Raw genomic sequence first — 144,179 nt, 5'->3', positions numbered from 1 at the left:
TTTTATCCAGTTGTACTCTCATGTACCTCTTGATCTCTTTATATGAGACATTGTTGTTAATCTGTTTGTTAAGTAAAAGCTTAAAGAATTTATAAAAAAAACATTTTATAAATAAAAGTTTAGAAAATACACTTTGTTCCATTAAAAAGAAAAAGCTTTTCAATAGAAAAATTGCAAAAATAAAATCCCCTCCACATATTTAGTATTGACATGTCCATAATGACCCACACTACACAATTATCATGTAATTTATCTCATACACCGAAAGCAGTTAAAAAATGCCAGAATTGCTGTTTTTTAACTGTTTATAAAAAAAACGAAATGAAAAGTGATCAAAAAGTGTTATGTACCCCAAAATTATACCATTGAAAAGTCATCCCACAAAAAATGAAGCCCTCACACAGCTCTGTAGAAAAAAAAAGAACATCTTATAGGTTTTGTGATACAGTGATGCGAAAACATTTTCTTTTTTTTTAAAGAGTTTTTATAAAATGGGTGATATGGTGAAAAGCTGTTCCATGTAAAATACCCTCAAAGGACAAGGAGGCACTGCTTCTGAATGGAGAAGAAAAGGTTCAGTCTCTAGAGGCATCAAGGCTTCTTTACTGTGAAAACTATAAATCTGTTGAACAGGCTACATCAAAACGTAGTCACAGCAGGAACAGAGGGCAGTTTTTAGGAAAAGGCTTTGATGAATTCTTAAAATGAAAAACCTTAATGCTTATGAAAATGTGTAGAAGTCTGTGTCTCACTCCTCTTTCCTAAAATTCACATCCCCACCCGTCATTTTATATGTACCCCAAAATGATGTAATTAAAAACCACAACTTGTTCCACGACCAACAAGACTTCATATGGCTACATTGACTGAAAAGTAAAAGTTATAGGTCTTGAAATGAGACAATTAAAAAAATTGTTGGGTCATTAAAGGGGATGTCCGGGATTGGGGACCTTGATGTAATAGTACTAGAGTGGTATACGTATTACATACATGCATGTCCTACCTTTGCCACATATTTCTGAAGCCCCATTTTGATATAGGAAATTCTCTTCTCGGCTAGAAGTGACTGTTTTTTCATACTCAGTGACGTACCGGGTCCCTTGCAGGCGAGCGCAGCCTCTTCTTCCGCTGCTCAGGGAGCCCGGTGGCATCACCTGAAGCCTAAGTAATTGTGCAGAGTGGACGGAGGGGTGGTAACTAGGCTGGCAGACATCGCACTAAGCCACACCCTTCCGGTCCGATGACGTCTCCGGGCATGGAGCTTTGTAATGAATGGAGGCAGATCACTATGCTACTTAGCATAGAAAACTCCTCCCATGTGAGATAGTTGCTAATTGTCCAGAATATGTATGAGGGGGGCAGGTGCAGGGACGAGAAGATAGACAGTAGAAACCAGGAGATGTCGCGCTGCGCTGGGACCCACAGTGCAGTGCGGCAGGAAGTAATCACACAGATAAACATCTATGTCAACAATCACTTGGGGACAGTAAGAGCCATGCAGCAGTGTAAAAACTACTAAACATCAGGGGAACCTTGACTTGGCTAGTAATAGTGAGTAAACAGTTTTAAAAAAATAATAATTTTGATCCCGACAACCCCTTTAAGGCCCAGAAAAGGCTGATCACTAAGTTAAGAAATTCATTCATGTCTACTCACCATCCAGAAGCAAAAGGGAAGAGACCAACATCAGTTGGGTCTCATCTCCATAAGATCTTTATGGCACCTACATGGTCTGCCTCTACTGTATAAATGACTTGCTTGACATCATTCTTACATTACAAAATTTGCAATTTTACTTGCAAGATCCTTTGACCTGACTCCCTTTATTAAATGTTATTTGCTTTCAGTATATATTGAGATCTTGTGGGCTGGAGGCTCTGGAATGAGTGTGGAATGAGAAACTCTGTGTTGTTGAAGTTTCGGCTTGTGGTTCACATTTGGAAATTAGTAATGATGAGAAAGCACCAAAGTATTCGGGTGTTCGGCCTGAACACTTTGCTATATTCGTGTGCTCGGCCAAGCACCCAAGAATAATGGAAGTCAATGGGAGATAACAAGGCACCCTCTGCTCGGAAGAGAAGAGGGTGTCTGGTTCATAAAAACAGGTTAGAAATTGATGGAAACCCCATCAAAATGGTTTGATAACAGCATTAAGAGGATAGCTGGATGCGTCTTAGACTCCTATTATGTAACGACATACAATAGAAAACCACACAAAGGCTGTATGTCAAAAGCCAGGTATGTACAAGCCATTAAGCTATCCATGAGGCAGATGACAGGCTTAGTCAGCATATCTTACAATGGCAGCCTTGTGCACTATGAGATATTCCAAACCAGCTCTCATTTGACTGAGAACCAGTAAACCTCAAAGTTATTTTGCATCTGTTGGATGGCTTGGGTGGACCTGCACACCTGAATCAATATCATTAGGCGGACAAAAAGTTTTCTGATTGTCCTAACATAATATTCAATAACCTTTCTATACAGTTTTGTCATGTAAAATCTCATTTGCATAAACATGGGCATATGGGAAAGACGTGCAAATGAGCAGAATCTGCCTTGTTTTTAAGCTGTCATAAGACTCTGAAAACCAATAGATGGCGCTGTTCATAACTCAATAGCACCATCTATTGGTTTCATAGTCTTTTGACAAGAATATTAGACTGAGTCTTATGACAAGCTTATTAGTGTAGCCTTTTGCATGGAATATTCACGATTAGAATATTCGCGATCTACTCTAGGATGATATTTGACACTGGGAAAGCTGGGTAATAACTCACGATCTACACTGAGTTATTACCCAGCTTTTCCAGTGTCAGATATTTTCACTGACTTACTACATAATTATTACATAATATTCGCTATATTGCTATAAATTAGTTTTTTTGAATATTCGTAATATTCTAAAAAACTAATATATACCAATATAGCGAATATTATGTAATAATTATGTAGTAAGTCAGTGATAATATCTGTAAGGTATGCCCATATTTATGCAAATGAGTTTTTATATGACAAAACTGTATAGAAAGGTTATTGAGTATTATGTTAGGACAATTGGAAAACTTTTTGTCACCCTAATGATATTGATCTAGGTGTGCAGGTCCATTCAAGCCATCCAACAGATGTAAAATAACTTTGAGGTTTACTGGTTCTCAGTCAGATGAGGCTGGTTTGGAATATCTCATAGTGCACAAGGTTGCCATTTTAAGGTATGCTGGCTGTTATCTGTCTCGTGGATAGATGGATGGTCTGTACATACCTGGATTTTGGTATATAGCCTTTGTGTGGTTGTCTATTGTATGTCGTACATAATAGGAGTCTAAGATGCATCCAGCTATCCTCCTAATGATGTTGCCAAACCTTTTTGATGAAGTTTCTATCAATTTCTAACCTTTTTTTATGAACCAGACACCCTCTTCTCTTCTGAGCAGGTGGTGCCTGGGGTTCTCCCATTGACTTCCATTGTATTAAATTGTATGCGATCACCTGAATTATTCAGCCGAGCACTCGGATCTGCCGAGCACAGCGATTCTTGAGCCGAATAGCAGTTCGGCCAAGCATGCTCGCTCATCACTAGAAATTAGTAGTAAGACTCTAAGATCAGGACAAGTCCATGTCACTTCTGCTGCACTGAATGTAGTTTAATCATCCAAAATATTACAAAACTGAGGTGCACTCAGTTTTGTAATAATCAAAGAGGAATGTTATGAAATTGTGGAACAGGCATGATTTTGGTTTAATGATTTTAATATAGAGAATGGAGTAAATTTGTAAGCCTAGAAAGGAGCATGAGAGTAAAAAGCCCAAATGCATAGACTGATTCTCCCAGCTACTGTTGCATTTTGTATGGCCTCAGAAAATTATAAGTAATTGCTGGCTAAATATGTCCATCTGATGTCACCAGTTACAGCAAATCACATTGCTACTAGAGTTGAGCGGACACCTGGATGTTCGGGTTCTACAAGTTCGGCCGAACTTGAAAAAAAAGTTCGGGTTCGGGACCCGAACTTGACCCGAACTTAACCCCGAATTAAAGTCAATGGGGACCCAAAATTTTGGGCAACTGTTCTGCAAACAAATGTGAATAGGGTAATGACTTAAAATAACATAAAATACAGAAATTTTTTAAAAAACAATCTGGATCTAGGAGTAGGAGGTTGAGGAGGCGGTGGATGTGGCGGTGTAGGTTGACGTGGCAGTGTAGGTGGAAGCGGCGGTGAAGGAGGAATAGGTAGCCAACACTGATTTGTGTTATTTTTTATTTTTAAATTGGGGTATCCCCCAAAATATTGGTACATATAACAAAATAAAACAAAGAATAAGTGCACTTGAGTACAAGAATGGATGGTTGAGGCTGGTATAAATGTCTATTCTGCACAAGGTACGGACAAGTCCTGTGGGATCCATGCCTGGTTCATTTTAATAAACGTAAGCTTGTCCACATTGGCTGTGGCCTGTGATAATGCTCTCTGCCGTGCTAAACACACGTTCACACTATATACAGGCTGCAGGGCAGGTCAGCACCTCCAAGGCTGACAATGCTTTTCCACATTTGGGCAATGCTAACCCTGCCTTCTCAGGTGCTGGCGGTGCCCCAGCTGCGTTGGCGACCTCTTACTCTTTCTCTGCCTTTGCCTTGTGCTTCCACTGTGCCCACGCTGTCAGGTGTGAATGCCATCAGCAGCGTGCGCTTGTAGTCGCGCATCTTCCGATCAGTAACAGATGTTTTCACTAAATTTAGTTCCCTGTCAGCAATGCAGAGCAGGGGTTCATTCATGGCAAAAGGGGGTTTTTGTCACCCAGCAATAGAACAGAGGATTTTGAGAGTTTTAGGCCCCTGTCACCCAGGCACAGCAGGGGTTCATTCACGGCAAAAGGGGGTTCATGTCACCCAGCAATAGAACAGAGGATTTTGAGAGATTTAGGCCCATGTCACCCAGGCACAGCAGGGGTTCATTCACGGCAAAAGGGGGTTCGTGTCACCCAGCAATAGAACAGAGGATTTTGAGAGATTTAGCCCCCTTTCACCCAGGCACAGCAGGGTTTTGTATACGCCAAAAAAGGTAAAATGTCACCCGACAATTGAAAATAAGATTTTTTTCAATTTAGGGCACTAAAATTGGCACTTTTTTGCATTAAAATGGCTCTAAAATAGTCCTTGAAAAGACTAGAGGGATGTAAAAGGCAGTAAAATGTGCTTAAGAGCATGGCAACTGCTCTGCAAACAAATGTGGATAGGGAAATAACTTATTATGAAATGAAATAAAATAACAAAACCTGCAACTCAGAGAAGGAGGAGGTTGAGGAGGCGGTTAATGTGGTGTTGTAGGTGGAGGCAGCAATGGAGGAGGAGGAGGTAGCCAAAAATGTTTTTTTTATATTTTTTATTGGGGTAGGTAGCCCCCAAAATATTGGAACAAATAAAAAAAAAGAAAACAATGAATCATTGCACTTGACTTGAGTACAAGAATGTATGTTTGATGGTGGTATAAATGTCTATTCTGCACAAGGTACAGACAACTCTTGTGGGATCCAAGCCTGGTTCATTTTAATGAACGTGAGCTTGTCCACGTTGGCTGTGGACAGGCGGCTGCGTCTGTCTGTAATGACGCCTCCTGCCGTGCTAAATACACTTTCAGAGAGTACACTGGCTGCAGGGCAGGCCAGCACCTCCAAGGCATACAGGGCAAACTATGGCCATGTGGACAATTTGGAGACCCAGAAGTTGAATGGGGCAGAACCATCAGTCAGTACGTGTAGGCATGTCCACAGGTACTGTTCCACCATGTTGTTCAAATGCTGCATCCTGCTAACACGCTCCATATCAGCAGTTGGGGCTGGTTGTTTCGGCGAGGTGACAAAGGTTTTCCACATGTCGGCCATGCTAACCCTGCCTTCTGAGGTGCTGGCGCTAACACAGCTGCGTTGGCGACCTCTTCCTCCTCCCCTGCCTTCGCCTTGTCCTTCCACTTGTCCCCCGGCGTGCGCCTGTAGTCGCGCATTTTCCGATCACGCTCCAGTGAAAGAATTAAGGACGGCACATTGTCTTTGTAATGGGGATCCAGCAGGGTGGCCACCCAGTAGTCAGCACACGTTAAAATGTAGGCAACTCTGCTGTCGTTGCGCAGGCACTGCAGCATGTAGTCGCTCATGTGTGCCAGGCTGCCCAGAGGTAAGGACAAGCTGTCCTCTGGGAGGCGTATCATCTGCGTTCTTCCGTATCCCCCCAGCCACGCACCAGTGATGGGCCTGAGCTGCGTTGGATGCCACCCCGCTGTGAACATGCTTCATCCTCATCCTCCTCCTCTTCCTCCTCCTCCTCCTCCTCCTCTTCCTCCTCCTCCTCGTCCTCCAGTAGTGGGCCCTGGCTGGCCAAATTTGTACCTGGGCTCTGCTGTTGCAAAAATCCTCTTTCTGAGCCACTTCAGAAAGACTGGCCTGAAAGTGTTAGAGATGACCCCTCTTCCTCCTCCTCATCCTGGGCCACATCCTCTTCCATCATCGCCCTAAGTGTTTTCTCAAGGAGACATAGAAGTGGTATTATAACGCTGATAACGGCGTCATCGCCACTGGCCATGTTGGTGGAGTACTCGAAACAGCGCAACAGGGCACACAGGTCTCGCATGGATGCCCAGTCATTGGTGGTGAAGTGGTGCTGTTCTGCAGTGCGATTCACCCATGCCTGCTGCAGCTGAAACTCCACTATGGCCTGCTGCTGCTCGCACAGTCTCTACAGCATGTGCAAGGTGGAGTTCCACCTGGTGGGCACGTCGCATATGAGGCGGTGAGCGGGAAGGCCGAAGTTACGCTGTAGAGCAGACAGCCGAGCGGCAGCAGGATAAGAACGCCGGAAGCGTGCACAGACGGCCCGCACTTTATGCAGCAGCTCTGACATGTCGGGGTAGTTGTGAATGAATTTCTGCACCACCAAATTCAGCACATGCGCCAGGCACGGGATGTGCGTCAAACCGGCTAGTCCAAGAGCTGCAACGAGATTTTGCCCATTATCGCACACCACCAGGCCGGGCTGTTGTTCAATACCCCGCCACAACTCCTGCGCGGTGTGGGGCCTGTCCCCCAAACACATCAGTTTCAAAATGGCCTGCTGTCGTTTACCCCTGGCTGTGCTGAAGTTGGTGGAGAAGGTCTGTCGCTGACCGGATGAGGAGGTGGTAGAAGAGGAGGAGGAAGCCGAGTAGGAAGAGGAGGCAACAGGAGGCAAAGAATGATGCCCTGCGATCCTTGGCGGCGGAAGGAGGTGCGCCAAACAGCTCTCCGCCTGAGGCCCAGCCACCACTACATTTACCCAGTGTGCAGTTAGGGAGATATAGCGTCCCTGGCCGTGCTTACTGGTCCACGTATCTGTGGTTAGGTGGACCTTGCCACAGATGGCGTTGCGCAGTGCACACTTGATTTTATCCGATACTTGGTTGTGCAGGGAGGGCACGGCTCTCGTGGAGAAGTAGTGGTGGCTGGGAACGACGTACTGTGGGACAGCAAGCAACATGAGCTGTTTAAAGCTGTCCTTCTCCACCAGCCTGAATGACAGCATTTCAAACGCCAGCAGTTTAGAAATGCTGGCATTCAGGGCCAGGGATCGAGGGTGGCTAGGTGGGAATTTACGCTTTCTCTCAAAGGTTTGTGAGATGGAGACCTTTCTTGGTATTGAAGGTGCTTACTCCACTGCAGCCCGTGTCTCGCATGTAGATGCCTGGCCATGCAGGTTGTGCTAAGGTTCAGAACGTTAATGCCTCGCTTCAGGCTCTGATGGCACAGCGTACAAACCACTCAGGTCTTGTCGTCAGCACATTGTGTGAAGAAGTGCCATGCCAGGGAACTCCTTAAAGCTGCCTTTGGTGTGCTTGGTCCCTGGCATAGCAGGCGAACTGTTTTGGCGACGGCTGCTCTGCTTTTGCACCCTGCTCCCGCTTTTGCTACGCTGTTGGCTCGGTCTCACCACTGCCCCTTCCTCCGAACTCTGAAAGTCAGTGGCACGACCTTCATTCCATGTGGGGTCTAGGACCTCATCGTCCCCTGCATCGTCTTCCACCCAGTCTTCCTCCCTGACCTCCTTTTCGGTCTGCACACTGCAGAAAGATGCAGCAGTTGGCAACTGTGTTTCGTCATCATCAGAGACGTGCTGAGGTGGTATTCCCATGTACTCATCAGGAAACATAAGTGGTTGTGCGTCAGTGCATTCTATGTCTTCCACCCCTGGGGAAGAACTAGGTGGATGCCCTTGGGAAACCCTGCCAGCAGAGTCTTCAAACAGCATAAGAGACTGCTGCATGACTTGAGGCTCAGACAGGTTCCCCGATATGCACGGGGGTGATGTGACAGACTGATGGGCATGGGTTTCAGGCGCCACCTGTGCGCTTCTGCAGAAGACTGGGCGGGAGATAATGTGAACGTGCTGGATCCACTGTCGGCCACCCAATTGACTAGCGCCTGTACTTGCTCAGGCCTTACCATTCGTAGAACCGCATTAGGCCCGACCAAATATCGCTGTAGATTCTGTAGGTTCAGTAGGACGTGTAGCTGTGGCAGAACTGCCACGTCCTCTCCCTGCACCAGAGGCTTTACCAACACCACCACCACGACCATGACCGCGTCCCTTATTAGATGTTTGCCTCATAGTTAGCGTTCACCAAGCAAAGTAAAAAGTGGTTAAGTCTGTTAAAAATAATTAACCGCCAATAAAAACCCTGATGTAGGGTATTGCACTAATTATTTTTTTTTAAACTTTATATGACAGTGGAATTTGTGGCCTAAATGTCACAGTCACTTATGCACGTCTAATCCCAGATGTGCACTATATCAAATTTTATTTTTTAACCCCAGTAAGCAAAAGCCGTATTTCTGGCCTAAATGTGACACTCACTTATGCACGTGTAATCTCAGATGTGCAGTATATCAGAGGCTTTTTTCACCCCAGTATGCCAAAGCCGTATTTCTGGCCTAAATGTGACAATCACTTATGCACGTGTAATCCCAGATGTGCAGTATATTAGAGGGTTTTTTCAGCCCAGTATGCCAAAGCCATATTTGTGGCTTAAATGTGACACTCACTTATGCACGTCTAATCCCAGCACTATATGAAACAGATGTATTTTTTTCACCCCACTAAACAAAAAGCTGTATTTCTGGCCTAAATGTGACAATCCCTTATGCACGTCTAATCCCAGATGTGCACTATATGAAACAGATGTATTTTTTTCACCCCAGTAAGCAAAAATCTGTATTTCTGGACTTGCAGACATGCAGATAGCCTGTGCTGGTGCACTATCGTTGCATAAAATGGCTGCCGATTATGTATTGATATTGACTAACTGAAGAAAAAAAAGTTCGTTTTCAGTAGTAGTTGTCTCAGGGCAGGCTTAAAAAAATTGTGCACTGCACCCACAAAACACATTTGCTGTAGATCACTGAGTAAAGAAGCAGTTCTGAATCTTCATAAGATTTCTCCCTGATCTCTCCCTCACAGCAGCTGCAGCCTCTCCCTACACTAATCCAAGCAGAGTGACGGGCGGCGCTACATGACTCCAGCTTAAATAGAGGCTGGGTCAAATGCTGCAGTTGGCCAATCACAGCCATGCCAATAGTAGGCATGGCTGTGATGGCCTTTTGGGGCAATTAGTATGACGCTTGTTGATTGGCTGCTTTGCAGCCTTTCAAAAAGCGCCATAAAAATCGCCGAACACCGAACCTCAACCCAAACTTTTACGTAAATGTTCGGGTTCGGGTGCCGAAAACCCTAAAGTTCGGTACGAACCCGAACTTTACAGTTCGGGTTTGCTCAACTCTAATTGCTATTCCAGAGCCTAAAGCTCTACTAGCGAGCCTGATGCATAGCCATGGAAAGTAGACATGTGATCATAGCACCAGATCATAAACCTGTGATATTCAGTGAAGAAACATCTGTAGCTAACAGTATATTGCTTAAATATGGTCACCAATATCTTCCAGTTTCGGGAATGCAGCACTACTAATAAAGAAGATTTTTAACCTTACGTTATGTCTTAAGAGGAAAACATTTTAGAACATTGACATATTTATTTCCTCGGATTTTAGACAATTTTTGAAAATTGGTTACACCATGCTAGACTGATGATTATTATTATTATTGCTGCCTTTATTATTATATTTCCAGATCTATTTTAACGACTTCGTTACCAGAGTGTTTACCCCCCCCCCCCCCTTTCTTACCTGGCCAATTTTCAGTGTTAGCAATGGGCCTAACTGCAAATAATTAATTTCTGAGCAAACTACGTTGATTTGATATTGTTTCACAGGGCACCTTATAACTTTCTTTTGTGTCATTAGATGACTAGTGTTGAGCGCGAATATTCGAATTACGAATATTTATCGCGAATATCGCAACTTCGAGAATTTGCGAATATTTCGAATATAATGCTATATATTTGTTTTTCGAATATTCGTCTTTTTTTACTTGAAAAATAGGCAATGTAATGATCGCGTAATATGCGAATATTACGCGATCAATACAGGCGTGGGTCAAAAGGGAATATAAAGCACTATATTCGATATAGTGCTATTTATTCGTTTTTTAGAATATTCGTCAATGACAAATATACTAAATAACGAATATATAGCACAATATTCGATATGTAATAATATAGTGCTATATATTTTTTAATTTTCTTTATTTCACTTGTAACTATTTCACTATTATTTTTTTTAAATGTACGTATTTATATATTTTCTAACTTTTTATTTTATTGTTTTGAAAATTTGGAATTTCGATCCAAATGTTCAAAAAAATTTAGAGAGAGAAACTTTTCCAGACAATTAACGCACTTTCGATTTGATTACATTTATTGAGACCAGAATGGAATCAGATGATGAATTTCGGTGAATGGGACCCAAACCAAATTTTAACCCCTTAGTGACCACCCATACACCTTATTACAGTGGTCACTAAGGAGCCATAGGCTAGTGGACCGCCTTTTTAAAAGTGGCCTAATCTAAGCACTGCATGGGTCTTCCATGCAGTGGAGAGCATGGATTTGGCTCTCATGTGAGAGCTAGGCTCCTGTTCTAACAGCATGGACCAGCAGAATTGCCAATCCAGGCTTTTTACCCCTTAGATGCCTAGGTCAATAACGACCACAGCATCTAAGTGGTATAGAAGGAAGGAGTCTCCCATCTGTCTCTGTCGCCCATCGGCACCCCTCAAATGACATTGTGTGGTGCCAATGTCTTTTCATGGCAATCTGAAGTCTTATAAACACCCCAGGCCTGACTGCAGTGCATGACTCTCTGGTGTAGCCTGCTGGCATCTGTCAGTATAGCAGTAACAGTATAATACACTGTACTGCATAAACAGTACAATGTATTATTGAAATTCTCAAAAGATCACCTGTTAAAGTCCACTTCTGGGACTAATAAATGGTTACAAAAAAGTAAAAAAAAAAAAAAGCACATTATATTACCACATCGATGAAGGGTGCACATGCCAAGTTTGATAACACTTGGTGACATTTGATTCGGGTTCAGGGTACTCTTTACTGTCCTTATAAGATTGGAGTATTATTCCTACCCCTTTTTTTTTCTCTTCTCTCTTTCCTTTCTAGTCCCCCCTTTCCCTCCCATGTCTTCTTTCCCTTCTGTTCTCTCTTTTTGCTCTTAAAGCTGCTTTTATTAGACTCTTACAGATGAGGTCTATTTCTTTTATTTCCATTTTATCATCTACCATTTTTGTTCAGACAGTGGACAATAGTGTATGTACATTCCTGTTTTTTCCAGTTGTACTCTCATGTACCTCTTGATCTCTTTATATGAGACATTGTTGTTAATCTGTCTGTTAAGTAAAAGCTTAAAGAATTTAAAAAAAAATAACATTTTATAAATAAAAGTTTAAAAAATACACTTTGTTCCATTAAAAAGAAAAAGCTTTTCAATAGAAAAAATAGCAAAAATAATATCCCCCCCCCCCCACATATTTAGTATTGACATGTCCTTAATGACCCACACTACACAATTATCATGTAATTTATCTCATACACTGAAACACTGAAAGCAGTAAAAAAATGCCAGAATTACAGTTTTTTAACTATTTATAAAAAAAATGAAAAGTGATCAAAAAGTGTTATGTACCCCAAAATTATACCATTGAAAAGTCATCCCACAAAAAAATTAAGCCCTCACACAGCTCTGTAGAAATAAAAATAAAAACTTATAGGTTTTGTGATACAGTAATGCAAAAACATTTTCATTTTTTTTTTCAACAGTTTTTTAGAAAATGGGTGATATAGTAAAAAGCTGTTCCATGTAAAATACCCTCAATGGACAAGGAGGCACTGCCTCCATCTGTAGAAGAAAAAAAATCAGTCTCTAGATGCATCAAGGCTTCTTTACTGTGAGAACTATAAATCTGTTGAATAGGCTACATCAAGACGTGGTCACAGCAGGAGCAGAGGGCAGTTTAAAAAAAAAAGGTATGTATGTATGTACATTCCTGTTTTTTTCCAGTTATACTCTCATGTACCTCTTGATCTCTTTATATGAGACATTGTTGTTAATCTGTCTGTTAAGTAAAAGCTTAAAGAATTTATAAAAAAAAACATTTTATAAATAAAAGTATAAAAAATACACTTTGTTCCAATAAAAAGAAAAAGCTTTTCAATGGAAAAAATAAAATCCCTTCCACATATTTAGTATTGATATGTCCAAAATGACCCACTACACAATTATCATGTAATTTATCTCATACACTGAAAGCAGTTAAAAAATGCCAGAATTACAGTTTTTAACTATTTATAAAAAAAATGTAAAGTGATTAAAAAGTGTTATGTACCCCAAAATTATACCATTGAAAAGTCATCCCACAAAAAATGAAGCCCTCACACAGCTCTGTAGAAATAAAAATAAAAACTTATAGGTTTTGTGATACAGTGATGCAAAAACACAACAGTTTTTTAGAAAATGGGTGATATGGTGAAAAGCTGTTCAATGTAAAATACCCTCAATGAACAAGGAGGCACTGCCTCCATCTGGAGAAGAAAAAATTCAGTCTCTAGATGTATCAAGGATTCTTTACTGTGAGAACTATAAATCTGTTGAATAGGCTACATCAAAACGTGGTCACAGCAGGAGCAGAGGGCAGTTTTTAAAAAAAGGCTTTGATGAATTCTTAAAATTAAAAACCTTAATGCTTATGAAAATGTGTAGAAGTCTGTGTCTCACTCCTCTTTCCTAAAATTCACATCCCCACCCGTCAGTTTATATGTACCCCAAAATGATGTCATTAAAAACCACAACTTGTTCCGCAACCAACAAGCCTTTATATGGCTACATTGACTGAAAAGTAAAAGTTATAGGTCTTGGATTGAGACAATGAAAAAAATTGGTGGGTCATTAAGGCCCAGAAAAGGCTGATCACTAAGTTAAGAAATTCGTTCATGTCTACTCACTATCCAGAAGCAAAAGGGAAGAGACCAACATCAGTTGGGTCTCATCTTCATAAGATCTTTATGGCACCCACATGATTTGCCTCTACTGTATAAACAACTTGCATGAGATCATTCTTACATTACAAAATTTGCAATTTTACTTGCAAGATCCTTTGACCTGGCTCCCTTATTACATTTTATTTGCTTTCAGTATATATTGAGATCTTGTGGGCTGGAAGCTCCTAAATTGAGTGTGGAATGAAAAATAGTGATGGACGAACATCGTCTGGTACGATGCGCGAACGCAATCAAATATTGGTGAACCACAAGTTCACGGCGGGCCCCATTCACTTTAGTGGTAGTCAAACCCGAAAAACCTTCAGGTCATATTAGCAGCCACCAAATACTTACAAGAAGTGCACAAATCGTCCCACAACATGGACAGTGACATACCAGAGTTGGATCAATGGCAAAAATTCCCCCCAAAAATATGTATTTTAATCAGGGGCCATTTGTATACGTCTTAAAAGGAAATTCTCAGAAATGTGCCCTGCTGCAGGCTAGAAAAATTTTATTTTTGGCCACGGGAGTACGGTCCTTAAAAATCAGGCATTCACCTGACATAAAAGAAATTGTGATTATGTGGTATGAGGTACATTATGCGGTCAATGGATAAAAATTTTAATGTAGGCCACTGGAGTACAGGCCCCAAACATTAGGCATTCACCTGACAGAAAAGAACAAGCAATTATGTGGCTGGAGGTATATTAGATGGTCATTGGATATCAATTTTACTGCAGGCCAGTGGACTACAGGCCCCAAACATTAGGCATTCACCGGACAGAAAAGAACAAGTAATTATGTTGTGGCTGGGGGTATATTAGACGGTCATTGGACATCAATTTTACTGCAGGCCAGTGGACTACAGGCCCCAAAAATTATTCCTTCACTGTACAGAAAAGGACAATTGATAATGTGGGTGGGGGTACATTAGGTGGTCACCGTATAACAATTTTACTGTTGGTAAGTAGGATTACAGGACCCAAAAATTATGCATTCACCGTACATAAATGATCAAGTGATTATGAGGCTGGAGGTATATTGGATTGCCATTCAATATCAATTTTACTGCAGGCCAGTGTAGTATAGGCCCCAAACATTAGGCATTCACCGGACAGAAAAGAACAAGTAATCATGTGGCTGGAGGTATAATATATGGTCATTGGATATCAATTTTACTGCAGGCCAGTACAAATAGATGTCAAACACAAAAATATAAAATTGGATTAAAAACATGGCTAACAAATACCGCCTAATGTACCGCCATCCACATTATCAATTGTTCTTTTCTGTACGGTGAATGCCTAATGTTTGGGGCCTGTACTACACTGGCCTGCAGTAAAATTGATATTGAATGACCTTCTAATATGCCTCCAGCCACATAATTACTTGTTCTTTTTTGTCCGGTGAATGCCTAATGTTTGTGACCTCGGAGGAATTCAACACCTGTGACGACCACGTGTTATCGAATTTCAACTATTATCGTATGGGCTTTTTATATTTTGTGGAAATGCTGCATTCTGACAGCCCTCTGTGATGCTGGTAACATGTCTGCCATTTTGTGTAGCGGGGGTGTAAGTATGTTGCCACGCAGTACTGGTCCTAATCCTTTATGCTTTTTATACGGAGGTCCCTCTTCAAACACTGGAGCATGAAGGCCCCTATTTGCACTTTATTGGAAGTAGTGGAGCACCTGGCTCCTGCTCATCTCCCAGGTGAATGTCATCCTCAGTCTCCTCCCCCCATCCACGGACAACACCAGGGATACCAGAAAAGTTTAAAGCCTGCTCTTCTTGCTCCTCCTCCTCCTTCTACCCCTCAGGCACCATCCTCCTCCGACCCCTCTTCAGACTCCTGCTGACTTGTCTCAGATGGAGTAGCCCCCCCTGGGAATTCATTCAGCATTGTAAAGTTCTCATCTTTCTGCTCCTCGACAGCTTGATTAATGACACGACCCAATGCTCCAGAAAGAAGGCGTAAGGTACACTTATGGCAGCGGTGAAAAAAAAAACAAGCTCCCCAGTAGCTGTCCTGCCGCAGAGTTCTTACAGGTAGTCGTTAACGGCACGTTTCTGCTGGAAAAGCCTATCAAGCATATACAAGGTGGAGAACTAAAATGGACAGAGATTTTCCTGTCTTGCCGCAAGACGTCCTGGATCCTGGGATATTTGGCAACGAATCGCTGCAGGACTAAGTTCAGGACGTGTGTCATTTTGCCCTGTTTCAGCGCGCTCAGCACATTGGCACCGTTGTCGCACACCACTTTACCAACTGTCAAATTAAGCGGGGTTAGCTACTGATCGGCCTGTGACCGCAGAGCTGAAAGGAGTGCAGGACCGGTGTGGCTCTTGGCTTCCAGGCACAACAGCCGCGGCACAGCATGGCAACGTCTCACCTGGCAGGTCGAATAGGTTCTGGGGAGCTTGGGAGTGCAGCGGAAGGGGCGTTAGCAGTGGAAAAGGAGGAGTCAGCCAAGGAGGAGACGGAGGATGGAGTAGGAGGAGGAGAAGAAGAGGCAGGTGTCACTACCAGAGCTTTGGGACGTTCTCACAGCTCTGTTTCTCCACCCCTGTGATGATGTCACTACTAGAGCTGGGAGGAGTTCTCACTGCTCTGTTTACTTTTGGTTTCCTTCCTCCCAGCTGTTCCTCATGCGTTTGATTTCCCTCTCTTTATATCACCCCTCCTCCTATTGTAGGGCGTGGATTATAGTTCTCATTTCAGTTGTAGCTCTTGCTTTAGTATCTTCACTTGTAGCTATCAGTTCACTGGACCTGTGTTCTGCTGCAGCAAGCACTCCGGATATTGCCAGCTGTCCTTGGATCCATCTTCTCTGCGGCTGCAACACCTTCAGCTAAGTGTACAGACATTGTTGTGTACCTGATTATTTTCTGACTGGATCTGAGGTGGCCACGGTTCCCTCCATATACTGAGTAGGGCACCGGTGGCCGTGCCCCTTCCACTATTGTAGGGGTTACAGTGGTCATCAGTCTTAGGCACGTGGGCATGCCTCGTTCCGCCATTTGGATCCGGGCATGTGCTTTAGCAGAATAGGGAGAGCTTTGAGGGTCTGACAGGGGTCACCCTTTATCCTCCCTAGTTTGGGTCCGGTCAGTGGCTCTATTTTCTGTGTATACTATTGTTACTCACTTACAGCCGTGACATTATAATCCACCAAAACCGTCCTTTTTTGACATGGATCCGCTTTCTGGCCTGGTTGACCGCATGCAGGGTCTTTCTTTGGAAGTAGCGGATCTCCGTCAATCTATGACTCAGCTTCAAGCATTGGGCTCTGCTCCGGCTCATGGAGTCTGTTGCGAGCCAAGGTCTCACTTCCGGAAACATTCTCCGGGGGCAGTGAGAATTTTGTTCGCTTCAGAGAGGCATGCAAACTCCATTTTTGCTTGTGTCCCCACTCCTCCGGTAATCAGGAGCAGAGGGTGAGGATTGTCATCTCCCTGCTCAGGGGTAATGCTCAGACTTGGGCTTTTTCGCTGCCATCAGGGGATCCCTCCCTTCGATCCGTGGAAAGATTTTTTGTGGCCCTGGGGCAGATTTATGATGACCGGGATCGTGTTGCTCTGGCCGAATCTAACTTACGTGTTTTATGCCAGAACCAACTGTCTGCGGAGCTTTATTGTTCTGAATTTCGGAGATGGGCAGCTGATTCGGGTTGGAATGATGCTGCACTCCGGAGTCAGTTCTGTCATGGTCTCTCAGAGAGATTGAAAGATGCGTTTGCTTTCCATGACAGACCAACGTCCTTAGAGTCTGCCATGTCATTGGCGGTACGCCTCGACAGGCGTCTAAGAGGAATAAACGAGACCTCTCTGTCCAGCCATTGTCAGTCTAGGGGCAGTGGTGCGGACTCATTCAGTGTGCAGGGGCCTCATCCTGTCTCGGTCCCCTCTGAGGAGGAGCCCATGCAGCTAGGTCGACTTGCCCCTGATAAAAGAGGATTTAGTCCTCAGAGTATGGTGTGTTTTTGTTGTGGGGGCATAGGTCATTTGGCAAATGTTTGTCCGTCTAGGAGATTCTTGAACTGTACTAAGAGCGATAATAAGAGAAAAACCTCAAAAGGTAAATCGTCAAATTCTGCTTCATCTGCTACTTTGGGCAAAGTTGATGTAGGAATTGATGCTTTTCCTCTGACCTGCAGTTCCCGTTTTATCCTGTCTGCCAGGGTGGCGCAAGAGAGCAAAGTCATTTCTTGTGAGATTTTTGTCGATAGTGGAGCGGCCGTCAATCTTATTGACACTCAATTTGTAGCCATGCATGGTTTTCAGGTTTGCACATTAGAAAAGGATATACCTGTTTTTGCTATTGACTCTGCTCCACTCTCACAGAGATCCCTGAAGGGCATTGTTCACAATATCCGGTTAGCTGTAGGTGACACTCATGTGGAGGATATATCTTGTTTTGTCCTTAACGGATTGCCTTCTCCTCTAGTTTTGGGGTTACCCTGGCTCACTAGACATAACCCCACTATTGATTGGCAAGGTAGGCAAATAAATGAGTGGAGTGACTTTTGTAGAGAGAATTGTCTCACAGCGACTTTTGCAGAGGTGTCTACTAAAACTGTGCCATCATTTCTCTCTGATTTCTCAGACGTGTTTTCCGAGAGCGGTGTTCAGGAGCTACCTCCTCACCGGGAGTTTGACTGTCCCATTAACCTCATTCCCGGCGCCAAGCTGCCAAAAGCACGCCTCTACAATCTCTCACAACCGGAAAGAATTGCAATGCGAACTTATATCTCCGAGAGTCTCGAAAAGGGGCATATTCGTCCCTCAAAGTCACCTGTGGCCGCAGGTTTTTTTTTTGTTAAAAAAAAAGATGGCTCTCTGAGACCTTGCCTAGATTTTAGGGAGCTGAACCGTATCACGATTCGCGATCCCTATCCCCTTCCTCTGATCCCGGACCTCTTCAACCAAATTGTTGGGGCCAAGGTGTTTTCCAAATTGGATTTGAGAGGCACGTACAACCTGGTCAGGGTCAGAGAGGGGGATGAATGGAAAACGGCCTTTAATACCCCTAACGGGCATTTCGAGAATCTCGTTATGCCTTTCGGCCTGATGAATGCTCCGGCCGTCTTTCAGCATTTTGTTAATAGTATTTTCTACCATTTAATGGGGAAATTTGTATTGGTGTATCTTGATGATATTTTGATTTTTTCCCCTGATGTTCAGACCCATCAGAATCCTCTTTTTCAGGTTCTGCAGATTCTGCGGGAAAATAAATTGTACGCCAAGCTGGAGAAATGTCTTTTTATGGTATCGGAGATTCAATTTCTGGGTTTTCTCCTCTCTGCTTCTGGTTTTCGCATGGATCCGGAGAAGGTCCGTGCTGTACTTGAGTGGGAGCTTCCTGAGAATCAGAAGGCATTGATGCGCTTTCTGGGTTTTGCGAACTATTACAGAAAGTTCATTTTGAATTATTCCTCTGTTGTCAAACCCCTCACTGACATGACAAAAAAGGGGGCGGTTTTTTCCTCTTGGTCGGAGGAGGCGCTTGCAGCCTTTTCTAAGATTAAAGAGAGTTTTGCGTCTGCTCCCGTCTTGGTGCATCCCGATGTTTCCTTACCTTTTATTGTTGAGGTGGATGCTTCCGAGGTGGGTGTGGGTGCGGTTTTGTCCCAGGGCCCTTCTCCTGCCAAATGGCGACCCTGTGCCTTTTTCTCTAAAAAACTCTCCCCGGCAGAGAGAAACTATGATGTGGGAGATAGGGAGTTTTTGGCCATCAAGTTGGCTTTTGAGGAATGGCGCCATTGGTTGGAGGGGGCCAGGCACCCTATCACCGTTTTTACCGACCATAAGAATCTGGCATACTTGGAGTCGGCCAGGCGTATGAATCCGAGACAGGCCAGATGGTCTCTGTTCTTCTCCAGATTCAATTTTGTTGTTACATTCCGACCTGGGATAAAAAATGTGAAGGCTGATGCTCTCTCTCGCTGTTTTCCGGGAGGAGGAAACTCCGAGGACCCGGGTCCCATTTTGGCGGAGGGGGTAGTTGTTTCTGCTCTATATTCCGATTTGGAGGCCGAGGTCCAGGCTGCCCAGACTGAGGCACCTGCCCGTTGTCCTTCTGGGAAGTTGTTCGTGCCTCCTGAGCTACGTCACAAACTCTTTAAGGAGCATAATGATACGGTTCTTGCTGGTCACCCCGGGAGTAGAGCCACGGTAGATCTCATTGCTCGGAGATTTTGGTGGCCGGCTCTTCGTAAGTCGGTGGAGGGTTTTGTGGCTGCTTGTGAGACGTGCGCTCGCGCTAAGGTCCCTCGTTCACGGCCTTCAGGTTCCCTTCTCCCGTTACCCATACCTTCCCGTCCTTGGACACACCTGTCCATGGACTTTATCACGGATCTTCCTCGTTCCTCGGGGAAGTCGGTGATCCTGGTGGTGGCTCATTTCGTACCTTTCCCTGGTTTACCCAATGCTAAAACGTTGGCGCAAGCTTTTGTCGACCATATTGTTAAATTGCACGGCATTCCCTCTGATATTGTTTCCGATAGAGGCACGCAGTTTGTGTCCAGGTTCTGGAAGGCTTTCTGTTCTCGCCTGGGGGTTCGGCTGTCCTTCTCTTCTGCTTTTCACCCGCAGTCGAATGGTCAGACTGAGCGCCTCAATCAGAATCTGGAGACATATTTGCGCTGTTTTGTGGCAGAGAACCAGGAGGATTGGTGTTCATTTCTCCCTCTTGCTGAGTTTGCTCTAAACAACCGTCGTCAGGAATCTTCTGATAAGTCACCATTCTTTGGTGCATATGGGTTCCATCCGCAGTTTGGGACATTCTCGGGAGGGGCTCTTTCTGGTTTACCTGAGGAGGAGAGATTTTCCTCGTCTTTGTCTACCATTTGGCAAAAGATTCAGAGTAATCTTAAAAAGATGAGTGAGAGGTATAGGCGTGTGGCTGATAAGAGACATGTGCCTGGTCCGGACCTGAATGTGGGTGATCTGGTGTGGTTGTCTACAAGAAACATTAAACTGAAGGTTCCCTCCTGGAAATTGGGTCCCAAGTTTATTGGGCCTTATAAAATCTTGTCAGTCATCAATCCTGTTGCCTTCCGTCTTGATCTTCCACGGGTTTGGAAGATACATAATGTATTTCACAGATCTCTCTTAAAACCATATGTCCAGCCCACGATACCCTCCTCTTTGCCTCCTCCTCCGATTTTGGTTGATGGCAATCTGGAGTTTGAGGATTCCAGAATTATGGACTCTCGCATTGTCCGCGGTTCTCTTCAGTACCTCGTTCATTGGAAGGGTTATGGTCCTGAGGAGAGGATGTGGGTTCCGGTGTCGGACATTAAAGCCACTCGCCTCATCAGGGCATTTCATAGGGCTCATCCTGAGAAGGTGGGTCCTGGGTGTCCGGAGTCCACCCGTAGAGAGGGGGGGGGAGGTACTGTCACTACCAGAGCTTTGGGACGTTCTCACAGCTCTGTTTCTCCACCCCTGTGATGATGTCACTACTAGAGCTGGGAGGAGTTCTCACTGCTCTGTTTACTTTTGGTTTCCTTCCTCCCAGCTGTTCCTCATGCGTTTGATTTCCCTCTCTTTATATCACCCCTCCTCTTATTGTAGGGCGTGGATTATAGTTCTCATTTCAGTTGTAGCTCTTGCTTTAGTATCTTCACTTGTAGCTATCAGTTCACTGGACCTGTGTTCTGCTGCAGCAAGCACTCCGGATATTGCCAGCTGTCCTTGGATCCGTCTTCTCTGCGGCTGCAACACCTTCAGCTAAGTGTACAGACATTGTTGTGTACCTGATTATTTTCCGACTGGATCTGAGGTGGCCACGGTTCCCTCCATATACTGAGTAGGGCACCGGTGGCCGTGCCCCTTCCACTATTGTAGGGGTTACAGTGGTCATCAGTCTTAGGCACGTGGGCATGCCTCGTTCCGCCATTTGGATCCGGGCATGTGCTTTAGCAGAATAGGGAGAGCTTTGAGGGTCTGACAGGGGTCACCCTTTATCCTCCCTAGTTTGGGTCCGGTCAGTGGCTCTATTTTCTGTGTATACTATTGTTGCTCACTTACAGCCGTGACAGCAGGACTGCATGCAATCATTGGCGGTAACACCAAATCCACACGGGTGCCACGGGTAACATGCTTCACGGCCGTCAGAAGGTTTACTCAGTGGTCAGTAAAAGTTATGTACCTTTACTGCCCGGGTTTGCTAGACCATGTGTCTGTGGTCAGATGTATCTTAGCACCGACACTGTGTGCCAGAGATATATTAACTTGCCGCTGAACGTGGCTGTGGCGAAACCGACCTCGCCACTGGGTTTTGGATGGGCCTGGCTACTAGCCTCTTGCCCCAGGATTATGACCCATACTATCTTTGAAGGAGAAGACAGACCGGCCGCACAGCTTAAATCTGTGGAACTGTTTTGGGCAGGAAAGCCATGCTTGCGGCCGGCCAAATGTGACTTCTATGGAATTCGGGAACCCCTGCTCGGATCTGGGTGATTTTTGGATATGTTGTTCACCCAGATCAGATGTATACATTATGGGGATGTGTGGGGTTTTGAGGTGTTTTCTGTGTTTTGGGAAAAAATTGTGTTTTCTGTCTGTGAGTGATTAAGTTAGCCCATTACGTTTGGTAATTGTATTTTGTTGATTGCGTCTCTGACAATGCCAGTGTGATAGTTAATTGCGTCACAGCAGAGAGTGAGGAGGGTGCAGATACAGAAGATGAGGAGGGTGTAGAAGCGGGAGGCTGAGTGAGCGACTCAACCAACTCTGGTGCGTCCTTTGATGTAATCGCACGCACCTTCTCCAACTTCGCACTTAGGCTCCGGCCTGGTGAACCTGCCCGACCCCTACCACCCCTGCAGAATGGCCTGCCTCTTCCTCTGCCTGTCATTTTCAAAATGACCGTGTGACAAAGACCCTATAGAAGAGCAGTATTTGTGGAAGCAGGTATATAGAACCCCTTAATCATTTATTTTGGGGGGCAACTATTTTTTGTCCCTCTGTATAGCTGCGGTATCTCAGCAGAACCAAACACAAATGCTGCACAATACAAATGCACTATATAGAAATTATATTATAGGTATATCACACCCCTGCCTCAATCAGATTTTTCGGGGGGCAACTGGTATATCACACCAGTTGCAATTAGTTGTTCCAATGGCGTTTGTCTGTCTGTATAGCTGCGGTCTTTCAGCAGAACCACACACAAATGCTGCACAATACAAATGCACTATATATAAATGATACTATAGGTATATCACACCCCTGCCTCAATCAGATTTTGGGGGGGCAACTGGTATATCACACTAGTTGCAATTAGTTGTTACAATGGCTTTTGTTCCTCAGTATAGCTGCGGTATCTCAGCAGAACCGCACACAAATGTTACACAATACAAATGCACTATATAGAAATTATATTCTAGGTATTATATTCTAGAAAATTTCAGGAAAGACCAACTAGAGCAGCTGAACTTTATTTGGGGTTAATCAGAGGCACTTTAAATGATGACAGGTGTATGCTGACTCCTATTTAACATGATTTTGAATGTGATTGCTTAATTCTGAACACAGCTACATCCCCAGTTATAAGAGGGTGTGCACACTTTAAAGGTGGAAAAAGTTCTGAAATGACTTCTCTTTGTCTAATTTTATTTACATCACAGAAACATGACATTTTAACAGGGGTGTGTAGAATGTTTATATCCACTACACTGCATGCAGAATTATTAGGCAAATGAGTATTTTGACCACATCATCCTCTTTATGCATGTTGTCTTACTCCAAGCTGTATAGGCTCGAAAGCCTACTACCAATTAAGCATATTAGGTGATGTGCATCTCTGTAATGAGAAGGGGTGTGGTCTAATGACATCAACACCCTATATTAGGTGTGCATAATTATTAGGCAACTTCCTTTCCTTTGGCAAAATGGGTCAAAAGAAGGACTTGACAGGCTCAGAAAAGTCAAAAATAGTGAGATATCTTGCAGAGGGATGCAGCACTCTTAAAATTGTAAAGCTTCTGAAGCGTGATCATCGAACAATTAAGCGTTTCATTCAAAATAGTCAAGAGGGTCGCAAGAAGTGTGTGGAAAAACCAAGGCGCAAAATAACTGCCCATGAACTGAGAAAAGTCAAGCGTGCAGCTGCCAAGATGCCACTTGCCACCAGTTTGGCCATATTTCAGAGCTGCAACATCACTGGAGTGCCCAAAAGCACAAGGTGTGCAATACTCAGAGACATGGCCAAGGTAAGAAAGGCTGAAAGACGACCACCACTGAACAAGACACACAAGCTGAAACGTCAAGACTGGGCCAAGAAATATCTCAAGACTGATTTTTCTAAGGTTTTATGGACTGATGAAATGAGAGTGAGTCTTGATGGGCCAGATGGATGGGCCCGTGGCTGGATTGGTAAAGGGCAGAGAGCTCCAGTCCGACTCAGACGCCAGCAAGGTGGAGGTGGAGTACTGGTTTAGGCTGGTATCATCAAAGATGAGCTTGTGGGGCCTTTTCGGGTTGAGGATGGAGTCAAGCTCAACTCCCAGTCCTACTGCCAGTTTCTGGAAGACACCTTCTTCAAGCAGTGGTACAGGAAGAAGTCTGCATCCTTCAAGAAAAACATGATTTTCATGCAGGACAATGCTCCATCACACGCGTCCAAGTACTCCACAGCGTGGCTGGCAAGAAAGGGTATAAAAGAATAAAATCTAATGACATGGCCTCCTTGTTCACCTGATCTGAACCCCATTGAGTACCTGTGGTCCATCATCAAATGTGAGATTTACAAGGAGGGAAAACAGTACACCTCTCTGAACAGTGTCTGGGAGGCTGTGGTTGCTGCTGCACGCAATGTTGATGGTGAACAGATCAAAACACTGACAGAATCCATGGATGGCAGGCTTTTGAGTGTCCTTGCAAAGAAAGGTGCCTATATTGGTCATTGATTTGTTTTTGTTTTGTTTTTGAATGTCAGAAATGTATATTTGTGAATGTTGAGATGTTATATTGGTTTCACTGGTAAAAATAAATAATTGAAATGGGTATATATTTGTTTTTTGTTAAGTTGCTTAATAATGATGCACAGTAATAGTCACCTGCACACACAGATATCCCCCTAAAATAGCTAAAACTAAAAACAAACTAAAAACTACTTCCAAAAATATTCAGCTTTGATATTAATGAGTTTTTTGGGTTCATTGAGAACATGGTTGTTGTTCAATAATAAAATTAATCCTCAAAAATACAACTTGCCTAATAATTCTGCACTCCCTGTATATACACTCACCTAAAGAATTATTATGAACACCTGTTCTATTTCTCATTAATGCAATTATCTAGTCAACCAATCATATGCATTTAGGGGTGTGGTCCTGGTCAAGACAATCTCCTGAACTCCAAACTGAATGTCAGAATGGGAAAGAAAGGTGATTTAAGCAATTTTGAGCGTGGCATGGTTGTTGGTGCCAGACGGGCCGGTCGGAGTATTTCACAATCTGCTCAGTTACTGGGATTTTCACGCACAACCATTTCTAGGGTTTACAAAGAATGGTGTGAAAAGGGAAAAACATCCAGTATGCGGAAGACCTGTGGGCAAAAATGCCTTGTGGATGCTAGAGGTCAGAGGAGAATGGGCCGACTGATTCAAGCTGATAGAAGAGCAACGTTGACTGAAATAACCACTCGTTACAACCGAGGTATGCAGCAAAGCATTTGTGAAGCCACAACACGCACAACCTTGAGGCGGATGGGCTACAACAGCAGAAGACCCCACCGGGTACCACTCATCTCCACTACAAATAGGAAAAAGAGGCTACAATTTGCACGAGCTCACCAAAATTGGACTGCTGAAGACTGGAAAAATGTTGACTGGTCTGATGAGTCTCGATTTCTGTTGAGACATTCAAATGGTAGAGTCCGAATTTGGCGTAAACAGAATAAGAACACGTAGAGATACTGCAAGAGATTGGCTTGGAGTTTGCAACTGGCTCATCTGTGTTTTTTTTGCTGACCATTGCTTGAGAAGAGGTAAGGAATTTGGTCAGGTGTTTGCTATTGTGCGTTTGCTAATGAGCCTAGCTCACTAAGGTGTTACATTTGTTGCTGGGGGAGGAGCTTGTGAAGGAGTGTGTGTATATATAGAGACAGACTCATTAGCTGGCCTAATTCATTAGCTGCAAGTACTACCTTCAAGTACTACATTAAGTACAGTGAAGAGATATTGCAGGAGATAGTCAGGAGGTAGGCTGGAAGGTGGAAACAATACATAAAAAAGGTAAGATTTGTTTGATTTAAATTTAATTTTTTTTTATTTTTTTTTCTTTAAAATGGCAGACTTGGTTCAGTGCAGGAATTGTTGTGCATTTATTTCATGTTCCACTCTTTGGAGATTCGGATGCTGTCAGATCTGTAGACAGTTCTCCTTACTGTAGCAGGAAATTGCATTTTTTAAATCTGAGATATTTAAATTATCTGTTAAACAAACTCCAGCTAGGACTGCTGCAATGCCACTGCCACAGAGGACCCCCAGAAATGGCAGATGGGTTACTGTAGGTTCTGGAAGACTTAGAGTGGTGGATAGAAGACATGTCCCACAGTCGGTGGTTCTCCATAATTCATTTGCAGCACTCTCAGAATGTAAGGACAACATGGATATGGACTCAAGCACAGAGGGTGAGAAACCATCGACTCCTATGTCTAATGTATGCAAGACTGCAGCCAAGGACAAAAAAGATAAAGTGAAGTCTCAAAGGAAGCAGCTGTTGCTGGGTGATTCAATCATAAGAAGTGTGGAGCTTAAAGAAAATGGTTTTGTGAGATGTCTCCCTGGGGCTACTGCTAGAAGAGATAGAAGACGTATTATTAATATTGTTAAGCAAGCAAAGCAGGAAGGGGACGTGGATGTTCTTGTCCATCTAGGGACAAATGACCTGGCTTGCAATGAAGTGTCAGAGGTGAAAAAATATTTTATCACACTTGGTAATGACGTACAGGATTTTGCATCCACCATTTCATCTTCTGAAGTTCTGCCTGTGCATAATGTTCAGAATGATAGGCAGAGGCGCATAAAGGAGTTCAACATATGGCTTGGTAAATGGTGTCAAGAGCAAGGATTTGCCTTTGTTTCTCATGATAGCTCTACTTGGAATAGAAAGGAACTGTACAAAAAAGATGGTTTGCATCTTTCTCTCAAAGGAACAAATGTACTTAGTGAACAACTCCAAGAATTTGCGGAAGAGTATTTAAACTAGGAAGGGGGGGCAAAAGAGTGAAAATAAAAGAGTCCAATTGCCCTCCGAAACAATGCCAGAACAGGTCAGAAGCACAGAGGTTAAGAAATGATAAGCTCAGAGTCCTGTCTACAAATGCTCGCAGTTTAGGTAAAAAAATCTATGAACTTGGGTCAATAATGGCATCTGAGAATGTAGATTTAGTGGCTGTTACGGAGACATGGTTTAATGAAAGAAATGACTGGGACATAACCATACCAGGGTACTCTTTATACAGAAGAGACAGAGAAGGCAAGAAAGGAGGAGGAGTGGCCCTGTATGTGAAAGATAGCATTAAATCTAACCTAATACAAGTTGGTGAGGCCAACATAGAGTCAGTTTGGGTTACGTTGCAGTTTTCTAACCATGCAGTAACTCGTGTAGGTGTGATATATAGACCACCTGGTCAAGTTAAAGAACTAGATGATCTACTAGTTGAAGAAATAGCTAAAATGACAATGAAAGGAGAAGTTATCATTATGGGAGATTTCAATCTTCCAGATATAAACTGGAAAACCAAAATAGCAAGTTCTACCAGGAGTACAGATATTCTAAATTCCCTACTGGGGTTATCTCTACAACAAGTGGTTGAGGAGCCAACTCGGAGTGAGGCCATTTTGGATTTGGTATTCACAAATGGGGATTCGGTATATGATGTCATTGTAGGCGAAACCTTGGGATCTAGTGATCACCAGTCAGTGTGGTTTAATATAAGAACTGTGAAAGAGTCCCACCACACAAAAACAAAAGTTTTAGATTTTAGAAAAACAGATTTTTCAAAAATGAAATTAGTCATAAATGAGTCCTTATCAGACTGGAACGGATTACATGGAGTCCAGGAGAAATGGGACTACTTAAAAGGTGCATTATTGAAGGCAACAGAAAATTGCATTAGACTTGTCAGTAAAAGCAAAAAAAGGAAGAGACCACTGTGGTACTCAGCAGAAGTGGCCCAAATCATTAAAAATAAAAAGCTAGCATTTTGTAATTATAAAAAAAAAACAGAGCAATGAAGATAAGGAAATCTACAAGATCAGGCAGAAAGAGGCCAAGCAAGTTATAAGAACTTCTAAAGCGCAGGCAGAAGAAAAACTAGCTCAGTCTATGAAAAAAGGGGATAAGACATTCTTCAGATATATAAATTAAAAAAGGAAATTAAAACAAGGAATAACTAAATTAAAAACAAAGGACGGAAGGTATGTAGAAGAGAATAAAGGGCTAGCCGACTGCCTTAATGAATACTTCTGTTCAGTTTTTACAAAAGAAAAAGAAGGAGAAGGACCTCCACTAGAAAGGATGACTAATAAATCGTTTGATGCATGTGTCTTTACAGAGGAAGATGTTCTAAGTTTGCTGTCTAAAGTGAAGACAAATAAGTCACAGGGGCCTGATGAGATACACCCAAAATTATTAAAAGAGCTTAGTGGTGAGCTGGCAAAACCGTTAACAGATTTATTTAACCAATCATTAGTAACAGGAGTCGTCCCGGAAGATTGGAAATTGGCAAATGTCGTGCCCATTCACAAGAAAGGTAGTAGGGAGGAATCGAGCAACTATAGACCAGTGAGTCTGACATCAATAGTAGGCAAATTAATGGAAACCCTATTAAAGGATAGGATTGGGGAACATCTAAAATCCCATGGATTGCAAGATGAAAAACAACATGGGTTTACTTCAGGGAGATCATGTCAAACAAATCTTATAGATTTTTTTGACTGGGTGACTAAAATAATAGACGGTGGAGGTGCAGTAGACATGGCATATCTAGATTTTAGTAAGGCTTTTGACACTGTCCCACATAGAAGACTTATCAATAAACTGCAGTCATTGAGCATGGACTCCCATATTGTTGAGTGGATTAGGCAGTGGCTGAGTGACAGACAGCAGAGGGTTGTAGTCAATGGAGAACATTCAAAACAAGGTCATGTTACCAGTGGGGTTCCACAGGGATCTGTACTGGGACCAATTTTGTTTAATATCTTCATAAGTGATATTGCAAAAGGCCTCGATGGTAAGGTTTGTCTTTTTGCTGATGACACAAAGATATGTAACAGGGTTGATGTTCCTGGAGGGAAACGCCAAATGGAAAAGGATTTAGGAAAACTAGAAGAATGGTCAGAACTCTGGCAACTGAAATTTAATGTGGATAAGTGCAAGATAATGCACCTGGGGTGTAAAAACCCATGGGCAGAATATAGAATATTTGACACAGTCCTGACCTCAGTATCTGAGGAAAGGGATTTAGGAGTAATTATTTCAGAAGACTTAAAGGTGGGAAGACAATGTAATAGGGCAGTACGAAATGCCAGCAGAATGCTTGGATGTATAGGGAGAGGTATAAGCAGTAGAAAGAGTGAAGTGCTTATGCCGCTGTACAGAACACTGGTAAGACCTCACTTGGAGTATTGTGCGCAGTACTGGAGGCCATATCTCCAGAAGGATATAAATACTCTAGAGAGAGTTCAGAGAAGAGCTACTAAACTAGTACATGGATTGCAGGATAAAACTTACCAGGAAAGGTTAAAGGACCTTAATATGTATAGCTTGGAAGAAAGAAGAGACAGAGGGGATATGATAGAAACTTTTAAATACATAAAGGGAATCAACTCGGTAAAGGAGGAGAGCATATTTAAAAGAAGAAAAACTACCACAAGAGGACACAGTTTTAAATTAGAGGGGCAAAGGTTTAAAAGTAATATAAGGAAGTATTACTTTACTGAGAGAGTAGTGGATGCATGGAATAGCCTTCCTGCAGAAGTGGTAGCTGCAAATACAGTGAAGGAGTTTAAGCATGCATGGGATAGGCATAAGGCTATCCTTCATATAAGATAGGGCCAGGGACTATTAATAGGATTCAGATATATTGGGCAGACTAGATGGGCCAAATGGTTCTTATCTGCCGACACATTCTATGTTTCTATCCATCCTCTGATGGCTACTTCCAGCAGGATAATGTCACAAAGCTCGAATCATTTCAAATTGGTTTTGGGAACATGACAATGAGTTCACTGTACTAAAATGGCCCCCACAGTCACCAGATCTCAACCTAATACAGCATCTTTGGGATGTGGTGGAACGGGAGCTTCGTGCCCTGGATGTGCATCCCTAAAATCTCCATCAACTGCAAGATGCTATCCTATCAATATGGGCCAACATTTCTAAAGAATGCTATCAGCACCTTGTTGAATCAATGCCAACACCGTATTAGTATGGTGTTCCTAATAATTCTTTAGATGAGTGTATATATATATATATATATATATATATATACAGTGCTGGCCATAATTATTCATACCCCTGGCAAATTTTTTATTAACCTCTTAAGGACTGGGCTCATTTTCACCTTCAGGACCAGGTCATTTTTTGCAGATCTGACCAGTGTCACTTTATGTGGTGATAACTTTAAAACACTTTGACTTATCCAGGTCATTCTGAGATAGTTTTTTCGTCAGATATTGTACTTCATGACAGTGATAAAATGGAGTAAAAAAATCTTTTTTATTTATAAAAAAATACCACATTTGCCAAAAGTTTTGAAAAATTTGCAAATTTCCAAGTTTCAATTTCTCTACTTCTATAATACATATTAATACCTACAAAAATAGTTATTACTTTACATTTCCCATATGTCTACTTCATGTTAGGATCATTTTGGGAATGACATTTTATTTTTTTGGGGACGTTACAAGGCTTAGAAATTTAGAAGTAAATCTTGAAATTTCTCAGAAATTTAAAAAAAACAACTTTTTAAGGACCAGTTCAGGTCTGAAGTCACTTTGTGAGACATCCATAATAGAAACCACCCAAAAATGACCCTATTCTAGAAACTACACCCCTCAAGGTATTCAAAACTGATTTTACAAATGTTGTTAACCCTTTAGGTGTTCCACAAGAATTAATGGAAAATAGAGATACAATTTCCAAATTTCTCTTTTTTGGCAGATTTTCCATTTTAATATTTTTTTTCCAGTTACAAAGCAAGGGTTTAACAGCCAAACAAAACTCAATATTTATGGCCCTGATTCTGTAGTTTACAGAAACACCCCATATGTGCTCGTAAACTGCTGTATAGGCACACGGCAGGGCGCAGAAGGAAAAGAATGCCATACGGTTTTTAAAAGGCAGATTTTGCTAGACTGTTTTTTTTTAAACCATGTCCCATTTGAAGCCCCCCTGATGCACCCCTAGAGTAGAAACTCCAAAAAGGTGACCCCAACTAAGAAACTACACCCCTCAAGGTATTCAAAACTGATTTTACAAACATCATTAACCCTTCAGGTGTTCCGCAAGAATTAATATAAAATAGAGATACAATTTCAAAATTTCACTTTTTTGGCAGATTTTCCATTTTAATATTTTTTTCCAGTTACAAAGCAAGGGTTAACAGCCAAACAAATCTCAATATTTATGGCCCTGATTCTGTAGTTTACAGAAACACCCCATATGTGGTCGTAAACTGCTGTACGGGCACACGGCAGGGCGCAGAAGGAAAGGAATGCCATACGCTTTTTGGAAGGCAGATTTTGCTGGACTGGTTTTTGTGACACCATGTCCCATTTGAAGCCCCCCTGATGCACCCCTAGAGTAGAAACTCCAAAAAAGTGACCCCCAACTAAGAAACTACACCCCTCAAGGTATTCAAAACTGATTTTACAAATGTCGTTAACCCTTTAGGTGTTCCACAAGAGTTATTGGCAAATGGAGATGAAATTTCAGAATTTTTATTTTTTGCAAAATTTTCCATTTTAATCAATTTTTTCCAGTAACAAAGCAAGGGTTAAGAGCCAAACAAAACTCAATATTTATGGCCCTGATTCTGTTGTTTACAGAAACACCCCATATGTGGTTGTAAACTGCTGTACGGGCACACAGTAGGGCGCAGAAGGAAAGGAATGCCATACGGTTTTTGGAAGGCAGATTTTGCTGGACTGTTTTTTTTGACACCATGTCCCATTTGAAGCCCTCCTGATGCACCCCTAGAGTAGAAACTCCAAAAAAGTGACCCTATTTTAGAAACTACGGGATAGGGTGAAAGTTTTGTTAGTACTTGTTTAGGGTACATATGATTTTTGGTTGCTCTATATTACACTTTTTGTGAGGCAAGGTAACAAGAAATAGCTGTTTTGGCACCGTTTTTTTTTTTTGTTATTTACAACATTTATCTGACAGGTTAGATCATGTGGTTTTTTATAGAGCAGGTTGTCACGGAAGCGGCGATACCTAATATGTATACTTTTTATTTATTTATGTAAATTTTACACAATGATTTGATTTTTGAAACAAAAAAAAATCATGTTTTAGTGTCTCCATATTCTGAGAGCCATAGTTTTTTCAGTTTTTGGGCGATTATCTTAGGTAGGGTCTCATTTTTTGCAGGATGAGATGACGGTTTGATTGGCACTATTTTTGGGTGCATATGATTTTTTTATCGCTTGCTATTACACATTTTTTGATGTAAGGTGACAAAAAATGGTTTATTTAGCACAGTTTTTTTTTTTTATGGTGTTCATCTGAGAGGTTAGGTCATGTGATGTTTTTATGGAGCCGGTCGATACGGACGCGGAGATACCTAATATGTATACTTTTTTTTATTTATGTAAGTTTTACACAATGATTTCATTTTTGAAACAAAAAAAATCATGTTTTAGTGTTTTCATAGTCTAAGAGCCATAGTTTTTTCAGTTTTTGGGCGATTATTTTGGATAGGGTATGATTTTTGCGGGATGAGATGACAGTTTGATTGGCACTATTTCGGGGTGCATATGACTTTTTGATCGCTTTGTATTACACTTTTTGTGATGTAAGGTGACAAAAAAAGGTTTATTTAGCACAGTTTTTATTTTTTATTTTTTACGGTGTTCATCTGAGGGGTTAGTTCATATGATATTTTTATAGAGCCGGTCGATACGGACGCGGCAATAACTAATATGTATACTTTTTTTTATTTATGTAAGTTTTACACAATAATATCATTTTTGAAACAAAACAAAATCATGTTTTTGTGTCTCCATATTCTGAGAGCCATAGTTTTTTCAGTTTTTGGGCGATTATTTTAGGTAGGGTCTAATTTTTTGCGGGATGAGATGTCGGTTTGATTCGCACTATTTTGGGGTGCATATGACTTTATGATCGCTTGCTATTACACTTTTTGTGATGTAAGATGACAAAAAATGGTTTATTTAGCACAGTTTTTATTTTTTATTTTTTACGGTGTTCACCTCAGGGGTTAGGTCATGTGATATTTTTTAGAGCCGTTCGATACGGACGCTGCGATACCTAATATGTATACTTTTTTTTATTTATGTAAGTTTTACACAATAACAGCTTTTTTAAAACAAAAAAAATTATGTTTTAGTGCTTCCATATTCTGAGCCATTTTTTTTTTTTGGCCGATTGTCTCAGGTAGGGGCTAATTTTTTGTGGGATGAGGTGACGGTTAGATTGGTACTTTTTTGTACACCTTTTTGATCGCTTGCTGTTGTACTTTTTGTGATGTAAGGTGACAATTTGTTTTTTATCTAGCACAGTTTTTATTTTATTTTTTTTACGGTGTTCATCTGAGGGGTTAGGTCATGTGATATGTTTATAGAGCTGGTCGATACGGATGCGACGTTGCCTAATATGTCTATTGTATTTTTTGATTTTTTGAACTTTATTTTTGGAAAAGGACGCTTTTTTTTTTTTTACTTGAAACTTTTTTTTGAACTTTATTATTTGTCCCACTCTGGGACTTCAACATTACAGGGTCTGATCCCTATTTCAATGCAGCACAATACATCTGTATTGTGCTGTATTGAACTGTTAGTGTCTTACACTGTAAGACGCTAACAGTTGCCTAGGAGACCCAGCCTGGGGGCTGGGCCTCCTAGGCCTCCGTACATGCCAGGCCCCAAGCCTTGGAATGGCTTGGGGCTGCCATGGCAACCATCGAGTCCTCGCCACAGCAGTGTGGGGACCCGATGTATGTGGTGAGGGAGCGCAAACCTCCCATATGCCGCGGTCAGCGTTGACCGCGGCATATGAGGGGTTAATCCACCGGCATCGGCGTTATTGCCGATGCTGGTGGATGCAGCAGGGATTCGGCTGTGAGTAACCGCCGAATAAACGCTCGTCCTTTAGCGCTTAGTGCCGGCGATTTAGGACGAGCATTCTCGTCCTGGGTCATTAAGGGGTTAAAGTTACTTTTATTCAACCAGCAAGCAATTTTTTGACGGGAAATGACATAGGTGTTTCCCAAAAGATAATAAGACAATGTACAATAGGCGTTATTATGAAAAAAATACATTTTTCAGCTTTTATTTACATTTGAGCAAAAAGTATCCAGTCCAAAATTATTCATACCCTTCTCAATAATCAATAGAAAAGCCTTTATTGGCTATTACAGCAATCAAACGCTTCCTATAATTGCAGACCAGCTCTTTGCATGTCTCCACAGGTATTTTTGCCCATTCATCTTTAGCAATGAGCTCCAAATCTTTCAGGTTGGAGGGTCATCTTGCCATCACCTTGATCTTTAGCTCCCTCCACAGATTCTCAATTGGATTCAAGTCTGGACTCTGGCTGGGCCACTCCAAAACGTTAATGTTATTGTCTGCCAACCATTTGTTCACCACTTTTGCTGTGTGTTTTGGGTCATTGTCATGCTGAAATGTCCACTGGTGCCCAAGGCCAGGTTTCTCTGCAGACTGCCTGATGTTGTCGTTGAGAATCCTCATGTATTGCTTTTTTTTCATGGTGCCGTTTACTGTGATTAGGTTCCCTGGTCCATTGGCTGAAAAATACCCCCAAAGCATTAGGTTCCCACCACCATGTTTGACAGTGGGGATGGTGTTCTTTGGGTTGAAGGCTTCTCCTTTTTTACGCCAAATGAAGGAAACATCATTGTGACCAAACAATTAAATTTTTGTTTCATCTGACCATAACACAGAAGACCAGAAGTCTTCTTCTTTGTCCAGATGAGCTTTTGCAAAGGCCAAGCAAGCTTTTGTGTGCTTTATCTGGAGAAGTGGCGTCCTCCTTGGTCTGCATCCGTGGAACCCAGCAGTGTGCAGTGTCCGTTGGATTGTCTGCCTTGAGACATTGCCACCAGCAGAGCCCAGATTCACCAGGATGGCCTTGGTGGTGATCCTTGGATTCTTTTTCACCTCTCTAACTATCCTCCTGGATCACTTTTGGCTTCCGACCACGTCCTCTGGGATTTTCCACAGTGCGGAGCATCTTGTATTTTTTGCTCAAATGTAAATAAAAGCTGAGAAATGTTTTTTGTTTTTCCACAATAATGCCTCTTGTACATCGTCTTATTATCTTTTGGGAGACACCTATGTCATTTCCTCGTCAAATAATTACTTGCTGGTTGAATAAAAATAACTTTAAGTCAAAATTTGCCAGGAGTATGAATAATTATGGGCAGCACTGTATATATATATATATATATAATTTGTATTTATTTTTTATGAAAGAAAAGGGGGAAAATGTGTGTATTTGTGTCTATGTAGTCTCTGTACTATTGCTAAAACAATTTTTTTAGACTTTTAATTATTTCACTATTATTATTTTTTTAAATGTACGTATTTATATTTTTTTTACTTTTTATTTTAATGCTTTGAAAATTTAGAATTTCGATCTAAATGTTTTAAAAAATTTGGAGAGAAAAACTATTCCAGAAAATCAAAGCACTTTCGATTTGATTGAATTTATTGAGACCAGAATGGAATCAGATGATCAATTTGGGTGAATGGGACCCAAACCAAATTTTAACCCCTTAGTGACTACCCATACACCTTATTACAGTGGTCACTAGGGAGCCTTAGGCTAGGGGACCGCCTTTTTATAGTGGCCTAATCTAAGCACTGCATGGGTCTTCCATGCAGTGAAGAGCATGGGTTTGGCTCTCATGTGAGAGCTAGGCTCCTGTTCTAACAGCATGGACCAACAGAATCGCAAATCCAGGCCTTTTACCTCTTAGATGCCTAGGTCAATAACGACCAAGCATCTAAGTGGTTTAGAAGTAAGGAGTCTCCCACCCTTCTCTGTCTCCCATCGGCACCCCTCAAATGAGATTGTGTGGTGCCAATGTCTTTGCATGGCAGCCTGAGGTCTTATGAAGACCCTAGGCCTGCCTGTAGTGCATGTGGAAATGGGGTTGAGCAGCACTCCTTGTTAGAGGGTGGGCGGTGCTCAGTGGTAGAGGTACATCTAATTTTTATCAAAGAACCACGGCACTCTATAGCTGCTTTTAAGTTGCTTGTTTTATTTCACTTCATATCTTTTTTCTTTTTTATCCATCCAAAAATTAGCCACTAGCCAACGTTTCGGTCTAGTCTTAGACATTGTTCATGGCCTTAGTCTGCATAGTAGGGAGTATATAGGATGCAGACTATAGTATATACTATGCAGACTAAGGCCGTGAACAAGGTCTAAGACTAGACCGAAACGTTGGCCAGTGGCTAATTTTTGGATGGATAAAAAAGAAAAAAGATATTAAATGAAATAAAACAAGCATTTTAAAAGCAGCTATAGAGTGCCGTGGTTCTTTGATAAAAATTGCCTGTAGTGCATGACTCTCTGGTGTAGCCTGCTGGCATCTGTCAGTATAGCAGTAACAGTATAATACACTGTACTGCATAAACAGTACAATGTATTATTGGGACTAATATGGGTTACAAAAGAGTAAAAAACAACAACATTATATTACCACATTGATGAAGGATGCACAAGCCAAATTTCATAACACTTGGTGACATTTGATCCGGATTCAGGGTACTCCGAACTACCAGTCTTTACTGTCCTTATAAGATTGGAGTATTATTCCAACCCCCTTTTTTTTCTCTTCTCTTTTTCCTTTCTAGTCCCCCCTTTCCCTCCCATATCTTCTTTCCCTTCTGTTCTCTCTTTTTGCTCTTAAAGCTGCTTTTATTAGACTCTTACAGATGAGGTCTATTTCTTTTATTTCCATTTTATCATCTACCATTTTTGTTCAGACAGTGGACAATAGTTTATGTACATTCCTGTTTTTTCCAGTTGTACTCTCATGTACCTCTTGATCTCTTTATATGAGACATTGTTGTTTATCTGTCTGTTAAGTAAAAGCTTAAAGAATTTATAAAAAAAAACATACACTTTGTTCTATTAAACAGAAAAAGCTTTTCAATAGAAAAAGTAGCAAAAATAAAATCCCCTCCACATATTTAGTATTGACATGTCCATAATGACCCACACACAAATGCTACACAATACAAATGCACTGTATAGAAATTATATTATAGGTATATTACACCCTTGCCTCAATCAGATTATTTGGGGGGCAACTGGTATATCACACCAGTTGCAATTAGTTGTTCCAATGGCGTTTGTCCCTCTGTGTAGCTGCGGTATCTCAGCAGAACCGCACACAAATGCTGCACAATACAAATGCACTCTACAGAAATTATATTATAGGTATATCACACCCCAGCCTCAATCAGATTTTTTCAGGGTCAACTGGTATAATACACCAGTTGCAATTAGTTGTTTCAATGGCGTTTGTCCCTCTGCATGGCTGCGGTATCTCAACAGAACCGCACACAAATGCTGCACAATACAAATTTATATTTTTCTTTCTTGTTAATTATTTTTGTTATAAAATATTTCAAGGTAAAACATTTCTAAAACCATTACTGTATGTACTGTGAAAATGGATGCTATTTGTGTAATTTATCTACTGGGTAGGCCCACTGCAAGACATTGGCATACTATTTTCCTATTGCTCGTTCTATGGTACCATACTGGCATTACAGATATTGTACAATGCCAAAACATTAGAAACGCCTTCAAAGCAAATGTTTATGTTGACCATCTAAGGTATTCATCCTTAGGGAAATTTGGACATTTTAAGCTTTTGGCTTTTTTTTTGTTTTACTTTTTTTTAAATAAATAAATATGTGTGTGTTCATATATTTTATGCACAACCCAAAGCCCCCCCCCCCCCACACACACACACACTATACTAAATATAGCTAAAATGAATACCTGAATTTAAAAAAAAAAAATGAAAGAAAAAGAAAGAATATGTGTGTATATTTGTATTTAGTGTATTGTATTTATTCCTAAAACTAATATATATATATATACACTCACCTAAAGAATTATTAGGAACACCTGTTCTATTTCTCATTAATGCAATTATCTAGTCAACCAATCACATGGCAGTTGCTTCAATGCATTTAGGGGTGTGGTCCTGGTCAAGACAATCTCCTGAACTCCAAACTGAATGTCAGAATGGGAAAGAAAGGTGATTTAAGCAATTTTGAGCGTGGCATGGTTGTTGGTGCCAGACGGGCCGGTCTGAGTATTTCACAATCTGCTCAGTTACTGGGATTTTCACGCGCAACCATTTCTAGGGTTTACAAAGAATGGTGTGAAAAGGGAAAAAACATCCAGTATGCGGCAGTCCTGTGGGCAAAAATGCCTTGTGGATGCTAGAGGTCAGAGGAGAATGGGTCGACTGATTCAAGCTGATAGAAGAGCAACGTTGACTGAAATAACTACTCGTTACAACCGAGGTATGCAGCAAAGCATTTGTGAAGCCACAACATGCACAACCTTGAGGCGGATGGGCTACAACAGCAGTAGACCCCACCGGGTACCACTCATCTCCACTACAAATAGGAAAAAGAGGCTACAATTTGCACAAGCTCACCAAAATTGGACTGTTGAAGACTGGAAAAATGTTGCCTGGTCTGATGAGTCTCGATTTCTGTTGAGACACTCAAATGCTAGAGTCCAAATTTGGCGTAAACAGAATGAGAACATGTATCCATCCTCTGATGGCTACTTCCAGCAGGATAATGCACCATGTCACAAAGCTTGAATCATTTCAAATTGGTTTCTTGAACATGACAATAAGATCACTGTACTAAAATGGCCCCCAGAGTCACCAGATCTCAACCCAATAGAGCATCTTTGGGATGTGGTGGAACGGGAGCTTCGTGCCCTGGATGTGCATCCCTCAAATCTCCATCAACTGCAAGATGCTATCCTATCAATATGGGCCAACATTTCTAAAGAATGCTATCAGCACCTTGTTGAATCAATGCCAACACCGTATTAGTATGGTGTTCCTAATAATTCTTTAGGTGAGTGTATATATATATATATATATATATATATATAGTGCTGGCCATAATTATTCATACCCCTGGCAAATTTTTTATTAACCTCTTAAGGACTGGGCTCATTTTCACCTTCAGGACCAGGTCATTTTTTGCAGATCTGACCAGTGTCACTTTATGTGGTGATAACTTTAAAACACTTTGACTTATCCAGGTCATTCTGAGATAGTTTTTTCGTCAGATATTGTACTTCATGACAGTGATAAAATGGAGTAAAAAAATCTTTTTTATTTATAAAAAAATACCACATTTGCCAAAAGTTTTGAAAAATTTGCAAATTTCCAAGTTTCAATTTCTCTACTTCTATAATACATATTAATACCTACAAAAATAGTTATTACTTTACATTTCCCATATGTCTACTTCATGTTAGGATCATTTTGGGAATGACATTTTATTTTTTTGGGGACGTTACAAGGCTTAGAAATTTAGAAGTAAATCTTGAAATTTCTCAGAAATTTAAAAAAAACAACTTTTTAAGGACCAGTTCAGGTCTGAAGTCACTTTGAGAGACATCCATAATAGAAACCACGCAAAAATGACCCTATTCTAGAAACTACACCCCTCAAGGTATTCAAAACTGATTTTACAAATGTTGTTAACCCTTTAGGTGTTCCACAAGAATTAATGGAAAATAGAGATACAATTTCAAAATTTCACTTTTTTGGCAGATTTTCCATTTTAATATTTTTTTTCCAGTTACAAAGCAAGGGTTTAACAGCCAAACAAATCTCAATATTTATGGCCCTGATTCTGTAGTTTACAGAAACACCCCATATGTGGTCGTAAACTGCTGTATAGGCACACGGCAGGGCGCAGAAGGAAAGGAATGCCATACGGTTTTTAGAAGGCAGATTTTGCTAGACTGTTTTTTTTTAAACCATGTCCCATTTGAAGCCCCCCTGATGCACCCCTAGAGTAGAAACTCCAAAAAAGTGACCCCAACTAAGAAACTACACCCCTCAAGGTATTCAAAGCTGATTTTACAAACGTCGTTAACCCTTCAGGTGTTCCGCAAGAATTAATATAAAATAGAGATACAATTTCAAAATTTCACTTTTTTGGCAGATTTTCCATTTTAATATTTTTTTCCAGTTACAAAGCAAGGGTTAACAGCCAAACAAAACTCAATATTTATGGCCCTGATTCTGTAGTTTACAGAAACACCCCATATGTGGTCGTAAACTGCTGTACGGGCACACGGCAGGGCGCAGAAGGAAAGGAATGCCATACGCTTTTTGGAAGGCAGATTTTGCTGGACTGGTTTTTGTGACACCATGTCCCATTTGAAGCCCCCCTGATGCACCCCTAGAGTAGAAACTCCAAAAAAGTGACCCCAACTAAGAAACTACACCCCTCAAGGTATTCAAAACTGATTTTACAAACGTCGTTAACCCTTTAGGTGTTCCACAAGAGTTATTGGCAAATGGAGATAAAATTTCAGAATTTTTATTTTTTTGCAAAATTTTCCATTTTAATCAATTTTTTCCAGTAACAAAGCAAGGGTTAAGAGCCAAACAAAAGTCAATATTTATGGCCCTGATTCTGTTGTTTACAGAAACACCCCATATGTGGTTGTAAACTGCTGTACGTGCACACAGTAGGGCGCAGAAGGAAAGGAATGCCATACGGTTTTTGGAAGGCAGATTTTGCTGGACTGGTTTTTTTGACACCATGTCCCATTTGAAGCCCTCCTGATGCACCCCTAGAGTAGAAACTCCAAAAAAGTGACCCTATTTTAGAAACTACGGGATAGGGTGAAAGTTTTGTTAGTACTTGTTTAGGGTACATATGATTTTTGGTTGCTCTATATTACACTTTTTGTGAGGCAAGGTAACAAGAAATAGCTGTTTTGGCACCGTTTTTTTTTTGTTATTTACAACATTCATCTGACAGGTTAGATCATGTGGTGTTTTATAGAGCAGGTTGTCACTTATTTATGTAAGTTTTACACAATGATTTGATTTTTGAAACAAAAAAAAATCATGTTTTAGTGTCTCCATATTCTGAGAGCCATAGTTTTTTCAGTTTTTGGGCGATTATCTTAGGTAGGGTCTCATTTTTTGCAGGATGAGATGACGGTTTGATTGGCACTATTTTAGGGTGCATATGATTTTTTTATCGCTTGCTATTACACATTTTTTGATGTAAGGTGACAAAAAATGGTTTATTTAGCACAGTTTTTTTTTTTATGGTGTTCATCTGAGAGGTTAGGTCATGTGATGTTTTTATGGAGCCGGTCGATACGGACGCGGAGATACCTAATATGTATATTTTTTTTTATTTATGTAAGTTTTATACAATGATTTCATTTTTGAAACAAAAAAAATCATGTTTTAGTGTTTTCATAGTCTAAGAGCCATAGTTTTTTCAGTTTTTGGGCGATTATTTTGGATAGGGTATGATTTTTGCGGGATGAGATGACAGTTTGATTGGCACTATTTCGGAGTGCATATGACTTTTTGATCGCTTTGTATTACACTTTTTGTGATGTAAGGTGACAAAAAAAGGTTTATTTAGCACAGTTTTTATTTTTTATTTTTTACGGTGTTGATCTGAGGGGTTAGTTCATATGATATTTTTATAGAGCCGGTACGGACGCGGCAATTACTAATATGTATACTTTTTTTTATTTATGTAAGTTTTACACAATAATATCATTTTTGAAACAAAACAAAATCATGTTTTTGTGTCTCCATATTCTGAGAGCCATAGTTTTTTCAGTTTTTGGGCGATTATTTTAGGTAGGGTCTAATTTTTTGCAGGATGAGATGTCGGTTTGATTCGCACTATTTTGGGGTGCATATGACTTTATGATCGCTTGCTATTACACTTTTTGTGATGTAAGATGACAAAAAATGGTTTATTTAGCAGAGTTTTTATTTTTTATTTTTTACGGTGTTCACCTCAGGGGTTAGGTCATGTGATATTTTTTAGAGCCGGTCGATACGGACGCGGCGATACCTAATATGTATACTTTTTTTTTATTTATGTAAGTTTTACACAATAACAGCTTTTTTAAAACAAAAAAAATTATGTTTTAGTGTTTCCATATTCTGAGCCATTTTTTTTTTTTTGGGCGATTGTCTCAGGTAGGGGCTAATTTTTTGTGGGATGAGGTGACGGTTAGATTGGTACTATTTTGTACACCTTTTTGATCGCTTGCTGTTGTACTTTTTGTGATGTAAGGTGACAATTTGTTTTTTATCTAGCACAGTTTTTATTTTTTATTTTTTACGGTGTTCATCTGAGGGGTTAGGTCATGTGATATGTTTATAGAGCTGATCGATACGGATGCGACGTTGCCTAATATGTCTATTGTATTTTTTGATTTTTAGAACTTTATTTTTGGAAAAGGACGCTTTTTTTTTTTTACTTGAAACTTTTTTTTGAACTTTATTATTTGTCCCACTCTGGGACTTCAACATTACAGGGTCTGATCCCTGTTTCAATGCAGCACAATACATCTGTATTGTGCTGTATTGAACTGTTAGTGTCTTACACTGTAAGACGCTAACAGTTGCCTAGGAGACCCAGCCTGGGGGCTGGGCCTCCTAGGCCTCCGTACATGCCAGGCCCCAAGCCTTGGAATGGCTTGGGGCTGCCATGGCAACCATCGAGTCCTCGCCACAGCAGCGTGGGGACCCGATGTATGAGGTGAGGGAGCGCAAACCTCCCATATGCCGCGGTCAGCGTTGACCGCGGCATATGAGGGGTTAATCCACCGGCATCGGCGTTATTGCCGATGCTGGTGGATGCAGCAGGGATTCGGCTGTGAGTAACCGCCGGATCTCTGCTGCTGATCGCGGGACCGCATGCGGGGGAAGGAACGACTGCAGGATGAGAACGCTCGTCCTTTAGCGCTTAGTGCCGGCGATTTAGGACGAGCATTCTCGTCCTGGGTCGTTAAGGGGTTAAAGTTACTTTTATTCAACCAGCAAGCAATTTTTTGACGGGAAATGACATAGGTGTTTCCCAAAAGATAATAAGACAATGTACAATAGGCGTTATTATGGAAAAAAATACATTTTTCAGCTTTTATTTACATTTGAGCAAAAAGTATCCAGTCCAAAATTATTCATACCCTTCTCAATAATCAATAGAAAAACCTTTATTGGCTATTACAGCAATCAAACGCTTCCTATAATTGCAGACCAGCTCTTTGCATGTCTCCACAGGTATTTTTGCCCATTCATCTTTAGCAATGAGCTCCAAATCTTTCAGGTTGGAGGGTCATCTTGCCATCACCTTGATCTTTAGCTCCCTCCACAGATTCTCAATTGGATTCAAGTCTGGACTCTTGCTGGGCCACTCCAAAACGTTAATGTTGTTGTCTGCCAACCATTTGTTCACCACTTTTGCTGTGTGTTTTGGGTCATTGTCATGCTGAAATGTCCACTGGTGCCCAAGGCCAGGTTTCTCTGCAGACTGCCTGATGTTGTCGTTGAGAATCCTCATGTATTGCTTTTTTTTCATGGTGCCGTTTACTGTGATTAGGTTCCCTGGTCCATTGGCTGAAAAATACCCCCAAAGCATTAGGTTCCCACCACCATGTTTGACAGTGGGGATGGTGTTCTTTGGGTTGAAGGCTTCTCCTTTTTTACGCCAAATGAAGGAAACATCATTGTGACCAAACAATTAAATTTTTGTTTCATCTGACCATAACACAGAAGACCAGAAGTCTTCTTCTTTGTCCAGATGAGCTTTTGCAAAGGCCAAGCAAGCTTTTGTGTGCTTTATCTGGAGAAGTGGCGTCCTCCTTGGTCTGCATCCGTGGAACCCAGCAGTGTGCAGTGTCCGTTGGATTGTCTGCCTTGAGACATTGCCACCAGCAGAGCCCAGATTCACCAGGATGGCCTTGGTGGTGATCCTTGGATTCTTTTTCACCTCTCTAACTATCCTCCTGGATCACTTTTGGCTTCCGACCACGTCCTCTGGGATTTTCCACAGTGCGGAGCATCTTGTATTTTTTGCTCAAATGTAAATAAAAGCTGAGAAATGTTTTTTGTTTTTCCACAATAATGCCTCTTGTACATCGTCTTATTATCTTTTGGGAGACACCTATGTCATTTCCTCGTCAAATAATTACTTGCTGGTTGAATAAAAATAACTTTAAGTCAAAATTTGCCAGGAGTATGAATAATTATGGGCAGCACTGTATATATATATATATATATATATATATAATTAGTATTTATTTTTTATGAAAGAAAAGGGGGGAAATGTGTGTATTTGTGTCTATGTAGTCTCTGTACTATTGCTAAAACAATTTTTTTAGACTTTTAATTATTTCACTATTATTATTTTTTTAAATGTACGTATTTATATTTTTTTTACTTTTTATTTTAATGCTTTGAAAATTTGGAATTTCGATCTAAATGTTTTAAAAAATTTGGAGAGAAAAACTATTCCAGAAAATCAAAGCACTTTCGATTTGATTGAATTTATTGAGACCAGAATGGAATCAGATGATCAATTTGGGTGAATGGGACCCAAACCAAATTTTAACCCCTTAGTGACTACCCATACACCTTATTACAGTGGTCACTAGGGAGCCTTAGGCTAGGGGACCGCCTTTTTATAGTGGCCTAATCTAAGCACTGCATGGGTCTTCCATGCAGTGGAGAGCATGGGTTTGGCTCTCATGTGAGAGCTAGGCTCCTGTTCTAACAGCATGGACCAACAGAATCGCAAATCCAGGCCTTTTACCTCTTAGATGCCAAGGTCAATAACGACCAAGCATCTAAGTGGTTTAGAAGTAAGGAGTCTCCCACCCTTCTCTGTCTCCCATCGGCACCCCTCAAATGAGATTGTGTGGTGCCAATGTCTTTGCATGGCAGCCTGAGGTCTTATGAAGACCCTAGGCCTGCCTGTAGTGCATGTGGAAATGGGGTTGAGCAGCACTCCTTGTTAGAGGGTGGGCGGTGCTCAGTGGTAGAGGTACATCTAATTTTTATCAAAGAACCACGGCACTCTATAGCTGCTTTTAAGTTGCTTTTTTTTTTTCATTTCATATCTTTTTTCTTTTTTATCCATCCAAAAATTAGCCACTGGCCAACGTTTCGGTCTAGTCTTAGACATTGTTCATGGCCTTAGTCTGCATAGTAGGGAGTATATAGGATGCAGACTATAGTATATACTATGCAGACTAAGGCCGTGAACAAGGTCTAAGACTAGACCGAAACGTTGGCCAGTGGCTAATTTTTGGATGGATAAAAAAGAAAAAAGATATTAAATGAAATAAAACAAGCATTTTAAAAGCAGCTATAGAGTGCCGTGGTTCTTTGATAAAAATTGCCTGTAGTGCATGACTCTCTGGTGTAGCCTGCTGGCATCTGTCAGTATAGCAGTAACAGTATAATACACTGTACTGCATAAACAGTACAATGTATTATTGAAATGATCAAAAGATCATCTGATAAAGTCCCCTTCTGGGACTAATATGGGTTACAAAAGAGTAAAAAACAACAACATTATATTACCACATTGATGAAGGATGCACAAGCCAAATTTCATAACACTTGGTGACATTTGATCAGGATTCAGGGTACTCCGAACTACCAGTCTTTACTGTCCTTATAAGATTGGAGTATTATTCCAACCCCCTTTTTTTTCTCTTCTCTTTTTCCTTTCTAGTCCCCCCTTTCCCTCCCATATCTTCTTTCCCTTCTGTTCTCTCTTTTTGCTCTTAAAGCTGCTTTTATTAGACTCTTACAGATGAGGTCTATTTCTTTTATTTCCATTTTATCATCTACCATTTTTGTTCAGACAGTGGACAATAGTTTATGTACATTCCTTTTTTTTCCAGTTGTACTCTCATGTACCTCTTGATCTCTTTATATGAGACATTGTTGTTTATCTGTCTGTTAAGTAAAAGCTTAAAGAATTTATAAAAAAAACCATACACTTTGTTCTATTAAACAGAAAAAGCTTTTCAATAGAAAAAGTAGCAAAAATAAAATCCCCTCCACATATTTAGTATTGACATGTCCATAATGACCCACACACAAATGCTACACAATACAAATGCACTGTATAGAAATTATATTATAGGTATATTACACCCTTTCCTCAATCAGATTATTTGGGGGGCAACTGGTATATCACACCAGTTGCAATTAGTTGTTCCAATGGCGTTTGTCCCTCTGTGTAGCTGCGGTATCTCAGCAGAACCGCACACAAATGCTGCACAATACAAATGCACTCTACAGAAATTATATTATAGGTATATCACACCCCAGCCTCAATCAGATTTTTTCAGGGTCAACTGGTATAATACACCAGTTGCAATTAGTTGTTTCAATGGCGTTTGTCCCTCTGCATGGCTGCGGTATCTCAACAGAACCGCACACAAATGCTGCACAATACAAATTTATATTTTTCTTTCTTGTTAATTATTTTTGTTATAAAATATTTCAAGGTAAAACATTTCTAAAACCATTACTGTATGTACTGTGAAAATGGATGCTATTTGTGTAATTTATCTACTGGGTAGGCCCACTGCAAGACATTGGCATACTATTTTCCTATTGCTCGTTCTATGGTACCATACTGGCATTACAGATATTGTACAATGCCAAAACATTAGAAACGCCTTCAAAGCAAATGTTTATGTTGACCATCTAAGGTATTCATCCTTAGGGAAATTTGGACATTTTAAGCTTTTGGCTTTTTTTTTGTTTTACTTTTTTTAAAATAAATAAATATGTGTGTGTTCATATATTTTATGCACAACCCAAAGCCCCCCCCCCCCCCACACACACACACACTATACTAAATATAGCTAAAATGAATACCTGAATTTAAAAAAAAAATATGAAAGAAAAAGAAAGAATATGTGTGTATATTTGTATTTAGTGTATTGTATTTATTCCTAAAACTAATATATATATATATATATATATACACTCACCTAAAGAATTATTAGGAACACCTGTTCTATTTCTCATTAATGCAATTATCTAGTCAACCAATCACATGGCAGTTGCTTCAATGCATTTAGGGGTGTGGTCCTGGTCAAGACAATCTTCTGAACTCCAAACTGAATGTCAGAATGGGAAAGAAAGGTGATTTAAGCAATTTTGAGCGTGGCATGGTTGTTGGTGCCAGACGGGCCGGTCTGAGTATTTCACAATCTGCTCAGTTACTGGGATTTTCATGCACAACCATTTCTAGGGTTTACAAAGAATGGTGTGAAAAGGGAAAAAACATCCAGTATGCGGCAGTCCTGTGGGCAAAAATGCCTTGTGGATGCTAGAGGTCAGAGGAGAATGGGTCGACTGATTCAAGCTGATAGAAGAGCAACGTTGACTGAAATAACTACTCGTTACAACCGAGGTATGCAGCAAAGCATTTGTGAAGCCACAACATGCACAACCTTGAGGCGGATGGGCTACAACAGCAGTAGACCCCACCGGGTACCACTCATCTCCACTACAAATAGGAAAAAGAGGCTACAATTTGCACAAGCTCACCAAAATTGGACTGTTGAAGACTGGAAAAATGTTGCCTGGTCTGATGAGTCTCGATTTCTGTTGAGACACTCAAATGGTAGAGTCCAAATTTGGCGTAAACAGAATGAGAACATGTATCCATCCTCTGATGGCTACTTCCAGCAGGATAATGCACCATGTCACAAAGCTTGAATCATTTCAAATTGGTTTCTTGAACATGACAATAAGATCACTGTACTAAAATGGCCCCCAGAGTCACCAGATCTCAACCCAATAGAGCATCTTTGGGATGTGGTGGAACGGGAGCTTCGTGCCCTGGATGTTCATCCCTCAAATCTCCATCAACTGCAAGATGCTATCCTATCAATATGGGCCAACATTTCTAAAGAATGCTATCAGCACCTTGTTGAATCAATGCCACGTAGAATTAAGGCAGTTCTGAAGGCAAAAAGGGGTCCAACACCGTATTAGTATGGTGTTCCTAATAATTCTTTAGGTGAGTGTATATATATATATTATATTTTTTTTTTTATGAAAGAAAAGGGGGGAAATGTGTGTATGTGTGTCTATGTAGTCTTCTCTACTATTGCTAAAACTTATAACTTTAACTATAATTTTTTAATTTTTAATTTTCTTTATTGCACTTTTAATTATTTCACTATTAACTTTTTTTAAATGTACGTATTTATATATTTTTTACTTTTTATTTTATTGTTTTGAAAAATGTGAATTAAGTTCTTCCTGCCACAGTCAGGGCAGGAAGGGCTTAATTCACAAACTTCAGGATCACCGTTAATGTTATAGCCAGCAGGGGGAGTTTCAACATCAAGGATCTTCCCTGAGCACACCTCTGTCTGCTTTTCTTCACTATAAATCCCTGTGACAACATGTCACTGGGTTTACATGCCCGAAGACCTCTTCCGGGAACTTCACTGTGACAGCAGCTGTCTTGTGACAGCATGGTCATGGTCACTGCAACCTGCAACTAACAAAACGCTTTTATACATCGTATTACAGATAAGACCTTACCGCCATGACGTATATAGTCATGCGGTTGTATGCAAGAGGTTAAGTAATCTACAAATGTAAAATTAATCTAATTATGGTAAATTTTTGATTATCCACTGTGCTTGGGTTAGTTTCCTTAGAAGGATACCTAAATTTATAGTATTATAGGCTGGTTCTCTGTTCTTTCAGTATATCTGGGGTATTTTATTTTACTGTCCATGTAACTCTACCTATCATGCCCCTTACTTTTTTATTCTCATATGCTGACCGACTACTGACATTAATTTCCAATACTTGAAGTGGAGACTATGAAATTTACTTCAGTGTGCTAAAACTCTGCCATTAACCAAACTTTCATTAGTTCCCACCTTCCAAATGTCTGAAAACACAAGTACATTAAAGTTCTGTCTTTAATTGGTTTGGAGCAGTAAAAGTTATTATTAGTTAAAATACACATGGACATATGGTAATAATCACAATAAAAAGCCAACAACTATTTATGTAGCTACATAGGCTGAAAAAAGCAAGGGTTGTCTCACTTCAGCAAATGGCATTTATCATGTAGAACAAGTTATCACAAGGCACTTACTAAGGAATTGTGATTGTCCATATTGCCTCCTTTGCTGGCTTGATTCACTTTTCTAATCGTTTCCAGGGGTTACGGCCACTGCTGCAGAGCAGATACGAGGTGGCCGGGGCTGCTGCACACAAGAAGTGTTTCAATGTGACTACAAAATTTGTGGGAAACCCTTTCTGTGTGTGGGCAAACATTATCCTGCTGAACAATGTCAGTTGGAAGTCCTACCATAAAAAGCAACACATGTTGCTGCAGGATGTCCTGCACATATCGCTGAGCTGATTGTGTCCCTCATATGACTACTAAGAGTGACCAGGTGTCATGTATGATGGCTCCCCAGATCATCACACCAGCAGTTGAGGCAGTGTGTCATTCCACAGCAAATGCAGGATTGAAACACTCACCCCACAAGGCTTCCATACTCAAACTCAAACACCATCAGATCTCACAGAACCAGGAATCGTCGCTAAAGATCATACAGTTCCAGTCTGCAGCAGTCCAGGTTTTCATTCACGACACCACTAAAAACAAGGAAGCGTTGGCTGACTGTCAATTGCAGGACACATATTGGGCAGCAAATTTCCTTCTGCTCAGTGGCTAGAAATGGTCCCAGCATGAAATGAATGGGCCACCTGGTGTTACGGTGAGGAGTGGGGGAAACCCCCCACCGTGCGATGTTAAAGGAGTAAGGAAGTTGCTAGGCCAGGACGACAGGATCAGGGAGCAGGTCACCTCCTAAAACGTCCCTAATTCTGACCCTGACTCCTAACCGTATGAGTCAACCCAGATGGTAGGAGGGCTCATACCCCGTAACCTCAGGTCCCTACTAGCCCTCAGGAAATCCCTGGACTAGGAGCAGAGTAAGACACCCTGTTCCTCCACATCACGGACGAACAGGAGTCTCAACTGGCCAAGCTGCAAGGAGAAGGGAACATATACAGCATATGGATATGGCAGGTAAGTTAAACCAGTTCCACCCTACCTGCCACAGACACACTGACTGGAACCCGTGCACAAGTGCTGATGTCCACACCAACATAAAAGGACACAGCACACATCAACAAATCACACAGGAAACAAAGACACCATAGATGCACTAAGGTGAGACTGCAGCGGAACATAAACTTAACATCATGACATTTACTTATGACCACAAGGGTGGCCCTCACTGGACATATGGCATAAAAAGACCAGGAGGATGACTCCAGCATACAGCATGGCTGGAGTACCCCTCTCCTTCAGGCATCCAGCGGAAGCTAAATAGCCCAAGCAGCCACACCCACTCACACACTAGGATTGGAGTTAACCCTTCCAACACCAGACAAGGGAAGGCTACAACTTAAAGGGGTAGTGCACACACAAGCATACTAAACCACATGTTACCACCGGCAACAGCATGCGTGGCAACCATGTCACGGCAATCACCCAGAAGGCCAAGACACTGCCACCGCATGCTCTCACAGCAACACGTTGCCGTGGGCAACCGCAAGTGTGGAAAACAGGGAAAATGCACACATACACTACACAAGTTGCCAGAGGCAACCGCATGCATAGACAGTAAGCGGCCCAGCAATCAGCTCAGGCTGCTACATTGCCAACAACATCATGTTGCCAGCGGCAACCACAAGTGAGGCAAACAACTCACTGCCCTCACCTGCGGTGAACAACCAAACTAACCGCTGGCAACTGCATGCGGCTCTAAGCGTCACGACCATGAACATAGTCGTGACACCTGGGTCTGGATGATGAACAATGAAACTGTGTGAGCTTTTTTTTCTTGACAGATAAAACATTCCTCTCTACTTTTGGTATGTCTGGGTTGTAATCACTGCAACCAACACTTCCTAAGTCAGAGTGGCCTAGATGGCAGGCACTTTGGTAAAATGATCATCCTGTTCCTCTCAGTCCAATAATGCGCCCCCCTCTCAAATTCTGTTAACTGGACAAAATGTCTTGGAGTGTATTGTAGGCATGTCAAGCAGTCAATGATCTAACTAACCAAAAGTAGCCTCTGAGAACCTTTTTATAGGGCAGTAGACCAGACCACACCTGTTATGATTTGCATATCTAACTGAGACATAACTGCATGCAGAGTTTTGCAGTAATTCGACATTTCTATCGGGGTGCCTTATATTTTTGTCAATTATTGTATGTATAAATATACACTCACCTAAAGAATTATTAGGAACACCATACTAATACGGTGTTGGACCCCTTTTGCCTTCAGAACTGTCTTAATTCTACGTGGCATTGATTCAACAAGGTGCTGATAGCATTCTTTAGAAATGTTGGCCCATATTGATAGGATAGCATCTTGCAGTTGATGGAGATTTGAGGGATGCACATCCAGGGCACGAAGCTCCCGTTCCACCACATCCCAAAGATGCTCAATTGGGTTGAGATCTGGTGACTGTGGGGGCCATTTTAGTACAGTGAACTCATTGTCATGTTCAAGAAACCAATTTGAAATGATTCGAGCTTTGTGACATGGTGCATTATCCTGCTGGAAGTAGCCATCAGAGGATGGATACATGTTCTCATTCTGTTTACACCAAATTCGGACTCTACCATTTGAATGTCTCAACAGAAATCGAGACTCATCAGACCAGGCAACATTTTTCCAGTCTTCAACAGTCCAATTTTGGTGAGCTCGTGCAAATTGTAGCCTCTTTTTCCTATTTGTAGTGGAGATGAGTGATACCGGGTAGGGTCTTCTGCTGTTGTAGCCCATCCCCCTCAAGGTTGTGCGTGTTGTGGCTTCACAAATGCTTTGCTGCATACCTCGGTTGTAACGAGTGGTTATTTCAGTCAACGTTGCTCTTCTATCAGCTTGAATCAGTCGGCCCATTCTCCTCTGACCTCTAGCATCCACAAGGCATTTTTGCCCACAGGACTGCCGCATACTGGATGTTTTTCCCTTTTCACGCCATTCTTTGTAAACCCTAGAAATGGGTGTGCGTGAAAATCCCAGTAACTGAGCAGATTGTGAAATACTCAGACCGGCCCATCTGGCACCAACAACCATGCCACGCTCAAAATTTCTTAAATCACCTTTCTTTCCCATTCTGACATTCAGTTTGGAGTTCAGGAGATTGTCTTGACCAGGACCACACCCCTAAATGCATTGAAGCAACTGTCATGTGATTGGTTGACTAGATAATTGCATTAATGAGAAATAGAACAGGTGTTCCTAATAATTCTTTAGGTGAGTGTATATTGCTTTGCTGAGGTACTTGTGAAGTACTTGTATATAGCATTCCTATATCACTCCATACACATTAGGACTGCAGTATTCTTCTCTTACATCCTCTCAATCCCCAGTCAAAAAAAATGAGAAAAGATGTGAGGGACCAGGAAAAAAAAAGGATATTATTTCATCAATTAGAAAAATCTGTTTCACTCTGTGTGTGTATTTTGTTTTTAGAATATATAAATGTGTTTCTAGATTTGGGTCTGAATCCAGCCAGCAGTTGTCATGTACTTAATGCTTTGTAGCTACATTCTAACTTCCAGTTTTAAAGAGGTGTTTAAAATATTACTGCAAATGAAGGTCATGTAATTATAACCATAGGTCTTTTCAGTGAAATCCATTAGCCGAGTTTGATGAATTTTCTGGGAAATATACAGCAGGAAGCCTCCAGCATGCAGTAGTCATTTCTCAACACGTTTCCAAAAGTTCTGTCGGCATTATTTTGTGTTTGATACACAACAAGCTAACATAGCAGAAGACAGAAAATAAACTTTGGGCAAACAAAATATAAAGAGTTAGGGTAGGTTAACATGTTCATCTTTCTGGATGCAGTTTTGGGAGCTAAAACCAGGAGTAAATTCAGAAGAGAATTTATTAAGAGAATAATTAGCATCTGTTCTTTACACTTCCTCTCCTTTTATGATCTACTCCTGATTTTGGCTTCCAAATCGGCATCAAAAAACCTTTACATTTGACCATTAGTGATGAGCGGCAGGTGCTATATTCGAATTTGCGATATTTCATGAATATTTGGGTAAATATTCGTCATATATTTGCGAATTCGAGATTATTTTCTTGATTGTGAAAAATCGGCAATGTTATATTCGCGCAATGCGTGCAAAATACAGGCGTGGGTCACTTTTGCTACATTTTCCAAGCTGCTAGAAGCTTCCTGAGACTGAAGAAAATGGTTGGCACAGCAGAACATTAAAAATGGCTTTATATGCAGTTAGGGTGCTCCAATATATTCGCGATTGCGCTAATCGGCACTAACGATGCAAATATTTTGGTGCAATACGTGAAACTTCACATTTCAGCACGTCTTCATGTATGTATGGCCAGCAGAACCTATCACACTACCTAAAACCCTGCACTGCATCAGCTTCACTATATCAGGATATAACCTACACTGACTATCTGTATTATATACTGTATACAAGCTATCTACCGTAACTATTTATCTACTGTAGTGTGGAAAGCACAGAGCACAGCAATGTCACTGCTGTCTCTCTCAGAACTAAAAAAAACTGTAGAAAATGACTGCTGGGGAGGTTCTTATATAGCAAGGGGTAGGCAACTTTCCTATTGGTTGCTAGGGATGTTTCTAAGCTCAGAGAAGGACATTGCAGCCTTCTCATTGGCCCACAAGCAAGAAGGGAGGTTACTGATGAAAAAAATCTATCACTATATTCTAAATATGCACCATTGTGTTCCTGACTGGAATACATTGGCTAAAGTATCAGTTTTTTACTTTATTGTCAGTTGCATATGATTGTGGTGCACCTTTTGCAGTGATTTATGTATTTGTATATTTTCATCCACACACTTCTCCATCTTGTGTAGGATGCCTTTGTGGTGCATGTGGTCCGCTGCCGACATCCTCCATTTTATGAATTTTTTGCTAGGGATTGCCGCTAGCAACGGATCACATGCGGTGGAATTGCTCCCCCAGTTATAAACACGCTACAGTGTTTGGGGTTTTTGAGCATTACCTCCCATTTAGGCCACTTTATTTTAGAGAATAAATTGTATGCTAAGATTGAGAAGTGTGTATTTGCGGTTCCGGAAGTGCAATTCCTGGGTTACCTACTCTCATCTTCGGGTTTTCGTATGGATCCAGAAAAAGTCTGTGCTTTGTTGGACTGGGATCGACCCAAAAATCTGAAAGCGCTCATGTGATTTTTAGGGGTCATCTACTACTACCGTAAATTTATCTTGAATTACTCGACTGTTGTTAAACCATTAACAGATATGACTAAGATAGGTGAAAATTTCTCAGTCTGGTCTGATGATACATTACATACCTTTTCAGTGGTAAAGGAATGTTTTGCTTCTGCTCCTATACTGGTGCAACCTGATGTATCACAGCCATTCATTGTGGAAGTTGACGCATCCGAGGTAGGGGTTGGAGCAGTCTTGTCTTAGGGTCCTTCTCCTAGCAAATTGCGCTTATGTGCATTTTTCTCTTAAAAACTCTCCACTGCTGAAAGAAATTATGATGTAGGTAATAGAGAGTTGCTGGCCATTAAGTTTGCTTTTGAGGAATGGCGTCATTGGTTTGAATGAGCGATTCATCCCATTACGGTAATTACTGATCACAAAAATCTGGCTTATCAGGAGCAGGCTAAACGTCTGAACCCAAGGCAGGCCAGATGGCTGTTGTTTTTTACCAGATTTAATTTTGTTGTCACCTATCGCCCTGGGTTAAGAACGTCAAAGCGGATGCTTTGTCGCGTAGCTTTCCCGGGGGAGGGCGTGATTCGGAGGATCCTGCCCATTATTAGCTGATGGAGTAGTTGTATCCGCCCTTTATCCTGAACTTGAGGCAGAGGTGTTAGAGGCCCAGGGAGATGCACCTGATTCTTGTCCTCCAGGGAAGGTGTTTGAAGAACATCACAGTACTGTTCTTACGGGACACCCTGGGAGCAGATCCACGGTTGATCTAATTTCCCGGAGATTCTGGTGGCCAGGGCTGCATAAATGTATTGAGGGCTATGTGTCAGCTTGTGAGACTTGTGCGCGTGTCAAGGTGGCACATACTCGGCCTTGAGGATCTCTACTTCCCTTGTCTATCCAGTCCCGACCATGGACTCATTTGTCCATGGACTTTATAACAGATTTGCCTAATTCCTCAGGGAAAACTGTGATTCTGGTGGTTGTTGATCGCTTCAGCAAGATGTCGCACTTTATAGCATTATCAGGTCTACCTAAAGCTAAAACTCTTGCACAAGTGTTTGTTGATAACATCGTCAAACTACACGGTATTCCCTCTGATGTGGTGTCTGATAGGGGGACTCAGTTTGTTTCCAGATTCTGGAAGGCGTTCTTTACTCGCCTGGGGGTCCAATTGTCTTTCTCTTCGGCTTTTCATCCTCAGTCGTACGGACAGACTGAACACACTAACCAGAATCTGGAGACTTATTTGAGATGTTTTGTCTCGGAGAATCAGGAGGAGTGGTCTTAATTTTTGTCATTGGCCAAATTTGCTATAAATAACCGTAGACAGGAGACCACTGATAAGTCGACGTTATTTGGAGCATATGGGTTCCATCCGCAGTTTGGCACATTTTCTGGTGCTGAGACTTCTGGTATACTGGAAGAGGAAAGATTTTCCTCTTCGTTGTCATCTATTCGGTGGAAAATTCAAAACAATTTTAAAAAATGGGCAAAAAGTATAAACGTATGGCTGACAAGAGATATGTGAGTGGTCCGGACCTGAGAGTGGGTGATTCTGTGTGGCTGTCCACAAGAAACACTAAGTTGAAGGTACCTTCTTGGAATTTGGGGCCAAGGCCTTATTGGGCCATATAAAATCTCTGTAATCAATAAAAAATGGCTGACTCACAGTATCTACAATATATTTAATAAATGCAATAAAATAAAATAAAAATTATCATAAAATTATTGCAATACAAACAATCACATATACATAAAATCATAAAATTATAATTGGTCACAGTCCCTTTAAAACATTTTACGTGCGGAGCTCACGCACGTAATATTGGAACAATAATCTCACAAATCTATATCTCCTTCTTAGATGTTATTACACTCTTGTTCTATTATTACTGTTTATGCCACTATTGGGGGGATTTATCAAGACTGGTGTGAACGAAAACTGTCTTAGTTGCACTTAGCAACCTATCAGACTCCTCCTTTCATTTTGCAGAGCTCTTTTAGAAAATGAAAGGTGGACTCTGATTGGTTGCCACTGCCAGTTCTACTTTACATCAGTTTTGATAAATCTCGGCCTATATGTCTGTGGCCACCTCTTTGAATAGATACAGTATATACTGATATTGTAAAAATTGGAGGAGCGCTGGCATAGATATGCTAGTTGGCTTGGATATACCAGTTAGCTTAGATATATTGCTCGCCACTCAGTTTGTAAAGTCAATCTTCCCAATTGCGTTGTTTAAATCACAGGGTTATTCTTTCATATTGTAATGTTGTTACGTAGTTAGATTCCTCTTACTGCGCTTCTGCTGATAGAGGTGGTCGGAGCCTGGAGCTGATATTATCTTACCACGCTTCCACGCTGTGTCCCGGCATTTGCAGCATTCCTTGTACCGGCTGTGAATTCTTCGCGCATGTGCTCTGTATAGTTGGACACACCGGACCTCCAAATAAGATAGCGCTTCACCCTTACTGTTAGGAGAATATCAAGAGTGTTTCTCAAGGATATAGAATCGCCATTAATGTCCACACCAGACGCATTTCGGAAAACTTTCCTTCCTCAGTGGCATATAATTTTATATTATATGCCACTGAGGAAGGAACGTTTTCCAAAACGCATGGACGCGTGGACATTCACAGCTATTCTATATCCTTGAGAAACACTCTTGATATTCTCCTAACAGTAAGGGTGAAGCGCTATCTTATTCGGAGGTCTGGCGTGGCCAACTAAGAAGAATTCACAGCCGGTACATCGAATGCTGCAGCGTGGAAGCGTGGTAAGATAATATCAGCTCCAGGCTCCGGCCACCTCTATCAGCAGAAGCGCGGTAAGAGGAATCTAACTATGTAACAACATTACAATATGAAGGAATAACCCTTTGATTTAAACAACGCAATTGGGAAGATTGACTCTACAAACTGAGTGGCCAGCAATATATCTAAGCTAACTGGTAAATCCAAGCCAACTAGCATATCTATGCCAACAGTGCTCCTCCGATAGCAGGAGATATTACCCAAACTACCTTTTACAATTTTTATAATATCAGTATATATCTATTCAAAGAGGTGGCCACAGACATATAGTGGCATAAACAGTAATAATAGAACAAGATTGCAATAACATCCAAGAAGGAGATATAGATTCGCGAGACTATTGTTCCAATATTACATGCATGAGCTCCGCACGTAAAATGTTTTAAAGGGACCGTGACCAACTGATGTAAACTATCCCATACAAAACTATAGGATTACTTCTGGCATCAGTTATCCTCCAGTGTTTTCTATTTCATGCTAGAGGGGAACTCAACTGGATCACCGGACATATGTTAATGGTCCTATCCTACAGTAGGTATAAAGGGGGTCATTTATTATCCTGAAATATGCCTATATTAAGCGTATTTCAGGTGCAGATTGTTGCGTAATAGATAGTTGCGCCGCAATCTGCGACTTTTCCCTGTTCACTGCAGGTCTAAAAAATGGGCGGGGCATGGATGCGGAAGGGGACAGGCTTGGTAGGCCTGTATCATTTAGAATTTTCTATGCTTGGTTTAGGCATAGAAAATTGTCTAAATGTAAGCCAGCTAGTAAGCTGGCTTGCATTTAGACTGGCGCTAGATGCGCTGAAGTTATGTAGGAGCCTGCTTCTCTACAAAGTATTTATAGCTTTAAGATTAAGAGGGCCCCCACCTATTAGACAGAGCAGAGAGCACATAAAAAAGTGTGTCTTTGTCTGATGGAACCAGCACTGTTGATTTCATTGGGTACTGAGTAATTCTTCATTCACCCTGTGGTGGCGCTGCACAGGAATTGACCACTTACGGCTTGTTCTCCTGCAGATCACAGCTGATTGCTCGTGGTCCTAGTAGTGGACTAGCTTATTTTCTGCAACTCTAATAACAAAAAGTTTATCATGAAGGGAATTTGAAGTCAGATTTGCTTGCGTCTGTGTTGGCATACTTTGTGTCACATTTATCAAATGCCGCATGTTGTTTAATAAATGTGTCTTATCTTCAAACCTAATACTTTACCTTAGTGCTCACCCACTGCGCCATGCATGTCACCATTCTTGGTGTGAGACGTTGGCAAAGTATCACCATTACTATGTAATGTAACTTGCGGTAGTTCTAGTCCTCACATATGCGCAGCAGTGTCCAGTGATACCAAAAATCAAGTGCAAACGCAGGCGCAGTGATGCAGAGTGGCAAGTCTTGTATTTTAAGTGTAAGGGCAGGCGCAGTAAGGGATATGCATCCACCGTTAAAATAAGTGCAAGCACAGGCGCATTAATGAGTGGATAAGTTCGGATAATTTATATTTTTTTGAAAGAAGGGAAAGGAAAGAGGAAAAGAGAGAAGGAAGAAGGAAATAGGGAGGAAAAGGGGAAAGAAAGAGAAGGAGAAGGAAAGGGAAAAAGGAGGAAAAGAAGGGAAAGGAGAAAAGAGAAAGGGGTAAGGAAAAAGGAAAAAAATTATTATTATTATTATTTTTTTTAGTACACACACAGGCGCACTATGAGAGAGGCGCCTCAGCCACATTCTAAGTCCCCGCGCAGTCGCAGAGCCCTGATATAATGGTCTGGTAAGGTAAGGCTTGGTGCAGGGGGCGTGTGCACATCTGACGTATCTGAACACTCCCACTGGGATGATGCCAGTGGAGCGTCAGAGGCAACTTACAGGCCGTTCATTGGCTACTTGCATCTATCTGATACTCACCTACCAGTACACTTTAATGTGATTGGTCTTGGTAACATGCCTCCAATCACGTGACTGCCTTTTTAAGGTCCTCAAACAGCGTTTCATTCAATTGTGTCCGTTACCCCTGATGAAGCCAGATTAGCTGGCGAAACATGTTGGGGACAGTCTCATGTTTTAGGTTCTGAGATCTTTGTCAGTGTCAGCTTTCAGTAAGATTGCTATAGCAAGTCTTCAACACATTTAGTGTCTGCATGTGGAATCTTCCATGGCAAAATAGATAGTACGATACTACATGTGTCTGTGAATACAGCAATATAGTGTGTGAATGAATGGGATGTGCACCTCAGGCTCACATGCTAGTTAGGACATTACTGCTGAAATACTGACAGGACATCAGAAAGTTTTAACTTAGTAGTGCTCACATTTATTTCACTCAGGAATCTTAGTAGACTTAATAAAAGTAAAGTTTTATTATCTGGGATAAGAGAGGTCAATAGCCTTAACAGGCTTGAATTGTTTGTTTGGCAATGGATACTGCCCAGAGTTACCATTTTGTGGTTAGGTGCAAAAGTCCCAATAATGCCCCAACGCGTTTCGTTGGTGACAATCCAACTCATCAGGGGACCAATGTGTAAGATATAAACAACAGTGACCCCGGCGGTACAGCCATCAAGTAATGTGTTCCTGGCTGGCCTGTCGCCTCACATCCAGAAACAACCTCATATCACAGGGTCACATGTAATCAAACATACAAAACATAAGGCAAAAGTGTAACAGGATCAGAGTACTAATCACTTCAATTGTCAAAGCATCATATGCCTCAGAGGTATACTTAGCTTTCCTTCCCTGCATTGGTACACACAGACCAGGGCTGGCATCCTGCGTACGGTCTGTGTGTACCGATGCAGGGAAGGAAAGCTAAGTATACCTTTGAGGCATATGATGTTTTGACAATTGAAGTGATCAGTACTCTGATCCTTTTACACTTTTGCCTTATGTTTTGTATGTTTGATTACATGTGACCCTGTGATGTGAGGTAACAAAATGATAACAGGGTCTCTCACCGTAGCTTGACGAAGCTGGATAGTCTCCATTGCGGCACAGGGACAAGGAGGGACTTTTTAGGTAACGAGGCTTAGTGGGTTGATTTTGAGTGCGTATTGCTCTCTAACTGTAGGGAACCAATATATTGTAGGGTCAGGTAGTTGTAAGAGACCCAGTATTAGCCACTCTCACACCCTTAGCTTAAGGTTACCATTGGCTCAGCGATTCATGCCGTTTGCATCACAATGTTTTAGGGAGTTTTAGTAAATAATTAATAGAAGTTATATATTAAGGTATCCTTTTCAAATATGAGATAGTTTATGATAAATTTGTTTCCATTTCAATAGTTTTTATTGAGGCTTTATATGAACATATTGTGGTACAGACATGAGGAAGAGAGGGTGACAGATCAGATGTACACTGAATGGTGACAAGCTTAAATAGTTACATTATTCTGGTGAACATCATCAAAAACAAAATAACTAAAACAGCACAAATGATTAAGTCCTCAGGAGATGACAAAGAAAAACATGCCTGGGTAAGGCCCAAACAACTACTAAAACACCTGGGGGAGGAAAGAATGGAGTTAATTACTGCCCACCTACTGCCAGTGCTGCCAAGTTTTCTCATATTGGGGAAAGGAGTTTTCCCTATAGGCAAAGGATCTCTCGAACCGACAGGTTGTATTGAATCACCACAGTCACACAAAAGTCACAAACTCACAAACTAGAGTGGCATATATTATAACAAATATATTTAACAAATAACATTTAACATTTGATACATTTGCCACAAAATACTCCAAGGCAGACTATTACTCTCAAGATAAATTCCTCCCATTGTGTTCATTTTAGGCAATAAAAACAATAAAAAGTTAACAATGATAATACTTTTGAAAATAAAGTAGTTTACATTATGCTATCTATATTGAGTATTGAAGCACTAGCATTTTACAATTACATGACATTTGAGTAATAAGCCCCTCAATAAATATACATCAATACCATATATTTTCAGTTTTAATGGATATGCAGTAAGCAGGTAGCCAGTTTTAATGTGATGCTCTGGGTTTGCATGCTTGTAGAGTTTATATAGAACCAGATGATCAGCGCTATTTAATACATATGTTGCTATGGTGAATTTCCAATCATTGTAAAGAGGAAGGTAAACATATAATTTAGCAGTACATTCAAATCACCACAGGAGTTAATTTGCTGCTCATGTCGATTATTTATAAGCGCTTTAAAATAATTACCCAAGTTTGTTACATCCAGTTTAATTTTGCTTTTAAGTAGTAACATGTTGGAAAGAATACAGGTGGGTAGATATATTGATTCTTCTTTAATGGAACAAATACAGCAACCTTCACTGTTAGTTGGCAAGGAGCATATTATAAAAGCCGCATACATAACTGATGACAGGATACCTAAAAGCTAATGATGCACAAGCCCTACACCACATTTATTAAGGGTTTTAGAAATATTTTTCGATGAGTCCAACATGGAAATTGGAAAAGTTGCTGCTTAAGTTTTTATAATAGCAATTTGCATATACTCCAGAATGTTATGAAGAGTGATCAGATGAATTGCATAGTCCTTCTTTGCCATGAAAATTAAATTAATCCCAAAAAAAACTTTCCACTGCATTTCATTGCTGTCATTAAAGGACCTGCTGAGATCATTTCAGTAATTGTCTTGTTAACTCAGGTGAGAATGTTGACGAGCACAAGGCTGGAGATCATTATGTCAGGCTGATTGGGTTAAAATGGCAGACATGACATGTTAAAAGGAGGGTGATGCTTGAAATCATTGTTCTTCCATGGTGACCTGCAAAGAAACGCGTGCAGCCATCATTGCGTTGCATAAAAATGGCTTCACAGGCAAGGATATTGTGGCTACTAAGATTGCACCTCAATCAACAATTTATAGGATCATCAAGAACTTCAAGGAAAGAGGTTCAATTCTTGTTAAGAAGGCTTCAGGGCGTCCAAGAAAGTCCAGCAAGCGCCAGGATCGTCTTCTAAAGAGGATTCAGCTGCGGGATCGGAGTGCCACCAGTGCAGAGCTTGCTCAGGAATGGCAGCAGGCAGGTGTGAGCGCATCTGCACGCACAGTAAGGTGAAGACTTTTGGAAGATGGCCTGGTGTCAAGAAAGGCAGCAAAGAAGCCACTTCTCTCCAAAAAAAACATCAGGGACAGAATGATCTTCTGCAGAAAGTATGGTGAATGGACTGCTGAGGACTGGGGCAAAGTCATATTCTCCGATGAAGCCTCTTTCCGATTGTTTGGGGCATCTGGAAAAAGGCTTGTCCGGAGAAGAAAAGGTGAGCGCTACCATCAGTCCTGTGTCATGCCAACAGTAAAGCATCCTGAGACCATTCATGTGTGGGGTTGCTTCTCATCCAAGGGAGTGGGCTCACTCACAATTTTGCCCAAAAACACAGCCATGAATAAAGAATGGTACCAAAACACCCTCCAACAGCAACTTCTTCCAACAATCCAACAACAGTTTGGTGAAGAACAATGCATTTTCCAGCACGATGGAGCACCGTGCCATAAGGCAAAACTGATAACTAAGTGGCTCGGGGACCAAAACGTTGACATTTTGGGTCCAGGGCCTGGAAACTCCCCAGATCTTAATCCCATTGAGAACTTGTGGTCAATCCTCAAGAGGCGGGTGGACAAACAAATACCCACTAATTCTGACAAACTCCAAGAAGTGATTATGAAAGAATGGGTTGCTATCAGTCAGGAATTGGCCCAGAAGTTGATTGAGAGCATGCCCAGTCGAATTGCAGAGGTCCTGAAAAAGAAGGGCCAGCACTGCAAATACTGACTCTTTGCATAAATGTCATGTAATTGTCGATAAAAGCCTTTGAAACGTATGAAGTGCGTGTAATTATATTTCACTACATCACAGAAACAACTGAAACAAAGATCTAAAAGCAGTTTAGCAGCAAACTTTGTGAAAACTAATATTTGTGTCATTCTCAAAACTTTTGGCCACGACTGTATACTGTCCTCTTCAGTGTTAATTACTTTACACAGTTTAGTGTCATCTGAAAAAAATTATATTTCACTATGCAAGCCTTCTACAAGATCATTAAAAAATATATTGAAGAGAATAGAGCCCAATACTGACCCCTGAGGTACCCCACTAGTGACAGTGACCCAATCTGAGTGTGTACCGTTAATAACCACCCTCTATCACTCAGACAGTTTCTTACCCACATACAGACATTTTCTCCCAGTCCGAGCATTCTCATTTTATATACTAACCTTTTATGTGGTATCAAATGCTTTGGAGAAGTCCAGATATACGACATCTATTGATACGCCGCTGTCAAGTCTAGAACTTACCTCCTCATAGAACTTACCTCCTCATAGAAACTGATTAAATTAGTTTGGCATGACCGATCCCTCATGAAGCTATGCTGATATGGCGTTATTTGCTTATTTCCATTGAGATGCTCTAAGATAGCATCTCTCAGAAAACCTTCAAACAGTTTACCCACAAGAGATGTGAGAGGTACATACTGTATGGGAATAAAAGGTTAAGGAACAAAAAGAAACCAATGTGGATAAATAGAACTGTAAAGAAAGCAATAAATGACAAAAAGAAAGCATATAAATCACTAAAACAGGAGGGTAACGCGGAAGCACTGAAAAACTATAAGGAAAAAAATAGAACATGTAAAAAACAAATAAAAGCGGCCAAACTAGAGCCCGAGAGATTAATTGAGGTGCAGCCCGTCCCTACGATAGAGCCTGTAGCCGATAGAGAAGTCGGACCAGTTCTCCAGGAACCCAGACCCCTCCTTCCTACACCAGTTCTTGAGCCACTTGTTAATCTCCCTAATCTCCCGCTGCCTTTCTTGTGTGGCCCGCGGTACAGGCAGTATTTCAGAAAGTACTACCTTTGAGGTACTTGCACTAAGCTTTTAACCTAAATCCCTGAAATCATTTTTAAGGACTCTCCACCTACCTCTAACTTTGTCATTGGTTCCGATATGGACCATGGATCTTCTCTAGCCCCTGCCAGTAATCTTTCAACCCGATCCTCTTCCACTAACTATCAAGAAGAAATGCTTCCTTCTCAACAATTGTGTGCTTCATTGCTTGCTGTATATAAATAATGTAACCAGCCACTGAGATAAATGTGGTGCATCTTAAGACTGTCTAGTTTAAAGACCCTTTCACATGGGATAGTGAAGACATCATTGATGCAACATCCAAAGCCAACAATCCTGAGCAGCAGATCATCCCATGTAAACAGCAATCTGCTACCCAGAAGCAATAAATCTATATGGGGAAGAGAGATCACAGTAGTGATTGATGATCCCCATACAGAGGAGATGGGGGTAAATGTAACTCTCACATCCTCTCATGATCAGGAAATTATTGGAAAAAATGATTCAGTTATTGTCCTGGCTATAAATTGTCCTGGCTAGTGGGCTGGTGTAAAGGAGCCTTAAAGTTCACACACCCTGAATCATAGATATGGTTAGTTGATTTGACCTCTGTCCCCCCAATTTTTAATTTATTTTTGCCTTCCCAAACCCTTCTTCATAACCTAGAGTTTAAACAAAATCTTTCTCTGTTATTCAGATATAGCAGATGCTCTTCTTGACTGTGCTGTTTCATGCAAAACCATTAGACTGGGGCTATCTATTAACTTCTGTGCTAGCTATGGTAATAAGTCAAGCTAAAAACATTGCATGAAGCGGCATGTGTAATTTATTTAATTTAATTGCATGCAACCATTGCCTAACAATGGTACCCACTGACTAATAGGATAGCTATCTATTGTTGGTACTTTCTGGAGGAAATATATTTTGCATAGAAATTTATTGAAAAGGCCAGCAGATTGACATTGCCACCTAGTGAATTCCCCTTACCCTTAGATTTGCAGCATAATTGGCAACTTTTTGCTTCACTTGCCACTTTTCAAACGTAGCAAGAAAAGTGGATTGGGCTTAGCATAGCAGCTTCCTTCAGCCCTAAGCCAGAAGCTGTTTACTATATGCCAAATCTAAGGCAGCTCATAGTTGGTGTAGATTTGAATTTCTGCTGAAAACTGCCTGAGCTGCGCCACATTTAGTGTCCATTTACACGTCCGCAGTGTTTTGCGGATCCGCAAAACACCGGGCCGGCACCCCAATAGAAATGCCTATTCTTGTCTGCAGCTGTGGACAAGAATGGGACATGTTCTATTTTTTTGCAGAGCCAGAGACCGGAAGTTCGGGGCCGCGAACCGGAAATGCGGATGCGGACAGCACACTGTGTGCTGTCCGCATCTTTTCCGTCCCCTTTGAAAATGAATGGGCCCACACCCATTCCGCATAATTGCGGAACGGATCCGGATCTAAAGTGCGGATATGTGAATGTACCCTTATTAAGAGCTCTGTGCCATTGTATCTCTACTTTTAGTATATCTGCTCCATTGTGTTAGTTGCTCCAAGTAGGTAATGCAACTAGACCCCAATATAACACCAAGACAAATTCTAATAATCTGTACAGTGTGACATGACACAACCAGGTTCCGTGGTGCTTTTGTCATGATAATGTTGGATGTACAGATGGAATCCAAATAGCTGACTACATTTACCTAAAAAAGTGCATACTTTTTTTAAACATTGACGGACATTTATGATGGCTGTTACTCCAGATTTGTGGCACTAATTTGTCACAAGTTCTAGCACATGTGACTTTTGGCTCCCCACACCAGTTTTAGAAGTGGAGTGAGAAGTTGGTCTTTTTCAGAAAATAGATCACTTTTGTGGTGCTCTGGTAAATGTCGCACACAATGTCGCAGCCAGTAGAAAGGTACATCAGGTAACGCCCTGGCGTATGATCACTTAAAAAGGCAAAACCACATTACCCGTGCCAAAATGATAAAACCTGTGGGCCGTCTCATAAATTTGGCGCAGCACAAGAAACCAAAGACAGACTTAAGAGTGACAGAAAAAACAGCAACATTGATAAATGCCCCCTAAATGTTTGTCATTGGCATAGACCAGTGATGGAAAACGGCTCTCCAGCTGTTGTAAAACTACAAATCCCATCATGCCCTGCTGTAGGCTGATAGCTGTAGGCAAACGGCATAATGGGAGTTGTAGTTTTACAACAGCTGGAGAGCCGCAGTTTGCCCATCCCTGGTATAGATGATTAAAAGAACCGATTCCACAGGGTCGAATGTCAAACATAAGTGGCGCTTTGAAACATGCTAGGTTTGAAAAAAATAATATCACGTTCTTTAATTTGCAGCATTAAATAAAATGGCCAATATGTTCAGGGCAAATAATTGTTTGAACTGAGGATTTTATTATTAATCTGTGAAGACTGTTGAATTTAGGGTCACAGTAAGGGTTGATTACGTACAAGATGCACAAAGCTTATTCTGCCAATGCTTTTGAAAAAAGCAAGTAATTTAGATTCAGAATTGGTCCTGGATTGAAGCTCAGTCCATTACGGGCCATTTTCAATTTCAGCTTTACAATAAACATCAAGCTCTGCAAGGAAATTAGTACATTTGGTATCTATTGGGAGAGATGGGAGGGTCTTTGACGAGATGACACTTATCACCAAAGCTTCAGTTAATGAAATCCTTGAGTGGTATCTACGTTTGACATATTTTGACATTTTTTGAAATCACATCCAGCGTTTTTTTTTTAACCACAATGTTCTTCTTTATAAGAGTAAAAAAAATCCATCTAGCTTTCAAACTAGTGTTGAGGAACAGCAATATTAATGGAAAAAAAATTAATGGATTCTTACACCAATTTGGATTTTTTTTTATATAAGAGATAGATATACAAGATAGCATATATTTAAATGATATTCTCAGAGCACTGCTTGGGATAACATATATTCTGGCGTAAAAGACATTCATTTACTTCAATTTGTTGTTTGAAAGTTTTAAATATTGCAGGATATGGTTATCCTCCTCTTCGCCCATCACACATTTTATTTATGTTTGAGATGTGCGGAATAGAATCAATAGGGGTGCAATTTAAAAGCTATCTATGCTATAAGTATAAAACTACACCCAGCATATGATAATTGCAACTGTCAGGTGGAAAGGGAGGATGCATTAAATTATGCACTTATGGCTGACCATCATGCTCTTATGGCTAACTCCCAAGTGCCATGCTGCATATTCACTAGGAAACACGGAATATGGTTGTATAATAAGAATTAGCATTAAATAGTAGCACTATACTGTATATGAAACATAAAGCAGATCTGCTATTGTCTGCATACCTAGGGTCCTCTGGCTATTACAGATGTATGCAATTCTAAGAGGGGCATTCAACTATAAACAGGAATTTATTTGATACACTTTATTTATTGAATACAATGAAAGGACTTATGCATGTGTTCTATGTATTTTTCCAGCTTCATGAAGGGTCTATTGATAAAGCTGGAAAGTGAACTGTACTACCATTTTAAGCCCTTTATTTGCAGGCTATTGGAGGGATATGTACTCCGTATGCATTCCGTTTCCATATTTCCGTTTTTCCGTTCCGTTGAAAGATAGAACATGTCCTATTATTGCCCGCAAATCACGTTCGGTGGCTCCATTCAAGTCAATGGGTCCACAAAAAAAACGGAACACATACGGAATGTACTCCATATGTCTTCCTTATCCGTTCTGTTTTTGGGGAACCATCCATTGAAAATGTTATTCCCAGCCCAATTTTTTCTATGCAATTACTGTATACTGTATAGGCCAACGGAAACACAAAATATGACTGTAGTATATCAAGACAAAGTAGTTATCAAGACATAGTTTCAGAGCAGAGCTGCCAATCAAACTTTAGTCCCACCTACTCTCAGCTGCTCAGCATTATAAACATTAGGACAAAACGGTGCATAATATTTTCTTTTTTACTTTTTAAACGTATGATGCCACAGTTTTAGTTTTTGTACACCGTAATGCAAACTTTTTGATTTATGATATATACCAGGAAAACCTCTTTAGCTGTCAGTTGTAAACAGGACATTACACCAAATAAAAAATATTTCCTTTAGATATTAATGTGACATTTCAGAGTGTGTGTGTGTATATATATATATATATATATATATATATATATATATACACCATATAACCAACTAAATCTTCTAGTGAATCAATACAATATTACTATCTGTCAAGAGCTTTCTTTTTGAGTTTTCATTCTATTTACAGCAAGATAAAAAAATTATTTTAACACCAATTGAAAGATAACTTGCCTTCTACTTTTAAAGGTTACTCATGGATGCCAAGTACAAAGATGAAATGGTTCATTCAATTTTATGACCTATGCTGCAGGTCCACCCAAAAAAAGTACTTATTCTGGATCTTGTACATTTAAGAAAAAAATCACAGGATTATGATGCATATAAAAAATCACTGAAAACCATCTGTCATTTCTCTTTGAGGCTTTGAAAGGAGATTTCACACACACCAAGAAATATGAATTTAAATCTTCCACTTCACTGAAGGGATACAATGTAGCTTACAGTACAGCAAGCATGGCATGTGAACATCATATTAACTGCTTCATTTCCAGGATAAAGCATGATGTACCAATCAAGCTTATTTTAGCAGAACCCTGTCAAATTTGTTTTCAATTGCTCTTACTTCAGTATTTAACAAAAAAATAATATATATATATATAATATGAGAATATGAGACATTCATTATGAGATATATGGAAAAAATGAAACTTTAATGCGGGAATGTCTAACTAAATCTAATGAACAGTTTCATATGGTGGTAATATGGTAACATTCAGTGGTGCTTGAAAGTTTGTGTACCCTTCAGAAGTTTCCATATTTCTACACAAATTTGACCTACGGCTACATCAGATTTCCACACAAGTCCTAACAGTAGATAATCAAACAAATGAGTAAAAAATATGAGACTTGATCACTTATTTATTGAGATAAATAATTCAGTATCACATGTCTGTGAGAGGCATAAGTATGTGAACCTTTGTTTTCAGTAGCTGATGTGACATCCTTGTGCAACAATAACTGCAACTAAACGTTTCCAGTAATTGCTGATTAGTAGTGTTGATCGAGCACCATAGTACTCGGGTGCTCTGGCCGAACACATCGGGATGCTCGGGTGCTCTACCGAGCAGCCGAGTATAATGAAAGTCAATGACAGAACCTGAGCATTAAACCAGGCACCTGCTGCTCTGAAGAGGGGAGGGTGCCTGGTTCATAGGAAAAGGTCAGAATTTGATGGAAACAACACCAAAATGGTTCGGGAACAACATGGAGAGGATGTCTGGATGCATCTTGGACTCCCAGGTCGCTGCTTGAAATGATGATGTCTGAGAAGTACGCCACTTTTACAGACTGACAATAATACGCACCAAACAGAAGATAAAATCGATTTTAGAGGAAAAATTGTTAGAAAACATTCTTTCCTGTATATTTACTTGTATATAAAGTACAAGTGCTGCCAGAAATTACAAGGAAGAGGCACTCCGATACAATCTGTATATCACATAAAGGAGGGCCTCATTCACATTGTGGTACCATTGTTCAGGTAGTGGGACTCCTACACTCATAAAGCCTATGCACTAAGTGAAAGGGCTGCCAAAAATTACAAGGAACCAGCACTCCAATACACCCTTTGTTACACATAAAGGAGGGCATCATACACAGCCTTGAAAAATTATGATTGATGGCCTGCTGGTGACCCTCAAACATTTGGAGCAAGGGCCTGCTGGTGACCCTCAAACATTTGGAGCAAGGGCCTGCTGATCTGACCATCTAAAACATTACAGGCGAGGGCCTGCTGCCGCTTTGGTGACTCTAGATGACCTGGAACCATTCGGATGTCTGCCCTATCAACTTTCGATGTTATTTTCAGCGCAATCCATGCTGACAATAGGTAACGGGTAGGGATGAGCGAACCCGAACTGTATAGTTCGGGTTCGTACCGAATTTTGGGGTGTCCGTGACACGGACCCGAACCTGAACATTTTCGTAAAAGTCCGGGTTCGGGTTCGGTGTTCGGCGCTTTCTTGGCGCTTTTTGAAAGGCTGCAAAGCAGCCAATCAACAAGCGTCATACTACTTGCCCCAAGAAGCCATCACAGCCTTGCCTACTATTGGCATGGCTGTGATTGGCCAGTGCAGCATGTGACCCAGCCTCTATATAAGCTTGGGTCACGTAGCGCTGCACGTCACTCTACTGATACAAGTGTAGGGAGAGGTTGCAGCTGCGACGTTAGGGCGAGATTAGGCAGTGATTAACTCCTCCAAAAGACTTCATTCAGTGATCGATCTACAGCTGTGGATCATTGAAGTGCTGATATTCAATTGCTCAGTGTTTTTAGGCTGCCCAGAGCGTTTTTCAGTCACTTTTTTCTGGGGTGATCGGCGGCCATTTTGTGGCTTGCTTGTGCGCCAGCACAAGCTGCCACCAAGTACATTTAACCATCAATAGTGTGGTTATTTTTTGCTATATCCTACATCAGGGTCAAGCTGTCATCAAGTGCATTTAACCCTCAATAGTGTGGTTATTTTTTGGCCATATACTACATCAGGGGCAAGCTGACCTTGTCACCCAAGTGCATTTAACCATCAATAGTGTGGTTATTTTTTGCTATATCCTACATCAGGGTCAAGCTTTCATCAAGTGCATTTAACCATCAATAGTGTGGTTATTTTTTGGCCATATACTACATCAGGGGCAAGTTGAGCCCGTCACCCAGCGCCTAAAAAATAGGCCTCACATTTATATTTATCCAAATCTGTCATTACTGTTTTAGCTGGTCAAGTAATTTTTACTGTCCGTCAAAGCACAGTTTTTGTTCTGGGTTGAAAAACAATTCCCAAATTTGCAATTCTCAAAATTAGTGGTTTCTGCTGTATCAGGCCTACTTTAAATCTATCCCTAAAAGGGTATATTAGATTCAAGGTGCTGATAGGGTAATTCTCAAAAACTTAACACACACGCTACAGTGCAGTTCCAAGTCTAATTCTGTGATTAAACGTATACCTGTCACCCAGCGCCTAAATAATAGGCCTCACATTTATATTCATCCAAATCTGTACTGTTTTAGCTGGTCAAGTTAGTTTTACTGTCCGTCAAAGCACAGTTTTTGTTCTGGGTTGAAAAACAATTCCCAAATTTGCAATTCTCAAAATTAGTGGTTTCTGCTGTATCAGGCCTACTTTAAATCTATCCCTAAAAGGGTAGATTAGATTCAAGGTGCTGATAGGGTAATTATCAAGAACTTCACACACACGCTACAGTGCAGATCCAAGTCTAATTCTGTGATTAAACGTATACCTGTCACCCAGCGCCTAAATAATAGGCCTCAAATTTATATTCAGCTAAATCTGTCATTACTAGTGTGTGTGTATTAGTGTAATACGGTACCTAAATAGATAGCCAGATAGACTTAGTGTTAGGTGTCTGTAAAAAAAGGCCTGAATTTTAATTCAATACATTGGCCCGAATAATATTTTTCTTATTGTGGTGAACGGTAACAATGAGGAAAACATCTAGTTAGGGACGCGGACATGGTCGTGGTGGTGTTAGTGGACCCTCTGGTGCTGGGAGAGGACGTGGCCGTTCTGCCACAGCCACACGTCCTAGTGTACCAACTACCTCAGGTCCCAGTAGCCACCAGAATTTACAGCTATATTTGGTGGGACCCAATGCTAAGGATGGTAAGGCCTGAGCAGTAGTCAATTGGGTGGCCGACAGTGCATCCAGCACGTTCACATTATCTCCCACCCAGTCTTCTGCAGAAAGCGCACAGATGGCGCATGAAAACCAAGCCCATCAGTCTGTCACATCACCCCCATGCATATCAGGGAAACAGTCTGAGCCTCAAGTTATGCAGCAGTCTCTTTTGCTGTTTGAAGAAATTGCTGGCAGGGTTTGCCAAGGGCATCCACCTAGCCCTTCCCCAGGGATGGAAGAGATAGAATGCACTAACGCACAACCACTTATGTTTCCTGATGATGAGGACATGGGAATACCACCTCAGCACGTCTCTGATGATGACGAAACACAGGTGCCAACTGCTGCGTCTTTCTGCAGTGTGCAGACTGAACAGGAGGTCAGGGATCAAGACTGGGTGGAAGACGATTCAGGGGACGATGAGGTCCTAGACCCCACATGGAATGAAGGTCGTGCCACTGACTTTCACAGTTCGGAGGAAGAGGCAGTGGTGAGACCGAGCCAACAGCGTAGCAAAAGACAAAGAGGGAGCAGTGGGCAAAAGCAGAACACCCGCCGCCAAGAGACTCCGCCTGCTACTGACCGCCGCCATCTGGGACCGAGCACCCCAAAGGCAGCTTCAAGGAGTTCCCTGGCATGGCACTTCTTCAAACAATGTGCTGACGACAAGACCCGAGTGGTTTGCACGCTGTGCCATCAGAGCCTGAAGTGAGGCATTAACGTTCTGAACCTTAGCACAACCTGCATGACCAGGCACCTGCATGCAAAGCATGAACTGCAGTGGAGTAAACACCTTAAAAACAAGGAAGTCACTCAGGCTCCCCCTGCTACCTCTTCTGCTGCTGCCGCCTCGGCCTCTTCTGCTGCTGCCGCAGCCTCAGCCTCTTCCTCCGTCTCTGGAGGAACGTTGGCACCTGCCGCCCAGCAAACATGGGATGTACCACCAACACCACCACCTGCATCACCAAGCATCTCAACCATGTCACACGGCAGCGTTCAGCTCTCCATCTCACAAACATTTGAGAGAAAGCGTAAATTCCCACCTAGCCACCCTCAATCCCTGGCCCTGAATGCCAGCATTTCTAAACTACTGGCCTATGAAATGCTGTCATTTAGGCTGGTGGACACAGACAGCTTCAAACAGCTCATGTCGCTTTCTGTCCCACAGTATGTTGTTCCCAGTCGGCACTACTTCTCCAAGAGAGCCGTGCCTTCCCTGCACAACCAAGTATCCGATAAAATCAAGTGTGCACTGCGCAACGCCATCTGTGGCAAGGTCCACCTAACCACAGATACGTGGACCAGTAAGCACGGCCAGGGACGCTATATCTCCCTAACTGCACACTGGGTAAATGTAGTGGCGGCTGGGCCCCAGGCGGAGAGCTGTTTGGCGCACGTCCTTACGCCGCCAAGGATCGCAGGGCAACATTCTTTGCCTCCTGTCTCCTCCTCCTCCTACTCAGCTTCCTCCTCCTCTTCTTCCACCTGCTCATCCAGTCAGCCACACACCTTCACCACCAACTTCAGCACAGCCCGGGGTAAACGTCAGCAGGCCGTTCTGAAACTCATATGTTTGGGGGACAGGCCCCACACCGCGCAGGATTTGTGGCGGGGTATAGAACAACAGACCGACGAGTGGTTGCTGCCGGTGAGCCTCAAGCCTGGCCTGGTGGTGTGCGATAATGGGCTATATCTCGTTGCAGCTCTGGGACTAGCCGGTTTGACGCACATCCCTTGCCTGGTGCATGTGCTGAATTTGGTGGTGCAGAAGTTTATTCACAACTACCCCGACATGTCAGAGCTGCTGCACAAAGTGCGGGCCGTCTGTTCGCGCTTCCGGCGTTCACATCCTGCCGCTGCTCGCCTGTCTGCGCTACAGCGTAACTTCGGGCTTCCCGCTCACCGCCTCATATGCGACGTGCCCACCAGGTGGAACTACACCTTGCACATGCTGGACAGACTGTGCGAGCAGCAGCAGGCCATAGTGGAGTTTCAGCTGCAGCACGCACGGGTCAGTCGCACTGCGGAACAGCACCACTTCACCACCAATGACTGGGCCTCCATGCGAGACCTGTGTGCCCTGTTGCGCTGTTTCAAGTACTCCACCAACATGGCCAGTGGCGATGATGCCGTTATCAGCGTTACAATACCACTTCTATGTCTCCTTGAGAAAACACTTATGATGGAAGAGGAGGTGGCCCAGGAGGAGGAGGAGGAGGAAGAGGGGTCATTTTTAGCACTTTCAGGCCAGTCTCTTCGAAGTGACTCAGAGGGAGGTTTTTTGCAACAGCAGAGGCCAGGTACAAATGTGGCCAGACAGGGCCCACTACTGGAGGACGAGGAGGACGAGGATGAGGAGGAGGTGGAGGAGGATGAGGATGAAGCAGGTTCACAGCGGGCTGGCACCCAACGCAGCTCGGGCCCATCACTGGTGCGTGGCTGGGGGGAAACTCAGGATGATGACGATACGCCTCCCACAGAGGACAGCTTGTCTTTACCTCTGGGCAGCCTGGCACACATGAGCAACTACATGCTGCAGTGCCTGCTCAACGACAGCAGAGTTGCCCACATTTTAACGTGTGCGGACTACTGGGTTGCCACCCTGCTGGATCCACGGTACAAAGACAATGTGCCCACCTTACTTCATGCACTGGAGCGTGATAGTAAGATGCGCGAGTACAAGCACACGTTGGTAGACGCGCTACTGAGAGCATTCCCAAATGTCACAGGGGAACAAGTGGAAGCCCAAGGCGAAGGCAGAGGAGGAGCAAGAGGTCGCCAACGCAGCTGTGTCACGGCCAGCTCCTCTGAGGGCAGAGTTAGCATGGCAGAGATGTGGAAAAGTTTTGTCACCACGCCACAGCTAACTGCACCACCACCTGATACGGAACGTGTTAGCAGGAGGCAACATTTCAATAACATGGTGGAACAGTACCTGTGCACACCCCTCCATGTACTGACTGATGGTTCGGCCCCATTCAACTTCTGGGTCTCCAAATTGTCCACGTGGCCAGAGCTAGCCTTTTATGCCTTGGAGGTGCTGGCCTGCCCGGCGGCCAGCGTTTTGTCTGAACGTGTATTCAGCACGGCAGGGGGCGTCATTACAGACAAACGCAGCTGCCTGTCTACAGCCAATGTGGACAAGCTGACGTTCATAAAAATGAACCAGGCATGGATCCCACAGGACCTGTCCATCCCTTGTGCATATTAGACATTAACTACCTCCCCTTAACAATATATTATTGTACTCCAGGGCACTTCCTCATTCAATCCTATTTTTATTTTCATTTTACCATTATATTGCGGGGCAACCCAAAGTTGAATGAACCTCTCCTCTGTCTGGGTGCCGGGGCCTAAAAATATCTGACAGTGGCCTGTTCCAGTGGTGGGTGACGTGAAGCCTGATTCTCTGCTATGACATGAAGACTGATTCTCTGCTGACATGAAGCCTGAATCTCTGTTATGGGACCTCTCTCCTCTGCCTGGGTGCCTGGGCCTAAATATGTGACAGTGGCCTGTTCCAGTGGTGGGTGACGTGAAGCCTGATTCTCTGCTATGACATGAAGACTGATTCTCTGATGACATGAAGCCAGATTCTCTGTTACGGGACCTCTCTCCTCTGCCTGGGAGCCTGGGCCTAAATATGTGACAGTGGCCTGTTCCAGTGGTGGGTGACGTGAAGCCTGATTCTCTGCTATGACATGAAGACTGATTCTCTGCTGACATGAAGCCAGATTCTCTGTTACGGGACCTCTCTCCTCTGCCTGGGTGCCTGGGCCTAAATATGTGACAGTGGCCTGTTCCAGTGGTGGGTGACGTGAAGCCTGATTCTCTGCTATGACATGAAGACTGATTCTCTGCTGACATGAAGCCTGAATCTCTGTTATGGGACCTCTCTCCTCTTCCTGGGTGCCTGGGCCTAAATATGTGACAGTGGCCTGTTCCAGTGGTGGGTGACGTGAAGCCTGATTCTCTGCTATGACATGAAGACTGATTCTCTGCTGACATGAAGCCAGATTCTCTGTTAGGGGACCTCTCTCCTCTGCCTGGGTGCCTGGGCCTAAATATGTGACAGTGGCCTGTTCCAGTGGTGGGTGACGTGAAGCCTGATTCTCTGCTATGACATGAAGACTGATTCTCTGCTGACATGAAGCCAGATTCTCTGTTACGGGACCTCTCTCCTCTGCCTGGGTGCCTGGGCCCAAATATGTGACAGTGGCCTGTTCCAGTGGTGGGTGACGTGAAGCCTGATTCTCTGCTATGACATGAAGACTGATTCTCTGCTGACATGAAGCCAGATTCTCTGTTACGGGACCTCTCTCCTCTGCCTGGGTGCCTGGGCCTAAATATGTGACAGTGGCCTGTTCCAGTGGTGGGTGACGTGAAGCCTGATTCTCTGCTATGACATGAAGACTGATTCTCTGCTGACATGAAGCCTGAATATCTGTTATGGGACCTCTCTCCTCTGCCTGGGTGCCGGGGCCTAAAAATATCTGACAGTGGCCTGTTCCAGTGGTGGGTGACGTGAAGTTTGATTCTCTGCTATGACATGCAGACTGATTCTCTGCTGACATGAAGCCAGATTCTCTGTTACGGGACCTCTCTCCTCTGCCTGGGTGCCTGGGCCTAAATATCTGACAATGGACTGTTCCAGTGTTGTGTGACGTAAAGCATGATTCTCTGCTAGGACATGCAGACTGATTCTCTGCTGACATGAAGCCAGATTCTCTGTTACGGGACCTCTCTCCTCTGCCTGGGTGCCTGGGCCTAAATATCTGACAATGGACTGTTCCAGTGTTGGGTGACGTAAAGCATGATTCTCTGCTATGACATGCAGACTGATTCTCTGCTGACATGAAGCCAGATTCTCTGTTACGGGACCTCTCTCCTCTGCCTGGGTGCCTGGGCCTAAATATCTGACAATGGACTGTTCCAGTGTTGGGTGACGTAAAGCATGATTCTCTGCTAGGACATGCTGACTGATTCTCTGCTGACATGAAGCCAGATTCTCTGTTACGGGACCTCTCTCCTCTGCCTGGGTGCCTGGGCCTAAATATCTGACAATGGACTGTTCCAGTGTTGGGTGACGTAAAGCATGATTCTCTGCTAGGACATGCTGACTGATTCTCTGCTGACATGAAGCCAGATTCTCTGTTACGGGACCTCTCTCCTCTGCCTGGGTGCCTGGGCCTAAATATCTGACAATGGACTGTTCCAGTGTTGGGTGACGTAAAGCATGATTCTCTGCTATGACATGAAGACTGATTCTCTGCTGACATGAAGCCAGATTCTCTGTTACGGGACCTCTCTCCTCTGCCTGGGTGCCTGGGCCTAAATATCTGACAATGGACTGTTCCAGTGTTGGGTGACGTAAAGCATGATTCTCTGCTAGGACATGCAGACTGATTCTCTGCTGAGATGAAGCCAGATTCTCTGTTACGGGACCTCTCTCCTCTGCCTGGGTGCCGGGGCCTAAATATATGACAATGGACTGTTACAGTGGTGGGTGACGTGAAGCCAGATTCTCTGCTATGGCATGAAGAGACTGATTCTCTGCTGACGTGAAGCCAGATTCTCTGCTATGGGACCTCTGTCCAATTGATATTGGTTAATTTTTATTTATTTTATTTTTATTTTTATTAATTTCCCTATCCACATTTGTTTGCAGGGGATTTACCTACATGTTGCTGCCTTTTGCAGCCCTCTAGCTCTTTCCTGGTCTGTTTTACAGCCTTTTTAGTGCCGAAAAGTTCGGGTCCCCATTGACTTCAATGGGGTTCGGGACGAAGTTCGGGTCGGGTTCGGATCCCGAACCCGAACATTTCCGGGAAGTTCGGCCGAACTTCTCGAACCCGAACATCCAGGTGTTCGCTCAACTCTAGTAACAGGGAATTATGGTTTGATTCCGGAGAGGAAGCCTGAGAAACGGTTACCACATACAAGCCAGGCAGCATGTGCAAAAATTTCCTATTAGGTATAATTAGGTGAGGGCCTGCAGATGAGCTGACCCTGTAAAAGATTTTAGGTCGCGGGCCTGCAAGCGAGCTAATCCTGTAAAAGATTTTAGGTGCGGGCCTGCTGGTGACCTTACTTTCTAAAAAATTATATGCGAGGGCCTTCAGGTGATCTAACCCTGTAAAAAGATTGTAGGTGAAGGCCTGCTGATGAGCTGATCCTTTAAAACATTATATGCGAGAGCCTGCTGGTGAGCTGACCCTGTAAAAGATTTGAGGTGCGGGCCTGCTGGTGAGCTGACCCTGTAAAACATTTTAGGTGAGGGCCTGCTGGTGAGCTGATCCTCTAAAAAATTATATGCGAGGGCCTTCAGGTGATCTGACCCTGTAAAAGATTGTAGGTGAAGGCCTGCTGGTGAGCTGACACTGTAAAACATTATATGCAAGGGCCTGCTGGTGAGCTGACCCTCTAAAAATTATATGCCAGGGCCTGCTGGTGAGCTGACCCTTTAAAACATTGTATGTGAGGGCCTGCTGGTGATCTGACCCTGTAAAACATTATATGCGAGGGCCTGCTGGTGAGCTAACCCTCTAAAAAATTATATGCGAGGGCCTGCTGGTGAGCTGACCCTTTAAAACATTGTAGGTGAGGGCCTACTTGTGATCTGACCCTGTAAAACATTATATGCGAGGGCCTGCTGGTGAGCTAACCCTCTAAAAAATTATATGCGAGGGCCTGTTGGTGAGCTGACCCTGTAAAACATTGTAGGTGAGGGCCTGCTGGTGAGCTGACGAATGAGCGACAAATAAGCATTTTGATATGATGGAAGAGGAGAAGGAAGATGAGAAAAGGAAGATTCAACCATATACCCTTGTTTGTGGTGGAAGGAGTGCATGGAAATACAGTGTATTCAGTACATTATAAACAACACAATTAAAGTGCCTTTATGTTCATCAGCTTTCCTAAGGTGGAGTCGATAAGTCATGGTCAATCCAGGCCTTATTCATTTTTATAAGAGTCAACCTGTCAAAGCATTTTCAGTTGACAGGCGGATACGCTTATCTGTTATAATGCCACCAGCAGCACTAATTACCCGCTCAGACAAAACGATGGTGGCAGGGCAGACCAGCACCTCCAAGGCGTAGAGCGCCAGTTTGTGCCACGTGTCCAACTTGGACACCCAGTAGTTGCAAGGCACTGAGGAATCATTGAGGACGCTGACACGGTCTGCTATGTACTCCTTCACCATCTTCCAAAATATTTCCCTCCTTGTGACACTAGACCGCGCATCAGTGTGAGGGTGCTGGTGGAGTGTCATGAAACTGTCCCAGGCTATGGAGAGTGTTGTCCTGCTTCTGTTGGAACTGCTGTGTGTTGCCCTTGTCTCCCCTCCTCGGTTGGCCAAGGAACTACGGACTCTGCCGCCAGCGTTGTCAGATGGAAATTTTTGGGAGCAATTTTTCAACAAGGATCTTCTGGTATTGCACCGTTTTGCTCGTCCTCTCCACCAGAGGAATAAGAAATGAGAAGTTCTCTTTGTAGCGGAGGTTGAGAAGGGTGAACAACCAATAATCCGTGTTGTTTAAAATTATATAATGCTCAGGTCGAGGGAAAGGCAGCCTAACATGAAGTCAGCAATGTGTGCCAGAGTACCAACCGGCAAGACTTTGCTCTCGTCATCAGGAGGATCACTCTCAATCTCCTCATCCTCTTCCTCCTCTCCTGCCCAAAATCACTGAACTAGTAGATAATAAAGGGTAGGTATTGCATAAATGTCACTTAAGCTAGTATAAATACCCTTAAAAAGTCACTTTTAATAATGCATTTAAAAAGTATACCCACAAACATACAAACAAATATTAATCATTAATTGATAAAAAGATAAGGTGGGAGATGGATGACCCAGTAGGACTTAGGCACATAGGAAAAAGTTACCGCACCACGGTTACTCACAATACTGTTGATGGAATATAGGTGGGGGTGACGAATAACCAATTAGGTCACTTCAGGTTCTCCAGGTGAATGGTAACACTTTGGATGAAGGCTTGGATTATCCAGGGTGGTAATCAATCAGTTATTCCCAGGATACCAATTCTGTGCTCTTCAGAAATGCCGGCAGGGGCGGGCTGGGATGGGGGGCAGGGAGGCAATTGCCCCCCAGGCCGCCCTAAACGGGCACTGTCTGAGTCTGAGCACCGGAGGACCAGGAAGCAGTGAAGGCTTTGTACTCACCGCTTCCTGGTCCTCGGCTGTGCAGGGCTGTGCACAGGCTTAAGGCGCTCTGTGACATCACGCTGTGCGCAGCCTTGCACAGCCGACAGCAGATGCAGATAGCTTTGGAGGAGAGGAGCAGCAGGCCGGCAGCGTCCCGGAGCAGGAAAAGTGTTTTTTATTTTATTTTATATTTAGGCTGATGGGCAATGGGGGCTGATGGAGAGGTTTCTGGGGTCTGATGAGAGGCACTGGGGGGCAGATGAGAGGCATTGGGGGCAGGTGAGAGGCACTGGGGGAAGATGAGAGGCACTGGGGGCAGATGAGAGGCACTGGGGGCTGATTAGAGGCACTGGGGGCTGATGGGCACTGGGGGCTAATGGAGAGGCTGCTGGGGGCTGATGGAGAGGCACTGGGGGCAGATGAGAGGCACTGGGGGCTGACGAGAGGCACTGGGGGCTGATGAGAGGCACTGGGGGCAGATGAGAGGCACTGGGGGCAGATGAGAGGCACTGGGGGCTGATGGAGAGGCTGCTGGGGGCTGATGAGAGGCAGTGGGGGAAGATGAGAGGCACTGGGGGCTGATGAAAAGCACTGGGGGCTGATGGAGAGGCTGCTGGGGGCTGATGAGAGGCACTGGGGGCAGCTGAGAGGCACTTGGGGCTGATGAGAGGCACTGGGGGCTAATGGAGAGGCTGATGGGCGCTGATGAAAGGCACTGGGGTAGATGAGAGGCACTGGTGCTGATGAGAGGCACTGGAGGCTGATGAGAGGCACTGGGAGCTGATGAGAGGCACTGGGGGCTGATGAGAGGCACTGGGGGCTGATGGAGAGGCTGCTGGGGGCTGATGAGAGGCTCTGGGGACTGATGGAGAGGCTGCTGGGGGCTGATGAGAGGCACTGGGGGCTGATGGAGAGGCTGCTGGGGGCTGATGAGAGGCACTGGGGGCTGATAGAGAGGCTGCTGTGGGATGATGAGAGGCATGGGGCTCTTATCTGAGGTCTGATTGGGGTCATTCATATTGGGGTCTGAGCTGAGGTCTGATTGGGGGTCTGATCTGAGGTCTTATTGGGGTCTTATTAACATTGGGGATCTTATTGGGACTGTTAGCTGAGGTCTGATTAACATTGGGGGTCTGATTGGTGGTCTGACCCGAGGTATAATGAAAAATATTTTTTTTTATTGTCCCCCTCTAAAACCTAGGTGCGTCTTATGGGCCGGTGCGTCTTATAGGGTGAAAAATATGGTACTTGCTTGCTCCTCCTCCCGATCTCCCCTTCCCCTTTTGTACGCCGCGCGGCGTCACACAGAGGCACTGCAATGCTAGGGTGAGCCCCGGTCTCCTTCCTGAACTGCAGAGTGTTGCCCACTTCCAGTCCTGAAACCAGCTGCCCAGAGCACTGATCCTGAGCCTGCTGGAGTCTTCAGAACTGTAAGTATTTACAGTAATTCACTGTAAGGTATATTATATATATTACTTGTTTTATGTGAGTAAGGGTGCTGGGTGGTTGGAGAAGGGGAGGGATGGAGAAGGGAGAGGGAGGGGTGGATGGAGGGGTTAGTAGTACATTTGTATATTTGTCTTGCTTCATAACATCAATATCCGTTATAAAACAAGGAAAAAGTGGGCGTGGAACATCACTATCCGTTATAAAACAAGGAAAAGGTGGGCGTGGATGGTGAGCTGATTTGGTGGTGCAATGGGCCACTTGACTTGATTTGCCCCCCAGGACTAAGGCTGCCAGCCCTCCCCTGAATGCCCGACAATTTTGATGAAAAAATGGATAAATACACATCCGCTAATAGGCAATTTGGGAAGCTATCTCTATCAATCTACACTCTCCCTGCCTACAAGCGGACTCATCACTCCGAAAGGGGCAGCCCCACTCCTCGGTGGCTGTGCCCTGGTATTAGAATCCCTGCCTATAAAAGATATACCAATGGTTAAATAGTCTATAATAAGGATAAGTCCTTATAGTGTCCCGTCTCCAAGATCACAAACACCCCAAAGCGTTTCCCCAGCTAGAATGCTGCGGTTCATCAGGGGAGAAAATCAAGGAAGCACAATGGCAAGTGGCAAGATAATGGCCAATGTAATGGCCTGCGGCGCACATAGGGGGACGCGGACTTATTAGGTTAGTGGGTATTTAAACCTGCGGCAGCAATCTATGCGCGCCGCAGGGCATTACATTGGCCATTATCTTGCCATCTGCCATTGTGCTTCCTTGATTTTCTCCCCTTATGAACCGTTGCATTCTAGCTGGGGAAACGCGTCGGGAGTTTGTGATAGTGGAGACGGGACACTATATGGACTTATCCTTTTTATAGGCTATTTAACCATTGGGATATCTTTTATAGGCTGGGATTCTAATAACAGGGCACAGCCGCCGAGGAGTGGGGCCACCCCTTTCGGAGCAATCACTCCACTTGTAGGCAGGGAGAGTGTAGATTGATAGGGATAGCCTTCCAAATTGCCTATTAGCGGATGTGTATTTTTCAAATTTTTCATCAATATTGTCCGGCATTTCTGAAGAGCACAGAATTGGTATCCTGGGAATAACCGATTGATTACGACCCTGGATATTCAAAGCCTTCATCCAAAGTGCTACCATTCACCTGGAGAACCTGAAGTGACCTCATTGGTTATTCGTCAACTCCACCTATATTCCATCGACAGTATCATGAGTTTCAGCGGTGCGGTAACTTTTCCCTATGTGCCTAAGTCCTACTGGGTCATACGTCTCCCACCTTATCTTTTTATCAATTGATGATCCTCTTCTGCCCACCCACGCTGAACAGATGGAATTAAACTTTCCTGGGTACTGCCCTCTGTAGCAGAGGCAACCGTCTCCTGCTCCTCCTCCTTCTCCTCCTCCTCTTCATTGTCCAATTTGCGCTGAGAAGACGAACTGAGGGTGGTCTAGCTATCACCCTGTGTAATGTCTTCCCCCATTTCCACCTTTTCCACATGCAAAGCGTCCTTAATTGTGAACAGTGAGCTTTTGAGTAGACACAGAAGTGGGATGGTTACACTGATAATAGCGTTATCGCAGCTCACCATCTGTGTTGATTCCTCAAAGTTTCTTAAAACCTCACAGAGGTCAGACATCCATGCCCACTCCTCGCTTGTGAATAGCAGAAGTTGACTGGAAAGGTGACGACCATGTTGCAGCAGTTATTCCACTACTGCCCCCTGCTGCTCACAAGGCCTGGCCAATATGTGGAACGTCGAGTTCCAGCGCGTGCTCACGTCGCACAACAGCCAGTGAGCTGGCAATTTCAAGAGCTGCTGCAGCGTTGACAGACCGGCTGAAGCTGTTGATGACTTGCGGAAATGTGCACATACGCGGGCAACGTTCACCAGTAGCTCAGGTAAATTGTGGTAGGTTTTGAGAAACCGCTGAACCACTGAGTTTAAGAAGTGGGCTAGGCATGGGATGTGTCTGAGCTTGCCAAGTTACAGCCATTATCAGACACAACCATGCCTGGTTGTAGGTTGAGTGGCGAGAGCCACAGCTTAGTCTGGTTTCTTATCCCCTGCCACAGCTTTGCGGCCATGTGCTGTTTGTCCCCTAATCATATCAGCTTCAGCACGGCCTGTTGTCACTTCCCCACTGCAGTGCTACACTGCTTCCAGCTACCGACTGATGACTAACTGGTGCTGCACGCGGGTAATTCAGAGGTGGAAGTGGAGGAAAAGGAGGCGGAGGAGGAGAAGCGGGGGTTGGAGCCACTAATGTAGGTGCTGGCGGAAACCCTGATCGATGTAGGGCCCGCAATCCTTAGCGTCGGTAGCACCTGTGCCATCCCAGGGTACGATTCGCTCCCGGCCTCCAACATTCACCCAGTGTGCCGTCAGAGAAATGTAGGGTCCCTGGCTGAATGCACCACGTGTCTCTGGTTAAGTGGACCTTCCCAGTAACAGCGTTGGTCAGGGCACGTGTGATGTTATGGGACACATGTTGGTGTACTGCGTAATGCGGACGGCCTGCTGTGCTCGCTCGGCTTTCCTCCTTCCCAGGTTGGGTCAGTGACTTCATCGTCCACCACCTCCTCTTCCTCTTCCTCACTCTGCTCATCCTCCTGACTTGTTGACCTATCCACTACCTCAGTGATTGTGTCTCATCCTCCTCATCAACCTCTTGAGACAGTAATTGTCATTGAGTTATTGCCAACTTTGTCTCATCATCATTTACCTCATTAAACAGTAGTTGTTGTTCCCCACCGTCATCTTCTTGTGATTGTTGATGATCAAGAGTTTGGGAATCAGGGCACAAGATCTGTCCTTTTTCAAGCTTGCTAGGCGAGTAGGCCAAATCAAGGAATGGCACTGAAAAGAGCTCCTCAGAATATGCGAGTATGGGATCACTTGTTTGTCCAGAATCTCCATGTTGGGGGAAGGAGGATGAGGGTGAGGATTGGGTTGAGCAGACTCTTGGCTACTGAGACTGGACTTGGTGGAAGACAGGGTGGTGCTTAACGACTGGAAGCATTATCTGCTGCAATCCAACCGACCACCTGGTCGCACTGGTCTGACTTCAAGAGTGGTGTCCTGCACCGCCGTGCAAACTGCGACATGAAGCTAGGTATCGTGGATGATTGTTTTTCATGTGCTCTGTCAGCAGGCACAGTTTCACCACTCCCAGAGCCAACGCCTCTGCGAACACCATCAGCATCACTGCCACTGCCCCGTCCCTTACTGCTCGCCTTCTTCATATTAAATGTTATATATGATTGAAAGTCTGTCACACGTACAGTAGTGTAGAATTTGGAAGTGTATGCACAAACAAATTTAAAAAGGTATTTGGGATGTGGAAACGTCACACAGAAGATATCCCGCAGACAATGTCAATGCTGTCACCAGCGGCTAATAAAAAATTACAGGGAATGTCACAGGCATTTGGGATGAGGAAACGTTATACAGGAGAGGTACCACCGGCAATATCACTGTCCTCAGTGTCTACGCAAAAAAGTACACTGTATGTCAGATACATGTTTAAAGCGCACACGTTACACTGCAGATGTGGCGCTGGTAATGTCACGATGAGAAGCAGACACCGTCTATTGAAAAAGTACACTGTATGTCAAAGCTAAATTTTTTAACCACCCACGTTACACTGGAGATGTGCCCCTGGTAATGTCACTGTCAGAATTGAAAACAGTCTATTGATAAAGTACACTGTGTGCCACAGATACATTTTTTAACCGCACACGTTACACTGCAGATGTGGCGCTGGTTATGTCACTGTCAGAAGCAAACACCGTCTATTGACAAAGTAAACTGTATGTCACAGATACATTTTTGAAGAGCACACGTTACACTGCAGATGTACACTGGTAATGCCACTGTCAGAAGCAGACACCGTCTATTGAAAAAGTACACTGTATGTCACAGATACATTTTTTTAACCGCACATGTTAAACTGGAGATGTGCCCCTGGTAATGTCACTGTCAGAAGCGGACACGTCTATTAAAAAAGTACACTGTATGTCACATAAATGTTTTCACTGCACAAGTTACACTGGAGATGTGCCCCTGGTAATGTCACTGTCACAAGCAAACACCGTCTATTGAAAAAGTACACTGTATGTCACAGATACATTTTTTAAGCGCACACGTTACACTGCGGATGTGGCTCTGGTAATATCACTGTCCGCAGCAGACACCGTCTACAGAAAAAGTATACTGTATGTCACAGATACATTTTTTCACCGCACAAGTTACACTGGAGATGTGCCCCTGGTAATGTCACTGTCAGAAGCAAACACTGTATATTGAAAAAGTACACTGTATGTCACATACATTTTTGAAGCGTACACGTTACACTGCAGATGTGGCCCTGGTAATGTCACTGTCAGAAGCAGACACTGTCTATTGAAAAAGTACACTGTATGTCACAGATACATTTTTGAAGCGCACACGTTACACTGCAGATTTGGCCCTGGTAATGTCACTGTCAGAAGCAGACACCGCCTATTGAAAAAGTACACTGTATGTCACAGATAAATTTTTAACCACACACGTTCCACTGCAGATGTGGCGCTGGTATTCACACTGTCCGCAGCAGACACCGTCTACAGAGAAAGTACACTGTATATCACAGATAAATTTTTGAAGTGCTCACGTTACACTTCAGATGTGGCCCTGGTAATGTCACTGTCCGCAGCAGACACCGTCTACGGAAAAAGTACACTGTATGTCACAGATAAATTTTTTCAGCGCACACATTACACTGCAGATGTGGCACTGGTTATGTCACTGTCGAAAGCGGACACCGTCTATTGATAAAGTACACGGTATGGCTTCATGCACATGGCCGTTGTTTTGGTCTGCATACGAGCCGCCGTTTTGGCGGCTCGGATGCGGACCCATTCTCTTCAATGGTGCCGCAAAAGATGCGGACAGCAATCCGTCTGCTGTCCGCATCCGTTGCTCCGTATATTAAAGGCTGCCCGTGCCGTCACACACAATAGTCCATAGGGTCTGTAAAGTTTGAGCTATTTAGCACAGTTTGAGCTTAAAAAAAGATATTGCGGCTTCCATACACAATAGTCCTAAAAGGACTTTGGGGTCTGTTAAGTTTTAGCAATTTAGTGCAGGTTGCTGCTGCTATTGCTGCTGCTACACACAACAATAGTCCATAAAAGGACTTTTGGGTCTCTGAAAAGTTTTTTAAATAAAATTATTTATATTTCACTCCCTACACTGTCTGTCCCTTCCTCAGCACAGCTCTCCCTGACTAAGAATGAGCCGAACATGCGTCATCGGGTGCTATTTAGCACCTGATGACGCGTTCCGGCAAGCCAATCACTGTAATGCCAGCAGCCAACATGGCTACGGCATTACAGTGAGGGCAGTACTTACCTGCACGTTTATTGGCTGCATAGCAGCCAAGAAACGTGCGGGGCGGAGACTCGAACATTGCGCTCAAGCACATGCAGTATTCGGCCGAATACCGCCATGTGCCGAGCATCGAGATGCTCAAGCCGAACAGGTGTTCAGCCGAGCATGCTTGATCATCACTAATTCACTATTGATTAGTCCTACACATTGGCTTAGAAGAATTTTAGCCCATTCCTCTGTACAAAATAGCTTCAACTCTGTCGTGTTGGTGGGCTTCCTCCCATGAACTTCTCGCTTCAGGTCCTTCCACAACATTTCCATTGGAATAAGGACAGGACTTTGACTTTCAAAAACTTTATTCCTCTTTAACCATTCTTTGCTTGAAAGACTTGCATGATCAGGGCCTTGCTGCATGACCTACGTTCTCTTGAGATTCTGGACAGATGTCACTGCTAAAAGGGGTTCTCCTGTAATTAATAAAATGGAAATACTTAAATATTATTTTAATATAAATATATTCTCAAATACCTTTTATTATTTATAATGGCTCGTTTCGTCTGGGGAGCAATCATCAGGGGAAACAAAATGGCCTCTTTCCCACAAAACCTGTCCTGATCACACATGAGAACAAGTTACTTTACAACACTGAGATAAAGAGCTGCCTCATTCTCTTTACTTGTCAGGGATTATGATCCTGAATACAGATGATAAGAACTTTAGCTGAATCTCTGGGGAATTTAGTTCATGAGTAGACATGAAGTACAGAGAGGACGGACAGGACAGATAGTGGTAATGTGGGGGTGTGGTAATGGAGACTGTAAACAAGTGCTGCTGCTCATTAGCCACACCTCACCCTCCTCTCATGTCTCCTCATCATCTCCATTCCCACAGAGATCATGATTCCTGACAAGCACAGCAGAGAGGAGGATGAGGCAGAACTATGGCTCATTGTGGTGAAGTAACTTGTCCTCCTGTGTGATTAGGACAGGTTTTGTGTGTACTGATAGGACGGTGGCCATTTTGTTTCTCCAAATGATTGCAACCTAGACAAAACAAGAAGCCCTTCTAAGTAATGAAAGGTATTTGTGAATATATTTATTATAAAATAATATTTAACAATTTTCTTTATTTTTTTATTCCTGGAGAACCCCTTTAATTCTGAATTAATTGTCTCATGAATGCTCGCAAGCCATCCTGGCCAAGATGCATTAATACAGGTCCAAACCATGATAATCCCACCACAGTCTTTAACAGATGAGATGAGGACTTAGGTATGCTGGAATGCAGTGTTTTCCTTTCCCCAAACATGACTCTTCGTATTTGAACGAAAAAGTTATATTTTGGTCTTACCCGTGAACAAAACTGTTTTCCACTAGGCTTCTGCCTTGTCCAGATGATCTTTAGCCAACTGCACCTGGCAGACCTGGCAAACTACTTCACACCTTGCTCTTGGCATGATCTTTGTTCGTCGACCACTCCGTAGGTGATAACTATCTTGAATTTCCCCCATTTTTTCTACAATCCATCTGAATGTGGACTGGTGGAGTTTAAATTCCTTAGAAATAGTTTTGTAACATTTTCCAGCCTGATGAGAATCAACAACTCTTTTTCTGAGGTCCTCAGAAACCTCCTTTGTTTCTGCCATCAGGCAGTTTCAGAAATTTGTAAAAATCTGACTTAGATAAATCCTTGTTCTTTTAAAAACAGGTTGCCCACTCACACTCATATTATCATCCAATTAATTGAAAACATCTGTCTGCAATTTCATCTTTAAATGATTTGCTAATTCTAAAGGTTCACATACTTTTGCCTTATTGCATCATTTTCCTCAATAAATAAATGACCAAGTCTAATATTTTTGACTTATTTGCTTGGCTATCTTTATCTACAGTTAGAACATTTGTGAAAATCTGATGCAGTTTAAGTAAACTATGTACTTCCAGACCAATTATATCATCTAAGGCTGTATATGCCCTATATTAGAAAGGACATGGTCAATATTGAATGTTTAAAACTGGAAAACAACAGTATTATTACTGTACATAACGGAATACATACAAATCCCCAACATGGAGGCCCATATTTATTCATGTCAGTGCACTCTACTCAACTGTGTCAAAATTTGGATCAACTTATCACATTTATGGAGTAATTTGGTGCATCTAGTTCTTGAAAGCATCTTGCTTTACAAGGGGTGTGGCAGTTAAAGTGCAGCCATAACTAAATTTGCAGCAACAACTAGTCTTTACTCAGATCTGAAGGGCAAAGAAACACACCAACGCAATTCTCAAAGGCATAGCACTGCGGCCTTCCAGCGGCTTAGCATTGGCCATGTGACGTCACATTGAATTGAATGGGGCTGAGCTGCGATACCAAGCACAGGCGCTGTACAATGTACCGCGCTGTGCTTGGTGAGCTGAGAGAAGGCCATGACGCTATTTCGAGTGCTGGTGCCTTTACAAATAGATACTGATCAGATATCAATAGATAGGTTGTCATTATAAAAGTCTTGGAAAACCCCTTTAAAGGGAGTCTGTCGGCACTAAATTTTCATTTCAACTGTGCACAATACCTTTAGCTGCCAGAACTGATCTGACAATCTTGAGAAAATTGTCTTTTAATCCACATACAGTAGAAATGAGCTCTCTAGTGCACCAAGCGTTGACCTGAGCCACCTGGTGTAGTATTGCTCTGGCTATTTTTCCTTCCTCCCGCTCTTGCTTGATTGACAGGGCCATATGTGATGATAAAGAGGAATCGTGGCTCTGTCAATGAAGCAAGAGAGAGATGTGAAGGGGGCAGATCTCTGTTGCACTGAGTGGCTCAGTCTTATAGCACAGTCCTACTTATTTAGTTATTACAGTTCTGCAAAACCACTAAATGTTAATTTTATCATATTAATGGCCTTTGGGAAACTCTTTAAATAAGTGGGAAAACACCGTTATAGCACTCAAACACGACATAAGACAACACTTAAAAGATTTTGAGCCTTATCAAGAAAATGGCAAAGTGTGAACTACACTGTGGCCCTACTTGCACTTGAATTGTAATTTTGTTCCTGTTTTATATCACACTGTACAGCAATATGGAATACAATGGTGCTATCTAAACAATTAATAATAATATTAATTGTAACAGCACCATATCTGTTGGAAGCGACTGCATCGAGCTATTAAAAAAAAAAATCTTTATGTTTCAAGTCTCTTTTCCTTTATTTTTAATTTATTGCCCTTATGCTAGAAATCCCCTTGTATTTAAAGATGCCGCCTGCTCTAGTGCCACTGTTAATCTCATATATGTTTATCCAAGTGCTACTTTATTTTACATCCAGAATATTTCATCAGTTGGTATCATACTATAGAAAGCGTAACCAATTTATTTTTCAAACCAATGTCTATTATCAGAGGAAGTGTTATCTTGCCTTGAACTATTCTTATTCTGCTTACTAAGCCCCATTTTAATTTTTAATGTATTCAATTTGAATAAATCCGATTTTGCACTTTATATAACATTTGCAACTGCTCTGTCTCTGTGGTCTGTGCAGAATTACAAAATAACAACCTAATTGTACAAACATTATGCTCACACTTTGGTATGAATTAATTAGTACAATTAGTCTGGTGCACGAAATCTCTGCCCAAAATATGGGCCCCCATGTTGCTAACAAAAAAGAATATTCAGCATATACAACTTCTAACTGAAGATGAAAGCAATTATGTTTGTTCACAAGATCATAGTAATTACAAGGGCTCCAGAATTATTACCATCACAGTGGATTTTTTTTATTTGAAGAACCGTATTCATTGTTTGAAGGATCTCAAAGGTTTTGCTGTTAGTGCTATGGCTAATAAAGTGCACCCATGTATGTATTGCAGCATATTACAGAAAGCTGCAGCAGGTGTATAGAATTGGCATGTTCTAAAAGACCATTATGTAATTTGTACATTAAAAACTGTGCATAAAAATAAATACTACATAGATTACACAGAATTCGAAAGAAATCTTCTAGCAGAATCTGATCAAATTGTAAACTTTCTGAACTTTATAACTCCCCTGTACAGATAAATAAAGAGTTCATCCTTCTCGGGTTACACAATAGAAACTCTTTGATTTCAAAAGACAGGCTTTTCCCCTTTCTCATCCATTCCTTCAAAGCACTAATTCCAAAACACTGGCTGAGCGAGGAAGCCCCTTCTATCAAAGAATGGATAACTGACATCAGTCTAATAGATAGATTCGTAAAAGTAAAGTGGTCTGCTATAGGAAAATACAAAACGTATCTCAAGATTTGGTCCAAATGGAAGGATTACATAACGTCTGATAAGATTAATAAACATCTAAAATGACGGGCTTTACCCGTTGACTTCCGAGATTTCTCATTAATTACATGTGACTACGTTATTTGTTTCTTGTTTACCCCTGTTATCCCTCCTCCCCTCACTCCTCTTCTTCCCCTCCTTCTGTCCCCCTCCTATTCCTTCCCTTCCCCTCATTCTATTAAACTATCAGTCTGGTTCTGTCAAAACTGCTTCGGTCGCACGTAGGCCGGACTCCTCATAAGATAATTATTTGAAACAGCATCTTATTATTGACTCAATTTTTGCCTCGGGCATGATTTGAGTAAACACCTTCTTAGGCTACATTCACATGCAAATTGCGGATCTGCAAAACACAGATACCGGCCGTGTGAATGTAGCCGGCCATGATGGAAATGACTATTCTTGTCCGCGATTGCGGACAAGGATAGGACATGCTCTATCTTTTTGCGGGGCCGTGGAACGGATCTACGGATGCGGACAGCACATTGTGTGCTGTCCGCATTTTTTGCAGCCCCATAGAAATGAATGGGTCTGCACCCGTTCTGTAAAATTGCGGAATGGATACGAAGCCAAAAATACAGTCGTGTGAATGTAGTCTTAATCTGGTTAAGTAGACATGTACATGACATGAGCTCATATGTATAGTGCATATTTCTTTCATGTTCCCAAAGTTACTATATCAGAGGATCATTTATTGTTGTACAGAACCTTTGACTGCACTGTTGGTAATAATTTCTACCGTTACCTGTTAAAATTCAATTAAAACAGAATTTACACACAAATTGTAAACTCAAAAAAACCTAGACCCATCATTATCATGCAAAAAGGATATGTGTTATAAAATACCATTAATAATAATAATAATAAAAACTGCTCGCCCTAGCTTTGGACTGCAAGCCCTACCATTAGAGATGAGCGAATTTCTTAAAATAAGATTCTGCTCCTATTCTGCCTCCCCATTTGAAAGGGATTTGAAAAAATCAACCCCAATGGAAAGGGCTTTCTCTTTCATCACTCACAATTCCAGTGTGCTAGAATAAGAACTTTTTGAAAAATTCATGTCAAATTTCTGAATTTTACAATTGATTCCCTCATCTCTACCTTCCATATTTTTGTACATGAGCATAGACAACAATGTTTTTAAAGAAAAGGAAAATGAACAGTAATAGAAGCTGATGTGGAAACACTTTAAAAGCTTGTACTTCGCAAACCATATGAGGTAGATGGCCACCTAGGGACCTTGGGGTGCTCATTTGACATTCAATCAGACACTGTAGCAGATTAATTAACCTCTTCCTGATGCAGCGATTTTCCATTTTTGCATTTTTGTTTTTCACTCCCTGCCTTCACGGAGCCATAACCTTTTTATTTTTCCATTATGAGGGCTTGTTTTTTGCGGAACAAGTTGCACTTTCGAATGCTACCATTTGATATGACATATAATGTAGAGGGAAACTGGAAAAAATCCAAATGAGTGGAATCGTAAAAAAAATGCAATTTCGCTGTTTTAAGCGTTTTGTTTTTACGACGTTCACTATGCGGTAAAACTGACTTCTGCTCTTCATTCTCCAGGTCAGTATGATTATGGCAATACCAAACTTGTATAGATTGTCTTGCGTTTTAATACTAAAAATATTTTTGTTTTGTTGAAATTTTTTTCTTGTAATCCTCGTATTCTGACACCCATAACTTTTTTATAGTCATATCTATAGAGATGTGTAGGGCTGTTTTTTGCTGAGTAGTTTTTGCCAATACTATTTTTGGGTGTGTATTACTTTTTGATCACTTTTTATTCAATTTTTGGGGGAAGTAAAGTGATGAAAAACGGTAAATAGACAATTTTTCATTTTTTTCCCATTACGACATTTACCGTATTGGATAATTTCATCATATAGAAATTTTAATAGAAAGGCCATTTTTGCATGCGGCGATGCACATGGTATTTTTTATATTGGTTATTTTGATTTTGGGGAAAGGGGCTGATTTAATATATTTTTTTGTATTTTTCAAAGTTTATTTTTTGCTTTTTTTTTTTACTTTTTGTTAGATCCCCAATTGGACCCCAACTTGCAATCATCAGATTACAATTTGTATAGAATAATGGAATTTGCTCCATTATTCTATACAGAAATTGCTATACACTGCGTGCAGAATTATTAGGCAAATGAGTATTTTGACACCATCATCCTCTTTATGCATGTTGTCTTACTCCAAGCTGTATAGGCTCGAAAGCCTACTACCAATTAAGCATATTAGGTGATCTGCATCTCTGTAATGAGAAGGGGTGTGGTCTAATGACATCAACACCCTATATTAGGTGTGCATAATTATTAGGCAACTTCCTTTCCTTTGGCAAAATGGGTCAAAAGAAGGACTTGACAGGCTCAGAAAAGTCAAAAATAGTGAGATATCTTGCAGAGGGATGCAGCACTCTTAAAATTGCAAAGCTTCTGAAGCGTGATCATCGAACAATCAAGCGTTTCATTCAAAATAGTCAACAGGGTCGCAAGAAGCGTGTGGAAAAACCAAGGCGCAAAATAACTGCCCATGAACTGAGAAAAGTCAAGCGTGCAGCTGCCAAGATGCCACTTGCCACCAGTTTGGCCATATTTCAGAGCTGCAACATCACTGGAGTGCCCAAAAGCACAAGGTGTGCAATACTCAGAGGCATGGCCAAGGTAAGAAAGGCTGAAAGACGACCACCACTGAACAAGACACACAAGCTGAAACGTCAAGACTGGGCCAAGAAATATCTCAAGACTGATTTTTCTAAGGTTTTATGGACTGATGAAATGAGAGTGAGTCTTGATGGGCCAGATGGATGGGCCCGTGGCTGGATTGGTAAAGGGCAGGGAGCTCCAGTCCGACTCAGACGCCAGCAAGGGGTAGGTGGAGTACTGGTTTGGGCTGGTATCATCAAAGATGAGCTTGTGGGGCCTTTTCGGGTTGAGGATGGAGTCAAGCTCAACTCCCAGTCCTACTGCCAGTTTCTGGAAGACACCTTCTTCAAGCATGATTTTCAAAAACATGATTTTCATGCAGGACAATGCTCCATCACATGCGTCCAAGTACTCCACAGCGTGGCTGGCAAGAAAGGGTATAAAAGAAGAAAATCTAATGACATGGCCTCCTTGTTCACCTGATCTGAACCCCATTGAGAACCTGTGGTCCATCATCAAATGTGAGATTTACAAGGAGGGAAAACAGTACACCTCTCTGAACAGTGTCTGGGAGGCTGTGGTTGCTGCTGCACGCAATGTTGATGGTGAACAGATCAAAACACTGACAGAATCCATGGATGGCAGGCTTTTAAGTGTCCTTGCAAAAAAAGGTGGCTATATTGGTCACTGATTTGTTTTTGTTTTGTTTTTGAATGTCAGAAATGTATATTTGTGAATGTTGAGATGTTATATTGGTTTCACTGGTAAAAATAAATAATTGAAATGGGTATATATTTGTTTTTTGTTAAGTTGCCTAATAATTATGCGCAGTAATAGTCACCTGCACACACAGATATCCCCCTAAAATAGCTAAAACTAAAAATAAACTAAAAACTACTTCCAAAAATATTCAGCTTTCATATTAATGAGTTTTTTGGGTTCATTGAGAACATGGTTGTTGTTCAATAATAAAATTAATCTTCAAAAATACAACTTGCCTAATAATTCTGCACTCTCTGTATTACAGTTCAGTGCTGCACCTGCTAGACTGAACTGTAATATACAAGCAATTAGCCGAAAAGCCTAATACAGGATCAGGCTCATTAATGTAAAGAAACGTCTCACCCGATCTCTGCCAGGGGGAGGTGTTTCTTACCCATAAGAGCGCTCTTCCGAGTTTTAGCCCTACATTTAACCACGGCATGTGAAGGGCTAAATATCCACGGTCGGCATTACAGCTGATCGCAGACATTAGCTGTGGGTGTCTGCTGTCTGAAACAGCAGACACCCAACGGCTATGGCACTCACTCCGCTCCGGAGTGGATGCCATCTTTAAAGTCCCAACATCAATAGTACATATACGGCGAATATTATGAATGGGCTAATCCTATAGATGACATAGACTTATACATGCCATTTAGTCATGCTCCATATTTGTCACAGTAGCTCTGCTGGATGATAAATCTGGTGTAGGGATAGACACTTTTCTCTGACTCTATACCAACTGTTGGATGGTTTAGTTTGCAATTGAATTTTCCATCAGAATTGTGGAACAAATTGTATATAAGACCTTTTCCCCTTTCATATGCTATGGTCTTTTATGATACATCACACCCCTTGTTGAGATAGATGCAGAGGATTACTCAAGAATTAGATGTGAAAATTGTACAGAAATGCACTAAACTGCAAAAAATTTTGGTTTATGACAGTATCTACTTACACAGACATTGCAAATGTGGGCAACTGTGCCTGACTGACTGATACAACCAAATACATGTATATGAATTTCACATTTAAAGGTGGAACGTGCATTCTCTGCAGAGTCAAACACGTTACTAGGCTCATAATCATGGGATGAATTTTTATCCATCTAACCTCCATCATGCTAAACTTAGTGACAAAGCGTGGTACATCCTGAAGCTCTAGACTTGGGCACTAAAAAAGCTGTCAAATGAAAAAATACAACAATAATGCCTTGCATTTCTGAAGAAATAAAAACTGAATGCCCACAAAATGCTAATGTGGAAATTTGAAAAACACAGGGCATGAAATTTCACAAACATATATAAAGTCTTGCAGCTTGAAAAATTACCATTTAAATTTCTAAGTGCTCGTAATAAGTGTGTATTACTGAGATAGCCTGCACTTTGGTTTCAAAGAATCAGATAAATCTACTTTTATACCACACTAAAATTTGTTTATAAAGCCTTCATTAATTAAGAATTTTGGTGCAAATTTACATTTGTCCTTTCTCCTCATGGAGACCATTCACCATTCTGTACTCTGTATAGAAACATGTACTTTAAATTCTCACCCTCTTGGTGACCTCCCAAGTTGCCTATATTGTTTTCTAGCTATGGAAAGACACTATAACCCTTTTTGTGTACAAAACTCCACACTAAACGATTTTCTACCACAAAGAAGTCCAACCTTAATTTTTATTTACACAAACCTATCAGCCCATTAGTCATTGCAAATCAGCCATTATTTAGAGGTTCCATTTACATTTTCACTCCCTTCAGTGCACCAAATATAAAGAGCATGAAAAATTAGTTGGGGTGTCCATGCATAAGGTTTAAAAGACAATGCAGGTGCTTCTTATCATGAATAAAGTGGATTATCCCCATATGAAGAAGTGATAAGGTGGATCAGGTTGATATTGGACATAGGTAGAATATTGAATGAATCACAGATTGGAATTGTATCTGGTAATTCCAATCCTGAATTCTCAGGTAAGTACAGCAACTCTCAATATTTTCCATACTACCATCCATCACAAGATCCTGTTGATTAGTGTTTAGCGCGAATATTCGAATAGCGAATTTTAATTGCGAATATCGGCACTTCGAGAATTCGCGAGTATTTAGAATATAGCGCTATATATTCGTAAAATCAAATATTTGTTTTTTTTTTAACACATGTAGATGTGTGCTCGTGGTAGGCTACGGTAGCGGCGGCAGTATTGAGGCACTCACAGACAGTCTTTGTGATACACCGTGACTTTATTCACACCAAAGGCATAACAGGCAATGTGCAGACCACACGGGGCGTATCCACATAGAGCATAGAACAAAAAGTCCTTCCATAGCAAACAAACAGCAGGTTTGAGTCACCTTGTTTCTGTACGGACCACACCGATCTGGCAGGCTTCTAGGCTACCTGTCTTTGTCTCCCTCAGTCTGGAGGCCCTTTGGCTAGTGGCACCATAGGTCCCAGGGCTATCCTTCAGTTTGTGCTGCGCCCAGTCTCTCCCTTACCAGCACCGACTCTGTCTGTCAAAATCTCCAGCACAGCAAGACACACCCCACACCCCATCTTCAGCAGGCTGGGTTCTTCAAAGGCCCAGCTCCACCAAAAACCTGGGCTGGCCGTGGGGAACAGGCACCCACCCTGCTCTTTACCTGTTCCCAGTAAGAACTGGCCCGGACACGCTGCGCCAGCAGCATTCGCCACTGTAACCACAATGATCCGGTTCTTACTCCACCGAGGCCAGGACATCTAGTGGCATGTATCGTCCGTCCATTATTATCCCGGGGACTCTCCTACACACAGTATACATCAGGTGTTCATACCTCCCTTCTTCTAGCTTGTGGGCCAATGAGAAGGCTTTGTCACAGCTTAGCAACATCCCTAGCAACCAATAGAAAGGTTGCCTACCTCTTACTATTGTCGAAAATTCGCAAACGCAAATATATTGGAGCACTTTAACTGCATATAAAGCTATTCTAATGTTCTGCCGAGCCAAACATTTTCTCCAGTCTCAGGAAACTTATACCAGCTTGAAAAATGTAGTATAAGTGACCCACGCCTAAATATTACATTGCTGATCTTCTCAATCAAGAATATAATCTCGAATTCTCGAATTCTCAACTATATGATGAATATTCTACAAAATATTTATGAAATATCGCAAATTCGAATATTGCTCCTGCCGCTCATCACTACTGTTGATATTAAAGGGCTTCTCTCTTTTCTTAATACATTTTTTTACCTGCCCAGTGTACCCCAAACACTGTATGTTTTGCCCCTTTTGCCTGTTTTTCATGTTGGCACATTCCTTCCCCAGCATCTCTCTTTACATGCAGAACATCCTGTTTTCACCAGATTCCTGCTGGGTTTGCTAACCAAACCCAACATGCTGCGATGTTTCACAGAGCATGCTGTGCCTAATGAATTAGGAGTGGGGAGGTGTAAGTGCTGTGACTACCGCAGAGGGAACAGGGTGGCAAGTGGAGCAAGCCCGGAGAAACATTAGAGAAAAATGCATGCAGCGATTGATTAGAAAATACCACAGGAAGCTGTTGAAAACATTTAGTTCTGCATGTAAACATCTTGAACAGATGAGTTGATGCAGAGAACGAGGGACAGAAAGTGCTGTTTTTGGGGTAACCTTTTAAGGAGAAACTTTTTAAGGAGTATCTACTTATATCCTTATTTTTGCCATTCCTTCAACCTATATGTTTTACTGATTGGCTGCCAGGGAGAGATGTAGTGCTCCTGAAGACATTGGATACAATTGCTGATACTTGTCAAAGTAAAGGGGAGAGATGAGTAGGTATAAGTACAGTATAAGAATCAGTCCTACGTATATAACCCTATTAGCTCTTCCCATTCCCTTTTTATGGCAAAGATGAGGAATTGGCTTTTTGGTTTGTTTCCTCATGTATACAGTATATGACCAATGTGTGTGGTGTTATATAATATCAGCTTGGTGTAATTCTTTGTTGTCAAGCCCCATCCCTGTATTGTGTGCTTTTCTTAGCAGACCCTTGTATTGTGCACATTTCCAAATTACATTCATACGTACAGATGGATATAAGATTGAATCTTGAATGAGTCTGTATTATAACAACAACAAACATAATGTGCTTTTTCTCTCAAGGGACTCAAAGTCATTGTGTATGAGTGCAGCAAAACAGCAATGAACCTCCCATTATTTCCAAAGCCGCTAATTATGTCCAGAGAAAATGGCTGTAATGTAAAGAAAAATGAACAATGAATTGTTGTACACTGGATTTACTGATTAACTAAAATCTCATCTCTATTGCTATACTGGAAAAGAGCAGAAATAGCATTAAGCCTGTCCTTTAGCTGCTCCTCCCTGATCCGAAATAATATAATTTTAAAGGGAATCTGTCACCTATTTTGACCATATAAAACCGTTAACATAGCAAAGTGCAATAAGTACCTTCATTCCTGCATGTGCGATACTCCTGCTCCAGAGGGCAACAGCGCTCTGATTACGTTACTGGGCTCGGCGCATGCCCAGTGGCACTATTGAGGCTGTTGCCCTCTGGAGCAGTAGTATCCTACCGGCGCAGGCACTCAGCGATACTGTGCCTGTGCGGGATTTCGGAGGACAAGAGAGGAGGAAGCCACGAAGGTGCAGTGAATAAATTAAATGACGTAGTGGAGGGGGCGGCGCCGTAGGCCAAGAGAGGAGGAAGCAAAGACGGTGCAGTGAATAAATTAAATGACGTAGTGGGGAGGGGGCGGCGCCGTTCGGTAAGTATGTGGGAGGACATTTATATCTTAGGAGGCGTGCTCGGCTTGGAGGAAAGGCCGGCTGGGCACTGCAGGGGGCGTTACTGGGCACTAGAGCAGAGTAATAACGCCCCTCTGGGCACCTTGAGACTTCATTTGCATATCAGAAAAATCATTTACATTTGTACAAAGGATTGAGAAAAATCATGAATTGTGTTCCCGTAAGGCCCCTTGCAGACGAGCGTGTCCGGATTAGGTCCGGATGCGTCCCGGGGCATTGCGGCAAACCCGCGCGAGTAGGTACGCAATTGCAGTCAGTTTTGACTGCGATTGCGTTCCGTTGTTCAGTTTTTATCGCGCAGGTGCAATGCGTTTTGCACGCGTGTGATAAAAAACTGAATGTGGTACCCAGACCTGAACTTCTTCACAGAAGTTCAGGTTTGGGTTCAAGGTTGTGTGAATACAGAATGCATAGTACAATAGGGCTGGAGGGGTTAAAAAATAAATAAAAACATTTAACTCACCTTAATCCACTTGTTTGCGCAGCCAGCATCTCTTCTGTCTTCTTTTGTGAGGAATAGGACCTTTGATGACGTCACTACGCTCATCACATGGTCCATCACATGATCTTTTACCATGGTGATGGATCATGTGACGGACCATGTGATGAACGTAGTGACGTCATCAAAGGTCCTATTCCTCACAAAAGAAGACAGAAGAGATGCCGGCTGCGCAATGGATTAAGGTTACATTTAAAAAAAAAAAATTTTAACCCCTCCAGTATTCAGAATGCTATTATTTTCCCTTATAACCATGTTATAAGGGAAAATAATAATGATCGGGTCCCCATCCCGATCGTCACCTAACAACCGTGCGTGAAAATCGCACCACGTCCGCACTTGCTTGCGGATGCTTGCGATTTTCACGCAACCCCATTCATTTCTATGGGCCCTGCGTTACGTGAAAAACGCACAAAGAGGAGCATGCTGCGATTTTCCCGCAACGTACAAGTGATGCGTGAAAATCACCGCTCATATGCACAGCCCCATAGAAATGAATGGGTCCGGATTCAGTGCGGGTGCAATGCGTTCACCTCACTTCATTGCACCCGCGCGGAAATCTCGCCAGTGTGAAAGGGGCCTAAGGACTCCATGAGCCCTCTATTGTACCTCCACATGGCTCAGATTTCATATGAAGGCTCACAGAAAAAATGGGCATTCTTCATTGGAAGTATTCCTTTTATTGTACACACAGCATCCAATGGAGCTCGTATAGCAACACATGGAGGCTGTACGATGGTATATCCCATGTACATGCTCCGTGCATTGCCATGAGCATTAGCCCTTATATGACAAACAGCTCATATCTAAGCACTTTGCACTTTGAGTCATTTCATGGTCCAGTTTTTAAGCAATACAGCGGTAATTGGATATTGCACATTAATAAATCTTCAATTAAGCATTTTAAATCATGCTAGGAAAATGAAAGAGCAAAACTACAGCTGCTCTCGAACAGGTATTTTCATTAAATGAACATCAATACATTTCAACAATGGACATATTAGAATAAGAATGATAAATACAGGAGGTTAATTAAGCCGCAGGAAATCTCCTAGTCCAGCAGTGGATGTTGTTGTGGTGATTCGTCCAATACTTTGCTTTGTACCCAATAGAATATGGGATTGCCATGTTGAAGAACTTTGTTACACATTAACATCAAACACAGGATGAAAACATCAAGTTCAAGACTACATCTCATGGAGAACATGATTTATTAATATCTCTGGATTGATCCTTGCAGAAATCGACAGCAACCTCTGCACTAATAATCTGGATGTTAATGCTAAATTACAAACAGTCTTTGAACAAACAATGTTATAATAAACGTAGTGATAAGATACCAGCCAGAAAAAGCTGGGCTTAGCTGCCATAAGTAAACAGCCTGTGATTGGCAAAATAAGCAATGATAACACCAGTCAATTCTCATTTGGAGATATTTCTCTGTGAGTCAATTGAAAGTTATCCATTTAACACTAATGGACAAATAGACAGCATCCTTAATAATGTATTGAGTCTCCACACCAAAACAGGAGCCGTTGTTTCCTGGAATTATGCATGCTGAAAGAACACATAATTAAATATAGACTACAGTAGTGTACACAACAAGTCATCTGTCCAGTCTGATATTTTTAGGGTTCTGGCTGATTCGCATTTTATCCGCATATTTGACTGTTCAAAACCTTGGGGATTTCTCTCTGAATAAACTTGCACATTTCAGGTAGACATTAAAGGGGCTGGCCACCCTAAGTATCAAAAATCCAAAGTGCCCCAGATAATAGCCAAAACCATGAAGTATTTATATAATGTGATATGTACTGGCTAAATGACATTTTTCTAATCTGTTCACCATGACATGCTTTCCTGGAGGAGATCCCTCAGACAGGCCGTGTGGGGGGAGCAAAATCCCAGCATGCACTTCAGCAAGCATCTTCGGAGGAGCAGTCACATGACATCCTCGACCGCCTGTGTTCCCGTGGAGACAAGAGGCTCTCAGACTGCTATACAGACATAGCAATAGAAAGAACGCCCCAGTCCCAGCAGTAAAGAGAGGTCACTACCCGTCCCACCCAGGAATGTGCTAATGTATCACACATATGTTTCAGGTAGGGGGGCTCAGTCATTTCTCGTTGTGTCACTGGATGTAAGCTAAAAACAGAATGAATAGAAGGGGAGATTTATCATTTCCCTTGTTTCTGAAAAGTGGCGTTAAAAAGTTGCAAACTATGTGTTTGTGACTTTCTAATTGCGCCTTTAAAAAAATATATTAAAAAAATGGCGTGACAATGGCAGGGAGGGAACGTGACCAGTCGCCCCAACAAATTTATGTTCATTTTTGCCAGTTTTCTGACTCAAATGAAGCCAGAAATCTATCACAGTCCCGAGCTGTCAAATATTTCTGTTTAGGTGCACAGACTGCCGGAGGAGGAGGGTCTGTTGAGTGGTGGGGACAGACCCTTGTTGCACAAGAACTCTGATAAATACATTTGTACAAATCGATCTTCTCACATAGAGAGGAGCATCCTGTCTGTCACCACACGACTTACTCCCAGCTGACAGCCTAGAAATCATCTATGAATATATGACTACCCTTTACCTGGTGAAAATGGGAAACAAATGTAGTCAAACATCTCTATATACAATGTACAGGGGGCCACACATCACTATATACAGGGGGCCACACATCTGTATATATAGTATAAAGGAGGTCATACATCTCGGTATACAGGGGGTCACACATCACTATACACAGTGTAGACAGGGTCACAGATCTCTATATGCAGTGGTGGGGGTCACACATCAGTATATACAATGTACATGGGGTCACACATCACTTTATACAGGGGGCCACACATCTGTATATATAGTATAAAGGAGGTCATACATCTCAGTATACAGGGGGTCACGCATCACTATACACAGTGTAGACAGGGTCACAGATCTCTATATGCAGTGGTGGGGGTCACACATCAGTATATACAGTAGTGGCCAAAAGTTTTGAGAATTACATAAATATTGGAAATTGGAAAAGTTGCTGCTTAAGTTTTTATAATAGCAATTTGCATATACTCCAGAATGTTATGAAGAGTGATCAGATGAATTGCATAGTCCTTCTTTGCCATGAAAATTAACTTAATCCCAAAAAAAACCTTTCCACTGCATGTCATTGCTGTCATTAAAGGACCTGCTGAGATCATTTCAGTAATCGTCTTGTTAACTCAGGTGAGAATGTTGACGAGCACAAAGCTGGAGATCATTATGTCAGGCTGATTGGGTTAAAATGGCAGACTTGACATGTTAAAAGGAGGATGATGCTTGAAATCATTGTTCTTCCATTGTTAACCATGGTGACCTGCAAAGAAATGCGTGCAGCCATCATTGCGTTGCATAAAATTGGCTTCACAGGCAAGGATATTGTGGCTACTATGATTACACCTCAATCAACAATTTATAGGATCAAGAACTTCAAGGAAAGAGGTTCAATTCTTGTTAAGAAGGCTTCAGGGCGTCCAAGAAAGTCCAGCAAGCGCCAGGATCGTCTCCTGAAGAGGATTCAGCTGCCGGATCGGATTGCCTCCAGTGCAGAGCTTGCTCAGGAATGGCAGCAGGCAGGTGTGAGCGCATCTGCACGCACAGTGAGGCGAAGACTTTTGGAAGATGGCCTGGTGTCAAGAAGGGCAGCAAAGAAGCCACTTCTCTCCAAAAAAAAACACCAGGGACAGATTGATCTACTGAAAGTATGGTGAATGGACTGCTGATTACTGGGGCAAAGTCATATTCTCCGATGAAGCCTCTTTCCGATTGTTTGGGGCATCTGGATAAAGGCTTGTCCGGAGAAGAAAAGGTGAGCGCTACCATCAGTCCTGTGTCATGCCAACAGTAAAGCATCCTGAGACCATTCATGTGTGGGGTTGCTTCTCATCCAAGGGAGTGGGCTCACTCACAATTTTGCCCAAATTATGAATAAATAAATGGTACCAAAACACCCTCCAACAGCAACTTTTTCCAACAATCCAACAACAGTTTGGTGAAGAACAATGCATTTTCCAGCACGATGGAGCACCGTGCCATAAGGCAAAAGTGATAACTAAGTGGCTCGGGGACCAAAACGTTTACATTTTGGGTCCATGGCCTGGAAACTCCCCAGATCTTAATTCCATTGAGAACTTGTGGTCAATCCTCAAGAGGCGGGTGGACAAACAAAAACCCACTAATTCTGACAAACTCCAAGAAGTGATTATGAAAGAATGGGTTGCTATCAGTCAGGAATTGGCCCAGAAGTTGATTGAGAGCATGCCCAATCGAATTGCAGAGGTCCTGAAAAAGAAGGGCCGACACTGCAAATACTGACTCTTTGCATAAATGTCATGTAATTATCGATAAAAGCCTTTGAAACGTATGAAGTGCGTGTAATTATATTTCACTACATCACAGAAACAACTGAAACAAAGATCTAAAAGCAGTTTAGCAGCAAACTTTGTGAAAATTAATATTTTTGTCATTCTCAAAACTTTTGGCCACGACTGTACAGTGTACAGGGGGTCACACATCTCTGTTTATAGTGTACAGTGGTGGGGGTCGCACATTAGTATATAAAGTATACAGGGAGCACACATCTCTATATACAGTATAAAGTGGTGCAGTCATATTACTGTATAGGGCGGTGTCACACATCACTATATACAGTGTGCAGGAAGGAGAGGACACATATTTACAGATGGTGACACTAGTGACAGCTGCTATCACTGACATCAGCCATACTGACAGCTCAGAAGAGGTTAAAGTATAACTGTCGTATATTTTTTTTTTTTTGAGTATTGGATTGTGGTGATTAATATCACCTTGGTGGCCCTATTTCAACTTTTCACTGTGTATTCAATAACCCCTTAATTCCACATTTTTGTTCCCTGTACTGCCTACTTTTACCTGTGCTTAAAATAGGGTTGCTAGGCATGGTCCGTCTATCTGTTGATAGACGGAGCACGCAGCGTGCAGGCTCATATTACTGACAGCCAGGGACTGTAAGTAAATTATTAAAGCCAGGTCCTCCCCAGCAGCTGATAACAGTGCCTGGGCTGTGTGCACTTCTCCCTGTCCCTGCGCTTGGCAGACGCTCCCTCACTCAGCAGAGCTGGAGGATGCAGAGTTGGAGCTGCGCAGACCAGAGAAGGGAGATCTGCCATCTGCTCAGTGTATAAATGAAAGCAACATGTGGTAAGAGGACCCCTTTGTGCTGCAGGAGATTAACCCTTTAGGGGGAGGGCTCTGGTTACTGACACTTTTGGGGGGCTATTGTTACTGGCTCGTGAGGGCAGGCGGGATTAGCCTCAGGGTGAGGGCAGTGGTGGCCATCTTAACTGAATAGTGAAATTGCAGTTTTATGCAGACTGGTTGCTAAGGGCTGAATCTTATTAAATATGGGGTAAGTCAGTCTAATAGTAACGGATTCTGGAATATCATGTTATTAGTAACTACATATATGAAAATTTTAATTAGGGTCTAAATGTGACAGTTATCCTTTAAAGCTCCTGAACTGTTGGTCTGGCTGTAATAAACATGTCTGTGATAAAATCACAGAGCAGAGGGGCCATAAACAGGACAGACACTTGGCTTCCTCACAGTTTGTGGTCCTCAGCACCTTCCTGACCCTGCTACATCCTCACATACAGCAGGATCCTCTCAGTACAGGAGGGACAGAGGGGGCAGAGTCTGCAGACAGTGAGCTCATGATCGGCCATCACAGCTTCTTCTCACAGTCTCCCTTCCTCCTGCAAAAGTTTGTTTATTTCTGCTTTTAATAATCTTCCTGCTAAGCCCCTCCAGCCCTGCACAGCCAGGAGTGCCAGAAGGCAGCTTTGATACAAGCAGGGTGTTTCTAGGACCCAGACAGCAGCACAGGCTTCAGCCATGGAGGAGGTAGCTCCTCCATGGCAGGTGCAGGGATGGACTAGGGAGGCTGCTGTGAGAGCAGGACAGGAGGTGGCGTGGCTTCCAATAGCAAGGAAACCAGGCAGATCTGCTTAAGAAAGTATATTAGTAAGTGTAATATGTCCCCACTTTCTTTGCAGTTTTTAATTAGTGCTAACAGAGTGGCCAACCCCTTTAAAATATTTAATGGGGTTGTGCCAAGTTTGAAAGTTTTTACCTATTTATAACTAACTGATTGATGGGGGTACAATCACTCATACCCCCACTAATCCTGAGAACGGGGATCCCAACTTGGTAGTCCCAAATCCAGCAGGTAGAGCATGTGCCCTGCCACTGCATTCCTTCCCCCTGTGACTGCGGTGTAGAGTACACTGCTTAGCTATTTACTGCAGTACCATAGGGAACGAATGGAGAGACAGGGCACATACTCTACTGTGTTCCCCTTTAGTACTGGGACATGAAGCCCTTATTTTCAGGATCAGTTCCATGCAGTTTGACACCCACCAATCAGCTGTTTGCTTCTCAGAGTACCAGTTCACACCCAGTAACCACTCCGTGCCTCTTCGTTATTGACAGAGCAGGGGATCCTCACTGTCTTCTTTACTGGTCCTGTAATCCCTTATATGTGCCAGTGAATGCTCAATTTGTGCATGTGCAGAACATCTCAGTTGGCTTTACACTATGCTGGGATCACTGATGCTATGGAAATGTGGCAAGGCAGTGGTAAAATAATGCTCTGAGGGGCTAGGCTCGCCTCTCCATGCATTGAGCACCTCATTAGCATACTGTATGAATCAACTGTGCATGATCAACAGGCAGTATTCCTAGTCTAACTCTTGCTCTTTAAAGGGTCTGTGCCAACTTTGAAAGTTAGTGCCTATCCACAGGATAAGGGACAACTAACTGATTAGTGGTGGTCAAACTGCTGGGACCCCATGTCCTTGTCGTCATGGAGCAGCAGGTCAAGTACATATATGTGTCATACAATAATTACATTCAGTGCTCAAAGAAAACTGGTACACATGCCAAATTAATACACCTTTTACAGTGTCAATATATTAAAGTGGTTAATCATAAAGTCCTTAGTGGTCTAGGGCAGTGAAGGGGCTAACAGTAAAGTCCTTGTTGGTTGGCAATAATGTATATGCTTCACTAACAGGTTACCCCTGTGGCCTATTTTTTGGGAGTCATTTAGTAAATGAGGGGCTAAAAAATGTATTACTACATAATAACTGTACATACAGTATAACAGATATCACAGTGGTAAACTCACAAGAAAAACACTGTTGTAAACACTGTAATTTCTGCATGTGCATGTGATGCTTTATTTTATAGATTTTAATTGAAGATATAATTGTCTCTTAATTTTGCTTTTACTTAACTTAGTATGTTATATAATAAATTCCTATGCAGCAATTAAAACATATAAAACAATGTAAAAGACGTAATTCCATTTTCTATCATATATTTAGCTGATCAAAGTATCCACTTAATAAATTAGTGGCAAATCAATTTACCAGTTAACCTGCCACTGTGCCTGGGGACAGCATCTTGCTCCAGTCCTATCTATTCTGGAACAGGTGCCATGATGGTAAATTAATTAGTCTGCAAAGGCGCACCTAGTTTTCAGTCACTGCAGGCCTGCAATAGGTCAGGGCCATCACAAGAATGCCATCTGGGTTCCATTTGCCCAAGGGAGACAATCAAAGCTGTTAAATTACACATAACTGAATAGGGTCATGGGGCAATTAACCCTATTAGCCTTCATTTTTATAGTTTATGCTATGTCAACATGTATGCACTCTAAATAATCTGTAACATTATACCACTGTTTCCTCAGTGACTCCACTTGTATATCATTAAGACTCGACATTTCCTCCAAGGCTGTCAGATGCACAAACTGTAAGAAAGCTAAAATTAGCATCCACACATAATACCGCAGGCGTGTAAGCTGAATACATGTATGTTTTCAGCTAAGACAGCTATAAAAACATGAATAGACATCCTTAATTTGACAATTTACAAAGGTGTATACTCATTTTGTAAATTGCTTGCTGTTAAGTGAGAATCCTATGTCATTAACCTGAGCAGCTCCTATTGTCCAAGAGAAAAACTATTTGTTTTCTCGCCTTTATTTTGTTAGTATTTATACTTTCCATTGAATCTCTTGGTCTTTGTGTATGACTTGGTGAAGAATAGTCTGACTTGTAAGTTTATGAACTCTCTTGTATTTCTCAGTGGTGGCTAAATCAGTTAAATAGAAAAGCGCTGCCTGTTTCTAGGAAAATAGGATTTATAACTTATGTAATGACTAGTAACTGGTTTCATTTTCTACTTTACAATTTTCATTCGATTTGATTTTGAATCTATGCTATCATCATTTTGTATAGCTGATAATATCTATACATTCCAAATTAAAGACTACTACCTCTACTATAGCACAAAGTGAAAAAAAAAAAAAACTATTTAAAACATAGAAAACAGAATATATTAGGAGACAAAATCAATTTTTTTTTACTTAAAATAATGGACCATGATGCAATTCTACAAAATACTTAACAAGACAGAACAGCTTTGCCCAATCTAGGAGATCTCCATTCTTTCTCGTTCTTGTATTAAAGAACAAAATTAAAAGCCAATGTAAATGCCACAAGATAGGGTATCATAAACTGTACAGCTGGAAAGCAAGTCTTTCGCTTCCACATCATTCTCCAAAATAAAAATGGTCAAGATGGACAATGATTTTAGTAATTCAACCAAACATTTGTGTTAAATGAGATGACAAAAGGTTCTTACTGAGAAGCTGACACCAAATTGGGCTGATTCTCAGACCTGAAATGGGAGTCAATACATTGGTAAATGACATAGCGCATGCATTCAATGACCAACCATCTAATAGATCAGATTCATAAGACATTTTAAAAAGATGCAAGAATTTGTAGTGCCATGGGTACTTTGGGCTATGGACCTTTGTGGACATTTGCCCTTATTGCTACTATGCAAAGCCATCAACTCACTACTGAATTGCACTTTTTATGGGTTTACTTGCTCTGTAATTTATGCTGTTGTTTGCACTTATACTGTTTTATATTACTGAACTGCATTTATATGTTTATTGCCATATATCCTGTTTGTTTGCACTGTTATTACATTATAGCTACACTGTACTGTGGAAAGTGTTAATGCACAGGGAGCTAATATTGAGAGACTTTCTACATAAACAAAGGTTCGGAGGGGAAAAACAGACACATTGACCTTCTGACTGTCTGGTCTAGCTCTGTTGTTTATGTCTGAAGACTTGTTTATGTCTGGAATAACTGCCTAGTAATTTCCATAAACTAGCATTGAAACTATGCACAAGTAAATCACAGATTAAAATTGTAACATTCTTTCTGTTTAGGCTATGGTTCTCCATTCCACCCCTGGCACTAGAAGGTTTTAGTTCAGTTAGAAACTGCATATAAGGAGAGCAGTAATAGCCATTAGTTGTCTGTAGGTATGGACCAGTGCTTAGTAGGAGAGACTCTGCTAGACTGCATCAGCGACCAGAAGAAGACACTGAGATAGGAATACTCTGCCACAGACCCTGGGCCACCAACACTTTGACTAGGGAACCCACCCCTGGCACTAGAAGGTTTTAGTTCAGTTAGAAACTGCATATAAGGAGAGCAGTAATAGCCATTAGTTGTCTGTAGGTATGGACCAGTGCTTACTAGGAGAAACTCTGCTAGACTGCCTCAGCGACCAGAAGAAGACACTGAGATAGGAATACTCTGCCCCAGACTCTGGGCCACCAACACTTTGACTAGGGAACCCACCTTCTGAGAAATAGAGAGACAGCTAGCTCAGGCCTTTCCTCAGCACAAAGTCTTCTTCTGTCGGGGGAGACTGGAGAAGCTAGCTCAATGCCTTGCCTGTATTGTTTTTCACTTGAGTTCCTCCAGTAAAGAAGCACACTGGTTTATTGCAAACCTTGACTCTCTGGACTTATTTCCCGTTGGGGTGCACCATGCCTTACCATCCCTTCCAGAAAGCAGCGACGTGGTGACACTTCAAGGTATCTGAGGAAGCAAGTGTAGTGTTGGAACTACCCTAAACTTGGCCACTGCAAATACATAGTACAAGCTTCAAGCTTTGCAGTGATCTATTGCTGCTTGTAGTTGGGGGTGTTTCTAAAATACAAGCTGATGAGAGCAAAAACCTGCACTCCTAACACAACAGTGCACTTGAACTGGCCATTTGTTGCTATGTGCTTGACCTCTTAAAGCATTAGTGAAGCTAACTGGATATTGCGGTGTGGTATGTACATTATACCTATGTATGTTAAAATTCTTTACTTTCCAGGTACTGTGCCTTTAAAAAGGTATCGGGTTGCTATATATACGAGTAGGCACAGTGGATTGGTGAGAGCTCAGGTCATATGTTCTTATACAGTAGCATGTTGCCATAAAGGCTCATACTAAGGTGGAGCTGGACTATATAGTGAGGTGCTTTTACTGCTTGTGCTTTGAGTCTTGTTGTGTAGTGTGTATTGTGTAAAGACAACCTGTCAGGTGTGAGTATTGAACAGTAATGACACTAAAGCAAAGATTCAGAGAAGAACTATGGGGAGAGAGGTTGGACCATGCCATCATTCATCAGTGACCATGAGAATCCTGCTGAGTAGTTATAGTCTGCTTGCAGCCCTGTTATCCTGGACAGGACTAGGGAGAGCATTATATGGGGAAGATTTTTCAAGACAGGAGCTTTCTGCGCTGGTCTTGATATTCCCTGCACTGGTGGGAAATACTCTACATTTATTATGAAACACATGCCTCATTATAAATGAGGCATGTGCTCTGGCAGTCTGTAAGCCTAAATAGAAATCTACGGCAGCTCATTTGCCCCAGAAAACTGGCATAAGTGAAGATAAATTTGTCACAGCAGCTGGCATGCTCCCTTCCCGTGACTGTCTCACACCCTTTTTTCAAAAGCAGCAAGGAGGGTGTAAAAGTGCCCTTTGTGACTTTCTTTGTAAAGTCATTTTTCTGCCTCAAGGAGATGATAAATCTTCCCCTATGAAAGTGCCCTGTGTAGCCTTCGAGTAGTTTTAGATCATTTTCTGTGTGTTCTTTCAATAGCATCTAGATGGTCTGCTTGGGCTACTGGGCATGTATGATCCCTGACATGGGACACATTAGGTGGATGTTCTAAATGAACACCAGGAAGGGCATGTTTTGTTTCAGGGGGATTACATTTTGTGCACAGTCGTTTGAAAAGGCATTCATCATCATCCACTGTAACAATGGGCAGCGCTTGCAGCAAGGAAGAGAATGTTGCATGCAAGATTTGCCTACACTATGCAAAGTTTGTCCACAGGCCTTCTAATGTCCTGCCTAATATTTTTAAAGTCAGTAAGACAAAGGATTTAATGGATGCAATCTGCATATCCAGTTTTGCACTGCTGTTGTTTTTTTTTATATTTTATTACAAAGTATTCATTGAGAGGGAACAAGTAAAAACAATTAAAAACTAAACAGGATGGAAAAAGCAGAATGATAACTGTAACAAAAAAATTGATAATAGATAAAGAAGATACATTTTAAAATCAGTGGTAATTGCAAAAGAAAAACAAATCATAAGGCCCATTACTGCCACACCCAGAATAATTTTTTTTGTATATTTTTTCTGTTACAAGATAATACGATAGAATAGCATTATTTAAGATCACTCTATGTCCCTAATTTTGATATTTTCATATATTTTATGGGAAATAAAATATATATGAATGCATAATAAATGTATTTCCAGTACAAATATGTTTTTTTTAATCCTGCGTCATACATTTGCATAATATCCAGCACCCCACAGAAATGACTAGGCAAGGAGAAAAATCTGTCCAAATTCGAACAATTTATATTTGATGCGATCCATTGTGCCATCAACAATGGAAAGCGGTCTTTTTATCAACACACCATCAGCCCTGACATTGCAATCGCCATGAATAATAGCTTTACAGCAACAGTTCTAAGTCTAACAAATGACCCAAACTATAAGGCCTGCTATTATGATTACTAGTATTAAAATGCTTAACTAAATGTTATATAATGTGAAAAATACAGATTTAGTGTCCACCATGATTGTTATCCTTAGAATAGACATAACATATTATTTATGATAAGAAAAAAAGTACAAGTATTTTTTTATTCCACAAAAAAACTTACGGTAATTAAGTGGTATGTTATACAGCATATGTATAATATCATAAAAAATATTTCTGCCACAGACAGAAGGGAAGAGTCCAGCCCTGATATTCACCCGTACCCCTATCCCTACCTACTTGCACGGCCCGTCCTAACTGACCGGGTACAACTTGACGGCAGTCCCTCGCTTTGATACATGCAGAGGCCTAAAGAAGATAGGAGGAGTACCGTAACAGAGTCAAGGAAGCCAAAGTCAAAGCCGGGAGGTCACGCAGGTACACAGGGAGCAACACAATAATAAGTTCAAAACAATCCGAAGTCAGAAGCCAAGATGTCACGTCAATTCCAGGGAGGTCACAACACATGAAAAACACAATATGCGAAAATGCTGGTGAGGGTAGCAAGACCAATCACCTGTGGCCAGCAGGATGCCTGTTTAAATAGCCCCGACGGGTGAGTCACGTAACGTGGCCAGTGTCACGTGACTCGCATCACACATCTCAACACAGCTGAGCGCAGATTCATCCTTATCAGCGCTTAGCTCCCCAGCTGCTCGTTGTCTAGGGGATGGAGGACGGCGGCCACGCTGAGGATGTGCGCATGGCCGGGTCCTCCCTGCCCCCTGGTTACTGTGTAGACGAGGACCCAGCCGGAATGCCAGCAGCACTGCAAAGGGAGAGCGTGTCGCAGGCTCCCCATAACAACTTCTTAAATCTAAAACAAGACCTCGGGGCAATGAACAATAGAAACGTATGTGGCAAGGGAAAAAAATTAAAAAATACTCTGCATCTTACAAATATAAGCATCCAGTAAATAAAATCATATACTGAAATAGAAGACACGATTTAGAGAACAGTTAATGTTTCAGGATAAAGTACAGAAAATACTGTCAAGCTGCTAGGGGAAAAGACCTCTCTGTTGCAATCATTTATTGGATAATTAAAAAGTGATAGTGGTTTGTTTGTATTGGCATGGTATCCTTCACAGCAGGTCCCTATGGCCCACAGATCATCTCTCTTGAAATACCGTATAAGGGTTTAATAGAGTTTAAGCAAGTCTTCAAACAGATGGTGTGGAAGGTTCTGTCAACATTGGCAGTAATTACTGGAAAACAGAGATACTTGTCAAACTGATAGGTCCTTGGAGACCATCTCCCCGGCTTTATCTGAAGCATGGGATCTCATCTACAAACAAGAGCAGCAGCACACAGAGATTTTACTTCTGCTGATCATGTCATTATTGAATATTGCTCTGATCATATAAATGAAGGAACAGAAATCAAAGCAGCATGACCGTTTATTGAATGTGTTTGTAAATGAATAAGTCGGCGGCATGAATAGGAATATATACTCAAGTGGATTATATAAGACACTGTTCCTTTTTATTCTATTCTGTTTGGCAAAATAGAAGCCTTTACTGGAGTCAGCTGACTATGCAAAAACTGTGTTACATGAATCATTATTATATTTTACACAGTGGGAACCATTTATGATGGTAAGCTATACATTTTTAACGTGAAGCTTTGTTTCTATTGTAAAATGGTACGTGCTCCAGAAATAGAAACTCTTTGTAATAGAAAGAAAACTATGTATTTAGCACAAAAAATAACCTTGTTTGCAAGCAATCCAAGTGGGTGCAAAGTAAATATTCACTTTCAATGAGCTTGGTTTAATATTGCATGTGCAGTGTAGGACATAGATCTATCTAATACTTTCATCTATTTCCCACTCAACATTCTTTCAGAGTTTTTGGCAGAAATAATGCCTGCCACAATGTCACCAATATCATGCTGGGCTGCACCTCAATGGGGAAGGTTCAGCTGTATAAGGGAAGAAGATGGCTAGAAGGTTGGAGGAGTGTTTAAACTAGGGACAGGGGGTGAGGGTAATTACATTATAGGAGGGGAAGATGGAGATCTAGGGCGAGGTAATGAAACTGAGGGAGGAACGGAAGGAGAGACTAGAACAGTTCATAAGGAAAGGTGAAGGGTAAAAGATATATAAAAAAAATGTATGCATACTAATATCAGAAGCCTGACTAATAAAACTAGTGAATTGGAAGTACTAATGTGTGAAGAGGACTATGATACAGTAGGAATGACTGAAACATTCCTGGATAATAGCTATGACTGGGCAGTTAATGTACAAGGTTACAGTCTACTTAGAAAGGATCATCAAAACCAGAGAGGGAGAGCGGTTTGCCTTTATGTAAAGTCCTGTCTAAAGCCGACACTCCAGGAAGATATAAGTGCGAGAAATTAACATGTGGAGTAACTGTGGGTAGAAATACATGGAGGCAAAAACAATAACAACTGATAAGAGTTTGGTATAAGCCACCTAATATACGAGAGTCCATAGAAAATCTACTATTAAGGAAAATAGATGGGGTACTTCAACTACCCAGATAGACTGGAAAACTGAAAGCTATAGATCTCATAAAGGAAACAGGTTCTTGGCAATAACAAAAGTCAATTACCTTTCCCAACTGGTTCAGGAACGGACTAGAGGGACGGCCATACTTCACTTAGTATTAACCAATAGACCTGATAAAACAACAGATGTGCAGGTCGGGGGACACCTGGGAAATTGTGACCATAAAATAATAACCGTCCAATTGTCATTGAAAAGAACTTTTGTTCAGGGACGCACAAAAATACCAAACTTCAAAAAAGCTAAATTTGACAAGCTAAAAGAGGCCATGGGCCTCACTAACTGGGACAATATGCTCAAAAACAATAAGTCAGCCACAAAATGGGATATTTTTAAAACCATCCTAAACTATAATTGTGAGAAGTACATACCTTATGGGAATAAAACGGTAAGGAACAAGAAAAAACTATGTGGATAAATAGAAATGTAAAGGAAGGAATAAATGACAAAAATAAAGCATTTAACTCACTAAAACAGGAGGGTAGCAAGGATGCATTGAAAAACAGTGGTCTGGCGGACCCTGTGGTAAAAGAGTGTTCAGTTCGAAAATACGTTTGGTTTCTAGTCGGGACATCTTTTCTATATGATTCCCACCTCTCCAATCTCTATGTACTCGGTCAATGGCCATAAATTTCAGACATGAGGGGTCTTGTTGGTGTGCTATTTTAAAGAATGATTTTCAAAGCCCTTCTTTATATTAGCAATGTGTTCCGTGATACGTTTTTTAAGTGGTCTCTTGGTCCTGCCTACATATTGATATCTGCAGGGGAATTGGATCACTGACTCCCATTGCTCCCATTGCTACAGAGAGTGCCCCACTGTTATTTATATATTACTACTTTTCCTCCTTCAGATTGGGTGCCATCTGTTAGTGGGTGCACCTCACGTTGTTCCCTGGTCACTCTAGTGCGACATATTTTCTCTATATTTATTACCAGTTATTCACCCCTGTATGTCTGCACAGAGTGAGGAGGTGATCATGAGTATATAGGATCATGTGGAAACGAAAAAACAAAAAGTAGATAATTTTTCTTTTAATGCTGCTAATGTGACTACTGATAAAGATGTGATGAGTATGAGGGATATATTTAAGGAATTGGAAATACTTTTAATTAAACAATTGAAACAGAGGTGGGAGGTTAAGACATTGACCAGATATATAGAAAGTAACAGAATCCCCAAAGGCCTGACACTGGTGAAAGTTCCAGCTCAGGACCTATGCAATCAAACGTTTGTTGAAGAATGGGACAAAATGTTACATGAGTATTCTACCTCCCTTGTTAAATTAATAATTAAGAGGAGAGTAGAAATTTTGGAAGAAGCAACTAGAAAGATAAACGATATAAGGCCAATGGTAGATAAATTACCACAGAATGATGAATTTCGCACACTTCAGATCAGATTATGTAATCATTTGGATAGAATAGAACGAGAAATTATGGATAAAAAAACTAAGAAATTAAATTATGAAAATAAAATAATTAAAAGAAAGAACACAACGGGAGAAACACAAAGAAACACATCAACTGGTGAGAATAGGACAAGCACAGCACCAGGTGGAGACACTTATAATAGGGATACATCAGAGAATGTTAATTTCACAATACTGACACAAAATAGGTTTGAAGTTTTAGATGAACATGTACATTTTTTAGACAGGACTCCACCCCACCACAGGAGTCGAACGAATCAGAAATCACCAGAGAGGGGACAATTACGGAATATGGAATCCCCCATGGATCACCGATACAATTTAAGACACAGACCACAAACCACACAGCGGACACACAGGCCTCAATATCAAAGATCAGAGAGACCATACATATCACAAGAATACCACAACACTCAGAAACACAGATTAAGAATGAGGGAACACGAAGGAAAAGAAAGATACGTAGAGGGGGGGAGAAGAAGGGATGCACACAGATAGAAGAAAAGATCAATAACGACTCTATCATTAATTTAAGCACGAAAACACTTACGAATGCACAGATCACTTTATTACATAAAGGCCTGAAGTTTGCTCCCACCACAAAACTCAACAAATTCAATACATTTATCGGAGTAGAGAAATTTATGAGACGTCTTTGTCTAAAAAAATATTTTTTCAAAAATCCAATTAGTCGTGAAAACACTAATAGTGGAGAATATATACATACAGAACTAAAAAATATCTCCATAAATATCCCAGAAACGAAATGAGTCAGGAGATGGCAAGCTTTAAAGAATGTGTGGAACATGACATTCATAAAATAAAAGTTAAGGTGAGATACAAACGGAACAATTTGACAAATGAGGAAGTAAAAGCATTAAAAGAATTACAGAAAGAAGAATAAATTGTTATCCGCCCTGCCGATAAAGGAGGGTCAATAGTGATACAAGATATGAATAGTTACAATAAGGAATGTTTACGGCAATTGTCAGATGACAAAACCTATAGAAAACTACCTAATGACCCTACGGAGCAATTCAGATTGGAATTGATGCGATTGTGTACCAAAGGCAAAGAGATAGGAATTTTAAATGATAATGAATTTGACTTTTTAGCTAAAAAACACCCCCATATTCCAGTATTTTATTGTTTGCCAAAGGTGCACAAGAATAAGAATGATCCACCTGGACGCCCCATCGTGTCGGGAATTGGATCACAGACTTCTAATTTGTCCAAATACATTGATACGCTGTTGCAACCTAGAGTCAAAAATGTTCCATCACATGTTAAGGACACTACACAAATTATCAAAATTGTAGAAGCATTGAATTTTAATCAAGATTGGATAATGGGCACCCTCGACGTACAGTCTCTTTACACAATCATTAGACATGATCAAGGTAAGGAAGCAATCATGTCCCAATTACTTTTGGAGGGTAGACTCAATCAGACCCAAATAGAATATGTAATTGAGGCAATAGATTTCATTTTAACCCATAACTATTTAAATTTTTTAGGAGATTTTTACCTTCAGATACAGGGGACGGCCATGGGCACCAGGTTCGCCCCCAGCTATGCCAATCTATTCATGGCACAGTGGGAACAAGAATATATCCAGCCCAAGCTGGGGACGGACCTGGTGCTCTGGCAAAGATATATTGATGACGTATTTTTTATTTGGCAGGCGGGAAAAGAGAAATTGGATCAATTTTTAAAATTCATTAACTTCAATGAGGGGAATTTGTTTTTTACGGGTGATACTAGTCAGGATTCAGTGGAGTTTTTAGATATACGTATTTTAAACAAAGAGGGTAAACTACACTGCAACACATTTGTCAAACCCACAGCATGTAACAGCTACATTCTATTTAACAGCTGTCACCTTCCAAGCTGGTTAATTAATATTCTGCAAGGACAACTGCGTAGAATAAAACGCAACTGTACATTGGAGATGGAATTTGAAAAAGAAGCAGAAATAATGACTCAACAGTTTCTTAAAAAAGAATACCCCACAGAAATTTAAAATACAGCCTTAGATAAGGTTAGAAAGATGAATAGGGAGGAATTTTTTATAGAGAATAGAAAAAGAAACACAGAGACAGGGAACACGGATTTGCGCTTGGTTTTACCATTTAATGGGGATTTTAAGAAGATTAAATTTATTATTAACAAGCACTGGCACCTTTTGAAGAGAGACAAAATGTTAGGGACCCTGGTAACTCCAAATCCGAAAATTACGTTTACAAAAGCTTCGAATTTAAACACCAAAATAGCACCTACCGTACAAAAGAAAAGGGATACGACCTCTTCCATTCAGAATTGGGCAGGCATTCAGGGCTTTTTTCGCTGCGGAAAGTGTAACAATTGTAAGATCACTTCTTTCCCTAAAAAGACAACAGAATTAGTGTCATCTACCAATAAATACTGCCATAAGATTAGGGAATTTCTTACATGTAGTACAGAAGATGTTATCTATGTAATGGAGTGCCCCTGCAGATATCAATATGTAGGCAGGACCAGGAGACCACTTAAAAAACGTATCGCGGAACACATTGCTAATATAAAGAAGGGCTTTGAAAATCATTCAGTGTCAAGCCACTTTAAAATAGCACACCAACAAGACCCCTCATGTCTGAAAGTTATGGCCATTGACCGAGTACATAGAGATTGGAGAGGTGGGAATCATATAGAAAAAATGTCCCGACTAGAAACCAAAAAAGAAAGAATATGAAAACTCCAGCAAATGCGTTGAAAAAAAGGGGTATCTTTAATGGATATTTGCGGCTGTGTACAGTATGTGACGTTTCGGCCATAGGCCTTCATCAGACTTGTGCCGCTTGAGGTTGGATATCCTGGATGTAGGCGTCAGGGTAAGGTGCGGTTGCACCGACTAGAAACCAAACGTATTTTCGAACTGAACACTCTTTTACCACAGGACCGAGTTTGAATTGTTTGGTTTCTTATAGATGGGTGCCCCTTGCAGACGATCAACTGGGCAGTTTTTATATTCTGCCCAGTTTTTCCTCTGTGATGGGCCCCCATCTACTCCCCAATCAACATCTTATCTATAGAAGAACTTTTTTTGTGAAGGCCAGACTATAGGTTCTCTGTTGAATCATGTATTTTCAGTTACTTTGGGTAATGCATGTAATTTAACTGATTGTCCTACTATTCTTTGTCATTTTTTATAATTTTTCATGTTTTTATTTGAATTTTTAGTGTTGACGGTGCGTTTTTTATACCATAGGATTTGGGACTGATGAGACAACAAATGTATGGAAGGATTTTGATTTTAGAGACTGCTACACATTGGATTTGGGCATTTTTTAAGTCCATAATGACAAGTTTTGTGTTCATTAGAATACTCACTGAAAATATACTTTTCGATGTTTTCCTAAAGTATGATCGGATACATGCGACCAAGGAAGCCAGCAGGATAACTATTTGCTCTGGTTAGACTTTCCACAAAGTTTCAGTATATTTAAAATTCGGACGATCTAAAATTCAGACGATCCATGACTAGGTTTTCTTACGAACCAGTAGTCCTATAAAGGAGGGGCCTTAATAGGGGGACACTAGCCACTGATGAAGGGGTCAATTGCTTTAACCGCGAAATGCATTTGGTAACGGACCCCCATGTTTGGACTATAGACTTCTATCTTCGATTGATTTAGGAGGAGTACAACTTATTGCTTTAAAGATCTGAGAACGCCAGTCACAGGAGGTCTCTGCTGGACAAAGGATGTTTACCTTCAGCGAATTTACGTGGACTTCCGGCGGTGGCGTGGGATCTTTTTGAAAATAACAGCCCTCGGAACCGGAGCACCGACACACACAGAAGGGACACCGAGACGAGGGTAGGAGATTTCGTCGAAACCCTCCGGGTAAGATGGAAGTAGCAATCGCTTTTTGAAGTTTACAGCGGGACGCCGCTCTGTATACAGCTATTATTAAATTACATCTTAGATTGGAGTCCAACTACTATTAACATCAACTGAACTTTATTGTGGATACTCAGAGCACCTTTTTAAAATAAAACTTTTGTTATTTTTGGATGCTAAGTCTCTATTGATGGACCATTAATTGCATTTTATCTTAACAATATTCACAATGTCGTTTTAGCATGCACATTTTCACTATTTATGCTGCTATATATATATACATGTATTACATTTATAATGCAAATTAAACTACCATTTGGCCCACAAGCAACTTAAGCAGGGAGGAATCATGACTTCAGATGGAAAAAAATGACGAATTTTGGAAAAACGCATATATAGCCCTATACTCGAAATATTCGCGAATTCTCGAAGTTGCGATATTCAAGATAAAAATTTGCTTTTCGAATATTTGCGCTCAACACTATTTAGTTTGCGGTCCACTAAAATTTTTAAGTCCCTTCCCGTGTCAGTGTTACCCAGTGTTTTATCATTTAGTATGTACTGGTGACTTGCATTATTCCTTCCCATGTGCATAACCTTACATTTATCAGTGTTAAGCCTATCTATTCATTTTTTTGAATATTCATCATTGACAAATATTCTAAAAAACAAAAGAGCACTGGCCTTTACATAACTTCGGGGTATCCAGCACCAGTCTAAATTTAGGTCAGCTTCCCTGCTGGCCTACATTTAGACCATTTTCTATGCCTAAAACAAGCATAGAAAATGAATCAGATGGGCCTGCTGGCCCATCCCCTTCCCTGCCCATGCCACGCCCCCTTTTTTAGACCTGTGAATCAGAATAAGACCACAGCACTCATCCACTAGCAGCTTTTATGGGTGCACGTCCCAGGTTGATTCCTTCCACCACAGAAATCTGTATATATCCTGTCTATTAAGTTTGAGACAGCATGCCAAAGGAATGATTTCAAAAACTCTGCTTTTATTTATTCAAATTTCAACACCAGTGGAACATTTATTACAACGTTTCGGGACCAATTTTGGTGCCCTTCTTCAGGCTATGTCTGAGAGAGTTCGGATTCACGGCGTGCCCTTTTTGGCGCGAGCAGGGAAAAGTCACAGATGGCGCCTAATATAAGCGTATTTCTTGATAGTAAATGTTACTATGCTCCCATGCAGGCAAAAACCATGTTGGCAGATTTATTAATACTGTCGTAGCTGAGAACTACTGTAGACTTGACACACTAAATGTATGAATGTGACTCAAACTGAACAGCAACTTTGGCACATCGTCAGACACTTGTCTAAATTTATACAACCCTTTGGTTGGCTTACTTTAGATTGCTTTTTGTAATAAAATTTTGACACAACATTTTAAGCTTTCCCTTTTCATGATGCCATGTCCTATTTTACTCTGTCATGGGTCTTGTCTACCGAGGCGTCTAAAACACATAATGATTCCTTTGCAAGGCTATTTTGTGGATATTGAGCAAGGATTCTGGCATAATCAGATTAGTAAATCTGCCCCATCCCAAACAAAAAGATTCCATGTTTTAGCACCTGCAAGAGTTAAAATGTTGCATTTCTGTGAGATGTGTTAATAAGCCGTATGGGATAGATTTATCAAGACAGGCATAAATCTAGTGCCAGTCTTGATCAGGTTTGTGGTAGCGTGAGATATGCCAAAGTTTTTAAGGAGTGCACACCTTAGAGAATCACTTTTACAAAAATGTTTATTCTCTGACCTGTTAGAAAGATATATGACTATAGTGAAGGTAATTGTCTTTTATTTGTGAGTTATCCCCTACCTTCTGATCCTTAGCTGTGTCATGTGACCAACACGGCCTCTCCAACAGACACAGAACAGGAAATCAGTTTCTTTATTTATTCCTCTGAGACTGTCATTGAAGCTCCTATAAGAATACAGAGAAACTGCCTTCCTGAGTATTGGCCACAAACAGCTGAGAATAAAAAGGGAGGTTATAAGTAACCTCTACTACAATTTACGTCATGTACCTTTTTACCAGTTCAGAGAATAATTTTTTTGTGGTAGTGGGAGTGCTTCTTTTAATTATTTTGGAGCATCCCTGCAGAGCTGTATGCCAATATCTGAATTATTTGCTTGCTGTGAGCTGGCATAGATTTCAGGTGTTACTTGCACCAAAAAAGTAGTGTAAGTTATCATAAATTTGCTGAGCTGCATAGGACCTGCCAACATCTGCCCTGTTTTTTCAAAGGGTGCAAGAGTGACATAAAAATGCTGCAAATTTATTTTGTGCAAAAGTAGGATTGTGCAGTAAATTGTGACTTTTTGGCACCGCAGTTCTGAAACAGGCAACTTAATTAATCTCCTATAAGTTTTTTGACTGCATCTGCATTTTTCAAATGTCCCTCATACAGTGTCATTCAATACCTCCGACATATACTACCGTGTTTCCCCGAAAACAAGACATACCCATAAAATAAGCTGCAGCAGGATTTCTAAGTATTTGCGCAATACCCTGAAATTAAGACATAGTGATAGGCGTGGCTAAGCGTATTGGCATGGAGCGGTAAAGAAGACGGGCAGCCCTTCTCATCTGCTCATCTGACAGCTGCTATCTCATAGGTGACCGGAGAGGTGCGGGCAGCCCCATCAACAAGGTCGGCTCCCCCTATCAGGTCCCAGTCCTTCTGTCTGTGCTGCAAGCTGAGGCATAGAGGGAGACATAGAAAGTGAAAGTAAAAGTCTCCTCAGTAAGTGAGGAGCAGGAAGTTCTGCTTTAGGTATTGTGTGTCCTCAGGGGGAAGAATAAAGCTGTGGCTACCGTTTTACTCAGCTCTGTGGGTCTCTTTCACCCAGCACCAACCAGCAAGAGTCTGTGGGTCTACAAACACCAGTAAAGCTGCTGCTCCCCAACACTGGCCAGCAACAGTCTGTGGGTCTCTCTCACCCCACACAAACACCAGGGGAGATTGTTGTATCATACTTAATAAAAATAAGACATCCCCTGAAAATAAGCCATAGTGTGTCTTCTTGAGGGAAAATAAATATAAGACAATGTCATATTTTCGGGGAAACACGGTAACTCCAGTGCCAGACCACAGAAAATATCCCAAGCATGGGACTCTATACTCACCTCCTCTCTCCTGCCCACTATGCACTGCTGTTATGTGCTGAAAGGCTACTTCTGTAGGGGAACGTGTGTAACACTGCTCATTTCAGCACAATCTGACCTCACAACAGGGGCGTAACTATCATAGCGGCAGACCATGCGACTGCTATGGGGCCCAGGGCAAGAGGTGGCCCAGTCCTAGTTGGGATTATCTCCTCTTCTACTGGGGATGAAAACTTGGTCAGGACTCTACCTTCTAAAGGAACAACTTTTAGCAAATGAAGTAGTGGAAAAATGGCCCAAAGGTCATTGAAAAGTGTGTAGGCAGAAGCCCTTCTGTCCGGTGTGGGGGGGCCTGGTTTGATCCTTGCTGTGGGGCCCTTACTTCTCTATGTACGCCACTGCCTCACAACAACAGGCCTATACAATTAATCCTTTGCATATGCATCCCTGTATGCTTTATTTAGTAATGTAATGTGATTTGTTCTTTTCGGACTTTGACCATGTAAACTCAAATCTACCTATGGTAAAATTAATGAAAATAGTAATCAATGGAAAGAATTAACAAAAAACATAATATAAATACAGTATAACAAATATACTGAATAAATAAGAATGTTTACTTAATATGGCAAACAAGTCTTCGGTTACAGATCTATATCAATACAGTTTTTTTTTACAGCTGCCTAAATCTATCTGAGTTTTATCCCAATTGTCAGACATGAAAAAAACTGAAAGATTTTTCCATTCTCGATACACCTCTATAGGGATCAAATTTAACTTCAATTTTCATAACTCCATGACCCATCAGAGCAGAAGGTGCTAGCGACCATAGTACCCCCTACTGGTAGTCCCCTGCATAGCAGATTTTAACATTCACTTCTAAATCTGCAGGTGGTGATACACAGTAATGGCAACTGCTGCAAATTGCAAAGAGTAAATCATTTAAAAATCTGGCTACTCTTATTTAGCTGCGCACGGCTGGAGGAATATAAGCCCAGTTGCCTGCAGTGGTCTGTGTATTATTACTGTCTAATAAGGAAGTAAAGCTGACTCTGTGCACAGAATCACACCAATTTCAAGGCTACATTATGCTAGGAATTAAGGTAGTATATATACAAAAAGAGGAAATATCAGCAGCACACAAGTATTGTAGCTATGAAATGGGTACTGGCTGCATAACTACTGAGGTATACTGAACTATATTGCAAGCCAATATTTTGTAGAGCTGTAATTGTTTGCTTCATTTCCCTTTTGTATATTCTTAGCCTATAACACAAAGAGCTGACATAAAGTACTTAATAAAGATGTAATAGAATTCAATGTGTAACACCTTATGGTGATTGCAATATAAGATTGCATCTTTGTGCTTTTGTTATAAAAAAAAATTATTGTAATAATTTTTTCTGCTTTTTCTGGCATTTTTTAACTCCTATAGAGATGCCTATGTCAAAAATGGCAGAAACAAAGCCATAACTACAACATACTGTATTTTGTAAAAAAAAAAAAAAGGGGGCAAAAGCCATGGACAAATGTAGAGATGAGTGAATTTCATATTTAGAAATTTGTTTACGCTTCGTTTACTGGTAAAAGGTGAATTGCGTTATGGATTCCGTTACTAAAGACCATAACACAATTCTATGATGGAATGCATATCGGAATACCTTTAGAGGCATTCCGTTATTCATTCCGTCATAATTGAAGTCTACGGGCTGCAAAACGGATCCGTTCCGTTTCCGTTATGCAGGGGAGTCCTCTCCTGCCTCTAAAGGCATTCCGTTATGCATTCCATCATAGAATTGCATTATCGTCCGTGGTAACGGAATCCATAACTCAATGCACCTTTTACCAGTAAACAAAGCGTGAACGAATGTTATAACCTGAAATTTGCTCATCTGTAGACAAATGTTTCTGCAATAACCAGCCACGTAAAAAGTGAATAAAACATTGAAAAATTGCAAACACGCTAAAAATGCACAAAAAGAACATATCAACCATATTATTACAGTGAACATTGATAAACTCTACAGCTTTTTGAGAGATTGCATATATATTTTTGAGAAAATAAGTTCTTTATGCCACAGCAGTGTGTCCAAAAAATAAGTTTTAATGTGGCTGGTATGCCTATAGCAAGTCTGGAAATCACATTCAAAATATCCTAAATACTTGTACAGTATATCACAAGGCAAACTAAAAAAGATAATAAAAAAAAATTGTAAGCACAGGCACATTGGTAGGAGCGGTGGGAGGGACTTGCAGTCTCTGTGATAACTGTGGCCCTCCTCTGTATACAGTGATGACAGAGTGAGCAGTGCATGCACCTTTCCCCACATTAAATGGGCTTGCTGTGCTGTTCTGAACACCTGCACTATTACGTTCTTTTCTTGGATTGCTTTTAATAAGAAGAAATTAACAAAGTAAAATTTGTTGACAGTGTGCACAGTCTCCTCAGCAGGCGCTCTGCTTCTCTGCTGTCACAGTCCTCACGTTCATTTCTGCAGGTGCTAAATACATGCTGACAAGAACATATGTTACTAATCTTAACCTCTTCACTGCCAGATGGACCCTCTCGCAATAAAGACTCTCTTTGTTAAGTGCCTGGCAAATGCACAATGGCATAATCCTAATTCATGCTAAGTGTATATTTATTATGTGTGCTAATTGTTTTATTTCATGCCTTGGAGAAAAATGTAAATGGTATGAAAAGTGTCCCTTTTACTAATAGCACTATGCTCAATATTAGAGCTTTGTGTCAAATTAAAATAAATGTTACTTTATTTTATTAAATTGGAATCAGAATTTAGAAGCAGTTATTCTATTACTGCAGCAGATGTGACACATCATCACTGATCACTACTTCCTCTGCTTCTGTACAGCAAACTAAGTACAACCTCTTCTTATATGGTAAGGTTTTATAATAGTTGAATGCATTTAAAGGGGCTGCATCATGAGAAAATAACCTATTGTTTAAAGCAAGTTATCTTAAACATTTTTTTTTTAATGTGAAAGTATTATACTCAGCTAATTTCCAGGGGTTACGGCCAACACTGTACAGCTGCAACAATCCCGGCCACCAGAGAGGCCGATGATTTTTCCTATAGTGTGCAGACACGTCCACTGCTGCTGGTTTGCAGGGTGGCCTTAACCCCTGTAAATGAGCAATGTATATAAATAACACCTCTGATTGATGAAAACAAGATCTTGCTGTGATTTATTACAAAGTATTATTGGGGTGGGAACCCTATCCGCAGCAAAACCAAGCAGTGTGGAAACAAATCTTTATTTGCAAAGTTTATTCCCATATTTGGAAAACACCTGCTTCCCAAATGGCCGACGCCACCCTTTCCTTCGCTGAGGAAGAGATCTCAACGGTGCTGTCCCAGATCACTCTATCCAGTGAATTCTTGCAAACCCCGGCATCGGAACTTCAGGCGAGAGATTTGGAGAGAGAAGCAAAACGGCTGCAAAACTATGAACTGCATGTTACACTTGCAGAATACATTAAAACAAAGATGATCCCCCGGGGCCTTCGCATCCGAACACGACCGACCTTTTTCAAGGATAACTCAGAATATTGTGCGAAATTTGAGCAAATATTAAATAAATGCTCCACAGACATTATGACTCTGACGGTGATGTACTTGCAAACAGCTATAACGGACACCAAAGCTACTATCCGGACAATAGAAACTCAACTCCAAGGCATATTGACTAAAGAAGATTACAACCAGCTCCAGGACAAGATCTCCACCATCTTAACAAACAGATGTAAAGAAATTGAGACCTCTAAATAGAAGACATTTCTTAGGGACACTGAGGACTACCGAAGTAATAGAGTTTACCATTGGCCTGATTTTTCAAAATAAAACAAATGACCAAGCACAAGGTCTTCATCAATGGACTCACAACGCTCAAACTCAAGTGGTGGATCACGCCAACGCGACGACCCAACTGAACAATATAGGTCAAGAAATACCCGCAGAGGACAAAGAACAGGCGCAATTCAACCCCAACAGCCATCATCAGTGACTACGAGATCACAGGTACAATCTGTCTGTCCTTCCTCTGGGTCCCTTGTTGTGAATATTCCCTCTATCCTTCTTAGCCCAGCAGAATTAGCATTATTACAAAAAGGTCTGTCTTTCTGTCCCTCTCACACTCTCAACACCTTTCAATTGGAGCTTGATCTCCGTCTATTTAGAAATATTAGTCTAAAGGTAAATTTTTCTGAAATCAACCCATCCTATAACACCACCACCCAAGAGAAAGCACTAATCACGTCAGCAGAACTAGGCCTACGCCAGAAGAGTACATATACACCACCCAAAAACCTCCCAGCAGTAGAGACATTTGTTAGTCTAGTGCAGAAAGATATGGAGACGTTTATGAGGAAGATAAGAGACAGACAGTATAAGTACACTAATAATCTCAATAACATTGAAAGACAAGCACTTCATTCACTCAAACAAACGAAGGACCCGGTCATTAAACCAGCTGACAAGGGTGGGGCACTAGTGGTAATGAACAAACCAGATGTAACCCTGGAAAAAGGATTCCCTTTGTTCATACTTTCCATCCCAGTGCCAATAAAATTCTAAATACCGTTCGCAACCACTGGCCTTTACTCAGGAAGGCGTACCCTAGAGTTGAGAAATTCCATCACCCCATACTACCATGCAACCGGCGACCCAAGAATTTACGTGACAACCTCGTTAGGGCCGATATGGGTACCACCTTACGTATACCACAACAACTACTATTTCAAACTCAAAGAAAAGGAGCATTTCCATGTCTACATTGTGCCCAATGTTCTCACATTCAGAAAGGTTCATCCATCACCCACCCACATACTGGCAAGTCTATAGACATAAATAATTTTTTTGCCTGCGAGTCGGAGTACGTGGTGTATGTCATTAAGTGTCCATGTGGATTGGCATATGTTGGGGAAACCTCACAAAAGGTATGAGACAGAATTTGCCAACACAAGTCCACCATCAGATGAAAGAACCTCTTATTACCAATTCCGGCACATTTCCACGAACACAGACATTCCATATCCCAGTTACGGTTCCAGGTTATAGAACACGTTCCACCACTACGCAGAGGGGGGGATAGAATTAGGATGCTAAAACATCGGGAAGCCTACTGGATCCACAACTTGCAAACCCTAACACCAAGGGGATTAGGAACGTAAAAAAGAAAAAGGAAAAAGAAAACAAGGTTATCCCAACTCTATCTAGGGATCAACTAAATGACCCTGAAGAGAAGGAAAGAAGGGCGCCAACAGAACTGTAATAATGTGATGATCGAGATAAAAAGTCACTAAAAAGAAGTAGGCAGCTCAAATCAGTGAAAACAGAGTTTTAACACTAAGTCAATGAACATGAAACAGAAAAAACAAAATCCGTAACCCGTGAAATGATAGAAACGACACCGGGGAGGAAAAGGATGAGCGCCAAGCTTCCAGTCTGTGATGTATATATAGGAGAGTAGTGAACGGATGGGTGAATATCCCAATAGATAAACATACAAGACAGACGAATATAGTATTGATATTGTTGGTTCTCATCGGTATTAGCGCCGATACCCCAGGTGTCTTGAGTTTATCCTGGAGGTGACCCCCCTTGTGAAGTGAGTGGAAAAGCTCTAGGCTCATAATACTTGTTTTTATGTATTTATTACCTATATATATATATTTACATATATGTACCAATTTTCTATTTGAGCTCCATTTAAAAAAAAAATTCTGCTGAGAAGTGTTCAGATTTTGGGTCTTGGTTTAGTTGGAACTATATTTTATTATAGTGAAGGCCTTATTGGCGCTAATACCAATAAGAACCAACAATATCAATACTATATTCGTCTGTCTTGTATGTTTATCTATTGGGATATTCACCCATCCGTTCACTACTCTCCTATATATACATCACAGACTGGAAGCTTGGCGCTCATCCTTTTCCTCCCCGGTGTCGTTTCTATCACTTCACGGGTTACGGATTTAGTTTTTTCTGTTTCATGTTCACCAAGGGGATTAAACAGAGAGTACGAAATACAACATCTTCTATAATTAGACTGTAAATAGACACCCATATAGGTTTCCTGTTGGTGCACTATTAATACTGACCTTTTTTTGTCTGATTATTCTCTTCACAGGCCCACTGAGTCTTCCCATGGGAACAACGTGCCGCAATATATGTATCCTTTTTACATAAGTGTTTTTCTTTCTTTGCTGTTTCCTCTTTTTTTCTTCCTGTAATTATACCACTTTATTCAGTCCTAACCCTGTACACATCGAATGTAGATATGACTTTTTCACGTATATATGACTCATATATGATTTATAGACGGTAGGACACAATACAGTATGTGGATATCATTACATAGGTTATATTTCGGATTTATAATAGTTCTGGTCTCGTAAGTATCACGTCATAAGTCACATGGTCCTTGGATAAATAACTGTTAAATATCCTCTTTCTTTCCCCCTCTTTTCCCTTCTTCTTTGTGGATAACTTTAGCAATGTTACTTAGTGTATATATACAGTACAGACCAAAAGTTTGGACACACCTTCTCATTCAAAGAGTTTTCTTTATTTTCATGACTATGAAAATTGTAGATTCACACTGAAGGCATCAAAACTATGAATTAACAAATGTGGAATTATATACATAACAAACAAGTGTGAAACAACTGAAAATATGTCATATTCTAGGTTCTTCAAAGTAGCCTCCTTTTGCTTTGATTACTGCTTTGCACACTCTTGGCATTCTCTTGATGAGCTTCAAGAGGTAGTCCCCTGAAATGGTCTTCCAATAGTCTTGAAGGAGTTCCCAGAGATGCTTATCACTTGTTGGCCCTTTTGCCTTCACTCTGCGGTCCAGCTCACCCCAAACCATCTCGATTGGGTTCAGGTCCGGTGACTGTGGAGGCCAAGTCATCTGGCGCAGCACCCCATCACTCTCCTTCATGGTCAAATAGTCCTTACTTTCAAAGTTTTCCCAATTTTCCGGCTGACTGACTGACCTTCATTTCTTAAAGTAATGATGGCCACTCATTTTTCTTTACTTAGCTGCTTTTTTCTTGCCATAATAAAAATTCTAACAGTCTATTCAGTAGCACTATCAGCTGTCTATCCACCTGACTTCTCCTCAACGCAACTGATGGTCCCAACCCCATTTATAAGGCAAGAAATCCCACTTATTAAACCTGACAGGGCACACCTGTGAAGTGAAAACCATTTCAGGGGACTACCTCTTGAAGCTCATCAAGAGAATGCCAAGAGTGTGCAAAGCAGTAATCAAAGTAAAAGGTGGCTACTTTGAATAACCTAGAAAATGACATATTTTCAGTTTTTTCACACTTGTTTGTTATGTATATAATTCCACATGTGTTAATTCATAGTTTTGATGCCTTCAGTGTGAATCTACAATTTTCATAGTCATGAAAATAAAGAAAACTCTTTGAATGAGAAGGTGTGTCCAAACTTTTGGTCTGTACTGTATTTACAATAGAATATTCCTTAAGGTACTTTATATTCATACTACATAATTACTAATTGTAAATTTTAAAATGTACTATACAGCTCCTTTTGGTACCCCTCTTGTAGTGTTGTTGTCCTATTGTCAACTCTTTTTGTACCCTTCGTGTAGTGTTGTCCTATTGTCAGCTCTTCTGTACTACGATTCCTCTGTGCCACTCTGATTGCGCTCCACGGACGGAGCACTTCTGACCGGTGGAACGCAACTTCTGGCCCCGTGGCGTTCCACCTGCTGATCCACTTCCGGTAGGTGAAACGCACGGTGTCCCACATGTTTTCCTGAGATGGGCCGCCTCCCACAAGGAGGGCAGTATATTTAATCACAGCAGGGAACAAACACAGCACACCGGTATACCCCTGTGCTCCAGAGCACTTTTTGGTGTGTTTTTCTTCTGACTTCTTCTCAAATTGCAGCACAGGTAAGTTCTAACCATGGGAGAATGAGAGTGGCCTATACCTATTGTGATTTTTGTTGATGTTTGGGGGCAACAGCATATACCCATTGAGAATACCTGTAGCTTTTCCTAATCTTCGGATCTTATCAGAATAAGGTTATATTCACCTCACCTATATGTCTCCCTTCTTTTTCCTTCACCAATCTCCAACATACAAGTGGACCCATAGTGAACGGATATGACAGATTGTGACAATTGATGCCCTTTTCTAGCTGAAAATGTAAATATATCACTGTCAGTATTATTTTCTAGAAGGCTCCAGTATTGTATTCTAGAAGGCTCCATGACTACAGATTGTGGCCAGATTGTGGCCCTGTCCGCGTATATCTCTTTAACCACTTAAGGACCACAGGTTTATACCCCCCTAAAGACCAGGCCCTTTTTTACAAATCGGCACTACACTACTTTCACCGTTTATTGCTCGGTCATGCAACTTACCACCCAAATGAATTTTACCTCCTTTTCTTCTCACTAATAGAGCTTTCATTTGGTGGTATTTCATTGCTGCTGACATTTTTACTTTTTTTGTTATTAATCGAAATTTAACGATTTTTTTGCAAAAAAATGACATTTTTCACTTTCAGTTGTAAAATTTTGCAAAAAAAACGAGATCCATATTGAAATTTTGCTCTAAATTTATAGTTCTACATGTCTTTGATAAAAAAAAAATGTTTGGGTAAAAAAAAAATGGTTTGGGTAAAAGTTATAGCGTTTACAAACTATGGTACAAAAATGTGAATTTCCGCTTTTTGAAGCAGCTCTGACTTTCTGAGCACCTGTCATGTTTCCTGAGGTTCTACAATGCCCAGACAGTACAAACACCCCACAAATGACCCCATTTCGGAAAGTACACACCCTAAGGTATTCGCTGATGGGCATAGTGAGTTCATAGAACTTTTTATTTTTTGTCACAAGTTAGCGGAAAATGATGATTTTTTTTTATTTTTTATTTTTTCCTACAAAGTCTCATATTCCACTAACTTGTGACAAAAAATAAAAACTTCTATGAACTCACTATGCCCATCACGAAATACCTTGGGGTCTCTTCTTTCCAAAATGGGGTCACTTGTGGGGTAGTTATACTGCCCTGGCATTCTAGGGGCCCAAATGTGTGGTAAGGAGTTTGAAATCAAATTCTGTAAAAAATGACCAGTGAAATCCGAAAGGTGCTCTTTGGAATGTGGGCCCCTTTGCCCACCTAGGCTGCAAAAAAGTGTCACACATCTGGTATCTACGTACTCAGGAGAAGTTGAGGAATGTGTTTTGGGGTGTCATTTTACATATACCCATGCTGGGTGAGATAAATATCTTGGTCAAATGCCAACTTTGTATAAAAAAATGGGAAAAGTTGTCTTTTGCCAAGATATTTCTCTCACCCAGCAAGGGTATATGTAAAATGACACCCCAAAACACATTCCCCACCTTCTCCTGAGTACGGCAATACCAGATGTGTGACACTTTTTTGCAGCCTAGGTGGGCAAAGGGGCCCATATTCCAAAGAGCACCTTTCGGATTTCACAGGTCATTTTTTACAGAATTTGATTTCAAACTCCTTACCACACATTCGGGCCCCTAGAATGCCAGGGCAGTATAACTACCCCACAAGTGACCCCATTTTGGAAAGAAGACACCCCAAGGTATTCCGTGAGGGGCATGGCAAGTTCCTAGAATTTTTTTATTTTTTGTCACAAGTTAGTGGAAAATGATGATTTTTTTTTTTTTTTCATACAAAGTCTCATATTCCACTAACTTGTGACAAAAAATAAAAACTTCCATGAACTCACTATGCCCATCAGCGAATACCTTGGGGTCTCTTCTTTCCAAAATGGGGTCACTTGTGGGGTAGTTATACTGCCCTGGCATTCTAGGGGCCCGAATGTGTGGTAAGGAGTTTGAAATCAAATTCTGTAAAAAATGACCTGTGAAATCCGAAAGGTGCTCTTTGGAATATGGGCCCCTTTGCCCACCTAGGCTGCAAAAAAGTGTCACACATCTGGTATCTCTGTATTCAGGAGAAGTTGAGGAATGTGTTTTGGGGTGTCTTTTTACATATACCCATGCTGGGTGAGATAAATATCTTGGTCAAATGCCAACTTTGTATAAAAAAATGGGAAAAGTTGTCTTTTGCCAAGATATTTCTCTCACCCAGCAGGGGTATATGTAAAATGACACCCCAAAACACATTCCCCACCTTCTCCTGAGTACGGGGATACCAGATGTGTGACACTTTTTTGCAGCCTAGGTGGGCAAAGGGGCCCATATTCCAAAGAGCACCTTTCGGATTTCACAGGTCATTTTTTACAGAATTTGATTTCAAACTCCTTACCACACATTTGGGCCCCTAGAATGCCAGGGCAGTATAACTACCCCACAAGTGACCCCATTTTGGAAAGAAGAGACCCCAAGGTATTCGCTGATGGGCATAGTGAGTTCATGGAAGTTTTTATTTTTTGTCACAAGTTAGTGGAATATGAGACTTTGTATGAAAAAAAAAAAAAAAAAAAAATCTGCATTTTCCACTAACTTGTGACAAAAAATAAAAAATTCTAGGAACTTGCCATGCCCCTCACGGAATAACTTGGGGTGTCTTCTTTCCAAAATGGGGTCACTTGTGGGGTAGTAATACTGCCCTGGCATTTTCCAGGGGCCCTAATGTGTGGTAAGTAGGTAAATGACCTGTGAAATCCTAAAGGTGCTCTTTGGAATATGGGCCCCTTTGCCCACCTAGGCTGCAAAAAAGTGTCACACATGTGGTATCGCCGTATTCAGGAGAAGTTGGGGAATGTGTTTTGGGGTGTCATTTTACATATACCCTTGCTGGGTGAGAGAAATATCTTGGCAAAAGACAACTTTTCCCATTTTTTTATACAAAGTTGGCATTTGACCAAGATATTTCTCTCACCCACCATGGGTATATGTAAAATGACACCCCAAAACACATTCCCCAACTTCTCCTGAGTACGGCGATACCAGATGTGTGACACTTTATTGCAGCCTAGATGCGCAAAGGTGCCCAAATTCCTTTTAGGAGGGCATTTTTAGACATTTGGATACCAGACTTCTTCTCACGCTTTGGGGCCCCTAGAATGCCAGGGCAGTATAAATACCCCACATGTGACCCCATTTTGGAAAGAAGACACCCCAAGGTATTCAATGAGGGGCATGGCGAGTTCATAGAAATTTTTTTTTTTTGGCACAAGTTAGCGGAAATTGATATTTTTAATTTTTTTCTCACAAAGTCTCCCGTTCCGCTAACTTGGGACAAAAATTTCAATCTTTCATGGACTCAATATGCCCCTCATGGAATACCTGGGGGTGTCTTCTTTCCGAAATGGGGTCACATGTGGGGTATTTATACTGCCCTGGCATTCTAGGGGCCCTAAAGCGTGAGAAGAAGTCTGGAATATAAATGTCTAAAATTTTTTACGCATTTGGTTTCCGTGAGGGATATGGTGAGTTCATGTGAGATTTTATTTTTTGACACAAGTTAGTGGAATATGAGACTTTGTAAGAAAAAAAAATAATAATTCCGCTAACTTGGGCCAAAAAAATGTCTGAATGGAGCCTTACAGAGGGGTGATCAATGACAGGGGGGGGTGATCAATGACAGGGGGGGTGATCAATGACAGGGGGGGTGATCAATGACAGGGGGGGGGGATCAATGACAGGGGGGTGATCAATGACAGGGGTGGTGATCAGGGAGTCTATATGGGGTGATCACCACAGTCATTGATCATGCCCCTGTAAGGCTTCATTCAGACGTCCGGATGCGTTTTGCGGATCCGATCCATCTATCAGTGGATCCGTAAAAATCATGCGGACGTCTGAATGGAGCTTTACAGGGGGGTAATCAATGACAGGGGGGTAATCAATGACAGGGGGGTGATCAGGGAGTCTATATGGGGTGATCACCACAGTCATTGATCACGCCCCTGTAAGGCTTCATTCAGACGTCCGGATGCGTTTTGCGGATCCGATCCATCTATCAGAGGATCCGTAAAAATCATGCGGACATCTGAATGGAGCTTTACAGGGGGGTGATCAATGACAGGGGTGTAATCAATGACAGGGGGGTGATCAGGGAGTCTATATGGGGTGATAACCACAGTCATTGATCACGCCCCTGTAAGGCTTCATTCAGACGTCCGGATGCGTTTTGCGGATCCGATCCATCTATCAGTGCATCCGTAAAAATCATGCGGACATCTGAATGGAGCTTTACAGGGGGGTAATCAATGACAGGGGGGTGATCACCACAGTCATTGATCATGCCCCTGTAAGGCTTCATTCAGACGTCCGGATGCGTTTTGCGGATCCGATCCATCTATCAGTGCATCCGTAAAAATCATGCGGACATCTGAATGGAGCTTTACAGGGGGGTAATCAATGACAGGGGGGTGATCACCACAGTCATTGATCATGCCCCTGTAAGGCTTCATTCAGACGTCCGTATGCGTTTTGCGGATCCGATCCATCTATCAGTGCATCCGTAAAAATCATGCGGACATCTGAATGGAGCTTTACAGGGGGGTGATCAATGACAGGGGTGTAATCAATGACAGGGGGGTGATCAGGGAGTCTATATGGGGTGATCACCACAATCATTGATCATGCCCCTGTAAGGCTTCATTCAGACGTCCGGATGCGTTTTGCGGATCCGATCCATCTATCAGTGCATCCGTAAAAATCATGCGGACATCTGAATGGAGCTTTACAGGGGGGTGATCAGGGAGTCTATATGGGGTGATCACCACAGTCATTGATCATGCCCCTGTAAGGCTTCATTCAGACGTCCGGATGCGTTTTGCGGATCCGATCCATCTATCAGTGGATCCATAAAAATCATGCGGACGTCTAAATGGAGCTTTACAGGGGGGTAATCAATGACAGGGGGGTAATCAATGACAGGGGGGTGATCAGGGAGTCTATATGGGGTGATCACCACAGTCATTGATCACGCCCCTGTAAGGCTTCATTCAGACGTCCGGATGCGTTTTGCGGATCCGATCCATCTATCAGTGGATCCGTAAAAATCATGCGGACGTCTGAATGGAGCTTTACAGGGGGGTGATCAATGACAGGGGGGTGATCAATGACAGGGGGGTGATCAGGGAGTCTATATGGGGTGATCAGGGGTGATCAGGGGCTAATAAGGGGTTAATAAGTGACGGGGGGGGGGTGTAGTGTAGTGTAGTGGTGCTTGGTGCTACTTTACTGAGCTACCTGTGTCCTCTGGTGGTCGATCCAAACAAAGGGGACCACCAGAGGACCAGGTAGCAGGTATATTAGACGCTGTTATCAAAACAGCGTCTAATATACCTGTTAGGGGTTAAAAAAAACACATCTCCAGCCTGCCAGCGAACGATCGCCGCTGGCAGGCTGGAGATCAACTCTCTTACCTTCCGTTCCTGTGAGCGCGCGCGCCTGTGTGCGCGCGTTCACAGGAAATCTCGGCTCACGCGAGATGACGCCTATTCGCGTTAGCGTAGCCTGGGGGAGCCGCCGCAATGACGCCTTTCGGCGTTACAGTTGCGGGAAGTGGTTAAAGATCTGGACGCAGAGGTCCATCCTCTATTATATTTAGATATTTGTAAATCGACCTTTTGGATTTATATACAAAATTATATGCATATACAGTACAGACCAAAAGTTTGGACACACCTTCTCATTCAAAGAATTTTCTTTATTTTCATGACTATGAAAATTGTAGATTCACACTGAAGGCATCAAAACTATGAATTAACACATGTGGAATTATATACATAACAAACAAGTGTGAAACAACTGAAAATATGTAATATTCTAGGTTATTCAAAGTAGCCACCTTTTGCTTTGATTACTGCTTTGCACACTCTTGGCATTCTCTTGATGAGCTTCAAGAGGTAGTCCCTTGAAATGGTTTTCACTTCACAGGTGTGCCCTGTCAGGTTTAATAAGTGGGATTTCTTGCCTTATAAATGGGGTTGGGACCATCAATGGCGTTCAGAAGTCAGGTGGATACAAAGCTGATAGTCCTACTGAATAGACTGTTAGAATTTGTATTATGGCAAGAAAAAAGCAGCTAAGTAAAGAAAAATGAGTGGCCATCATTACTTTAAGAAATGAAGGTCAGTCAGTCAGCCGGAAAATTGGGAAAACTTTGAAAGTAAGGGCTATTTGACCATGAAGGAGAGTGATGGGGTGCTGCGCCAGATGACCTGGCCTCCACAGTCACCGGACCTGAAACCAATCGAGATGGTTTGGGGTGAGCTGGACCGCAGAGTGAAGGCAAAAGGGCCAACAAGTGATAAGCATCTCTGGGAACTCCTTCAAGACTGTTGGAAGACCATTTCAGGGGACTACCTCTTGAAGCTCATCAAGAAAATGCCAAGAGCAGTAGTGCAAAGCAGTAATTAAAGCAAAAGGAGGCTACTTTGAAGAACCTAGAATATTAAATATTTTCAGTTGTTTCACACTTTTTTGTTATGTATATAATTCCACATGTGTTAATTCATAGTTTTGATGCCTTCATAGTCATGAAAATAAAGAAAACTCTTTGAATGAGACGGTGTGTCCAAACTTTTGGTCTGTACTGTACGTTTTTATATATCTGACAATATCTATATTTCTTATAGTGTCTGACGAAAGCATTTTTGCCGAAAAAGTTTACACGCACTCTATGGCCGCATGTCATACGTAAAGTGTTAAAAATAAATAACACCTCTGATTGATGAAAACAAGATCTTGCTGTGATTTATTACAAAGCAATGTATAGAAACTGTCATTTAGTATATGATGTCTGATTAAAATTTTTTACATTAATCATGGGAAAACCCCTTTAACCGCCTCCGGACCGCCTAACGCAGGATCGCGTTCCGGAGGCGTCTCACCCAGGCAGAGTCACGCATATACGCGTCATCTCGCTGAGACGCGAAATTTCCTGTGAACGCGCGCACACAGGCGCGCGCGTTCACAGGAACTGCAGGTAAGCAAGTGGATCTACAGCCTGCCAGCGGCGATCGTTCGCTGGCAGGCTGTAGATGCGATTTTTTTAACCCCTAACAGGTATATTAGACGCTGTTTTGATAACAGTGTCTAATATACCTGCTACCTGGTCCTCTGGTGGTCCCTTTTGCTTGGATCGACCACCAGAGGACACAGGCAGCTCTGCAATAAGTAGCACCAAGCACCACACTACACTACACCCCCCCTGTCACTTATTAACCTCTAATTAACCCCTGATCACCCCATATAGACTCCCTGATCATCCCCCTGTCATTGATCACGCCCCTGTCATTGATCACCCCCCTGTAAGCCTCCATTCAGACGTCCGTATGTGTTTTGCGGATCCGATCCATGGATCCGTGGATCCGTAAAACACATACGGACGTCTGAATGGAGCATTACAGGGGGATGATCAATGACAGGGGGGTGATCACCCCATATAGACTCCCTGATCACCCCCCTGTCATTGATCACCCCCCTGTAAGGCTCCATTCAGACGTCCGTATGTGTTTTACGGATCCATGGATCGGATCTGCAAAACACATACGGACGTCTGAATAAAGCCTTACAGGGGGGTGATCACCCCATATAGACTCCCTGATCACCCCCTGTCATTGATCACCCCCTTGTAAGGCTGGCTCCATTCAGAGGTCCGTATGTGTTTTGCGGATCCACGGGTCCATGGATCGGATCCGCAAAACACATACGGACGTCTGAATGGAGCCTTACAGGGGGGTGATCAATGACTGGGGGGTGATCACCCCATATAGACTCCCTGATCACCCCCCTGTCATTGATCACTCCCCTGTCATTGATCACCCCCCGGTAAGGCTCCATTCAGACGTCCGTATGTGTTTTACGGATCCATGGATCGGATCCGCAAAACACATACGGACGTCTGAATGGAGCCTTACAGGTGGGGTGATCACCCCATATAGACTTCCTGATCACCCCCCTGTAATTGATCAACCCCCTGTAAGGCTCCATTCAGACGTCCGTATGTGTTTTACGGATCCATGGATCCATGGATCGGATCCGCAAAACACATACGGACGTCTGAATGTAGCCTTACAGGGGGGTGATTACCCCATATAGACTCCCTAATCACCCCCCTGTGATTGATCACCCCCCTGTAAGACTCCATTCAGACGTCCGTATGTGTTTTGCGGATCCGATCCATGGATCCGTGGATCCGCAAAACACATACAGACCTCTTAATGGAGCCTTACAGGGGGGTGATCAATGACAGGGGGGTGATCACCCCATATAGACTCCCTGATCACCCCCCTGTCATTGATCACCCCCCTGTAAGGCTCCATTCAAACGTCCGTATGTGTTTTACGGATCCATGGATCGGATCCGCAAAACACATGCCCTCCTAAAAGGAATTTGGGCCCCTTTGCCCAAATTCCTGTCATTGATCACCCCCCTGTCATTGATCACCCCCCTGTAAGGCTTCATTCAGACGTCCGTATGTGTTTTGTGGATCCGATCCATGCATCCGCAAAACACATACGGACCTCTGAATGGAGCCTTACAGGGGGGTGATCAATGACAGGGGGGTGATCACCCCATATAGACTCCCTGATCACACCCCTGTCATTGATCACCCCCCTGTAAGGCTCCATTCAGACGTCCATATGTGTTTTACGGATCCATGGATCGGATCCGCAAAACACATGCCCTCCTAAAAGGAATTTGGGCCCCTTTGCCCACCTAGGCTGCAAAAAAGTGTCACACATGTGGAATCGCCGTACTCAGGAGAAGTTGGGCAATGTGTTTTGGTGTGTCATTTTACATATACCCATGCTGGGTGAGAGAAATTTCTCAGCAAAAGACAACTTTTCCCATTTTTTTTATACAAAGTTGGCATTTGACCGAGATATTTATCTCACCCAGCATGGGTATATGTAAAATGACACCGCAAAACACATTGCCCAACTTCTCCTGAGTACGGCGATACCACGACACTTTTTTGCAGCCTAGGTGGGCAAAGGGGCCCATATTCCAAAGAGCACCTTTAGGATTTCACAGGGCATTTTTTACACATTTTGATTTCAAACTACTTCTCACGCATTAGGGCCCCTAAAATGCCAGGGCAGTATAACTACCCCACAAGGGACCCCATTTTGGAAAGAAGACACCCCAAGGTATACCGTGAGGGGCATGGCGAGTTCCTAGAATTTTTTATTTTTTGTCACAAGTTAGCGGAAAATGATGATTTTTCTTTTTTTTTCTTACAAAGTCTCATATTTCACTAACTTGTGACAAAAAATAAAAACTTCCATGAACTCACTATGCCCATCACGAAATACCTTGGGGTGTCTTCTTTCCAAAATGGGGTCACTTGTGGGGTAGTTATACTGCCCTGGCATTTTAGGGGCCCTAATGTGTGAGAAGTAGTTTGAAATCAAAATGTGTAAAAAATGCCCTGTGAAATCCTAAAGGTGCTCTTTGGAATGTGGGCCCCTTTGCCCACCTAGGCTGCAAAAAAGTGTCACACATGTGGTATCGCCGTACTGAGGAGAACATAACTTTTAGGTGAAATAACAAAGGGATGGCACAACATAGAGCCATAAGAAAAGATGTTCCAGAATTGTTATTACATGGGGAATGCATGAAGCTATTAAAACAGGCAGGTCAGGAGTGGTGACAGGTCCTTTTTAAACACTATAGGAAAAAGCACCAGCTACCTCTTATCTGCCCTGCAGCCATTGTCGTAACACCTGGGAACAAGTAGTGTATAATACAATGGAGAAATAAATGAAGCCAGCTAGCAAATGAGACAATGGACAATCACAATACATTAGCAAATGCTTTGTATTCATTTTATCTACGTGATATATGCCATTTGCTGAAGTGAGACAACCCCTTTAATAAAAGTTAATCAATGATTATATGTAACCCAAAATGGTGCCATTAAAAACAACAAATTGTCTTGCAAAAAACAGGGCCCCATATGGCTACATCAATAGAAAAAAAAGAGTTATAGCTGCAACAATAAAAAATAAAATAAAAATAAAAACATTGCTTGGTCCCTAAGGCCCAAAATGCATACAGGGGGAAAGGGTTAGAGTAAATAGTTTTTATTGATTTTCATATTTCAATAAAGATAAGCAGTACAATGTCTCTGAAAATACAATCATGTATTTCAAATTCACTTCAGAAAAGTTATTTACAGTTGTTAAAGCGATCTTGGAGTCTCAATCCAAGATTACAATATAGCTTATTGAAATTAGTTTTTTTTTTTTAAATAGATAAAATAAAAAAAGAGGAAGATAACAGTAACAGTATCCAGTGTATGGATAAACAATGTTTGCCGCTTTTATAAATCAACGTAGGTACTTACAGTTTTTTAGGGGAGTATTTAGGATTAGTTATCTAGGAAGCCCATGTAGTGTTACAAGAATTAGGGGAGATTATTGTAGCTGGAAGGGATCGCTCGTAGTGACATGTTGTGTTTAGTTCCTGTATCACCTTCGATAGAGCGGGCGGTTCTGCCTGCTTCCAATGGCGAGATATTATTAGTTTAGCACTAAGTAGTATGTGTCCTATAAGGCTTCTGTATTTGGGATGTATTGTCTGTATGCCAAGGAACAGTAATGCAAATTCCAGAAGTGGAATTACCGTTTCAAGTGTTATATCAGATTCTAACGCAAATATCTGTTGCCAAAATTGGGAAAGTTTGGAGCAGGTCCACAAAATGTGGTATAGAGAACCTATGTTAACAAACTTCCTCCAACAGCAGGGAGAAGTATCTGGATCGATTTTTTTCAGTCTCTGAGGGGTAAAGTACCAATGCAAGAGTGTTTTTTGATCCCTGCTTCGTAATGGGTAACGCATTTAAAGTTTGAGGCGAGGAATTTTATAGCTGCTGTCCATGTGTCTTCGCAGAAAGATTGTCTCAGTTCGGTTTTCCATCGTTTAACCTGTTCCGGACATAGGGCATACCGGTACGCCCTGATTTCCTGATCGTTAAGGACAGAGGGCGTACCGGTACGTCCTATGTATTTCCGATCACCGCCGCTTGGCCGGCGGTGATCGGAACCCGGTACCTGCTGAAATCAATCAGCAGGCACCCAGAGTCAATGCCCAGGGGGGTCCTGTGACCCCCCCCCGTATCAGCGATCGCTGAAAACTGCAGGTCAATTCAGACCTGCAGTTTGCAGCTCTTTCAGGAGGTTTCTGATCCCTGCAGTCTGTGACGGCAGGGATCAGAAACTTCAAAATGGCTTCATTTTATGTTTAACCCCCCCCCTGCAGCCCTCTGTGTTATGTCCTGGCAGGCGCAGTGGGGGGGGGGGTGCGGGGGGGTGCGGCAGTGCGGGCGGGAGGGCCGCGATCATCAGGCCGGTGCTGGGGGGGGGGCGGGCAGGCACGCGATCATCCGCCCGCCCCTTCTCTCGGGATGGCCGAGCGGTTTGCAGAATGTCAGCACATTGCTGACACTCTGCTTGAAACGCCTGACATCTGTGCTGACACAGATGTCATGCGTTTAACCCCTTCCATGCAGCGGTCCATAGGGACCGCTGTATGGAAGAGGTTAAGAGGGAGGAAGCTCCCTCCCTCTCCCATCGGGGGCTGCTGTGCCTTTTTAGCCACCGATTGGAGAGGGAGGGGGCCCCCCTCCCTCCCCATCACCCACTGTTCTGCTGTGGCAGCGAGTGATGGTTACCATGGCGTCCATGGTGCTGATCAGAGGCTGTCCATGGTGCTGATCAGACTTCTGCTAAAGGCAGAAATCTAATCAGACTTTGTAAAGTGAAAATATAGTACAGTACACTATATAGTACACTTATACAGACATTAGACCCACTGAATCTTCAAGAACCAAGTGGGTCTGGGTCCAAATTTTTTTTTTTGAAAAGTGAAAAAAAAGTAAAAATAAAAAACACATTTATCACTGATTAAAAATGAAAAAAAAAAAATCCCTACACATGTTTGATATTACCGCGTCCGTAACGACCTGATCTATAACACAGTCATGTTACTTTCCCCGCACGGTGAACGCCATAAAAAAAAAAAAAAAAAAACTATGATGAAATTGAAATTTTGCCCACCTTACTTCCCAAAAAAGGTAATAAAAGCGATCAAAAAAGTCATATGTACGCCAAAATAGTACCAATCGAACCGTCACCTCATCCCGCAAAAAATTTGCCCCTACCTAAGATAATCGCCCAAAAAAAAAAAAAACTATGGCTCTCAGACTATGGAGACACTAAAACATGATTTTTTTTTGTTTCAAAAATGATATTATTGTGTAAAACTTACATAAATAAAAAAAGTATACATATTAGGTATCGCCGCGTCCATAATAGCTTGCTCTATAAAAATATCACATAACCTAACCCCTCAGGGGAATACCGTCAAAAAACGAAACAAAAAAAACGGTGTAAAAAAAGCCATTTTTTGTCACCTTACATCACTAAAAGAGTAATAGCAAGCGATCAAAAAGTCATACGCACCCCAAAATAATACCAATCAAACCGTTTCATCCTGCAAAAATCATACTGTACTCAAGATAACCGCCCCAAAACTGAAAAAACTATGTCTCTCAGACTATGGAAACACTAAAATATGATTTTTTTTGTTTTAAAAATGAAATCATTGTGTAAAACTTACATCAATAAAAAAAGTATACATATTAGGTATCGCTGCATCCGTAATAACTTGCTATATAAAAATATCACATGACCTAACCCCTCGTAATTTTTTTTTAAAAAACGGTGTAAAAATTTTTTTTTGTCACTTTACATCACAAAAAGTGTAATAGCAAGCGATCAAAAAGTCATATGCACCCCAAAATAGTGCCAATCAAACCGTCATCTCATCCCGCAAAAAATGAGACCCTATCTAAGATAATCGCCCAGAAACTGAAAAAACTATGGCTCTCAGACTATGGAGACACAAAAACATGATTTTTTTTTGTTTCAAAAATGAAATCATTGTGTAAAACTTACATAAATAATAAAATAGTATACATATTAGGTATCACCGCGTCCATGGCAACCTGCTCTATAAAAATACCACATGATCTAACCTGTCAGATGAATGTTGTAAATAACAACAAAAAAAACTGTCAAAACAGCTATTTCTTGTTACATTGCCTCACAAAAAGTGTAATATAGAGCAACCAAAAATCATATGTACCCTAAACTAGTACCAACAAAACTTCCACCCTATCCTGTAGTTTCTAAAACGGGGTCACTTTTTGGAGTTTCTACTCTAGGGGTGCATCAGGGGGGCTTCAAATGGGACGTGGTGTCAAAAAACCAGTCCAGCAAAATCTGCCTTCCAAAAACTGTATGGCATTCCTTTCCTTCTGCGCCCTGCCGTGTGCCCGTACAGCAGTTTACAACCACATATGGGGTGTTTCTGTATACTACAGAATTAGAGCCATAAATATTGAGTTTTGTTTGGCAGCTAACCCTTGCTTTGTAGCTGGAAAAAAATTATTAAAATGGAAAATCTGCCAAAAATTTGAAATTTGGAAATTGTATCTCTATTTTCCATTAATTCTTGTGGAACACCTAAAGGGTTAACAAAGTTTGTAAAATCAGTTTTGAATACCTTGAGGGGTTTAGTTTCTAGAATGGGGTAATTTTTGGGTGGTTTCTATAATGTAAGCCTCACAAAGTGACTTCAGACCTGAAATGGTCCTTAAAAAGTTGGTTTTTGAAAATTTCTGAGAAATTTAAAGATTTGCTTCTAAACTTCT

The sequence above is a fragment of the Bufo bufo genome, chromosome 4 (genome assembly GCF_905171765.1).
Source record: "Bufo bufo chromosome 4, aBufBuf1.1, whole genome shotgun sequence".
NCBI lineage: Eukaryota > Metazoa > Chordata > Amphibia > Anura > Bufonidae > Bufo > Bufo bufo.
Note: the sequence above shows the minus strand (reverse complement) of the source record.